Here is a 144,179-nt window from a genome sequence, read left to right as displayed (position 1 = left end):
CCCCCGCTCCCTGCCTGTCTCTGAATCTTTGGCTCTGGGCAATAACTCCTCGTAAAGCTTCCTGTTCTGCTGAAATTACATCCATTCCTATATTTTATGTTTATTCTTCATCTATCAGCATGCTCTTATCTGTTCCGCCGGCACTTTCCCAGTTCATCTCCCCACTGCTTTAACCATCAGAGACTCCTACTTCTCCCCTGTTGCCTCGTTTCATAACACTTCAAGGCCTTTTTCTGGGAGGCTTGAAAGCAGTGAAATTATCCAGGCAAATGGGAAATATTCATGAGGCATCCGCTTCGTGTGTGCAGAGGCGCGAGGGACCCACTCTGATCCAGAACCACCTGTCTCCCGTGTCTGCAGCCCCTGGCGTTGATGTCTCTTCCTCTGCCTGGCTCCAACCCCCACCCCCACCCCCAAGCTCCCTTGGGGATGATGACAGAATTCCAGACTGGATGGTTAGAAACAACAGAAATGGGCTCCTCATAGTCTGGAGGCTGGAAGTCCCAGATCAAGGCACTAGCAGGTGTGGTGTCTGGTGAGAATCTGGATCTTGGTTCACAGATGGACATCTTCTCACTGTGTCTTCATGGGTAGAAGGGAGTACAATAGGATCTCTTTTATTAGAGCACGAATCCCATCAGTGGGGGCACCACCATGAGGACCTCCAAGCCCCCCCAACAAATACCATCACTTTGGGGGTTAGGTGTCAACATGAGTTTGGGTGGACATGTCGTTCAGTGCATAGCACCCAGCTTGTCCTTGTCCGCCGTGGGGTTCAGTAGTCTCCCCCTGCCCACCTTCCTCCAGTAGAAACTGCTCTCGGACAAACACTGAATTCCATCCTTTTCTCCTCACCCTGGGAACCCACAGTGGCCCCTCCCTTCCCACTGTGTAGAGGGGCTGGGCATCTGGACAGAGCAAGGACAGCTGGCCCAGCCTCTTCCACAGCCTGTCCTCACGCCCTGCTGTCAGGAGGGTACCCGCAGAGAGACGTGGACGGGGACAAAGTGAGCCGTCTCTAGCCAGAAGTGTGTGTGTACCAGACTCAAGTGGGAGTGTACTGGACTTGAATAACAAAAAAGACAGCAGAGTTGGCTTCTAAAATGAGCACAGTTCAGTTAAGTCCCCTACATACAAACCTTCATGTTGCAAACTTTCAAAGATGCAAGAGTACATTCACAGGTCCAACCACATAAGTTATTCAGGTGTCTGGCATAATTGTCACCTGCGTGCGTCCTTTATAAGCAGTTGTGCTTATGGGTACTTTATAGTACTGTATAGAGTACAGGAGGGCAGTATCTTTATTTCAAGCCCAGGATGCCTGGAAGCAAGTGTGAACGCAATGGTGATGTAGCTGGTGTGTGTGCGTACTCAGTCACTCCGTGATGACTGACTGTGTGCAACAGTGTAGACTGTAGCCCGCCAAGCTCCTCTGTCCATGGGATTCTCCAGGCAAGAATACTGGAGTGGGTTGCCATGCCCTCCTCCAGGGGATCTTCCCTACCCAGAGATCGAACCAGGATCTCCTGTGTTTCCTGCATTGCCGGCAGATTCTTTACTGCTGAACCACCAGGGAAGCAATGTAGCCGGTACTACTGTGCTTTTCACGGTACTGTACTGTAAGATTAAAAATGTTTTCTTTTGTGTTTCTTGTTTATGTGTTATTTATATGAAAAGTATTATAAACCTACTACAGTACAGTACCATATAGCTGATTGTGTTATCTGGGTACCTAGGCTAACTTTGTTGGACTTATGAACAGATTGAACTTATGAACGCACTCTTGTATGTAGGGGACTTGCTGTACCTTAAAACCACCAATTTCCAAGTGACCCTCTAAAACCCCTTAAAGCAGCACCATATTCAACATCAATGTGTCAGCTCCCAGAAAATACAGCCCTGAGCCCACCTTGGAAGAGGACACACAGGAGCATTTGTTTAGGGACTCGCTTGGCAGCTGCTGCAACATATATCTTACTGTTGTTGGACTTCAAAAACTCTTTGTAGGTCACTTATCAATCAAATTCATTTGCCCATGAGACTGGTGTCACATGTCAGAGTAGAGAGTGTTCAAGTTTCTGAGATTTCTCCCACTTACACATTTATAATTCAGTAATTCTGGTCCTGAGTGCGGGTTTTCCCCCGGGTGCCTCTGAATCTGCACACACACACACACACACACACACACAGGCTTAACCAAACACCATGCAGCTCCTGGCACTGCCAATACCTCCAGGCACCAAGATATCATCCCAGGGCCATGCTGGTGACGGGTCACTGTGATCCGCGGCTGACTCACGCGGCTCCCATTAGGGGCCCTCAGACATCGATCAAAGGCAGCTGGTCAGACAGTGAAAGGACACAATTGATCATCACACAGAATGCCCAGGACTGGGGATGGGTGGAGATGCAGAATAGACAGGGCACAAAGATGATGACCGTCAAGATCAAACACCACACATGGGAGGCTTGAGACAGCCCGTCACTTCCTGCCAGTGATCCCAGCAAAGCAGAAGAGCCAGCTGCAGGGTTTGTTTCCCAGGAGGCTCTGTGGGACCCAGGTTGTCGATGTCTGTGAACAAGAATGGCCCTGGGCAGTAACCACCCAGCGAACCGACTGTGGAGACCCTAGAAAGGCCTCCATGGTGGGTCCCCTATACCACAGGGCCAAAGAGGACCCTCCAGCAATCCTTGAATGCCCTCTGTCTCAACCTGTGTCAGAAACCACGGTCTCCCCAGTTCTCAGCCCACTGATTCAAACACTAACCTCCTCCAGAAGCACCCTCCCAGACACACCCAGGAATAGTGTTTCACCAGTTGTGTGGGAAACCCTTAGCTGGAAAGGAACAACACTGTGTATAATCAAGGTGTAAGACAATAGGGAACGGTGGGGCCTGGGGTGCCATGGAGAGCCTATATGAGCAACCAAAATATTCAAAAAAAACTGTACATGCAGTCCACAAGAAACACTCCTGGGACTTCCCTGGTGGTGCAGTAGAGGCGACAGAGGTTCAATCCCTGGTCTAGGAAGGTCCCACATGTCAAGGAGCAGCTAAGCCTGAGCCCACGCTCTAGGGCCCATGAGCCACAACTACTGAGCCTGTGTGCCTAGACCCTGTGCTCCACAACTAAGAAGCCACCACAATAAGGAGCCCATTCACAGCAGCAAAGAGCAGCCCCCGCTGACCGCAAATAGAGAAAGCCCATGGATGGCAACGATGACCCAGTGCAGCAAAAATAGATAAACACTCCTGCAGATCAGCAAGTCCAGGACTGCATGACCTCAGGAGCCCACTTCACATAACATTTCTCAGTTCTAAGGTCGATATGAGGTAAGGTCGATCATCTCCCAAAGAAATCTGTTTTAATCAGCATATATCTGGTTGTCTGGAATATAAATCCAAGAAGGCTCACTCCAGAAAAGAGGATATATTGTAGGCTGTGGGTTTCAGGGATCCCAAGAAAAGCTGAAGAAATGGAGTAGGGGCACATCCAGAGACCTCAGCACAGAGCCACGCTCTAGCAGGACTGGCAACACGGCGGATGCTGCTTCTTCCCCAGCCCTCAACCCTTAGCTCCGTCTCCACGTGCCCACTTTCAGATTCCAGAGGGAAGATACCCAGGCCTGTCTTAGACTCAATGTCCATCCTTGACCAAGGAGCCATGACCTGCTAGGGCCAGGTTTCATGGTCCAAACACAGTCATGCAGGCTTAACTCTTCACTAGACAGTGGATGAGGATATGCAACAGAACTTCCCCCAAAACGGAAAATACCTATGTCCCCAATGATGATTTTCCTGGCCATTGACATTTCCGATCCTTCCTTTCCAGGGGCACCTTCTGGCTAGTTTCTGTCTTCTTCCTCCTGCAAGTCCATGGATAGACTCTGTCCCGCTGCCCTCTAACTAGCTTTGGTTTCTCCCCGCCCACAGAGGACATGCCTGTCCTGGGTCTCCTCTCAGCTCGGTGAGAAGGGAGCCTGAGAAGGTGAGTCAGAGGATAAGCTGTCCTTCTATGACCAGGAGGGTGTAGGGACACAGAGGAGCTTTGCCTCCTTGTCATTCATTCTCGCTGCATATGAGACGTCGTGGGACTTTATGAGCGCTAAATCAGTTTTATCGCCTGTGTGATTTGATTGATCTTGTTAGACCTGACAAGAAATCAATTGGAAAAAAATCTATGTACCTTCCCGGAATGGGCTCTCCATCTTAAGGTAAAAAGAGCAATCTAACAACCACAGAGGAAGATCCAAGAAAAAATATCACCCAGCCCACGGCCCAGGGAGGAGCCTACTTTCTGACCTCCGGGAATCAGAAGGAAGTGAAGAGGGAGACAGATGGAAGGGATCCAGTAAGTTCAAGGATATCAGCACCAAAGGAACCTCAGAGCCTCAGAAAAGGTGAACTGTGTGCTCAGACATCCGCGAGACTCTGGCTGCAAGCACTCATGTGAGTGTGTGTGCTAAGTCGCTTCAGTCATGTCCAACTACGTGCAACCCTATAGACTGCAGTCCGCCCGGCTCCTCTGTGCAGAGAATTCTCCAGGCAAGAATACTGGAGTGGACTGCCATTCCCTCCTCCAGAGGATCTGTGAGGCTGACATGACATGCAAAGCACCCCACACAGCCCCAGGGAATTGCAGATGCAAAGCAGCCTCCTCACCTCTTTCCATCACCAGTGAGAAGCGCAAGCCTGGTGTTGGCTCAACACAAAGGCAGAGTGACACAGAGAAAGAACCTGGGCTACTGACCAAGGTTCACCTATGGATTCTAACTAGCTGTGACATCCTCAATTCTTTGCCTATAAAATGACCTTGTGCAGAATCACTTCTGCTGTACCAGTCAGCTCCAGCTGTTGTAAAAGAATGCCATCAACGGGTGGCTTAAACACAGAACTGTACTTTCTCAGAGCTCTGGAGACTGGCAGTCCAAGATCAAGGTGCTGGACAGTTTGGGTTCCAGGGAGGGCTCTCCTCCTGATTTGCACACAGCAGCCTTCTAACTGTGCCCTCACATGCTGGAGAGAAAGAAGACCCTCTCCTGTCTCTTCTTAAAAGTTGCTAATACCATCTGATCAGGGCCCCACGCTTCTGAAGCATTTATCCCTGCTTACTTCCATAAAGGTCCTGTCTCCAAAAACAGTGGGTGGCTGGGGCTTCAACATCTTAATTACAGGGGTTAGCCAATTCAGTCCATGGCAAGTGCTTAATAAAAATACAGATTCCTCCAAAATAAATGATACAAATGAACTTAGTTACAAGACAGAAACAAGCTCACAGACTTTGAGAAGAAGCTCATGGTTGCTGGTAGGGGACAGGGGAGGGATGGAGGAAGGGATGGTTAAGGAGTCTGAGATGGACAGGTACACACTGCTCTATTTAAAATGGATAACCAGCAAGGACTTACTGTATAGCACAGGGAACTCTGCTCAATGTTACCTGGCAGCCGGGATGGGAGGGGAGTTTGGGGGAGAATGGATGCACGTGTAGGTATAGCTGAGTTCCCTGGCTGTTTACCTGAAACTACCACAACACTGTTAATCAGCTATGCGTGTGTGCAGGCTTAGTCGCTTCAGTTGTGTCCGACTCTCTGCGACCGTATGCACCACGGCCTGCCAGGCTCCTCTGTCCGTGGGATTCTCCCACTGGAGTGGGTTGCCATTTCCTGCTCCAGTTAATTGGCTATATTCTAATACAAAATAGAAAGTTTAAAGTTTGAAAAATAAAATAAAATGGATAACCAACAAGGACCTACTCACAGCCCAGGGCATTCCACCCAACGTTGGGCGGAAGCCTGGATGGGGGAGAATGGACACGTGTATAGGTGTGGCTGCATCCCTTGGTTGTTTACTGAAACTATCACAGCATTGATAAATGGTTATACTCCAGTACAAAGTAAAAAGTTTTTAAAAATGCTACTTGGACAAAAAACAAAAGCATACAGATTCCTAGGCCCCCTTGAGGCCCATAGAATCAGAGCCCAAGGGGATGAGGCCCCAGAAGCTGAATGATGAACAAGCTTCTCTTTCCCACTTGAGGTGACGGCCCTGCACGGCTTGAGAACTGCTGGGTGTGTCAGAGGCAGGCTGGGGCCACCCCGTCACTTGCTCACAGAGCAGTGGAGCCCTTTACAAGAGGGACTGAGTTACCGAAGAGTCCCCTGTCAGCCCCCCATTTACCAGCAGCCATATTAAGAAAAAAATGGAAACTGTGGCAGACTTTATTTTCTTGGAGTCCGAAATCAGTGTGGACAGAAACTGCGGCCATAAAATTAAAAAAGATGCTTGCTCCTTGGAAGATAAGCTGTGACAAACCTGTGCTTAGTCGCTCAGTCGTGTCTGACTCTTTGCGACCCCGTGGACTGTAGCCCACCAGGTACTTCTGTCCACGGGGATTCTCCAGGCAAGAATATGACAAACCTAGACATCATGCTAAAAAGCGGTGATATCACTTTGCCAACAAAGGTTCGTAGAGTCAACGCTATGGTTTTTCCAGTAGTCGTGTATGGACGTGAGTTAGACCATGAAGAAGGCTGAGCGCCAAAGAATTGATGCTTTGTAACTGGAATAGTGCTAGAGAAGACTCTTGAGAGTCCCTTGGGTTGCAAGAAGACCCAACCAGTCCATCCTAAAGGAAGTCAGTCCTGAATATTCATTGGAAGGACTGATGCTGAAGCTGAAACTCCAATACTTTGGCCACCTGATGCGAAGAACTGACTCATTGGAAAAGACCCTGATGTTGGGAAAGACTGAAGGCAGGAGGAGAAGGGGACAACAGAGGATAAGATGGCTGGATGACATCACTGACTCAATGAACATGAGTTTGAGCAAACTCTGGAAGATAGTGAAAGACAGGGAAGCCTGGCGTGCTACAGTCCATGGGTTGCAAAGAGTCGGACACAACTTAGCAACTGAATAACAACAACTTATATGAGTGGCCTCCTTATGCTGCCACTGGGGAGCCTCTGTGGGTTTGAGAATAAAAGTCAAGGGGAGCTTTTAGAGACCTCGTCACTTCAGAGGAGAAAGATGGGAAGAAATTAAAAGCAAGCGTGGTTCAGAGGCCAAGCCCAAGACAGCTAAACACATCTCCAGCCTGCTCTGTGGCAGACACCCATCACCCCACCCACCCCTCTGCCAAAACTCTGCCAGATTTATTCAGTGGTTTTTCACCTTTAATCATTTTGGTCAGATAAGACTTTAGAAATTCATCATTAGAGTTCAATAGGAACATTTTATGGGAGAGGAAGCAGAGAACTAAGAGATCTAGGAATTCTGATTTTAAATTCATTTGGGTCTTTAGCAACAAAATTCACACTGAACAAGTGAGAGACCAAGAATGGGAATATCTAGAGAATTCAGGGGTTATCCATCCATAAACATTTCTGTGAACTGAGCACGCAGAGCTCTTTCAATTCTAAGAGCCCCCAAAACAGCCGTGTGGATGGAAGGAGTTTGGGTAGGGGAGCAGTTCCCTGGAGGACAGACGCCTCTCACGACCACCAGCCTGGGCAGACTCACCCAGGGGTCAGCAGACCCCTAAGCTGCCCCGGGGGTCCCGGGGCCATGTTGGGTGGGAGGGAAGTGGATTGGGAGGTGGGAAGAGGTGCAAGGAGAGAGAGGACAGGTTAGAGAGTGAACCTCGCTGGATCCCTTAAAACTGCCTCCGACAGCAATGAGATATTGGGACACACGAATGCCAGTGGGGAGGCGGAGCGGCAGCAACAGGCATCGTTGCTGGTGGGAAGGCAGCCTGGGCAGCCACCTGGGAAGGTGATACGCGATGTCTCAGAGTTCAGCCCTCTCAACCTGCGACCACACCTGCCCCGCACCCCACGGGCACCCGGCTGCTGCCTGGGGAGCCACCCCACCGCCTGCTCCCCGGGGCTGTCCCCGCGCTGAGCAGACGTGGCCCGGCCCGAGAGGGGCCTGGGAGTCAGCAGCAAGGACTCCTTCTTGGACCAACGCCCGACGGCCAAGTCAGGGCCCCCCGACAGCAGTTAGCCCTCCTGTGAGTGACGATGGCCGGCCCTCTGCGTTCCTGCCCCGCACTTCTCAGCCCCCAGTCAGCACCAGCAGAGACCCGAACCCACCTCCTAAAGCAAGTCACACACACGCACGCAATACCATCACGCACACCAGTTCACACACCACTGCACACACACATACCAACTCACACACCACTACACACACATACCAACTCACACACCAACTCACACACCACCTTACACACACACAGACCAGTTCACATGTACACACCAACTCACACACCACCTACACACACAATTCGCATACCATCTATACATACACATGTCAATTCACATACCACCTACACACACACATACACACATACCAATTCACATGTACACACCAACTCACACACCACCTACACACAAAACATCAGACACACACCAATTTACCTACCACCTGCACACCCAAACACACACCAACTCACACACGCACACACCCCCGACATACCTACCGATTCACACACAACCTACACACACACACACACACACACACACAGAGGCCCCTGTGGGAGTTAAACTCGGTAAAATTGGACATCATGAGTGGTCTTGGGGAAGACGGACCTCTAAAAGGCAACCTTGAGGAAGCACATGGAAAGGGTTTCCCACCCTACGCACAAGATGGCATTTGCAGATTAGAGAAGGGAGGCAGCATAGATATTTTTGGAGCATATTCACAGACACAGCGAGGCTCATCCCTCTCTGTGACCAGCCTCCTGCCCCCGGGCCCTGCAGCCAGCCCAGGAGCCAGCCCCGACCCGCAGGGAGGCAGGCCGCTCCGGGGCTGCCTCCTCCATGTCCTTGGATGGGAGCTGGCCGGGCTGGCGCTGGCCCATCGCCGAGTGACTCACCGACCAGCGCTGATTCCTGCAGGACCAGCCTCCTGCGGGGGCCTCGGGAGCCAGGCCCGCCTCCCACCGCCCAGCACAGCCCACCTGCTCGGGGCCGCCCTGCCGGCATGGATTTCATTCTCGGTCAATCGGCTCCATCACAACGATCTTTTTCACCAGGCGACAATATATTTCAGGCCGGGGGGGTCACCCATTTAGGACACTAGTGCTTTGGGTCTAAATCAGTGGCCGCGGCCTGGGCTCTGTGTGTGTTCTCTCTGCTTCATCGGGTGATGTATTTGAGTCAGGCTGATGAATCTGGTTTAGGAGGTGATCTATTTCCATTTCCAGCCAGTAATTATGTTTTAATGTGTGATATATCCCTTTCTGGATGAGGTATATTAAACCCCTGATGACTGTAGTATTTATTTCAGCGTGTTATGTATGCATACAGCCATCATACACATTTCCACGTTTAATGCATCCGCTCTGCCATGCCATATATATTCCTGACTCCTTCTGAAGTTTCGGACTGAATGGCACCTCATAAAAATGCCACTTCATTAGGAATCAACAGGAATAAGCCAACCAGAAAAAAAAATTTTTTTTTTATTGATGAAGGTTGAACAGAGAAATATCAAGTTCACGTCTCACTTCTCACAGGGGAACCAGACAATGAAATCTTTATTGGGAAATTCTGGATGTCAGGAATGCACTTCATCTTGTCAGGGGTGGTACAGCCGGGGGAAAATAGATCACCTGAGGTGAATCGTGGCCAAAGAAGCCTCCTCATCTCAGCGGCTGGGGGTGCCTTTGTGTCAAACGGCCCCGATGTTTCCATTCCTGAGTGGCCTCTTTTTGTCAGCGGGCCCTGCATTCCAGTCCCTCCCGGAAGCCCTTGCACTCTGAGTGTTGAGCCCTCAGAATCCTCTCTTCCCCATCGCAGCCAGCTTTCCCAGAGCTGACGCTGTGATGGGGCCCGAGTGGGGGGACCTGGTGGGCATGAGCACGTGTGGAGGGCGGGTGCTACAGAGTTGCCCCACGGGACCCACTGGCATCCCCTGTATCCCCTTCCCACCTGGAGGTAGGAGGTGGTACCCAGGGCAGCAGCTGAGGCAGCTCTACAGCTGAGACAGGACCTGAAGGCCTCCTAGTATCCGGGGCTGCAGGATGCCCCACACCCAGGGACACCAGGCAGCCACCTCCCCAACCCCCAAAACACACAAAATACACACCAGCTCCCCTCCCTCTTCCCTGGTGGCCCAGCAGGAAAGAATCTGCCTGCAATGCAGGAGACCCGGGTTCCATCCCTGGGTCGGGAAGATCCCCTGGAGAAGGAAACGGCAACCCACTCCAGTACTCTCACCTGGAGAATCCCATGGACCAAGGAGCCTGGCGAGCTACAGCCCATGGGCTTTCAAAACACCTGGACAGGACTTTAATGAAGACTAAACCACCACCACTCCCTCTGACAAGGCTCTCTCCAGGAAGTTCTCCAGCAATCCCCACCCTGTTGACCTTTTAACCAACAAGGAGAATGCTGCAAACACTCTCCTGGTGGGTGGGATTTTGGTCAAGGTCAGGCTGATCTTTCTCAACAAATATCATATGGTATCACTTATATGTGAAATCTCAAATAACACACAAATGGTCAAACCTGTGGAACAGAAACAGACTCACAAAGCTAGAAAATAGACCTGTGGTTGCCAAGTGGGTGAGGGAGTGGGGTGGGGGGATGGATTGGGAGTTTGGGATGAGCAGACGCTAGCTATTGTGTATAGGATGGATAAACCACAAGGTTCTATTGTAGGACACAATATCCCGTGATAAACCATCATGGAAGAGAAGATGAAAAAGAACGCATATGTGGGTATAAGAGTCATTTTGCTATACAGCAAATCATTAATATTTAACATGTTAAATTTAATATTAATAGGTTGGAATTAATACAGCATCGTAAATCAACTTTACTTCAATAAAACTGTTTCAAAATTAATCTTTTTATTCATAAAATCCATTCTGGATTTTTTTAGAAGTAAATGAGCACTCCTGCCTGTTCCCCGGAGCACTCACCATTCCCAGACACCCTGGTCCTGCCTGTCACCAAAGAAAGATGCAGTTGTCAGCATCTCCAGAGGGATAAGGAAGGAGCTCCTGTGAAAGCCAGGGCAAGACCAGGCAGCAGACGGGGGCTCCCGGGGGTGGGGAGCTGGCTGCACCCACAGGGGCCACTCCAGCCTTCATCTTTTCTTGGAGGTCTCGAGCTTTAACTTCCCGAGGTTGTGGGCTCCCTAAGCAGTGGGAAGAGATAGAAACACCTCCTCCTTCACCTTCAGGCCCATGAGCCCGACAGCTCTTGGCTGTGGGGTTGCTTGTACATTTTAGAGTGTGGGCACCTGCCTAGCTTTTACCCACCAGATACCACCTCCTACCCAGTCACGACAACCAAAAACATCTCCCGACGTGGCCAGATGTCCCCAGAAACAAGACTGTCCCCTGGATAAGAATCAGTGCTTTAGGCTTATTGTTATCAAATGGAACATAACAAAAAACTAACTTAAAAAAAAAAACCCATAGTATATAGTGAAGTAAGTCAGAAAGAGATATGGAATCTAGAAAGATGGTCCTGATGGACCTATCTCCAGGGTCGCAATAGAGATGCAGACACAGAGAACAGACTTATGGACACAATGGGGGAAGGAGAGGGTGAGGCGAATTGAGAGAGTAACATGGAAACTCGTGCACGACCATATGTGAAATAGACAGCCAGTGGGAATTTACCACATGAGGCAGGGAGCTCAAACCCGGGGCTCTGTGACAACCTAGAGGGTGGGATGGGGTGGGAGGGAGACTCAAGAGGGAGGGGATGTACGTATACCTACGGCTGATTCTTGTGGATGTGTGGCAGAAACCAACACAATATTACAAAGCATTATTCTCCGATTAAAAATAAATAATTTTTTTTTAATTTTTAAAGGAAAAAAACATAGTAACTACAGAAAATATGAACAGCATGAAAACAGCCAATCTAGAAATCTGGGTTTACACTCTAAGAACCTCATTCAAAACCTCCAAGGATTGCATGGCACCCAAACAGCCTCTTTCCAGGACAGCTGCCTCCAGCTGGGGACCCACAGCCTCGGGGTCCCCGCCCCCCAGCTCTGTCTTCTCACATAGGGCCAGCAGGTTCCACATTCATCTTGCCTTTGCCGTAAAGAAATGCCCACTTTCTGTTCCTTCAACAGTATAATGAGGAGGAAGAAGAGGTGAAGAAGGAGGAAAAAGGAAGAAAAACTATGAGAATCATTTCAAAGATTTTAAAGACATTTCAAGGACAATTTTTTTTTTCATTTTAATGACTCATCACCCCCATCAACTTCACACAAATATTTTAACTTTCATGCATTAGGCATGGGCCACATATATATTCTTCAGTGACTATATATCAACTATATGCAATTGTGTAGCCTGATTGTTTTACTTCCCCTTATATTAAGCATCTTCCCAAGAGGCTATGTAAGTGTTAGTCGATTCAGTGGTGTCCACGACTCTTTTGCGATCCCATGGACTGTAGCCCACCAGGCTCCTCTGTCTATGGGATTCTCCAGGCAAGAATACTGGAGTGGGTTGCCATGCCCTTCTCTACAAGATGCTTTATAGGTTTAGAATTATAAACTGTTCGTAGTTGAGCAATATCTCAACAATGGTAAAAACAGGTAGGATAAGCTCAGTTTTGCTGTGATTAGGATCAATTCCAAACCATCCCAATGAGATCTATTCTGTGCTCACTCAGAGTCCATGAGGGTCTGAGGACTGTCCAGCAGCTGTCCCCGTGGATGGCCTGAACATTGTGACCTCCCATGATGACAACATCAGGGGAAGAGCCCACGAAGAAGCCCCAGCAGCTTTACCTGCTGCCCCAAGTGACCTGGACCACGCCTGCTCCCAGCCCACTGGCCGGGATCAGTTCCTGCCACGGGAGTGGGAAACACTTCCTGTGTAACCAGGAGGGAAGGAGGCGCTGGAAATTCTTTGCACCTGATGGTATGTAAGGCTCCATAGGTAAACTGTTCACTCCCATCGCTGACCTTTATTTTCAAAGTGAAAAGTCACTTAGTCGTGTCCGACTCTTTGTGACCCCAGGGACTGTAGCCCACCAGGCTTCTCTGTCCATGGAATTCTCCAAGCAAGAATGCTGCAGTGGGTTGCCATTCCCTTTTCCAAATAATCTTCCCAACCCAGGGTTTGAACCCAGGTCTCCTGCATTACAGGCAGATTCTTTACTATCTGAGCCAGCAGGGAAGCCCCCTTATTTCCAAAAGCAACATTTTATGACTCAAACTGCCTAGTCTCCATAAGGAACTCTCAGTTACTTAAATCCTTGATCTCAGATTCCACTCATCATCAGAGGCACCTGGGGCGAGACTCAGACGGTATGGAGTGGGAGCCTAAGAATCAGCATTCTGAAAATGGTTCCCTTACAGCCAGGTTGGGAACCACAGCATTTACAGGTAAGTTTCAAGGCAGTGGTGATCAATGCTTCTATTTCCAGTGATCTGTGACAATGCTTCCCAAGCCCAGAGCTCTGGGTCCTTGCTGGGAGCCTGGGAATTAAGAGGTCTACAAATCTGTGCTCAAACCAAGCTCTGATTGAATACTGAGTAAATAGTATTGATTGTGCGTACAATTTGGGGAATGGATGTGACGCAATTGTGATTGATAAAATACAGATGTGCTAAACACATTCCTGCAGATAGAGTGTATTTCTGACTTTATGAGTTGACTCAAGATCGACCGTATCAGTCAGAAGGGTCCCAGAAGGCAATGAATGGGCATGCAAAGCTGGTGACTGAGGAGTTTAACAAGCGGACTATTAATCCAGGGAAATCAAGAAAAGATGGGGATGGTCCCCAGAGCTAGGATTGATGGAGAACCTTATATCTCTAGATGAGGGGACAGGGCAGGGGCTGTCGCCAGAACCCCAGGAGACCAAGGGGGAGACCCGGGAGCAGCAGAGCGTTGGCCAGTCAGCAGTTCCACAGCGGAAGGAGCTGGAGAAATCAACACAATGACTGTATCTTCCTCTAGGCTCCCCCCACCCTCATGGGAAGCTAGAGAGCCGAGGACCTGGTAAGTCAGTACAGGGCAACCTCCCAGGGCTCAGAGCAGATGGTGAAGGGCAGGGAGTGCATCTGGAGAGGCAAAGAAGGCCGTTGGCACCAGTACTAAACATACCACTGTTATTAAGTGAGCACCTTTGGCTTCCCAGGTAGCGCTAGTGATAAAGAACCCACCTGCCAAAGCAGGAGACTTAAGAGACACAGGTTCGATCCCTGGGTTTGGAAGATCCCCTGGAGGAGGGCATGGCAACCCACCCCAGTATTCTTGCCTGGATACATGGACAGAGGAGCCTGGTGGGTACAGTCCACGGGGTCACAAAGAGTTGTATTCAACTTAGTGACTGAGCAGCCCAAGCAAAGACTCTAGTGGTTCATCATTGCCTAGAGAGAACTCCATTGCCACCCAAGATGTGTGTGGGAGTCTGTGTGATATAACTGTGTCAGGGGGTCCCCAAGGCTATTTTCAAGCTTGATGATTCACTGAAAGGACCCACAGAAGTCAGGAAAAGCTGTTCTTCTTATGGTTATGGTTTGTGACAAAGAAAAGGTACATATCAAAACCAGCAATGAGAAAAGGATGTGGGTGAAGGAACCAGCCACAAGCTTGCAGGTATGTCTCCAGCGCAGTTACAAGTGAAAGAAAGTGAACGTTGCTCCGTCTTGTCCCATTCTTTGCTACCCCATGGATTATAGAGTCCATGGAACTCTCCAGGCCAGAATACTGGAGTGGGTTGCCTTTCCCTTCTCCAGGGGATCTTCCCAACCCAGAGATCGAACCCAGGTCTCCCGCACTGCAGGCAGATTCTTTACCGTCTGAGCCCCCAGGGAAGTCCAAGAACACTGGAGTGGGTAGCCTGTCCCTTCTCCAGCAGATCTTCCCGACCCAGGAATCAAACCGGGGTCTCCTGCTTTCAGGAAGATTCTTTACCAGCTGAGAGACACACAACTCCCAGCAACAGTGTGTGATAACACAACACGCCGGAAGTGTTGCAACCAGGGAAGCTCGTCTGGTGTCCAGGGATTCACTGGGGTCTGTCATGGAGTCCAGGCAGCAGGTCCACAGGAAAGAGACAGCAAAGATCGCCAGGAACCACCAGCAGCCAGGAGAGAGGCCTGGGATAGTTGCGTCCTCCCAGACGCAGAGACCAGCCCTGCCCGCCCTGGATCTGCGCCTTCCAGCCTGCAGACCGTGAGACTGATTCTCTTGTGCTCGCCGCCCTGTCTGCAAGGCTTCGTTCAGCAGCCCTAGCGAGCCAGTACGGCTCGGGTACCTATTGCAGAGGCCCCAGGGGACAGAGGCTTTTTCACATAACATTCTCCTCCTGTGTGCAGAGGCTTTTTCACATAACATTCTCCTCCTGTGTGAGTTTCCGACGGCTGCTCCAACAAATCGTCACAAACAGTGAATTAACACAGCACACGGATCTTCTCCTACAGTTCTGGGGTCAGAAGTCAAAACCCTGGGTCGGGACTTCCCCAGTGGTCCAGCTGTGAAGAATCTGCCTTATACCCGCAGGGCATACGGGTTCCATCTCTGGTCAGGGAACTCAGACCGCACATGCCTTGGAGCCCCTAAGCCCAAGCACCACAGCTAAGGAGAAACCCAAGTGCCACAACTAAGAACTGACACGGCCAAATAAATAAGTAAAATATTTTTTTATAAAAACCGGGACTAGGTCAAATCAAGGTGCTGGGAAGGCCATGCCCCACCCAAGGCTCTAGGGGAGAATCTGCTTCCTTGCTTTTTTCAGCTTCAAGAGCTTCTTCCTTCTGGAATGTTCCACAGCCCCTTCCTTCCTCTCTTAGTCAAGCAGGGTAGCACCCACTTCAGTCATCCCATTGCCTTCTTCTGCAGCATGGTGATCTCCTTCTGGCCCCTTCTTAAAAAGCCGTTTGTGATTCATCCAGGGTCCACCTAGATTATCCATGGCTTCCCCGGTGGCTTAGACGGTCAAGAATCCGTCTCCAGTGCAGGAGACTTGGGTTCAATCCCTGGGTCAGGAAGATCCCCTGGAAGAGGGAATGGCAACCCACTCCAGTATTCTTTTCCTGGAGAATCCCATGGACGGAGGAGCCTGGCCAGCTACAATTGGCGGGGTTGCAAAGAGTCAAACACGACTGACTGATTAACACACTCACACAGTAGATTATCCATGATAATTGCCCCATTTTAGGATCTTAATTTAATCATATTGGTAACGTCCCTTTTGCCATATAAGGCTAACATCCGCAGGTTCCAGGGACAAGAGTCTGAAGATCTCCGGGGGCCATTTTTCACCTTCCTCACATCTCTCCTGGGTTTGCAAAGAGACTTTATTATGGATTAAATACCTAAATGTAAGAGCTGAACCATAAAACTTCCAGAAGAGAACATGGGCGGAACAGTCTGACATAAATCATAACAATATTTTATTGGATCTGTCTCCTAAGGCAAATGAAATAAAAGCAAAAATAAACAAATGGGATTACACTGATTTTTAAATGTCAGTCTCACATTCCTGGGATAAATCCCTCTTGGCCATGATGTACTATTTATTTATTTATTTATTTATTTATTTATTTATTTTTAGATTCAAATTGCTATGCTGTGCTAAGAACATCTGAGTTCATGATGGATATTAGTTTGTGGTTTTGTGTTTTCTTGAAATGTGTTTTTCTGGTTTGGGTATCAATAAGATGCTGGATTCAGAGAATGAATTGGAAAGTATCCTCCTCTTCAGTTTTCCAAAAGTCTATGTGGAATTGATATTATGTCTTCCTTAAATACGCTGGAGTGGGTAGCCATTCCCTTCTCCAGGAATCTTCCCAACTCCAGAATCAAATCTGGGTCTCCTGCATTGCTGGCAGATTCTTTGCCATCTGGGCCAGCAGGGAAGCCCAACAATTTTAATAAACTTCACCAATAAGTCTATAGTTTTCTTTATGTGAAGGTCTTTAACTATAAATTCAATTTTTAACAGATGCAGGGCCATTCAGTGTATCTGTTCCTTCTTGGGTGAGTTTTCATAGTTTGTGTTTCATGAAATTTATCCATTTTATTTCTACATTGTGGAACTTATTGGCATGAACAGTTCATAATATTCTCCCATCCTTATCAGGTAGAATATTTCCCTCTCATTCCTGACACTGGTAATTTGGGCCTTATCTCTTTATTTCCCCATCAGTCTTTCGAGACATTTATCAATTTGGTTGATCTTGTCCAACAACCAACTTTCGGTGTCACTGATTTTTCTCTATTATTTATCTGCCATCTAGATCATTGATTTCTGTTCTTATCTTTCTTGTTCCCTTCATTCTGCTTAATTTGAGTTTCCTTTGCTCTTCCTTTACTAGTTTGCAAGCTGGGAAAGATCATTGATAAAAATGCGACTTCTGTATTATATGGAAAACACTCTCCAGGTTGCCACTTACCCAGGGCTCTTTCGTATTATACCCACATGCTTTGCAGCAGAACAAACATATTCCTAGCCAAGGAAGACAAAATTTCCTTTAAGGTCAAATGGAACTCACTCTGTGTCTGATCATTATCAGTCTCCATCTTCAGAGAATTTGTCCTCATTCCCTACCTATAACCTTAAGTTTAGATTAACTCGAGATTCCCCTAAATGTTGTTAGAGGAAACTGTATATGTTGGAATATATTTTTGCAGAATATCATGCCTTTCCTCTTCGAGCGGGGAACAATGTTTACCACAGAAAATTGAATTTACTTACCAACTTGCTATACTTAACCCAGTCATTTTGACCTAACCAATCTCTTTCGAGTAAAATTGCCTCTATATGAACTGAATCAATTCTCTTGCTAGCTTACAAAATATCTCAGATTATGGGTCCAGACCTTTCTTTTTGTGAACTATTCAAGTAAAATTAAAATGGAAGTGTGAGCATTCATTTGGGAAAGCTGCGGGAAATATATTTTCACAGCATGCACCTTGCCAATGGTCCCCCAGGAGCGGGATCTGGGTCAGATGGTAAACAGTCCTCCACCCGCAGGGTGGTTTTCTTTCAAGTTTGGACTCCCCTGAGGCCCATGGGGATGGGGGGGACTGGCCCGCAGGAGCAAGGAGCTTCAGGGGCTGCAGCCTTGAAGTGAAGCGAAGTGAAAGTTGCTCTGTCGTGTCTGATTCTTTGCAACCCCATGGACTGCAGTCCATGGAATTCTCCAGGCCAGAATATCGGAGTGGGTAGCCGTTCCCTTCTCCAAGGGATCGTCCCGACCCAGGAATCGAACCGGGGTCTCCCACATTGCAGGCAGATTCTTTACCAGCTGAGCTATCAGGGAAGCCCGCTGTAGCCTTGAGGGCTGACAACCCCCCTTGTGTGCCCTCGCCCCTGCGGGGCCTCCTGCTACTGTGTCCGCCCCCAACCCCAGCTCCGTGGGCTTTCATGTGAGATCGGCTTCTCTCCTGTTGTGCTGCCTGCCTACCAAGAAGTCAGGAAATCTGCAAAGACCTCTGGTGCCAAGAAACTACACAAGGTGTCTCTTTGCCAGTAAATTTGATGTGACAAAGAGATACGAGGAGGAAATCAGGTTGCCTCTGCCAGCCCTGAAGGTGTCAGGGGGTCACGCGAGGAGAAGACTGGCCTCATCTCTGCTCCGTGGGTGTGTCGGAGCTGCAGGAAGTCCTGGCACCGTCTCCTTCCACAGCACCATATATTTAAGTATGGTGGATTTACCATGTCCTGTTAATTTCTGGTATATAGCAAAGTGGTTCTGTTATACACATATATATACACCTTTTTGTCAGATTCTTTTCTGTTACGGTTTATCACAGGGTACTGAATAGAGTTCCCTGTGCCGGACAGTCAGCCAGTCACTTCAGTCGCTTAGTCGTGTCCGACTCTCTGCGACCCCATGGACTGCAGCACGCCAGGCCTCCCTGTCCATCACTAACTCCCAGAGTTTGCTCAAACTCATATCCATTGGGTCAGTGATGCCATCCACCATCTCATCCTCTGTCTTCCCCTTCTCCAGCCTTCAATCTTTCCCAGCATCAGGGTCCTTTCCAAGGAGTCAGCTCTTCGCATCAGGTGGCCAAAGTATTGGAGTTTCAGCTTCAGCATCAGTCCTTTCAATGAATAGTCAGGACTGATTTCCTTTAGGAAGGACTGGTTGGATCTCCTTGCAGTCCAAGGGACTCTCATTGTCATCTCTTGATGACACTCTCTTGTCATCATAACAGGCCACAAACTCATGACACTGGTATGATTGAGCCCGGAAAGTGGGGAGCCACAGACTACATTTTTCAGAACAGAGGTCTGTGCCTGGTTTGAAAGAGACCTCCTGGAATACATGAGCACTTGAAAGCAGGCCACCCAAGTGGGAGACACGCTGACCAGTCTGGAGCCCCATGCCTGCTCCCCCAGGGCGGGTCCAGGAGTCAGGAAGGGCCTCAAGCCCCCAGCCCTGCCCTTCCATCCCCTGCCCCACGCCTGCCCACAAAGCCCCAAGGCCCAGGTCACCTCCAGAGGGTGGCAGTGCCCCCACCCCTACCCAGGGCTCCGCTCTGATCTCCCCAGAGCACCTTCACCCCTCTCCCCCCCCACCTTCACCCCCCTCCCCCACCCCACCTTCACCCCCCCTCCCCCTCGCCTTCACCCCCCTCACACCCCCCTTCACCCCCCATCTTCACCCCCCTCCGCCTTCACCCCTCCCCCTCCCCCACCCCCACCTTCACCCCCCCCTCACCACCCCCATCCACTCACCCCTCCAGCTCTGCTCCACCCACCTCTTGCCTCTTGAAACCATCACTCACTCCCAGGACACATCCTTGCCCCCTTGGGCTCCTCTGGGGCTTCTCCACCCCACACCCCCAGTTTCAGGTCCACGTGACAGACCACCCCCTCCTTCCCGCTCCCCCCACCCTCTCCATTTCCCCCATCACACTGGCCCTTTCCCTCCCCAAAAGCAGAAGCCAATAGAGCGATGGAGACTCAGGGAACCTGGTGGGCATTTTCAGGGACGTAAATCAAGTAGCTAATGCAGGAGAGGGGACGGTGGCTTTGGGGAAGGGGTCTCTGGAACCACCCTCTGAGCGCCAACCTGGGGAGACCCCCCCCCCACCATGACAGAGTGCCTTAAGCAGGTGACTGCAGCCAGACACGGGCTCAGCTCCGCTTTTATTCCCAACACACTTTCCAGGGAGAGAGGGGATATACAAGCTATGAGAATCTTTGCTCAAGGAAGCAGTGGGTTCTCAGAATCTCTTCAGAGGCTTCTGGTGGAAAATTCTAGAAGCATATAATTCCATGAGGGAACCGCACAGTTGTCTGCTTAAGCAGCTTCGTGGTCTTGGTCTCCGAAACGGGGACTGCGTGAGCTCCTCTGATGATACCGGGGTCCCCAGCGGCAATGGAGGGGACGGGGCCAGCACAGGAGGCTGGCCTCACTCCCCCGCCAGCCCCACCTCCCAGGCGCCCCTGGCAGCTTCTTACAGATCCAGTTCTAAGTAAATGGTCCTGAAATGCAGCTCGAAACCAAAACACCATCTGCGACTCAGAAACAGAAACGTTTGGACAGGATTTCATTTTAGTTCAGATTATACTTGCAGAAGGTTTCCAAAGTGAAAAGAGAAAATTTGCAAACACATTCCTACAGTCATGCACTCCCCTTGCCTTTGGCAACAGCTGCACCCACCCACCCCCAGCCCATCCCTCTCATGGAGGAATTTCCCCAGGAAGGTGACTTCTCCTTGCTGGGTCTCCGATGGGGAGCGGGTGGTCCAGCCCCCACCCCCTGGAGGAGTAGGGGAGGGGCTGCACTTCACTAAGCACGTGTTCAGTTCAGTCGCTCAGTCCTGTCCGACTCTTTGCGACCCCATGAACCGCAGCACCCCAGGCCTCCCTGTCTATCACCGGCTCCCGGAGTCCATCCAAACCCATGTCCATTGAGTCAGTGATGCCATCCAACCATCTCATCCTCTGTCGTCCCCTTCTCCTCCTGCCCTCAATCTTTCCCAGCATCAGGGTCTTTTCCAATGAGTCAGTTCTTCCCATCAGGCGGCCAAAGTATTGGAGCTTCAGTTTCAACATCAATCCTTCCAATGAACACGAAGGACTGATCTCCTTTAGGATGGACTGGTTGGATCTCCTTGCAGTCCAAGGGACTCTCAAGAGTCTTCTCCAACACCACAGCTCAAAGCATCAATTATTCGGCACTCAGCTTTCTTTATGGTCCAACTCTCACATCCATGCATGACTACTGGAAAAACCATAGCTTTGACTAGACGAACCTTTGTTGGCAAAGTAATGTCTCTGCTTTTTAATATGCTGTCTAGGTTAGTCATAGCTTTTCTTCCAAGGAGCAAGCGTCTTTTAGTTTCATGGCTGCAGTCACCATCTGCAGTGATTTTGTCAGAAGCACTGATATAAGAAAAGATGTCCTTGACTCCAGACTTGACAGAAAAGGTTCATTTTATTCTGGAAAGGACACACAAGCGTGATCTGAGTCATGCTTAAGGGTTTGGAGTGGTGGGGCCCCCAGCTCCAGAGAGAAATTAAGGTCCAGGGGAGGGACATCCTTTACGGGAGAGACTCCAGAGGTGCATGACCTGTGGACAGAGGCCAGCCGGCAGCCTGGCAGTGCTGGCCACCCTGCTTTTGCTTGGCTCTTCCTGGGCTTATGGGTCACGATGCTGACCTGTTATAGTAACGAAATTCCACAGGTTGCTTTCATAGTCTTGGGAAGGGTGCACCTGCTGTTGCAAATTTTATGGATTTAGGCATAGAAGTGAAAGAGGAGAGTGAAAAAGTTGGCTTAAAGCTCAACATTCAGAAAACTAAGATCATGGCATCTGGTCCCATCACTTCATGACAAATAGACGGGGAAACAGTGGAAACAGTGGCTGACTTTATTTTTCTGGGCTCCAAAATTACTGCAGATGATGATTGCAGCAATGAAATTAAAAGACACTTACTTCTTGAAAGGAAAGTTATGACCAACCTAGACAGCCTAGAAAGCTGAGCACCGAAGAATTAATGCTTTTGAACTGTGGTGCTGGAGAAGATCCTTGAGAGTCCCTTGGACTGCAAGGAGATCCAACCAGTCCATCCTAAAGGAGATCAGTCCTGGGTGTTCATTGGAGGGACTGATGCTGAAGCTGAAACTCCAATGCTTTGTCCACCTGATGCAAAGAGCTGACTCCTTGGAAAAGACCCTGATGCTGGGAAAGATTGAGGGCAGGAGGAGAAGGAGATGACAGAGGGTGAGATGGTTGGATGGCATCACCGACTCGATGGACATGGCTTTTGGTGGACTCTGGGAGTTGGTGATGGACAGGAAGGCCTGGTGTGCTGCGGTTCATGGGGTCACAGAAAGTCGGACACAACTGAGCGACTGAACTGAACTGAACTGAATAAACATAGACTGGGGCTTCCCAGGTGACTCTAGTGGTAAAGAATCCACCTACAGTGTGGGAGACCTGGGTTCGATCCCTGGGTGGGGCAGATCCCCTGGAGAAGGGAAAGGCTACCCACTCCAGTATTCTTGCCTGGAGAATCCCATGGACAGAGGAGCCTGGCAGGCTACAGTCCATGGGGTTGCAAAGAACAGGAGTGACTTAAGCAACTTAGCATACCCACATAAATATAAATCAAGGGACTTCCTGGTGGTCCAGTGGTTAACAATCCTCCTTCTGATACGGGGGGTGTGAGTTCGATCCCTGGTTAGGGAACTAAGATCCCACATGGCCAAAATCAAAAAACAAAACAAAACAAAAATATTGTAACAAATATTGTAACAAATTCAATTAAAAGACTTTAAAAATGTTTCACGTCAAAAAAAAAAATCTTAAAAATTTTTTTAAATTATTTAATTTTTAAAAATAAATGAATAAACATAGACCAAGACACTGAGACACATGGGGGAAAAGGAGAGAGGGACCTCCTCCCCTCACCAGCTGCTGGGGATCAAACTGGGTTCTCCCCAAAATGGAGTCCTGACCCCCAGCACCTCACCATGTGACCTTATTTGGAAACAAGGTCTTTACAAATCAAGGTAAAATGAGCTCAGGAGGCGAGCCATCCTCTGAGATGGCTGGCATCCTTATCAAAGGGGGAAATTTGAACACAGACAGACATGCACACAAGACATGCAGACCCACATTTACGGGAAGATGAAGACCCACGTCTGTGAGCTGAGGTGAGAGGCCTCAGGAGGAACCCACCTACCTCCACCTTGATCGAGAACTTCCTGCCCCAGAACCTGGAGATAACTCATCCTGGTTGTTTGAACCATCCAGTCTGCGCTAGCTTCTTATAGGAGGCCCAGGAAACTGATGCACTGAAGGATAATAGGTTCTCAATAAAATCTGAAGATGAAATAAATCACATAGTGGTAGCAATTGGGAAAATCCCAAAAGGGATGGAAGACCCCAGCTGCTGTGTGATGCTTTTTCCTCCCTCCAGAGCCAGTGACACCAACCAGCCAGCAGCAAGGTCCACCGGGTACCAGCCTTCCTCCAAGACAGGAACACCTGCTTACCTCCCAATTTCCGGTCCTGGGGAGGGAAACCCTGCTCACACGTTCTCTCTGATACGTGTAGATTGGAGAAAAGAAAGCGGTAACTGGATTTCTCCAACATCCACCATCTCTGCTCTGAGAAAAGCCACAGATTAGCAAGAAATGAACCCTTGGTGTTCTGAATAAGGCAGAGAGGTTGTCCTTGGCTTTCACGTCAAACCTCTAGTTGCTGAAAACACAACAGAAGTGGACAGACCCCCCGATGTGGTGTTGTTGACAAGGGGCCAGGCTTCTGTCTGAGGCTCTCTGTGGTTGTTCTGTGTGCACCCTGGGGCCAGCACTGTTCAGACGACATTGGGTCCCCACCCTCTGGGTCCCCATCTGGAAGTAGGGCCAAGACACAGAACAAGCCAGAAACTTTCAAGCACTGCCCATGATAGAGCATAGGAGGGCCCTCCAAACACATGAGCCAGATTCAAGATATATATCTTGGTGTCTTAAAATTTCTGTTTTTTGTGATTAAAAGAAAAGGTATGATCTGCTCCAGAGAGCAGAGGCAGCTTCAGATATGGCTCAGCCCATCACCACTGCAGATGGTGACTGCAGAGATGAAATTAAACAACGCTTGCTCCTTGGAAGAAAAGTTATGACCAACCGAGACAGCATATTAAAAAGCAGAGACATTACTTTACCAACAAAGGTCGGTCTAGTCAAAGCTATGGTTTTTCCAGTAGTCAAGTATGGATGTGAGATTTGGACAATAAAGAAAGCTGAGCACTGAAGAATTGATGCTTTTGAACCGTGGTTTTGGAGAAGACTCTTGAGAGTCCCTTAGACTGCAAGGAGATCCAACCAGTCCATCCTAAAGGACATCAGTCCTGGGTGTTCATTGGAAGGACTGATGCTGCAGCTGAAACTCCAATACTTTGGCCACCTGATGGGAAGAACTGACTCATTGGAAAAGACCCTGATGCTGGGAAAGATTGAAGGCCAGAGGAGATGGGGATGACAGAGGATGAGATGGTTGGACGGCATCACCGACTCAATGGACATGAGTTTGAGCAAGCTCCGGGAGTTGTTGATGGGCAGCGAAGCCTGGCGTGCTGCAGTTCACGGGGTCGCAGAGAGTCAGACACGACCGAGCGACTGAACTAAACTGAACTGATCACCACTGGCACACCCTCTAGCCAGCGGTGATGAAGAACTTTCAAATAGCTCTAGATTGCCAAGGACAAGACTGCACCACCCAAAGGCATAAATCAGGAGGTGCTGTGTATACTTCAAAAGCCACAGCTCTGTACCTAAGATGTGTATATGACACGTAAGTCCAAAGAACATGGCCCACTAAATTTTCTGGCTTTCATATTTAAAACCTGGTGTGGCTTAGATGCTCTTTGGGAAGAACTCCAGTTAAAGCTGCTGGTCAATCTGGGACTCCCGTGAAGATACATGAAAAAGACAGGAGGGATCACGGTCCTATACATTGGCGCGCTGGGCTGTTCTCTAGAGGAAGGTGGAGTTTGTGTTCTCAGCTCTCCCTTCAGATAAGGATTGCCTCATGCGGCTTCCCTGGTGGCTCAGTGGTAAAGAATCTGCCTGCGAATGCAGGAGCCACGGCTTCGATCCCTGGTCCTGGAAGATCCTGCATGCTGCAGCACCGAATCCCGAGCACCACAACTCCTGAGCCCGTGATCTCGAGCCCAGGAGCCACGACTGCTGAAGCCCTCAGCCCCTAGAGCCCGTGATCAGCAGCAAGAGAAGGCTCCGGGATGAGAAGCCCACTTGCCACAGCTAGACCACATGGCAATGAAGACCGAGACAGACAAAGAAATAAAAGTATCAGCCACAGGTATAAAGCAATTTACAAAGTGCCTCGTGTAAATGAAGTTTGTCTACATCATCCTGCTGGTGGGCTGGGCGCATTGCAGCTTGCCCTCAATCTCTCCAACCGAGAGGAACGCCAGCCCCAGCACCCCACCTGGGCACCCCTCCAAAATGTCCCACCTGACAGTGATCGCCCAGCCAAATACCATCTTTCCACCCTCATGTCTGGTCTGAAATCCTGCAGCATTTGTAGATAAATCAGAGGCTTAGCCTTGGTTACATACTAATGTACACAGTTTTCCTAACAAGATTACAAAATCTCAAGGGTCAGGAATGTGCTGAACGTTTCCTTCGGGGCACCTGTGTGCTGAAGGGGAGATGGGAAGGCAGCTACAGTTGGTCAGGGCGGTGGTGGGTGCCGTGGGGTGTCGCGAGGGAAGGACTGGGTTTCTGCGATCCGGGCTCACACGCCACAGTGCAAAGCAGGTGTTAGAAACACGGTTAGGACATAGCGCTTTCCCTGCCAGGGCCTGGGTTCAACCCCTGGTCGGGGAACTAAGACTCAGCAAGGTGCACAGCACGGGAAAGAAAGGAAGGAAGGAGGGAAGAGGGGGAGATGGAGAAGGGAGCGGACGACGAGGTGTTGCAGGCAGGCAGAGGGGAGGGACCCTCCTGCCCTCTCTGCATCCCCACCCACCACCTGTGCCCAGCCCATGATAACCAGGGGCACCACAGCAAGGTACAAGGACCCTTGTCTTTACAAATCAACACACAGCTCCTTGATGATGGGCCCTTACATGAAATTTCCAGGTGACTCCATTAGTCTCCATTAGTGGTGAAGAAGCTGCCTGCCAATGCAGGAGACACAAAAGATGCAGGTTGGACCCCTGGGGTTGGGAAGATCCCCCGGAGGAGGAAATGGCAACCCTCTCCAGTATTCTTGCCTGGAGAATCCCATGGGCAGAGGAGCCTGGCGGGCTACGGTCCCTGAGGTCACAAAAGAGTCAGACGCGACTGAGCACCATTAGTTCCATTTATTCATTTACTGAAACCTCTTTTAACCATTTTAAGCTAAACAGTTTCTTAACTGCTGACACACCTTTGAGTCTCCTCAGTGCACACAGCTCCTATTTCGTCTTCCTGGCTCAGAATCGCCATCGTGTACATGGAGTCCTGTGCTGAGCTGACCTGTTGCTCACCATCAGGGCCAGTCCTACAGTGGGAGGGCAGCCCCTTCCCCACTCTGATTTGTCGCTCCTGGTGGGCGAGATGCTGGGTAATTTGTGTGTGTGAGAGAGAGAGAAATAGAAATTGTAACTCCGAGAGAAGGAAGCCCCCAGATTCCCCAGCACGCGGGTTTGGTGAGGTCACACCAGTCCTCCTGGGTTCAGGCACCTGGGCACCCCCGCCCCAGGCAAATTCCACACAGTGAGGCTGCTGGGTGTGCGGCCAGCAGGGAGACAGAGCGCCCCTGGACCCAGGCTATCCCTTGGCGCTGAGTTCTTGTTCCCAAAGAGCTGAAAGGGTCATATGGGCACACTCTCTCTGTCCCCCAAAGCCCAGCTGATTCATTACCACTCCCTGAGGTGGTAAGTCCCCTGGACACCAGGAGATCACACGTCGATCCTAAAGGAAGTCAACCCTGAGTGTTCATTGGAAGGACTGATGCTGAAGCTGAAGCCCCAATCCTCTGGCCACCTGATGCCAAGAGCCGACTCATGGGAAAAGACCCTGATGCTGGGAAAGATGGAGGGCAGGAGAATAAGGGGGCGACGGAAGATAGGATGGTTAGATAGCATCACTGACTCTACGAACATGACTGTGAGCAAACCCCGGGAGACAGTGTAGGACGGGGGAGCATGGCGTGCTGCCGTCCAGAGGGTCGCAAAGAGTGGGACACGACTGAGCGACTGAAGAACAAGTGTGATAAGGTTTTTCAATAACCCGGAAGGGTTAATGCATGTAATTTGTCCTCCATTCTCTTGGATTTCAGCTTGGAAGTGACCTCTGAGGAGGGATAATGAGGTCAGCACTTTGCAGCCACATAGGGCCCACCCCCAGCCCCACGCCCCCACCCCGCAGCTCTCCGAGGTCAGCCTGAAGCCAAATCTGTCAGCTGGAGCAGGACCAGAGCGGTCAGTGGTGCTGGGGCGCCCTCTGGTGCCCACTTCTGGGACAGGCGCTGGAAACCGGCTTCCAAGGGTCAGACAGACGGTGGCCACTGGCATAAAAATCACACATCTCTTAACATGAGGACAGGTATCTGTTCCATTAGCCGACACCCATAAAGAGTGCCCCCTAGAGTTAGAAGAGCAGACACTTGCCCTCTCTGCTGCCGACTGGGCACCATCAGTCACTGCATCTTTGGAGTGATTTCTGATGCTGAGTCCAAGTCAGGAAAGATCCTGGCTGGCGATTACACCGGATGCCCCGAGCCCCAAAGACAGAGACAGAAAGGACTGGAGGTCAGTTGTGGGTCAAGGCTCTTCGGAGAAGCAGGTCCAATAGGAGGCGTGCATGTGTATGTGGGCAGGGTTCCGCGGGAGATTTATTTTAAGGAATCCGCTCACGTGATTGGAGGGACTTGGCACATCTGAGACGCAGAGGGTTGGCTGACCATCTGTGAAGTCAGTAACAGATGGTATTACAGTCTCGACTCTGAAACCTGCAGGGCAGTTTGGCAAGCTGGCCACTCGGGCAGGACGTCTGTGTTACAGTCTAGAGGCAGAATTCCTTCTTCCCCAGAAACCCTCACATTTTGCATCTTTAGAGCCCTCAACTGATGAGATGCAGCCCACCCACATTATGAAGGGCAATCTCCTTAAGGTCAGTACTCATAGATGTGACTCACATCCATGACACAACTTCATGGTAACGTCTAGACTAGTGTTCAACCAAACAACCGGGTACCAGAGCCCAGCCAAGAGGACACATGAAATTTACTATCACAGGTACCCTGAATCTTCCTTCCCTATTTAGAAAGGGCTGCTTATGTAACCTGTCAATGACTTCGTGTATCCTTAGAACAAGGCTTAGGCCATTAGATTCTCATTGGGGCCGCTTTTGAGTCAGACTTCTTTGCTGGTTTTCTTTTCTTTTTTTTAATGGAAGTGTAGTTGATTTACAACGTTATGTTAATTTCTGCTATACGGCAAAGTGATTTGGTTATACTTACATATACATTCTTTCTCATATTCTTTTCCATTATGGTTTATCACAGGTTACTGAATACAGCTCCCTGGGCTCTACAGTAGGATTGCTGTTTTTCCATTCTAAATGTAGTAGTTTGCATCTGCTAATCCCAGATTCCCAGTCCGTCCTTCTCCCTCCCCCACCACCTGGCCTTGGAAACCAGGTGTCTATGTCTCTGTGTCTATTTCTGTTTCACAGATTCATCTGTGTCTTATTTTAGATTCCACACATAAGTGGTAATCATATAGTATCTGTCTTTCTCTTTCTGACTTACTTTGCTAAGGTTTTGATAATCTCTAGGTCCATCCATGGAGCTGCAAATGGCATTATTTCATTCTTCTATATGGCTGGGTAATATTCCTCATTGGGACCACTTCTTAACAAACTATGGAATTAATAAGGTCGACGCTTGATTGTAGAACTTAGAAGCCTTGAGGAATTTAAGAACTCAACAAGAAAGTTCTTAGAGGGGCCAAGACACATCTAGTGAGCATCTGGTTCATTCCCCTGAGTTTGGAAGTCTCATATTCACCATTTTTAAAGTCACAAGAGACTCCTCCCTGATGCCTAAGAAAGGGGAAGCAGGAGGAGGAATTACAGGAAAAATGGCAGGTAAAATCCAATATGCACTAATGGCTTAATAAGCAGGAATAAATTGATTTTTCCATTAGAAGCCAAAAGGCAACAAGTGAAATAGGCCTCCGCCTGCTATGGGCTATACACATGGTGATGTGTGGATGCAATAAGGCTTAACTGGTTTTGTTGAGACGGCACAGAAGAAAAAAGGTACAGATCCCAACTGCTAGTCCTAATTAGAATCTCAGAGAAACACGTTACCCACCCCCGCCGCTGTGTTCTAATCTTCTCGATCAAATCTGTGCACCCAGCCGTCCTGGTGAGTCCTCTGACAGCCCCCCCACCAGATCTGTACGATCAGGTCACCCTTGCACATGGCCACGGATGCCCGGCCTGGGCTGACGGGTCGTTGGGAGCCCGTAAGGACATCTCTGTTTACCTAGCTTTGTGTCCCCAACGCGGAGTCTCATCTCCCTGAAGGCTTCCCCAAGTGACTCCCGGTGGTGCAAGCAGCAAATGAAGAACCTGCCTGCCCATGCTGGAGACCCGGGTGTGATTCCCGGGTGGGGAAGATCCCCTTGAGAAGGAAATGGCAACCCACTCCAGCATTCGTGCCTGGAGAATCCCCATGGACAGAGGAGCCTGGTGGGCTACGGTCCACGGGGTCACAAAGAGTCAGACACGACTGGAGCAGCCTAGCACCCAGCAACCACTGGTGCCCCCATGATCTCCTGTCGTGTTGACCCCAGAGCCCTTGGCCCATAGCTGCCTCCAGCACTACACACAACTGTGTTATTGAGGATGTCTTGCGGACGCCTCGTCTCTGCATCAGAACTATGACTGTTTAGAACAGCAGTCCTATCTTACCGCCCATTATTTCGGTCAGCAAATGTTCCGTGAATGATGCTCCTTTATGAAGACATCTGTCGAACTTTAGACACCATCACAGCAACAGCGATTGAGCAGATGGCATAATGAGCACTTCTACACATTACCTTATTTGATTCTCCCCGTGTCCCTATAACATATGTGGCTTGATTCCTCATGTTGTCAACGGGAAACTGAATCTCATGTCTTCAGTTGCAGATCCTGAAGTCCGCACAGAGCTTGTCCATCGGCTCCAGCCTTCTGAATCTGAACTCTGCTCTTTCACACCAAGCAGCAAGGACCCGATTTCCCCGGAGCTCTGGGTGGGTGGGGAGGGGTCAGCATGAAAACGGTGGCAGCTTCCATTATGTTTCATAGATCTGGGAGTGACCAGATGTCAGCTAAGACGTGTGCCCCCCAGTCCTCCCCCTCAGTCTTGCTCTCCTTATCACTCGGGGGAAAGGACATTTGTCACTTCTGACTTCTGTCCACTATCTCAAGAACACTGGTGTGGGTAGCCTATCCCTTCTCCAACGGATCTTCCTGAACCAGCAATCTAACCGGGGTCTCCCAAATTACGGGCAGATTTTTACCAACTGAGCCATCAGGGAAGCCCTTTCAAGAAGCTAACTGCCTCAATAAGAAACTTGTGGGGGGATGGGTGGTTGATGATGTAATTTTATTTAATACTTTATTGATTACAGCTGATTTACAATGTTGTGTTAGTTTCAGGGGTACAGCAAAGTGATTCAGTTATGCATATACATATATCCATTCTTTTTCAGATTCTTTTCTCATATAGGTCATCAGAGATATTGGGCAGAGTCCTTATTGGTTTTCTATTTTATGTACAGTAGCGTGTGTATGTGTGTTCATCGCCAACTCCAGATTTACCCCTCCCCTTTCAATCGTGTTTCCGATTTGGTAACCATAATTAAAACATTTGTCTTTCAAGTGAGTTATTTCTAGTTATAAAATTTAAAACTTAAATCCATCAAACTGTCATCCCAAAGTAGTATTGTACACCTTAAGCTTACACACTGTTGTGAGTCACTGAAAGCAAAAGTTGTGTCTGGCTCTTTGTGACCCATGGACTGTAGCCCGCCAGGCTCCTCTGTCCCTGGGATTTTCCAGGTAAGAATACTGGAGTGGGTTGCCACTCCCTTCTCCAGGGGATCTTCCTGACTCAGGGATCAAAGCCGGGTCTCCCACATTGCAGGCAGGCTCTTTACCATCTGAGCCAGCAGAGAAGTCCGGGTGTGTGTCATTACATCTCAATAAAGCTGGGGAAAAAAAAAAGCAGGTAGCAAATTGGCAGGGGGGGGGGGGGGGGGTGTCAGCTGGGCCGTGTAGAGGAAGCCCTCTTGGGCATCTCCTTGACTCACTGGCCCCGTACTGGGGCACCCTGCCTCGCACATCCCCCGCCCGCTGCCCGGCTAGAATGCAGGGTGCAATCCGAAGCCACAACCGCTCTGCACCTCCTGTCGTGACCGCCTGGTCAGGCCAATGGAGGCAAGTGCTCTGCCCCACACCCCTGCCATGGTTAAGCCATCTTCCAGATGGTCTTGTCCCAGTGGGTAAAGAAGCTGCTGCAGCGCAAGAGCCGCAGGAGACTCAGGTTCGATCCCTGGGTCGGGAAGATCCCCTGGAGGAGGAAATGGCAACCCACTCCAGTGTTCTGGCCTGGGAAATCCCATGGACAGAGGAGCCTAGCGGGCTCCAGTCCATGAGGTCGCAAAGATTTGGACACGACTGAGCACAGCACAGCCTACCTTCTGGATTTAACCAGGGCTCAGACTTGGGGAGAATCATCCAACGTATCAGCATGGACCCCAAGGAGTGGTGCCACTCACTCTGCTAGGCCAGAGTTCCTCAACTTGAACGTGCACAGATCCAGTCGGTCCGAGCCCGGCCTGAGCCTCGAGCAGGGCCATGCATCGTCTGGGGATGAGGTGTGTCCCCAAAACACATGTTGAAGTCCTAGCTCCTGGCACCAGAGGATGTGACCCAATTTGAAAACAGGGTGAAACTAAGATGCAAGGGGCGATAAGGGGCTTCCCTGGTGGCTCAGATGGTAAAGAATCCGCCTGCAAAGTTGGAGACCTGGGTTCAATCCCTGAGTTGGGAAGATCCCCTGAAGGAAGGCGTGGCAACCCACTCCAGGATTCTTGCCTGGAGAATTCCATGGACAGAGGAGCCTGGTGGACGACATGGGGTCTCAACGAGTCGGACACAACTGAACAACTAAGCACACATCTCGGAGAAGGGTGGGCCTTAGTTCCACACGGCAGTTGTCCTTATCAGAAGAGGAGAAGAGGGAATTCTCTGGTGGGCCAGTGCTTAGGACTTGGTGCTTTCTCCACCCCAGGTTCAATCCCTGGTTGGGGAACTAAGATCCTGCAAGCCGTGTAGCACAGCCAAGAGAAGAAGAGGGGGAGAGACACGGGAGAAGGCCGTGGGAAGTCAGACCCCAGAGGGCAGGCGGCCATGGGGTGATGGAGGCAGAGTTTGGAGTGATGCCTTTGCAACCAAGGAAGGCGGAGCACCCGGGGCCGCCTCCAGAAGCCAGAAGGGGAGCCTGGCCCTGCCAGCACCTTGACCTTAGACTTGCAGCCTCCAGAACTGAACAGCAGAGATGTCTTGCTTGAGCCACCCAGTTTGTGATAGTCTGATGGCAGCAGGCCTAGCAGACTCATCCAGGAGCCTTGTTTTCATTTGTTTTGTTTGCTTTAAACAGCAGAGAGAGGACAGGGGGGATAAGGGAGAGATTGATAGCCTAAGATTAAAATGGAGGGTCTTCTAGGAATTCCTATCACCTCATTCCTACTCTCAACAGTCCAAATGAGACAATATTAGCTGTGCTGATGGAGTATTCAAGGCCAGCAAAGAGCATCCTCCAGAAAAGTGTCCTATGTCCTTAAGTTTAGATCAAAGAAAAGAAGCATCAAAACCCACTGGTGCGCTTTTAAGCCACCGGCCTGAATCTTGGGAAATAGAACTTGATGTCAGCACGTGTAGCATCGCAGGGCGGGGGCAGCTCTGAACTCAGGCCAGGGCAGGAGGCTCAATTGTCCTTGACGTCATTGATCCTTCAACTCCGATGTGGCAGAGACGGCTCATCACTGCCCAACATCCACCCTCCTGCTTTTTAATCATGAAACACTGATTCTTAGCTAGGCCACTGTCCCCCAGCCAGATGATTACCTTCACTACCACCCCTGGTAGCTGGCTGCTCCTTGCTCAACAAAGCTCAAGAAAGTGTTGGATGGTGTTTCTGTACGGTACCCTGAGAAGGGGGTGCTCCCTTTCTCGTCACCTTCTTCCTCCTGCTGATTGGAAAGCAGGTGTGTTAGCTGGAGCTCCAGCCACTACTTTGGGCTATGAGGACCATGGCCACACTCTAGGGACTGTAGGCCAGAACACTGGGAGGAGCGCGTCCCAGGGGCGCTCAGGGAAATTGCAATGCCAGCTATGGACAGCCCACCTACAGGAAAAAATAAAACCTTATATATTGAAACTACTTTGGATACTTGGTTTTTTGTCACAAGCAGTCAAACTAACTAGATCCTTTTATTTACAAATAAAAACTCCACTCTTTCACTAGACCAATAAATATATTGAGAGCAAAAAAATAGGCTTCTACATGAAGTGTTTTAAACCAACCTCCTCTACTCCTGAAAAGCTTGTTTGTAGATAATTAGATTCATGAAATGGGAATATTTTCTTACTTGCCTGACAGGAATCATTACTCACCCTAAAGAAGTCATAGACCTACTACAACTAGCACAGTTTAAAATCTTTCTATTTTTTTTCACTGCTATAACCCTTAGTACATCTGATACTACAATCTAACAGTAAAATTGAGCCTCTGTCTTCAGCTCATCCAGGCAGTTTCTGCTTGTATCTCTTAGTCACTGGATAACATTTCCATTTCTAAAATGGTTAGAAGAATCTGATCCTATTACAAATACAATTGAACCAAATTTGAAACTAGCATATCTGTCTCTTCTGACAAAGGGGACAGTGTGTGTGTTGGGGCTGGGGGCGGCTTTCCAGCTTTTTTCCTTCCCATACGATGGTTTCCCTCGCTCTTTCAGTTCTCTCCTTGTTCAGCCTCTTCACACCTAATGCTTCCGGAGAGAAACTCAATTTGCTTTCATTTCAACTGCTTCAGAGCCAGAGTTCAGATGCAGAGACAAAGGACATAAATCAGCATGTTTAGGATCAGACTGGGGAGGAAGCCAGGCAGAAGAAGAGCTGGGGTCTGAGGAAGCCCGAAGTGAACCGGGCAATTCAGCTGCCTTCTCCAGCAGGCGGCAGCCCGAGCCACCTGCCCGAGAGGACACGTCTCCCACGTGGTCTCGCAGCTGGCCTTCCCCACGGGACCAGGTCTGCCCGGGGAGAAGTCAGCATGGGGAGGAGCAGCCCCACCCCAAGACGTCACCTCCGGCAGCACAGGCTGCAGGCCTGTGTTTCTTTTTCGGCTGTAACAGAAGGATGGAGCTACGTGGTGCGGTGGGCCAGTGGTTGGCCACTTCCGGCTGGCTTCCGGGTGTTTCTCCTCTTGACTGTGCGCTGGTCCTCCTGGGTTTTCTGAAGCCGTCAGCCCTCTTGTTCTTTTAGAATCTAACTCGGTACAGTCATTATTTTATAATAATTTTAAGTGGAGTATGAGAGTCATGAAAGTATTAGCTGTGTCTGACTCTTTGCAACCCCATGGACTGTAGCCCACCAGGCTCCTCTGTCCATGGAATTCTTCAGGTAAGAATACCAGAGTGGGTTGCCATTGCCTTCTCCAGGGGATCTTACCCACCCAGAGACTGAACCTGGGTCTCCTGCATTACAGGCAGATTCTGTACCATCTGAGCCACCAGGGAAGGCCCTATACTAAACTCTATACTAAACCTATATATTGGATTGGCAAAAAAATTAGTTCAGATTTTTCCATAAGATTATAAGGAAAAACCCAAATGAACTTTTTGGCCAATCCATTATTATTCTTCAAGCTTTCTGCTGCTGAATATTATTTAAATTTGAAAGTCTCAAGAGCAGAAGCAAGTTTTGATGCAAGTGTTTCTTAAAATCCTCTCCCAACCTAATTCTGCTGAAATAACTTACTGTGTTTTCACTGTATCCTGTCTGGAGATAAACCACATGCTTTGCAAACAGGAAATTAGAATAATCTGTTCTGAAGGACAACCTCAATTTGGCAAAACCCATGGCTCGGAGGGTAAAGAATCTGCCTGCAATGCAGAAAACACTAGAGATGCAGGATCAATCCCTGGGTCAGGAAGATCCCCTGGAGGAGGAAATGGTAACCCATTCCAGTTTCTTGCCTAAAAAAATCCCATGGACAGAGGAGCCTGGCGGGCTACAGTCCAAAGGGTCGCAAAGAGTCAGACACGACTAAGCAACTAAGTGCGCACACACACAAAAAAAAACATTTACTAATAGAAGACTCTTTATGGGGGAGAAAAAGACAATCTTGTGGAAGTAAAAGGTAGATAGATATTGTTTGAATTGATCAATAGTTTATAGACGCTCTTGCCTGAAATCCGTGGACATGGTAGCTTTTGCTATCCTGAGCTTGCTTTAGTTCATGGACAATTTCCCTTTGGAAGCGTTCAGTTCAGTTCAGTCGCTCAGTCTTGTCTGACTCTTTGCGAGCCCATGGACTGCAGCACACCAGGCCTCCCTGTCCATCACCAATTCCTGGAGCTTGCTCAAACTCATGTCCATTGAGTCGGTGATGCCATCCAACCACCTCATCCTCTGTCTACATCCCCTGGGCCCCTGCCAAGTGTACTGGATACATGATATTCATGACGCATCCTCGCAAATGTTTTAATTCTTCACTTGCTTTTGTCTGACACAAACACAAGCTTAAGCTGGGTAATCGTTTGTGCTTGACCAGGAGAACGAGATTTGGCAGAGAAACAAACCAGGTCTATCAATAGGAGTGTCCCTGTCCCAGGGCTGAGCCACAAGCCACACGTCTGCCCCCGCGCTCGAGTTCCCCCCTAAAGCCTGAACTTGAGGACCCCCCAGCTACACCGGAGGGAAGTGCGCGGGCCCTGCCAGGCTGCTGTAGTTTACTATTCAAGTGTGAAAGTTTAATGGATGCCGTCAAGAACTCAGAATGTGTTTTTTGGCACACGGTTGTGTCTTTTGTCCTCTGCTTTACAGGAAGACTCATGAATCAGTAAACAGCATGGCCAGGCCCGGTGGCAGATTCACCCCGGGCGGTCTCACCCCCTGCTCCCCGGGGAGGAACGCAGCCTGGTGATAACGGGCATCCTTACAAAGGACTGGGAGGAAGTCAGGGCACTGTAACGGCGTGTTCTCCCTCCCAGGAAGGGTTCCCCCTCCATCGACCCCTGCAAGGTGGGTGGGCCACGCTGCATCCCGTTGCATCTCTGCCCTCCTGCACATGGCTGCTTCCCCAGATGTTGGTGGTCCTTTGGACGCCTCTTCCTGGGAAACTCTGGCGGCTGCATGATCACAGGGGACTCCACACTCAGCCTGAACAGCTTGCTCCTGCCATCCTGAATTCTGAATCACTTTCACACAGGGGCCTGTGTTCTGATTTCCCACAGTGGTCCTGCGACCACTCAACGAGGGGCCTGGTGATGAGGCGCAGCATTCCGTGTGCAGAGAAGTTTCTTCACGAGGCCCTGCCCTCAGGAACAGAGCCCCAGGGAGGGGGTGAGGAGCAGCAAAGTCCACAGCCCAAAATGAACTTGAGAACATAGATTACCAACTGCTTCCTGGAGAAGCGAGGCCTCAGCTGGGCCATCCACGTCTGCAAGTGTCTGGAAACACAGGCTGGGCCGTCAAAGGTAGAGACAGCACTTTCTCCCCTGAACCCGGACGCCCGGTCCCTTAGTGAGACATGCTGTTCCTCTTTCCACATGCCGATCCTTGCAGTCCTGCAGACCGAGGGCTTCTGGTCACATTTCTAACAGCTCTTCTATCCCAGGAACTGTGCTGAGCTCTTTCCTTTCCACCCATTCCCTCTTTTAACCCTAAAGCACATGAGGTCTGCCTCACCACCCTCCTCTTACAAGTGGGGAGACTGCCTGGGTAACGTGTCAGAGCTGCCCACGGAGACCCCAGGAGCACGGCAGACACCCAGCAGCCCCAAGGAACCCGAGGCTCGTGTGTTCAGGGGTCTCGTTATGCATTAAAAGGCCTCCCCACATACCCGTATGGCATCATCTTAACCTCCAGTACCTCGGAACGTGATCTTATTGGGGAATAAGCAGTTTTTTGGTTTTCTCTTTTTTTTTTTTTTGGCTCACCAGCATGCAGGATGTTAGTTTCCCAACCCGGGATCGAATGCATGCCCCCAGCTGTGGAAGCACACAGTCCCAACCACCGGACCGCCTGGGAAGTTCCAGGAGATAAGTAGCTCGGATGATGTAACTCTGTGATGAGGTCGTGTTGGAGCAGGGCGGGCCCTTCACCTGAGATGACTGCCATCCTTATAAACAGGGGGAAGGTGGGCCCCGACAGGCCCAGAGGGAGAAGGCCACGGAGACCAGGCGTCCTACTGCTCCCAGCCTGGCCCTGCCAACACCGTGATCTTGGACCCTTGGTCTCCAGACGGTACGACAGTGCGTTTCTGCTGCTTTCGGCACCCCGGCTTGCGGTCCTGTGTTAGCACAGCCCCAGGAAATGGACTCAGGTCTCCCCAACTGTCTTCGGGGTTTCACTGTGTCATCACAAGACCCCAGAGAGTCAGGGACCTCATCATCCCCACCCCCGAGGCCACCGGCGGCCCAGGGACGGGCGATGTCCTGGGGCCACAGAGCACAGCCAGAGCAGGGCAGGGACCAGCCCTCTGGCGCAGCGACTACATCTGGGGGTCTTTGTGCCATCACCAAAGTCTTCCACGGGAAAATGCAGTCGGTGGTAGACACGCTTCAAAGGTTTCATTGACTTAAAGCGATAGCAGCACGCAGAGCAACATGGCCTCAGGATTGGGCGGCCAGTGTTCATGCTCTGGGGAGGGGAAACATGTAGACTGGACCATCCACACATTAATCAAAATTTCACCTTCCCATTGAAAAACTAAACATATGCTCTGACGGCCATCAGACCGTGTGTGACAGCCTGCCTCAGACCCACAACCTGCAGCACGTGAAACAAAATTCATCTTTTATGGCAAGACAAGAACAATCTAAACATAAACATTCTTCTCTGCCCTTTGACCTCTCCCCTCCCCCCACCACCTGACCTCTGTGCACTTGCATAAGCATTACGTATGGATCAAACCTCTCCCAGCGGCAGAAACCGGCTCAGCCTAAAAGAGCAACCCTGGGACTTCCCCGGTGGTCCAGTGGCTAAGGCTCCACACTCAGGGGCCTGGGTTCCATCCTTGAGCAGAAACCTCGATCCCACACGCCACAAATGGAAAGATCCTGGGCACGCCAACCAAGACGTAGTACAGCCAGAACAACAGTAACGAAAGCCCAGGACAAAAAGAGCAACATTCTCCCAGCATCAGCAAGACAACTCCTTAAAGGTAGCATTCCTCCTTGATCCTATAAGGGATTCCCTGGTAGCACAGATGGTAAAGAGTCTGCCCGTGGGAGACCCGAGTTCGACCCCTGGGTTGGGAAGATCCCCTGGAGAAGGAAATGGCAACCCACTCCAGTATTCTTGCCTGGAAAAATGCAATGGATCGAGGCGCCTGGCAGGCTACAGTCCATGGGGTCGCAAAGAGTCGGACACGACAGAGTTGTACACAACTGAGAGAATTCACTTTCACTTTTTTGATCTTATAAAATGCCCACATGACCCACCCTGATGGTGCTCAAGTCTGGATTATGTAAACTGTCCATAATAGTTTGTTTGATATACAGCCCTCTATTTCAAAAAAACTTCTGTAAACTGTGTCTTGACTTCTAAAGGGTGGAACAGTTCTCAGAGCTTTCTGAGATGCACTTCCCAGGTTATACTCTTCAAATATGGCTTGAATAAAATGTTCCAACTCTCCCTTAGATCACTGATTCATTTTTCATCATGTGTTAGCCCAGGAGGCCAAGCCTCAGGGGCAGCTTGTGGCTGTGTGGTTTAGTCGCTCAGTCATGTCTGACTCTTCAACCCTGTGGACTATAGCCCACCAGGCTCCTTTGTCCGTGGGATTTCCCAGGCAAGAATACTGGAGTGGGTTGCCATTCCCTTCTCCAGGGGACCTTCTCGATCCAGAAATCGAACCCGGGCCTCCTGCAATGCAGGCAGATTCTTTACCGTCTGAGCTACCAGGAAAGCTTAGCAACCAGCTCCAAATGGCTAGGACTCCATCGATAACAGACAGCTTCCCTAATCTCTGCCCACACTTCCAACTGAAGACCAACTGGGGAAAGCCTAATACACTCCCCTAACAAGTCACGTAGGGAAGTCAGCTGCCCCAGGTCCCCCACACCCACAGCCTCCACGGAGGCACCCGAGGGACCCGGAGCCCCTTTCTCCACGATGGAGCTGCCCCACCAAGCACAGAGGATGGTGGCGACCCCCAAGCTCCCACAGCTCTGAGTAAGCAGCCTCTTACTTACTTGGGTCTTCATTTATTTTCATATAACAAAGTTTTGTCTTCTGTACTACCAATTATTTTTCCCCAAACTAAAAGGAAAGCAGTTTCCATCTTTAATTTTCCTTTACCTTCTCTAGAAGTAAAACTACATTCTCATGAAGTAAAACAGCTGGAGGGCAGGGTGGGGGGACAATCAGAGACGCCCCCCCCATATAACAGGAAGAGCCTACGTAATGGAGAACTGATCACACTCTCCAAAGTCCTGAATCAAGGAAACATCTACAAGTAAATGACCTTTAGAAACTCCTTGCGCTAACCACAAACTCGATGCCCACTACAACTATTAAATTGAAAAAAAAATTATTAACTTCTTTAAGAACATCCACCCCCTCACCCCCCACAAAAAGAATATTCTCAAAGCACACAACTGTGACTAGAGATTAAAATAAGGAAAACTGGGACTCCCCTGGTGGTCCAGTGGTTAAGAACCCGCCCACCAATGCAGGGAACATGGGTTCGATCCCGGTCCAGGAACGAAGATCCCACATGCCTCCGGGAAACCAAGCCCCACAACTACTGAAGTCCGCATACCCTGGAGCCCACACTCCCCCAAAAAAGAAGCCACCCCAGTGAGAAGCCCTGGCAGTGCAACTAAAGAGTCGCCCCTGCTCTGGGCAACGAGAGAAAGCCCACAGGCAGCAAGGGAGACCCAGGAGCCAAAAGCCAAATAAATTTTTTAAATAAACAGAAAATAAAGAAAACTGGCGATTCCTCACGTGAGACAAAAGACGAGTGAGCAGAGCAGAGCATCGCTCTTATTCTTAATCCTACTCATAAAAGGAGTTTGTTTTCCCTAAAAACCAGAAACTGCTGTCGCGGTGAGCACCACGCAGTCGATCCCCAGGCAGTTAGCACGGCAGGAGCCACTAACACCTCTAGGTCCTTTCCCTCCAGGAGTTTTGCTTATATTTGAAAACAAATTCCAATAAATAGAAATCACTTCCTCACGGGAAAACTGCACAAACGCAGCCTAAAGAGGGTAACATCCTGAACCTGTGCGTCCTCTCAGATAGAAGCGTGAGAAATGAAAATCTATAGGAAGGAAGACCAAGCAGCCCATTCTGTGAGTTACAGTCTTTCTGCAAAATACCCTCTGTAACTTTCATTTTCCTTAATTTTTTTTTATCACCAATGACCATCAGAAGCACTATTTTCATTTCTCTTCAAGTTCATAGTAAAATAAACATCATGATCCCAAAGTTAAAAAAAAAAAATCCTTTTTAGAAACCTCAATTTCTCTCACCAAGGCTACCAAGAGCGAGAGGAGAGACGCCCCCCGTGGACAGCGTCCTCTGAACACAGCTCTCCCGGGGGATCCCAGGAGGATGGGTTCCCCAGACTCTGTCCTCTGGACCAGTGGCGCTCAGAGACGTTCCTATTTCAGGGATAGACACCAAACGGAATGCAGCAAACGGTATCCTGCTCAGAAGGACACCACGCATCCCAGCATGTTAAATGCTCTCATCTCCTGGGTTGGGAAGACCCCCTGGAGAAGGGAACGGCTACCCACTCTGATATGCTGGTCCAGAGAATTCCATGGACTGTAGAGTCCATGGGGTCGCAAAGAGTCGGACATGACCGAGCAACTTTCACACTTCCGCTGAGTAAGTGTGGGCTTTTTGCTTATTGCTTTGTCTGCGCTGGGTCTTCGTTGCTGCACACACAGGCTTTCTCTAGTTGCTGTGAGCAGGGGCTACTCTTCGTTGCGGTGTGTGGGCTTCTCATCCAGCGGCTTCTCTTGTTTCGGAGCATGGGCTGGTGGTCGTGGTGCACTGGCTTACTTTCCCCATGGCACGTGGGATCTTCCCAGACCAGGGATCAAACCTGTATCCCCTGCACTGGCCAGTGGGTTCTTAACCACTGGACCGTGAGGGAAGTCCAAAATATGCTTTCTAGAAAGAAAGAAGGAAGGAAAGAAAGGAACACACCTTCTTTAACACCAGGCTTCCTAAATATACTTGAGCTTGGACTTGTTTTTCATCTCTCTGTTATAACAAGCACCTCCAGAAGCCACAGGTCACTTATGAAAAGTGCTGAATAGTTTCTGTTGGTCTCCACGGGGTCTCTGGTTCAAGTTCTGCATGATCCAGTAAGTCTGACACTGTGCGGTGGACACAGGCAGGAATTTTGATCACATCTATCACTTCTCATCCTGTGTTAACCAGAGGATCTGGTGGTGAGGAGGGTAGGGAGAGATGAGCTGGTTGGTCTAAAGGTCTGTCACTCTGTCATCCCCACAAATCCATCTCTGATGCTGGGGACAGAACTCCAAGTCCACTAACCATTCTATTCATGCTGGCAACAAGCCTTCCCGGGGTAAGGAACTGAATAGGTATAATTCCAGTACTTACAGCCCAAGGCTTCCTACAGCAATCCACTGGAATGGTAGAGCTTAAGATTTAAGAAAAAAATACATATGCTCAAAAATGTACACCTCGTTATGTGAGTGTGTCAGTGATGTTCTCACTGGGGTGTAATTGCTTTACAATGCTGTGTTCTTTTCTGCTGCACAACGAAGCGAATCAGCCATATTTATACACGTGCATTCCCTCTCTCTGGACCTCCCCCCCCGCCACCACCCATCCCACACCTCGAGATCATCCCTGACCACCAAGCTGAGCTCCCTGCGCTTTATAGCAGCTTTCCGCTCAGGTCAGTCACTCAGTCGTGTCCGACTCTTTACGACCCCATGGATGGCAGCACGCCAGGCTTCCCTGTCCATCACCAACTCCCAGAGCTTGCTCAAACTCATGTCCATCGAGTCGGTGATGCCATCTAACCATCTCATCCTCTGTCATCCCCTTTTCCCACAAGCTATCTATAAACAAAACTCTGAAAAACTATCCCAGGGTGTGGTTATTGAGTCCTATCGACATCATTATTCCATTTTCATGAAGCTAACTTCCTAACACAACATTGTGAAACAGGGCACCTACTTACCTATGCCATGAATGTAACAACCTCTCAGGGCATTGACACAACTATCTTAGTAGACCCATTAATATCAGAGGCTTAGAAATCACCACCAAATCACGGAGGACGTGCCCGCCTGGAAAGATTACTGCTCATAACTGCTCACCACAAAAGACACCAGCTCTTTAAAAGTTACTCAACTGTAAATCAACCCAGATGTGAAGGGCATATTACCGGAAAGTTCATAATACTATTCATCTTTGCAGCAGGGACATTTAAGTTACATATACTATTGTAATAGCATTCTTAAACTGTAATTCAGAGCTCTGTAATGATATCAGGCAATAATGTTCTGATTACCTATAAAGTTTAATTTGTCAGAGACATAAGAGCTAATGGATAAATGTTAAAACATACTGATTCAGCTCGAGAAAATGACTACACAATCAAAATGCAAGTTCAGTACACTATCCTTATTAAGAGGAGACATGTCAGTGGAAAATGCCAGTCATCTGTACCTTTATAGCTCACAAACTTATTTCTCTTGATAGTTTATGTTTAATGACTAGTTAGAGCACCTAATCTATACTGTGATGTATCATAAATCCTTCTGTAAGAGCTCTCAAATACCACTGATTATGGACAAACCATAGAAGCTCTTTTTCTGCAAAAGAAATAAAGCACAGTGCTAAGAAGAGTGAAGAACACCTACTACTTTTTTTTAATTGGAGGATAATTCCTCTACAATGTCATGTTAGTTTCTGTTGTACAACAAGGTGAATCAGCTATAGGAGTACATATATCCCTTCCCTCCTTGAGCCTCCTTCCCACGCCCTCATCCCACCCCTGGAGGTCACCCCAGAGCGTGGAGCTGAGTTCCCTGGGCCTGACAGCAGCTTCCGGCTATTTTCCACATGGTCGTCTGTACATGTCAACGCTACTCTCTCAATTCGCCCTCCCCTCCCCACACCCTCGGTGCCCACACGTCCGTTCCCTACATCTGTGTCTCTATTCCTGCCTTGGAAATAGGTTCATCTGTACCATTTTTCTCTTAATATAATAGAAAACACATCCCATATACATGCGTTCATATACAATACTCATGAAAAACATCTACCACTTTTAAATTCAGCAGGAGAAAATTTTCAGTTTAAAAACTTTTTAATTTTAAATGTAATTCAGTTTTAAAACTGAAAACTGGGCTTCCCTGGCTGCTAAGCGGCAGGGAATCGGCCTGCCAATGCAGGAGACGCGGGTTCGATCCCTGATCCGGTAAGATCCCACGTGCTGCAGAGCAACTAAGCCCGCATGCCACAACCACTGAGCCTGAGCTTAGAGCCCGGGAGCCAAAACTCCTGAAGCCCGAGCGCCCTAGAACCCGTGCTCCGCAACAAGAGACGCCACCGCAAGGAGAGGCCCCTGAGCCGCAACGAGAGAGTAGACCCCACTCTCCACTGGAGAGAAGCCTGCACTGCAGTGAAGGCCCAGGACGGCCAAAACAAAGAAAGAAAGAAAGATTTTTTAAAAGACTGAAAACTAACTGCATCCACATAGCCGAGTGTCCTACTTCCCTAACCCTCCGAGAGTCCGTCCCCCACCCTCATCTGACAGCTCTGATCCCCTCCGCCCACTGCTCCACAGGGCGAGGCACGAACATCCCGCAGCTCTTGTCCGGCAGCCTCTGCCAGACTCTGGTCTCATGAGTCAGCTTTCCCAAGAGAAGACTCCTGAGCAGCCCTCACATCCGGCCGACCCCCTCTTTTCTTCCTCCTCTGCTCCGTCTGCAGAGAAAAGCTACAGCCCTCGGCTGAAACTTGCAGGCACGCCTGCGCCAATCTGATCACCTGATCTTCTGTTTAGTCTTGTGACGCCCCCGAGGGCTTTGTTCTGGAGAGAAAGACCAAACTCCTGCACCCAGCCCCACGTTGAGCGCCGTTACTCCACCCACACCAGGCTTGTGTGTCGTGAAAGTGAAAATCGCTCAGTCGTGTCCGACTCTTTGTGACCCCATGCACTATACAGTCCATGGGACTCTCCAGGCCAGAATACTGGAGTTACGGGTAGCCTTTGTCTTCTCCAGGGGATCTTCCCAACCCAGGGGTTGAACCCTGGTCTCCCACATTGCAGGTGGATTCTTAACCAGCTGAGCCACCAGGGAAGCCCAAGAATACTGCAGTGGGCAGCCTATCCCTTCTCCAGCAGATCTTCCCGACCCAGGAATCAAACTGGGGTCTCCTGCATTGCAGGTAGATTCTTTACCAGCTGAGCTATCAGGGAAGCCTGGCTCATGGGCACTTAGCATACATGTGATGACAGAATGGGGGGCTTAGCACAGTACCCAGAACCCAGCAAGCATACAACAAACTATGGCTTTTCCTGGTCTAAAAAAACAAAAACCGGAGGCAACCGCACAATCCGAGAGGTGCACGGAAAGCTGGGCCACAGCCTGCTGTTGTTTCCTTGGCAACATCCTCATCTCATTTTTCTGGAGTTGTCCAGTGGAATCCTGTGGTCACTGACTCCTCTGGCCCACATTACCACTTCTCAGAAGATGAGGAGACAGAAATGAACTGATGTTAACAAGGACCAGCAACAAGCCAAGAGCGATGCCAGGCTCTAGAGTCAGGATTTCAGATGCCGGTTCTCTGCTCAGTCCCCACGTTCAGCCACACTGTCCTGAAAAGGAACACCAAGAGCCTTCCCTCAGACCCCCTTCTCATCTGATCACCACGGCCAAACAATCTAGAAGCACGAAGAAAGACTACTCGAGGCCAAAGTGTGTCTGATGGGAAGCCATTAAAAATTTATCTGCAGTAAGTGCTAGTGTAGCCATGAGTGAATTAAATGGAGATCTGATCAATTATTGAAACTGGTCTGACCCCGTAATATTGAAAATATAACCAATGCCATATCATTTAAATTTTACTGCACACCATAAACTCTTAGGTTGGTGATTATTAATTTGTTAATAATTTATAACTGTATTTCCCTTTTATCAATTAGAAACTTTTGGAATTCTTTATGGCAAATACTATTAACACATATACACACATACACACAGATGTAAATGTTGTTGTCGCCCGTGGCCCAGTTATGTCTGACTGTCTGTGACCCTGTGGACTACAGCACACCAGGCCTCCCTGTCCCTCACCAGAAGGGATATATATATATATATGATTTTATGTGTGTGTGTGCTCAGTTGCTCAGTTGTGTCTGACTCTTTGGGACCCCATGGACTACCAGGCTCCTCTGTCCATGGGGTTTTCCAGGCAAGAATACTGGAGTGGGCAGCCATTTCCTACTCCAAAGGATCCTCCTGACCCAGGGATGGAACCCGGGTCTCCTGTGTCTCCTGAGTTGGCAGGTGAACGCTTTACTACTAGCGCCACCTGCATACATCCTCATAAGCAGAAATAATCTGTAGCGTCCCAGGCTAAAAACAATGGCTAGGGTTTCCCTGCTGGCTCAGTGATAAAGAACGTATGGAAGTGAGAGTTGGACTATAAAGTAAGCTGAGCACCAAAGAATTGATGCTTTTGAACTGTGGTGTTGGAGAAGACTCTTGAGAGTCCCTTGGACTTCAGGGAGATCCAACCAGTCCATCCTAAAGGAGATCAGTCCTGGGTGTTCATTGGAAGGATTGATGCTGCAGCTGAAACTCCAATACTTTAGCCACCTGATGTGAAGAGCTGATTCATTGGAAAAGACCCTGATGCTGGGAAACATTGAAGGCAGAAGGAGAAGGGGATGACAGAGGATGAGACGGTTGGATGGCTGGACTCAATGGACATGAGTTTGAGCAAGCTCTGGGAGTTGGTGATGGACAGGGAGGCCTGACTTGACTCATGGGGTCACAAAGAATCAGACACGACTGAACTGAACTGACTGAACTGAACAAATGCAGGAGACACAGGTTCGATCCCTGATCCAGGAAGATCCCACCTGCCTCGAAGCAATTAGACCTGTGAACCATAACTACTACATGTGCTCTAGAGCCCGGAAGCCACTACTACTGAAGCCCAAGCACCCTTGAGCCCGCATTCCGCAACAAGAGAGGTCACCACAATGAGAAGCCCACTCTCTGCAACTAGAGAGTAGCCCCCGCTCTCCACTGGAGAAAAGCCTGAGCAGCACAGCCAAAAATAAATAAAATTTTTTTAAATGGATAAAACCTGAGAAATCAACCTTCACAGAACAAACAGCTGCTTACTTTTGAGACATAATAGAGGGTAGAAGGAATTCAAATTTTAACATTATAAAAATCCTTCCATGATACCAATATCAAACTACAGGACTTTTCCTCTTTTTAATTAATGAGATTTATTTCCTTCCAACCAAGTGAAATTGATGTAATTGCCAATCAGAACCCACCCCACACAATTATTTTGCCATTTAAGAATCCTGACAGTTACTTTTAAAAGAAACACTATGAAATATATTTCAATTAAGTAAAGAATTATTTAACAGATAAATATTCTTAATGAGGCTCTCTCGTGGTTTTAAGTAAGCGACACGCTCAATTAACCTCACAAGCTTGTTTGGCACAATGGTGCTTTTTACAAATGAGATAAAATGGAGGGATCATAAACAATGACTTCATCACAAAACTCTGGGTGCATCCATCAGAGACAAGCTCATGATTCATACTAGTTACCTTGGAGAACGAACTGGTTATCACTTCCATAAAATCTGCTAATGTCCTCAAGATTCCTGGGGGGTCATTTCTTCTGCTGGGCTCTCTCACTGACCACGTGCAGACGGTGACACAGCAGAGGTCCACTCACACACGTGTTCTACATCACACACCTAGCTCTCAGGTTTACAGAAGAGTTACCGGAGTCACAGTTTAAGAGCTGGATTGTTTTTTCCGTAAGTTTTTAACAGCTTTATTGAGATATAATTCACATGCTGTAGAGAATTCACCCACTTAATGCATATATTAATAATTCAATGACTTTTACTGTAGTCACAGCTGTGCCATCCTCGCTACAATTTTGGACACTGTGTGTGTGTGTTTAGTTGCTCACTCGTGTCCGACACTGTGCAACCCCATGGACTATAGCCTGTCAGGCTCCTCCGTCCATGGGATTCTCCAGGCAAGAATACTGAAGTGGGTTACCATCTCTAGGGAATCTTCCCAACCCAGGGATCATATCCGAGTCTCTTGCATCTCCTGCATTGGCCGGCAGATTCTTTACCACTGAGCCACCTGGGAGCTCCCTTGGAGGGTTGACTCATCCCAGAAAGAAACCCCGTTCCTATTGGTAGTTACATTTCCTCCCAACCTTCCCTACCGCTGCCCCCAGTCCTCTCCCAGGCAATCACTGATCTATTTGATAAAAGAGCTAGATTAGGTGGGTGGAGTTGTTGCAGACAATCTTATTTTCTCTTTAAAAAAAAAAGATTTATTGGAGTATAGTTGATTTATTCATACAACATTCAGTTCTTTTCAAATGTACAGCAAAGTGAATCAGTTATACATATATCCACTCTTTTTTTAGATTCTTTTCTCATATAGGTCATTGCGGACTTCTCTTGTGGCTCAGCTGGTAAAAAATCTGCCTGCAATGTGGGAGATCTGAGTTCGATCCCTGAGTTGGGAAGATCTCCTGGAGAAGGGAAAGGCCACCCACTCCAGTATTCTGGCCTGGAGAATTCCATGGACTGTATAGTCCACGGGGTCGCAAAGAGTCGGACGTGACTGAGTGATTTTCTTTTCACGTAGGTCATTGCAGAGTATTGAGTAGAGTATCTTGTGCTATATATACAATGGTCCTTACTAGTTATCTGTATTATATACATAGTGTGTACATATCAGTCCCAACCTCCCAATTTATCCCTCCCCCCTTACCCCCTGGTGACCAGAGTTTGTTTTCTATATCTGTCACTCTATTTCTATGTTGTCAATAGGTTCATTTGTACTACTATTTTAGATTCCACATGTAAATAATATCACAGAGTATTTGTCTCTGTCTTACTTCACTGAGTATGACAGTCTCTAGGTTCATCCATATTGCTGCAAATAGCAATACTTCATTCTTTTCTATGGCTGAGTAAATATTTCATTGTATATGTACCACATTTTCTTTATCCATCCACAAGCTAAATTTTATATTGTTAAAAAATCTTAAAATAACAATGGCTAACATCCCACACCTCCAAAACCCAGCTTTCATCTAAGGTTACCCCAACACACAACGCTTCTCACACCCAGCCTGGGAAAAGGGATGGAGTCTTCACTTGAAAAGAAACTGCATTCAATATTTACTGGGCACCCACCATGTGCCGGGGATAGCAGGGCTCCTGGGAGCACAAACATCAGTCCCGTTTTCAGGAACCTCATCCAGTGAGGGACAGAGGGCACAGCTAGAGACTGACTCAGTGGGGAAGGTCAGAGCAGGCTTCCCACACCGGTGATGCTGCAGCTGAGGGCAAGGGCACTCAGAAAGAAGCCCCTTCTGGGCTGACCCCTCCAGGATGCTGTGCACCAATCTGCTACCGAAACAACGCCGTAATACCAAAGAGTAACTTGCAAATCCCAGCGTGTTCAACTGAAGCATGTCTACGGAGCATGTACGGCCTCACAGTGTCACAGAGAGACAGCTCCCAGCACAGAACCAGGGAAGGAGACAGCCGCTGTGAAGGAACAGGATAGCTTTATTACATGGATGATGAAAGTGACTCAGTTATATCAGCATCGTGGTTAAAAGAAAGGGCCCAGTGATGTTTAGATTCTATAACTATATACTAATACTTTTTTTTTTTTTAAGAAATGCCTTTCTAAAAAATATTTGGCTGTGTTGGATCTTAGTTGCTGCATGCTGGCTTCTTTCTAGTTGCAGCACATGGCTCAGTAGTTGTGACAAGCAGGCTTATTACCTGGTCTTAGGCATGTGGGGTTTTAGTTCTCTGACCAGGGATCAAACCTGTGTATCCTGCATTGCAAGCTGGATTCTTAACCACTGGACCACCAAGGAAGTCCTGTAATATCTTTTTAAAAACTACCTTCTTACTGAAATCCTAAAGGCCCTTTAGTTCATGATCCTAAAATTTTCTTTTCCCCTACTCAAACAACTTTATTACAATTTTTTAAATTTTTTAATACAATTTTATTACAATTATGATGCAAAACACAGAGACATCACTTTGCCTGCAAAGGTCCATATAGTCAAAGCTATAATTTTTTCAGTAGTCATGTGTGGATGGGAGAGGTGAACCATAAAGAAGGTTTAGTGCCAAAGAACTGATGCTTTCAAATTGTGATGCTGGAGAAGACTCTTGAGAGTATCTTGGACAGCAAGGAGATCAAATTAGTCAATCCTAAAGGAAATCAACTCTGAATATTGACTGGAAGGACTCAAGCTGAAGCTTCAATACTTGTCACCTGATGTGAAGAACTGACTCACTGGAAAAAACCCTGATGCGGGGAAAGGCTGAAGCAAAAGGAGAACGGGGCAGAGGATGGATGGTTAGATAGCATCACTGACTCAATGGACATGAATTTGAGCAAACCCCGGGAGACAGTAGAAGACAGGAGTCTGGCATGCTGCAGTCCATGGGGTCAAAAACAGTCAGACACGATTCAGCAACTGAACAACAATATGATGTCTCAAGACACAATATTTGCTTTATAACAGAATAACAAAGGCTAAAATTTACTGAACACTTATCATGGTCCCATTATCGCTCTCTTTTATCTTATTTGCCTTATACAATCCAGTCAATGCACATGACAAAACATATATTCACAAAGCCTTATGAACGAAAATGAAAATAATTTAACATCTAAACATCCTAGATCAGCAGCTCTCTAGCACACATTACATACCAAGGGGTTTGGATTAGAGGGGGAATGCTCACACATCAGTTACCAAATTTTAAGTAAAGCATCCCAATAATATGCTTATCATCATAAAGTTGAGATTATGTCTACATCTGTCAAAAAGGGTAACATGATTTCTTATTCTATCTAAAAGCTTAATAGCTGTTTAAAAAAAAAAACTATTGACATTTTAGAATATGTTCTGTGAAAGTGTGAGTTCATTGAAATTTTATAGAAAACTGTTCACTGAGAGCTACAAGGCATTTTCATCATAGAAGGCTGATTTTACCCATCAACCAGTAATACCTAACTCACGATATTATGATCTTGTACTAATTCAATCTGAAAAGGTACTTGTAGACTTTCTTAAAATTACTACCATAACTCTAAGCATTTATCCTCCTTATAGAATGACCAATGCACATTGCAGGTGGCTCAGCTGGTAAAGAATCCACTTGCAATGCAGGAGACCTGGGTGATCCCTGGGTTGGGAAGATCCCCTGGAGAAGGAACCCACTCCAGTATTCTGACCTAGAGAATTCCATGGACTGTATATAGTCCATGGGGTCACAAAGATTCGTACACAACTGAGTGACTTTCACTTTGACATATGGCCTCTGGCAGGTTGATTGAAGAAACAAAAAATGATAATAACGCCAATCTACTTGGCGCCTGGCCAAGTCAAAGCAAGGTAGGACTGGAAGGAGGGAGGAGGCATGGCGTGTTCACTGTGAGAGCGCAGAAACCAGGTGGGTGGGGAGCCAAAGTGCCCACATGTGAAGACACCAGCTGATACGGAGGTGGGCCAGGGGAGGGCCCCCGTGGTCTCTGAGCAGAAGCAGCAGCAGGCGTTAGGGGAGGTGATCCCGCCAGTCTGCTGTTTGTCACACGGCGGGGGGTGCTGAAGGAGACACACCCACCCAGACTTGTGATAAAGCGGTGGCTGGAAGATTCAAACAGCAGTCCTACGACCCTGAGCAGAGCAAACACCAGAGGGAAAGTGGAGAAACCGTCTGGACAAACGAAGAACCAAGTGGCCTGAGACCCTCCATTGAAGGGCCTGGGGTCACTGACCATTGGGAACAAGTGGCAGGAACCACCTACACCCCAGGAAACCCAGATTTTACCATACTGAGCACAAAGATTCCTTTATTATCCCCAACGTCTTCTTAACCTTAAATAATAAAACCAAATGTTTCTTTACAAATTCAGATCTTTAGAGAAAAAAAAATACTTTGTGACCTAGAAGAAATGCCATAAAATAACAGTTTAAACAGGAACATAAGTATTATATGAAGAATGGGCTAAAACTAAATCCCTTAATTTAGCAAATTATCTTTTAAGCCAGCAATCTACTCAGCAGATGTCAAGAGTAGTTGCTCCAGTCTTAAAGCCATGCATTCTGAATTCCTGGGAAGGGATGGTGGAAACCACCAGGGACACCACCCCCCACATTTCACACAAGTTCATCCAGCACCATCCACACCACTCTGAATGACAGAGTGGTCCCTGCATCACAGGCATTCCACACCCTTTCAGGAAACTTCCTCCCCAAACTTCCTGTTATCATCAAAGCCTCCACTGATGTGAAACAAATTTCGATACTCTTTGAAAGAAGCACAGGCACCAAGGGGAAAACCCAAAGACCACCACAGCACCACAGGAGATCTTTATAAAGAGTCTAAGTGCTTTTATTACAATAGTGCAAGGTAGTATTTCATCCAACTCTCACCAACAGCACACTGGCGTCTTCTATAAAACAGTTCCAGAAAGCTCACACAGGAAAAGGAAAAGATACATTGTCTGTGATGATTCTCATACAATACTGCTTAGTGGTTAAATTTCATGTCGCTCAATCAAATGTAGTCGTTTTCTAGCAAACATGTGGCAAAAACGTTTTGCTCTGATTTATTCTGCTCGCCTACAAACACATCAGAACATGCCTCACGATTAGAAACGCTTTATGACAACACCCCATGACACCGACATCTACGCGTGCTTGCAGTCAAGCCAGTTGTACCAAAGAACCGTAAAATACAAAATGATAGGAAATATAAACATCGATTTAGTATTTCAAGTTTATAACATTTTATTTACAAAAATAGTCTGGGAGGAAGAGGCTTTACAGTCCCATACTCTGTCCTGGGCGGGGGGGGGGGGGGGATAGCTATTGTCACGTTCTAGGGTTTTCCCTATCTATTCTTAAGAGCCGCAGCTGAACTCCAGAACCCAACTGTGGACTAGAAGCTCGGGTGGAGAGGAGGGCGAGGGGCGGGCCAAAGGGGGGCCGAGAGGGCAGAGCTGTGTGAGGGGCGGGGCGGAGCGAGGGCGGAATGGGGCGGGGCAATGGGTGGGGCGGGGTGAGGGGCGGGGAGCAAGGGCGGGGCGGGACAGGGCGGGGGGCGGAGCTGTGAGGGGCGAGGCGGGGTGGGGGAGCGGGGAGGGGCATGAGAGGTGAGGGGCGGGGTGAGGGCATAGAGGGGCGGGGCGGGAGGATGGGCAAGGTGAGAGGCAGTGCGGGGTTGGAAATGGGGCGAGGCGAGGGGGCGGGGTGAGGGCCGGGGCGGGGAAATGGGCGGAGTGATGGGCAGGGCGAGGGGCAGGGTGGGGCGAGGGTTAGGAATGGGGCAGGGCGAGGTGAGGGGCGGGGCGAGGGGCGGGGCAGGGGCGGGGCAGGGGCGGGGCGAGGGCGGGGCGAGGGCGGGGCGGGCGCGCAGATGGCTTGGCAGCTGTCCGGCGGGCGGCGCCGCATGCACTGGGACACCACGCTCGCGCTCTATGTACAGGGCCCGTCGACTCCGGGTCTGAAGGACACTTGCGCTCCGACGACACCACTGCGGGGGCGGCGCCCAAGCCGCCACTAAGACATGACCCCGAAGACGGGGTTGTGGCGGCAGATGCTCGGGCCGCACTCCTCGTAGTCCTTCTTGCTGTGGCAGACCTGCAAGAACTCCGGCTGCAGGAGGAGCGCGCCGGAGAGGGAAGAGCATCAGACAGACGACCAAGCAGAGGAGACAGCCCCTCGCCCGAACCGCCACCCTCTCTCCCCCTCCGCGGCCGCGGGCTTTGTGAGCCTGAACTGCCAGACGGGAGTTTTTATTTCGTTTTTTAAAAAACTTGCCCGCGTGCTCAGGCGCTCAGTCTGAGCTTCTGTTTAGGAAGAACTATGTGCTTGCTCGCCCAAAATTAGCAATTTGTTAGCTAGTCACAAGTTTGAGGAGAAAAAGCAGTAATTACTCAGAAAAATTTCTGGAATTAATGATCATGGCGACATTGTAGGTTATTTTCGGATTCACATATCTACAATATCTGTAACCCCTAATTTGCAAGGATATTTATGAATTAGAGGTACTAATTTGCACCACTAATGGTCATTAAAGTATTTTTTCTATCTCAGAATTAAATGTGGGGCTGTTTAGAGCCACACACAATTAGAGCACACACCATTTCAGCTCTGGTAAGAGTATTAATTCAAACTCAACAGAAAACAGAGATGAAAAGACAGCACAATCCAGGAAAGGACTCACAGTTGAGGCCAGCATGGAGCCTCCGAACCACACGGCGTAGCGCTGCATGTGGTGCGTTATCACCTGGACCTCCACAGGCTTGGGCTGCAAGGGGAATGATGCGAGCTGACTGTCTGTGCAGAGGGCACCCTGAAGCCTTCCCACCTGGGACCCTCCTCCCACCCCGCAGGCCCCACCTTCAGGCTCAACGCCCCCACCCTGACAGGAAGGTGCTCAGCCCCCCCACTGCCAAGCCCACCAACCCCCAGCCGAGCCCAGGTGGCGCAGACAAGAAAGAACACAAGGCAAGGGCAGGTCACCTCCATTTAAAGGCATTTTTAAGACGCAAACACTCCATGCAACTAGCCCAGCTTGTTTTTTTAAACTAGATGTTTTCACATCTACAGATAATTCTAAGTAACACTTAAGAAAGATAGTGCTAAGTGATGTCCAACTCTTAGGACCCCATGGACCGTAGCTCACCAAGCTCCTCTGTCCATGGGCTTCCCCAGGCAAGAATACTGGAGTGGGTTGCCATTTCCTTCTCCAGGGGATCTTCCCAACCCAGGGATGGAACCCAGGTCTCCAACATTGCACACAGATTCTTTACCAACTGAGCTACACGAGAAGCCTAAGTGTAAGTGAAAGGCACTTAGTCGTGTCTGACTCTTTCGACCCCATGGACTGTAGAGTCCATGGAATTCTCCAGGCCAGTATACTGGAGTGGGTAGCCTTTCCCTTCTCCAGGGGATCTTCCCAAGCCAGGGATTGAATCCAGGTCTCCGACATTGCAGGTGGATTCTTTACCAGCTGAACCACAAGGGAAGCCCAAGAATACTGGAGTGGGTAGCCTATTCCTTCTCCAGCAGATCTTCCCGATCCAGGAATCAAACTGGGGTCTCTGCATTGCAGGTGGACTCCTTACCAACTGAGCTATCAGGGAAGCCATGGGGAAGTAACACTTAAGTGTCCCAAAAATACTCTAAGAAATGACACCACCTGGGGGTGATCCCAGGAGGTGAGGACATGTGGGTTTGCTCCCATGGGCCCCACACCAACCCAACCCTGTAAATCCACCAGCTGGTTAAAGGTTAGGATCTTAAGGAAAATGGACTGCCCTGCTCTTACCAGTGATGAGAGCTTAATCACAACGTTCCAAAAGACATTAGAGTTCCTCACTGAAAAGTGATCCACCTCCTTGGGGTACTGGTCATTACAGGACACGCCTGATCTCTGACAACAGGGAAGAAACTGCTGGCAGGCGTAGGGGGTTGGGGGGTCGGGCTGGAGAGAGTTGTGTTGCTGCATCAGGAGGTCCACACCTGTCCTAACTGCACACCTGGAGGGAGTCTGGACAACAGACCTCTGACTGTAACTTCACAGTGCGGCTAAGAAAGTGGCTCCAACTCGTGTTTACCCCTTACGGCCCAGACCAGTGGGATGTCCAGCCCCACCTGGCCACCCGGAGGCCTCACCTTTATCCTGCCGCCGCTGAGCTCCTCACTGAGCTTCAGCCTGGCGTCCACCACCCTCTTTAAGTCTCTCTGCAGGCGACGTCCAAAATCCCTGAACATCGTGGAGCCTCCCGAAAGAACGACATTCTAAAAGACAAAACAGAGGTTTCCTCGTGTGAAATCACCTGCCCGCAACACACTCCCCACCCACCCTTCAGTCGTCTGAGTGACATACTTCAACCTATATGAGAAGCTAATCACTGAGGCAAAGTTAGTGCTATCAAGGAAGAAGTATAAATCGGGGCTTCCCTGGCAGTCCAGTGGTTAAGAATCCACCTTGCAATGGAAGGGACACAGGTTCAATCCCTGGTGGGGGAAGGAAGAGCCTGCGTGCCTTGGGGCAACTAAGTCCATGCCGCAACTACCGAGTCAGTGGGCCAGGGCCAAAGACCCCACAGGCTGGCAACGAACACCCCGTGTTTTGCAACTAAGACCCGCTGCAGCCAAATAAATACATAAATTTTTTTTTTAAAGCATAAACTGAGTTTTTCTCCTGCGTCACAAATTCTCTCTTGGTGCTTTTCCTCCACCACAACCAAGTAAAATCATGCTGTCTGTTCCATTTCTCAAGGGGGCATCATCTATCCACACCCCTCCCCACAGGCCTCTGGCTTCTCTTGACAAACCGCAAATCTGCATCGTTCTGACAACATCCTGCCCCGACATCAGTGTCGCCAGTGACCACTGCCACACCCGGTCATCTGTGGCAAAATCGCTCAAAAACAACAGGAGGGGGTTGGCTCCTGTCAAGAGTCAGGGGGCCACCCACCAACACTGCACCCAGGGGTCACCCCTCATCACTGCCGCCCCCCTCAACACGGCTGGGAGCTGAGAGCGCCAGGACCAAGTCCAGGACGGGTCGGACGGCAACCTTAACAGAGTAAAACAAGGGTCTTCTGAACTCCATCTAATTTTTTTTAATTTTTAATTGGAAGATAATTGCTCTGCAGTGTTGTGCTGGTTGCCGCTGTACAATACAAGTGAATCAGCCGTAAGTATATACACACCCCCTCCCTCCTGAGCTTCCCTCCTCATCCCACCCCGCCAGGGTGTCACAGAGCACCACGACCTCCGTCTTCTCGAACAGACTCCTGCTAACACCTTCACACAAACTGCCTACCTGTGAGCTACGAAGACCACAGTTCAAAAGCATTCTTGGTTATTTGGGGCATTGGCTTGTAGAATAAGCCTCACAGTACAATTCTTAACCTCATAAATTTACACTAATATAACTTTAACCTATTACTGTGACTGCATTTCTGTCACCTGTTCCATTAATACTTTCTAGCATTTTTAACTCCAGTCCAGGATACAGTCATGGGCCAGTTACAGCAATTACCAGTCATATCTCTGTAATGGATTTTTTAATTTACAAATTAATTCATGAGAGTATGAAAAATGAATGTTCATTATGATATTTCAGAAGCATTGCAAGATCTTCAGTCGCTTGCATGTAAGATTCATTCATTCATTTACATAAAACAGTGCTGTGTATACATGGTTAAATGATTTTGGACAAAGTTGCCAAGATGCTTCAATAGGAAAAGAATAGTCTTTTTCAATAAATGATGGTGAATAATTAATATCCATGGAGGGGAAATGAACATTTACTAACTACCTTACTTCACACACACAAATGAATTCAATATGGATCATATATTTAAGGGCTAAAACATACAGAATCTCTAGAAGAAAATATTTCCTTAAAGTCTTCATAACTATAACATAGACAGAGGAGAGGGCATGCTCTGCTGGCCATGTTCTCAGCGTACCTTCTTCAGTGGTAACTGGCTGGCTTTCTGGAAATAAGACTGGTTCGCTAACTAGTGTTTTACGAGCATCAGAATGTTACATGAACCTATTATTTTCAACCCAAGTGGCTCTTCAGAGTTATTCTGAGAGTTTAAATTTAGCCAACAGGCAATGTTGGCTTTGGTCTATTATCACCTATGCTCGTCCCACTTTCAGAGTGGTGGAAAAAACCAAAAATAGAGAAATAAGTGAAATTACCAATACATGGATTCTCTCCATCTCATTTCAAGGGAAGCAACAGTGCTTATCTTAATGATTTTGCACCTTAGAAATAGGAACATTTAGCCTCAAAGGATTCTTAATCAATTTCCACACAGAAAAGTAAGCAGATATTCTTCTAAGGGAAGTCTTTCAATACGATATCACAAATAGTAAAACTTTAATACTGTAATTTAAGCCCCTCACTTACAGGAAGGAAACAGCCCCCTAAGGCAGACACCACAAGACATGTGTACAGAGAGCTCTGAGCAGAAAGCCCAGCTCAGAGAAAGCATTTCTAATGCCCTCCTTAACTAATACCATCTTTGAAGTCATGAAAGAACACTGTAACCCCCCACCTTACTCCACTGTTTGTATAGCACAGGCCAACACGAACTCTTAAAATAAGATTTTTTAACTCAGCGTTTAACAGCTGAGCAAATATGTACTAAGGCTCCCTTTGGAAATCCTCATTTCACTAAGGTTCTCGTCTTACGCTCTAATCCATACACATGCCCTTCCCATCTCACCCCAGCCCACGTTCCCACCTCCCCCGTGGTCTCGCCGGGTTCTTTCAGGCACTGCTCTCCTGACAGGACGTCACTGTGTCTCAAAGGTCCGGGCCACCCTCCCTCCGATCAAGGGGCCCCTCTTTCCCTGAGTGCGAGCAGCCAGGGGTCAGGGGCTCACGAGGTGCTCCGCACGCTCATCCGTTCACGTGGCCCCACACGGCCTGGGAGCCGGCTATTGCAGGCCCAGAACCTGACCTATCGCAAGGCGGGAGACGCAGACTGTACACCCAAACGAACGAGGGACAGCAGGGTCACACTGGCAGGTGGCACACGCCAGGGAGGAAGCACTGAAGTGGAAAGGGGGAACAGAGCATGAGGGAGGCTAAGATGGATGCTGCCCGGCAAGGTTCACTGGAAGACAACGTCCCAGCAAGGACGTGAAGGCATAGAGGAAGCAGGTCAGGGATGCGCCTGGAATAGCTCCCTGGCAGGGGCGGCAGGTGCAAGGGCCCTGGGGCAGAAATGTGCTCGGTGTGTCTGTGAAGCGGCCAGGAGGGAAACGAGGGAGGCTGGGGTGCAGAGAGGTGGACATGACCTCTGTGACTGTCCTGCTGGACGCTGACATGACTTCCCAGCGGGCTCCCCAGTCCTGTCTTATCTCCCCCAGGCAACTCCCAGCACAGCACCTTGGTGACCACGATAAAGCTTGTCACCCAGTCACTACTCCTGCCCTCAACCCCCTGGACAGCTTCTCGGCCCTCTCGGGCCAGGAGCTGAAGCCCTGCCATTAGCCCCCATGGCCCCGGGCCGCTGCACAGGCTGCTCGCTGCACAACTCCAGGCCGAGCGCTCAGGTCAGGCAGGGGCTGGTACCTCCCTCCAGGTGCCAATCTTGCCCCTGACTCCTCTAGTACCACCCGGGGGATGCGGGAGGCATGGCCTTTCCGTTTCTGAAAGGTTTCGGGGTGGCAGGGAAATCAATGGAATTCACTGCACACTGAATAAGTGAATGGGATCACTAGACCCTGCCACGCTCACTCAGACACCACGCTCACCCTGCCCGCGGCTGCACACAGGACTTCTTGGCCTCAGCCGCCCTGTCCTCCACCTGTGGAGGTGGCTCACCTGTCCACCTCTGCCCTGGACCTTCCGGGAATCAACTTCAGCTGAGGGGGACCCTCTCCCCTGTATTGCCATCATGCAGAGTCTTTATGAAGGTCTCATAAGAAGTAAAAACTCAAAATGCACTCATGTACTGAAAGTCTTAGCAAGTCTGCTTATTGATTTACTAAATTACAGAATTCCTCCCTTTTCCTTAACTTAGTCAATTCAAATAAAAAAAAATGCATATTTCAACAACTACTTTATCGGAATATAACGTTTTTAAAATGTAGCATTTTCTGAACTAAACCAAAACGCAGCAGTGGCCACAGGACTGGAAAAGGTCAGTTTTCATTCTAATCCCAAAGAAAGGTAATGCCAAAGAATGTTCAAACTACCCCACAATTGCACTCATTTCACAGGTGAGCAAAGTAATGCACAAAATTTTCCAAGCCAGGCTTCAATAGTACATGAACTGTGAACTTCCAGATGTTCAAGCTGGACTTAGAAAAAGCAGAACCAGAGATCAAATTGCCAACATCTGTTGGATCACTGAAAAAGCAAGAAAATTCCAGAAAAACATCCACTTCTGCTTCACTGACTATGCCAAAGCCTTTGACTGTGTGGATCACAACAAACTGTGGAAAATTCTGAAAGAGATGGGAATACCAGACCACCTGACCTGCCTCTTGAGAAATCTGTATGCAGGTCAAGAAGCAACAGTTACAACTGGACATGGAACAATGGACTGGTTCCAAATTGGGAAAGGAGTATGTCAAGGCTGTATTTTGTCACAGTGCTTATTTAACTTACATGCAGAATACATCATACGAAATGCCAAGCTGGACAAAGAACAAGCTACATCAAGACTGCCGGGGGTAAATATCAACAACCTCAGATATGCAGATGACACCACCCTTATGGCAGAAAGGAAAGAGGAACTAAAGAGTCTATTGATGAAAGTGAAAGAGAAGAGTGAGAAAGCTGGCGTAAAACTCAACATTCAAAAAACAAAGATCACAGCATCCGGTCCCATCATTTCATGGCAAATAGATGGGTAAACATTGGAAACACTGAGAGACTTCATTTTCTTGGGCTCCAAAACCACTGCAGATGGTGAGTGCAGCCATGAAATTAAAAGATGCTTGCTCCTTGGAAGAAAAGCTATGACGAACCTAGACATCATATTTGAAAGCCGAGACATTACTTTGACAACAAAGATCCATCTAATTAAAGCTTTGGTTTTTAAACTAGTCACGTGATGTGAGAGTTGGACCATAAAGAAAGCTGGGTGCCGAAAAATTAATGCTTTTAAACTGTGGTGTTGGAGAAGACTCTCCAGAGTCTCTTGGACTGCAAGGAGATCCAACCAGTCCATCCTAAAGGAAATCAGTCCTGAATATTCACTGCAAGGACTGATGCTGAAGCTGAAGCTCCAATACTCTGGCCACCTGATAGAAGAACTGACTCACTGGAAAAAGACCCTGATGCTGGGAAGGACTGAAGACAGGAGACGGGGACGACAGAGGATGAGGTGATTGGATGGCATCACCGCCTTGGCGGACATGAGTTTTAGCAAGCTCTAGGAGATGGTGATGGTCAGGGAAGTCTGGTGTGCTGCAGTCCATGGGGTCGCAAACAGTTGGACACGTCTGAGTGACTGACCTAAACTGAAGAAGTAAAAACTCAAAATGCACTAACCTGCTGGAAGTCTTAGCAAGACTGATTACTGATTTACTAAATTAAAGAATTCCTGACTTCCCTTAACTGAGTCAAATAACAAAAATGCATATTTTAACACTTTATTGGGATAAAATTTTTTAAAACACCACAGCATTTTCTCTGAACTAAACCAGAACATTATGGTGTCATTTCAAATTCCTGGCCTCACTATGAACAGTCCTAACAGTGACCACATGCTTATTTAGCAGGTGCCGGATGATGGTCGCTGTCCCATGTAAGGAAGCCTCTCACGGCATTATGAAGCAGGCGTTGCCACACCATTTCACAGATAAAAGAGCAGGGCCGGCAATTAAATCACAGCCCAGAGCCACACAGCCAGTAAGCTGCAGGCCTGACTGCACAGCCCGGACTCATGGCCATGGGGTTGAGAGCCCATGATAAAATGGCGGTAGTTAACATTCACACAGTACTGCCTACACCCAGCCCCGAGCTCTACCCTGCGCATGCGTTCTCTAAGCGAATCCTCGCGAGAGTTCAGAGGGACCGTTACGCTGATCATACACACCATGCACCAGGGCAGACGGCGGCTACGAGAGCGCGAAGAAGCCCTGCGGTCTGGCTGCGGAGCCTACACACTCTTACATGTTACGATACAAAAACGGACACTCCTCGAGAAACTTTCAACAAAAGCGGACATTAATGTGATTCATTCTAAAGAAAATTTAAAAGACCAGGTGATCCTTTATCACACGTAACGAGAGCGGTGGGTAAGTTTCCACGGTGCGAGTTTCTAGCAGTCTGCCCGCCTCAGGAAAGATGTTCCTCCAACACCCAGTTACCCCCTCCCACCAGCTCCCTTGGGATCCTGGCTGGAGATCCTGACGAGCTCAGAGCTCGCTGACCCACGCGAGCATCTCACCATGTCAGAAGGCGTCCGCTTCACCCGGTCTGCAAATCCTCAGACCGGAACCCGCCCATCAAGAAGCATCACTAGTCAACACACCAAGTGTATCCTGGGAGAGAAGGAAAGCTTGACCTGAGCTAGAAAAAATATCAAAAACTTAAAACGCAGGAAAAGGAGCTGGATACTGAAGCAGATATAGGGTGGAGCATAAGATACCATTTAAAAAAAAAAAAAAGGATGCTTCTGAAAAACGTTAATTCCCTAAGAAAATGTTCAACGCAATGCTAGGTTAATATACAAGATACGAAATATAAATACAGCATGATATATTTACCTACCTACCTATATTTCAAGAAAAGGAGAAAGACAAAGTGATAACTGATAAGCAGTGATTACTGTTTTATTAAAGATTTTGCTACTTCTCAAATTTTCTAATCTGGAAATAGTTATCTCTGCTCATCTGCAGTCTAGGTTTTCCTAAGACTGTATTTTCAAGGTGCTGTCCGCCGACTTGCTGAAAGGCCACAGACCCCAATCTGCACAGCTCACCTTTCACTCATCTGCTTGTTGAGACCCCTCTAGTGGACTGGACTTTTCAACAGGTCCTTACTTTGCTGCATAAATCTCTATTCCATGATGTGAAATAAAAAGTCTCAGCCGTAATTACCTCTATAGAAGGAAAGGCCCTGTCTTTGTGCCATTAAAAAAACATCCTGGCCAACATCATCATATACACTACCCAGAGCCTGTCAGTCACCTTTTTAAGTAGAAAGACAAAGTCTTTCTACAAAGTCTATCTACAAAGTCCACTGGTTACCTTATATGGGATTAAAGATAACAAAAGTTCCACTCCTGTAACATCAAGTGTATTTTGTGCTAGGGGCTCTATCCTTATTCTTCATCCAGCTTGACAGATTCGCAGCGCCCCCTGCCCACCATCCTGTGTACCTCAGCCGGCTTCCTCTCGAAACTGCAGGTGCAGAATAGCTGCATGTTCTGCTGGGATGGCAGTGTTTGGGTTCTGCTCTGCTCCCTGAAGAGATTTCAATGCCAACCACTCCCTACAGGTTGGGATAACCTCAGAGTGACTAGCTGCTAATAGTGGTTCTCAGTTCAGCTGCACATCAAAATCATCTGGGAAGCTTAAAATCCAAATGCCCAGAAAATTATTATCAGAATCTCGGGGTGAGACCCAGACATCTGTGTACTTTACTGCTCCTGGGGTGATGCCCACAGACAGCCAGGGCCAAAAACATCTTGTTTCCAGCAGCATCTGCTGCCTGGAATGACTTGGCCTTGTGGGAAAGTCACGGGCCTAGAGTCAGCTTTCACACGCTAGTCCTCTCCAGACCCAATTTCCATCACACTTAGAGACTGAACAGAAGGGGAGGCATGTGAATACCCTTCTTTTTAAAAATTAATTTTTAAATTTTTCTTCTTTGCACAGGCTTTCTCTAGTTGTAGCCAGCAGGGGCTAGTCTTCATTGCAGTGTGTGGGCGTCTCACCGCGATGGCTTCCCTTGTGGAGCAAAGGCTCAGTAGTTGCAGCTCACAGGCTCAGTAGTTGTGGGGCATGGGCCTAGTTGCTCCGTGGCATGTGGAATTTTGGACCAGGGATGGAACCTACATCCCTTGCATTGGCAGGCAGATTCTTATCCACTGGACCACCAGGAAAAGTCCCATGAATAACCTTCTTATCTACAGGCCAGAATGAAATAAAAATTAGATTATGACTCCTTTTGTCTAAAACAATTGTTTGGCTTTTGCAAAGATTCTCAGTTTTCAAAGCTACATTGTATTCTCCACCAACTTCTTTTTCTTGACTACTAGCTTGAGGAAGGTGTCAATTCAAGGCCCAAGGAGGTCTCAGGTGTTTTCAGTAGGGCCTACAATAAGCCTTCTGCTCACTTCACCATACAACACTTCCCCTACAGTTTCCACAACTGGGCCTGGGAAACACAAGAAATCCTGGCCCTACTGATCCAGGCGGTGCCTTGGAAGCAGGTGAGGCAAAGGGGAGACACCTTCCTCTGAAGCCAAGGGCAGGCCTCAGGGCCCCAGGGAGCTGCCTCAGAGCCTTCCCTGCAGGTTCCCCTATAGCCCTCTCTACCACCAGAGCTGCCCGTCTGAGCCTGTGGGGACTGGAGGGACTGTGCATGAAGGTAGAAGTCAGGAGCCCAGCCTACTGCAGGGCCTCGTGCCTGAGTGGGTAACCCAACAGGGCTCAGCAGACAGCAATCATGAACTTGTGTGGGTGCAAACCTGCTTCCCACTTCCTGGATGGTTTACTGAGCACTTTGGATGCCCCATGGCAGGTGCCTGGCACACTGACAAGAGTGGGCCCAGCAGGCAGGAAGAAGCGTCGGCAACAGAGAAGAGAATGACAGTAAGACTGGAGAGGAAAGACATGATCCCAAAGACATGCCCACTCAGCTCTCTGGAGCAAGATGCCCGTGTATTCTGCAGAAGCACTTGTATGTACCATGTCTCTAACCAGAAGAGGGCTTTAGAGTTACTTGTAAAATCCCACCGACCGTACATCCATGCATTTCATGAACACAGACATCACAGTGGAAGGTTCTGTCCATAGCAAGCTCACGTCCATGCTCACGAGGAGGACCTCATGACAGGAAGTGGGACCACAAAGTACAGAGTGAATCTGAAGAACAAGTCTGCCTGCCCAAGAGCCTATAACCCAGGGTGACAGCCTCCAGAGACAATGGGCAGAGCAGCGGCCAGTGGGGGCCACAGGTCTCAGGGATAGAGAAGCCTGAAAACCACACTAACTCAAAAGATACAAGCACCTCTATGTTCACAACATTATTTACAATTGCCAAGATGTGGAAGCAATCTTAAGTGCCCATCAACAAATGAATGGATAAAGAAGATGTGGTGCATATATACAATGAAATGTTACTCAGACATAAAATTAATGAAATAATGCCATTTGCAGCAACATGGATGGACCTGGAGGGCATTAAGCTAGAGGGATAGGGCAGAAAAAAATACTGTATGATATCACATATATGGAATATAAAAAAGAAACGAATGAACATAACAAAAAAGAAATAAGACACAGCTATAAAGAACAATCTGCTTCCCTGGTGGCTCAGCTGATAAAGAATCCTCTTGCAATGTGGGAGACCTGGGTTCAATCTCTGGGTTGGGAAGATCTCTTGTGTTGAGGTCCTTTAACGGACGGGAACCTGGTGGTACGGAGTCGACGATAAGAAAGTAATTTAAGAGAGAAAGAGGCTGATAGTCCCTGGTTTATGCAGAGGACAAATAAAGCCCTTGACACAGGACTTGCATCGCTCACAAGGGCACCAGGCGCCCCCTCGAAGGGGTGAAGGCACAAAGTGCCTTCTCGAGAGGGTCTTAGAAGCCCGGGCAGGAAAGTGTGCACGACAGGTCTCCACATTCCAGAGAATCAGCCAGAGAGAGAGAACCTTCGTAACCACTGGCACAAGTTTCGTTTCCATTTCAATGAAATGCAGACTAAAGAGAGCACAACTGCTCCATGTTTTCACGGACAAGACACAGCTAATGTCGGGTGAGATTTAAGAAGTAAAGAGAACAAAGCGTGAATTTTTACTGAGAGAGAGGAGAGAAAGAGAAACAAAAAAGACACGGGGACCTAAGCTCTGATGGAGCACAGGTGCTTTAATGATTTTTCTACCACTATATATAGGCTAATGATAGAGATCAGAAAACCAAACGTACAGCAACCGTTACCAAGGGAACAAGGGGTAATGTTAGTCACAAGGTCAGGAGACAATCCATATCTCAAGAAAGGGGAGCGAGACTAAGCAGTTTTGTTGTAAAGAGAATGTTTACCAAAGGAGACCCAAGCCTGCCTCACACTATGGCCTCAGTCCCTGGGAGCAGCGTGCTGCTCTGCTTGAAGAGGGACAAAGGACTCATGAGAGACAGCACGTAAGAATCCTCCTGTCAAACACTCCCTGACACCCCTGGAGAAGAGAACAGCTACCCACTCCAGTATTCTGGCCTGGAAAAGTCCATGGAATGAATAGTGCATGGAGTCCCAAAGAGTCAGACACAACTAAGCAACTTTCACTTTTCATGGAGAACAATCAGTGGTTACCAGTAGGATCAGGGGGAAGAGGCCAGATACGAGTAGGGGATTGAGAGATACAAACTATTCTGCATAAAATAAATAAACTACAAAGATATACTGTACAACTCGGGGAATATAGCCAGCATTTTATAATAACTACAAGTCCAAGACCAGTTTGCTCCATTTCACCTAGGTCCATCTAGTTCTGGGGCTGAGGGTCTTCCTCTATGAAGTAAGGAGCTCAGGCTACCAGGCCATCTCGACTTCCTATACTACTACTGAAAGTGAACTCAGCTGTCTAATGAGAAAATCTCACCCCATCATGAACCTTCGTAACCACTTCGTTTCCATTACGATGAAATGGAGACGAAAGAGAGCACAACTGCTCCATGTTTTCACGGACAAGACACAGCTAATGTCGGGTGAGATTTAAGAAGTAAAGAGAACAAAGCGTGAATTTTACTAAAATTTAATACTCTCTTCTGTCTCTAGTTTCCCTTTCTTGCACATTTTATTGGAGGAGAGATGTTTAATTAAGCACATGTAACAATAAAAATCAAATCCCACTGGCCTCCAAAGTCAAATTCCCTGAGGGTTCTCAGTCCCTTTGCCGAATCCCCAGGTTGGGAAATCTGTTGTGGGTCCTAGAACTTTCTTAACAGTGCGAGAATTTTTTTAGTATAATTGTTCTGCCTCCTGAGAAATATGTATGCAGGTCAAGAAGCAACAGTTAAAACTAGACATGGAACAGTGGACTGGTTCCAAGTTGGGAAAGGAGTACGTCAAGGCTGTATATTGTTACCTTGCTTATTTAACTTCTGTGCAGAGTACATCATGCGAAATGCTGGGCTGGATGAAGCACAAGCTGGAATCAGGATTGCTGGGAGAAATATCAATAGCCTCAGATATGCAGATGACACCACCCTTATGGCAGAAAGCGAAGAGGAACTAAAGAACCTCTTGATGATAGTGAAAGAGGAGAGTGAAAAAGCTGGCTTAAAACTCAACATTCTAAAAAAGAAGACCATGGCATCTGGTCCCATCAATTCATGGCAAATAGATGGTGAAACAGTGAAAACAGAGACTTTATTTTCTTGGGCTCCAAGATCACTGCAGATGGTGACTGCAGTGATGAAACTGAAAGACGCTTGCTCTTTTGAAGAAAAGCTATGACCAACGCAGATGGCACATTAAAAAGCAGAGACATTACTTTGCCGACAAAGGTCCATCTAGTCAAAGCTATCATTTTTCCAGTAGTCATGCATGGATGTGAGAGTTGGACCATAGAGAAAGCTGAGCACTGAAGTATTGATGCTTTTGAACTGTGGTGTATCACTTATGACAACAGAGAATGAGATGGCTGGACTCAACGGAAATGAGTTTGAGCAAGCTCTGGGAGTGGGTGATGGACAGGGAAGCCTGGCGTGCTGCAGTCCATGGGGCTGCAAATAGTCGGACATGACTGAGCAACTGAACTGAAGTGAACCATAAAAACCAACTTATAATTTGTTTTCACCCATAAAAAGTTGTCTACATAGGAAAATGTTCCTATAATAAAAATAATATTTGTTAACTATAAAATTTCAAATAATTTTAAAACACAAAAAGTAGAAAGTAAAATTTATCCATCTCCAAACCCCAAAGATATTTTATTTTCTTTGAGTTTGGCATATATCATTCAAAATCTTTTCAAATATATATGTATGTATGTATGTATATAACATACTCAAACTACATTTTAAATTAAATCAAATAATAGTATATATAAGTTTTACGATTTGCCTTTTCACTTAACATATACTATAACATCTCTTCATTTGAATCTACATTGATTCACCTCATTCTTTTTGAAGACTGCACAGGACTCTACTGTGTACGCCCTCACTGCTGGGCCTGATGGTCCCCTCTAAGCTCAGCCCCCCGAGCTGAGAAGGTAAGACTCGGCAGAGGGCAGCCACGGGTGAAGGAGGGCCAGGTGACCACCACTTCCTGCTCTCAACATCCAGCGGTCAACAACATCTTTTATCCTGTAATTACACAGACTAGCCTTTTCTCATCTCAGGTTTCAAAACTCCCTGGTCACACAGAATTTTGGAAAACATTATTACATGGGTGTTTTCCACCTGATGCTTGATTCAGGATCTGACCTCCTTCCGGCAACAGCGCATGTGGTGCAAACCTAAACATGCGTGAAGCAAGACCAGCGAATTCATGGAGAGCAGGCAGGGAAGGACTGCCTTTATCTTTCGGTCACTATGCAGGGTTAAAATTGTCCAATTTAAAATACAGCTGGCCAGATAAGAATAAAGATACAAGAAGACTTAAAAGACTTCGGTTAACTGAGCCCTATTTCCAAACATTTACATCATAGCCACTCCAAGAAGAACATTTCACCAGTATGCTGGCCTTTAACAGATCCTACAAGACCGGGGTGAGACAGCAACGTCTGCACACTGATGTTAAGAACCTACTCTTCTAAGAATGCTGGGCCTTAGACTGTGGGATGAAACCCAGGCACCTCATCCAGGCAGTTTATACCTTATACAGCGGACGGCGAACGTCGATGGGGCAGTTCTGTATGACTTCATCAACCACCTCCGAGATGGACTCCATGAAATCCGGGTTGGCAAACTGCATTTTGTACAAATATAAAAGAAACATTACATACTTCTCTCAATCATTTTTTTTAAAGTGACTTTAGTAAATACGGAATGTACTGTAACTTTTAAAGCCGTCAGGCTGGAATGACCACGTCAAATGTTAGTATGTCAAGCGAACCCAAGTGAGTGTGCATGGGGTGATGGTGACACGTCCCGGCGACATGTGTGGGCTCAGTGAGGGGAAAACATCACACGGAGCCAAGAGCGCCCAACCCTGCATCAGGACACACCAGGAATCCTGCTGTCTGAGACTGTAAATCACGTGTGTGTGATGTTATGGAAACACTGTGAGTACAGAACAAGTGTATCACTTATGAGTATTAATGTCATGTAAAAATTAGCCAGGATACAAGAGAAAACACAGCCAATGAACAATCACACTGTAAACATGAGTCAGAAACCTGGCAGGGTTACCAGGGGGGATGGTTCAGGGGGGCGGCTTTTAAATGAAACAATACGGTGACGGTCACGTCACTGAGTCAACAGTTTTCAGTTCAGTGCTGTAAGTCAAATAAGGTAAAGTGCAAAAGAATTTGATTTTAAAAATTTGAACTATGCTTTAAAAATCAAGGACACCTTTAACGGACTCAAGAAGGTAACATCCGGGTGCTCGCCGGGTGCTGTTCACTGGTCATGGCTGGCTTTATGTCTGTTTTAAATCTATAATATCAGAGGGCACGAATGAGGGTTAGATTGTGGTGAGGCGACACTGTGAGCCATCTCCCTGCACAAAAGGTCACACATACCCGGAAACAGGCAGCAGCGTGTAACCTACCTAGCAAAAGCAAACTGAATTAGAAAAATTAACCAAAATACAAATACAACCCATTTTATTTAAACCTTAAAATGTTGTCTCTTCATTACTTTATATGTAAGAGTAATAACTCTTTGTGACTATAGTTAACACGGTGAGGCCTGTACTTCCTAAAGCCCGTCTAACTGACGGAAAGGTGCTGCTCAGAGAGGAGCTCTGACTAACTTGCAGCAGGAAACAGGGCAGGACCCACCGTCCAGGGCTCAGAACTGGAGTTGGGACGGGCCGTCACAGAGAATGGGAAGGTCACGTGCCCTCCTGTGCCCAACTGATGGTCTGCCAGGATTAACTAGTTCTGCAGTTACTGTGAGAGCAACTCCATTTCCATTATCCTCTACTGCTCTCAAAGCGTCTTCCTAATCACTCGTTAGCTGTTTTTTCAACAGAAAGCCAGGTCTAAAGAGGGCAACAGTCAAGCAGGTGATCACACAGGGCGCTGTAACATCTGCGGAGGTACGGCGGGCGCCCAGCGGGCCTCACGGGAAGGCGGCCCGAGGACTGCTGCCCACGTCCACTAGGGGGCAGCATCGCTCCACCACACGCAGCGGACGTCACTCAAAAAGCCCGCAGCTTTACCTCCGGGTGAAAGAAAATCTCAGGGCCCAGGAACCTTTCGTAGCCGACATCTATGACAAACTTCTTCTGGTTGATGGCGTTGATCCCCGTGTACTGTTTGATCCACTTCCGAGGATCCACGTCGTACTTGGCGAACTCCTTGACTATATCAGGGCAGATGTAGCAGTATTTCTCCTGCAGATACACACACATAGAAGTCACCAGAGCCTGCCTCTGACCGAGACCCAGTAACCTCCAGTCCTGGACACCCCAAAACCAGTCCTGCCCGCTCATCACAACTCCAGTGCGGACACGGTCAAGCCTCACAGACTTCTCGTGACTTCGCTCTGGACTGTGAATGAACCTGCTTGCTTTGCAGCTCGGCTATTAATCTCAGCCTTCCCCTGTCATATTCTGCTGCTCATCAGCTGAAGTACTGTCTGACGGCATGCACTAAGCATCCTGTCTCCACCTCCGGTCTCCTTATTCCTCGTGGCCCCACGCGGCGCCTGCCCGGGCACTCGCGGCTGTCCACCGGGACCAGCAAACCCGCGCTGCAGCCCCACGCAGAACGCAGCCGACTCCACCCCATGCCGGACACGGCTGACCACGAGTCGTGAACCTGCTGTGCAGTCTGACACGGCACGGCCACCAGCTCCACGACACGGACACGCAGGACTCACGACAAAACACACACACCCCTGCCCGCTGGAGTGCACACTCCAGCGGAGAGTCAGGAGAGTAAGCAACGGCCGTGACGAATAAGCAGATGACAGGGCACGGTGTAAGGTGCCAGGCACCACGGACAGAAGAGGCCGACAGGCAGGACGGAGCGGCCGTGCACTGCGGCCTGAGAACCCGCTCCTGGTTTTCACCCCAGCACCAGCACCAGCCTGAGACGTGGCATCTCGTGATGCCCCCCTGGGGATCTCTAGTCCATCACCTGTCCTGAGAGCTGACCTCAGCAGAGCAGCAGGTGGCTCTTGGGTACCAGATCCTGAAATAAGCTTCCTGTGGGCAACGTGGGCTGCCAGGGCCGTGAGTGCCGGGCCCACTAGTCAGGCCTGCAGAGACCACCCCTGTGGGGTGCAGGGGCTCCAGCACCTTTCCAGGATGCCCCCGCCCTGGTCTCAGGGGAGTAAGGGGAGGACTAACCGCAGGCCGGGCAGCTGGCTGGAGGGACAGGGGTCTCTCTCACCCCCCACCTCAGAGCTGAGCCACACGCTAAGCGGCCTGAACGCACCAGATCCAGGTTTGGAGTCAGCACCGGGCCCCAGAGAGCCCGAGACAAAGGAAAGGCTACCACGGGGACCTGGAAAGCAGCCCCTCAGTCACCGCTCAGGGCTCCGCTCCCCCACGTCCACCCCGAGGGCCGGTCAGAAGGGGCGGGGAGGGGACAAAAAGAAAGGCAAGGAAGGGAGGGCAAATGGGGGAGGTTTTAGTCTAAAAGGACACTCCTGTGACATTCCCAGGGGGAGAGGGCAGATCTGGGGTTGGGCCGGGGCTGCAAGCTTGGCTCTGAGGCACCCCCTCCCTGGAAGCTCCCATCCTGGACACCCAGGGCAGCGGGGGCCCCTCCTTGCAGGAGCCCCAGCCCCAGAACACCTGTGCTCACCGAGGGCGGGGAATCGAGGGCGTGCCCCATGGTCCCTTTCCTTCAAGCCCCTCACTGGGTGTTTAATGGGGGGCAGGCGGGGGAGGCTAAAGCCCCTGAGGTTCAGGCACTGTGTGCTCTATGAGAAGGGGGGACGCCCAAGGCCCCCTGTCACCCCCACACTTAAATGCTTCTCCTTAAACAAACGAAACCCCTGCTCTTCATCTATATAATAATCACCCTTGTGTTAGGAAGACTCTCTTGCATTTTGGCTAAAGTGAAAAACAGTGATGTGTCCTGATCTTTAGTAATCTGTCCTGATTTTCAACCTGAAAAGAAAGCTCCTTTAAAAAGGGTCTGTCAGCTGCTACATACAGAGAAACACAAAGACCAGACTGATGGTCCAGGTCAAGCGGGCACTTTTAGAAAGGACTGGTAAGACGTTTTTCTTCTCGTCTTACTGATTTGATCTTAAAACCCTCTAACCTTGCCAGCATGGTCATTACAGTCTAGAAACGACAGGGGGCGGGGTGGGGGGGTCTGAGCAACGACCCCATCCTGGAACAGCATTCCTCTGCGCTGTAATTCACAGGGCCCAGAACCACATTCTACAGGTGCTGGAAATGCGTCTGAACACTGGCTGACTTCACCAGACCCCTGACATCACTGCTGCTGCTGCTCCCGAAGCTAGAGATGAACTTGGAGGGAGGGGAGGCAGACACGCCCAGCTAACTGAAGTTCTAACTTAATATGGCTCCTTGAAATGATGCTGGACTGGGTCCGGTGCTCAACCCCGGCCACCAAGCTGCTCTCATTAACAGCGGGAACCCCCGCAAGCATAAACGGATGGAGACCCACGTTCTCGGGGAGGGAGCAGGAAGGACAATGAAGCCAAGCCGGAGGTGGAGGCGGTGGCAGCAAGGGAAGCCTCCAAACACCATTTCTCTCGCCCCCAGACCGGCCTGCCCGCGGCTGTCTCTACCTTGATGGCTTTGGCGGTCTCCAGCGACTGCTCCGGGGGGATCCCCGCCTCCCGCTCCCGCAGCAGCTGCTGGATGAAATAGGTGATATCCCGCCCTGCGATGGGGATGTGCTTGATGCAGCTCCCAATCACGTAGCCTTCTGCCTGGGGAAGGAGAGGAGGGGAGGCCTGTAAGTGAGCCCAGGAGGCACGGGCTCCCGGCGCCGAGTCAGCCCTGCCCCAGCCCCGCCCCGCCGGACACCATGGCGTTTCCTGCGGCCGCACTCTACTGCGGAGGGCTCGCTCAGGCCTGGGAGCAAGCGCGGTTCCCTTAGCAGAACCTGACGTTTTCACCAAGAATGTAAAGAGAAAACCCTGTAAAACAGTCATTTCCAGAAAGTACGGCTGCCTGTCAGAACAACGGATGAATCCTCCTTTTGTTCCTCTAACGAAAAGGAAAAGGTTTTATTCATAACTGTTACAGCAACTAGAAATGGACCTGTAGAGAAAAGTCAGCAAGCTGGTTAGCCGGCAGGACGCAGGTTCCAACAACCTGGACTCAGTCCGGTTCCACTGGTGTGGGCTGAGGGACCGTGGATGCTGGCAACACGTTTCAGCCGCGGCGCCTTCATCCGTTCTGTGGGGCAGATGGGGCTGATGCTGGTGGTACAGCCTTCATGGGCGAGTCCAGCACCCAGCCCTGTCCTGGGCAGGTAGTAAGCTCCCAGTAAGCGGTCCCCTCCGCCGTGCACTGCTCGGGGATGCCTGGTCAGCCTCCCGAGCGCTCTGCCGCGGGGACCATGGTGGAAGGGGCTGGGCCGTCCTCCGCCGGTGCCGGCAAGGGAGCTGCAGCCCAGCGCCCCCACCCACTGCCCTGCGGGCACAGCCGCCACACAAGCCAGGCTGGGCACCTCCAGCTCACTCCAGGAGCTGACGGTCAGCGAGGAGCCCGACCCCAGCTTCCTCGAGTGAAGAAGGGACCCTCACAGTCTCCCATGAAGCCCTGTTTCCTGGCCACGTGCCCCTGAGACAGAGCGGACAGAGGTGGCTCCATGTTACTGCGTGTCAGTCCTAACAACTGTAAGCACAGACCCCATCACCAGTTAAGTTGCAGGAACAAGTCCCTGCATTATGCTTTTGGTTATATATCTTTCTAAGCTCTTAAATACACCAACCCCAAGAATTCCTCTTGGGGTTTCTTCTGATGTAACTCCGTCTAGCAGAGAAGCTATGGCCTTTCCAAAAAGTCCAAGCCATTTATTAAATATTTTAAGATCGAGATAACAAATATAAACCAATTATTAAAATAATAAAAGAGCAACATAAACACTCATAAGAATATGAGCTCTCTCTGACACAAACCACTCACAATTTTTATATTCTGTGCCTTGAGTTAGTCACCTAGTCTTTGTAACCAGCCGGGCTCCTCTGTCCACAGAATTCTCCAGGCAAGAATACTGGAGTGGGTTGCTATTCCCTTCTCCAGGGGATCTTCCTGACATAGGGATCAAACCCAGGTCTCCTGCACTGCAGCGGATTCTTTACCATCTATGCTTTATATATAACACCTTCTAAAATGAATTCAACCTGTGGTCAATCAGCTTCATCACAGCATTAAATATATTAAAACACCCCACAAACCAACAACAGGAAAATAAATGAGTGATGCTATACCCAGAGGATGGACTATTATGTAGTGACTATTTTCTTCACAGAATATTTAACCATACACTAGGGATAAACCAATATGCAAAATATAAATTTAGGATTACACTGTACAATCAGAATACAATTTCAGACACAGAGTACTCTAATTCAGCTTAAAATATGTACACATGTATTTAAGAGCTTAGAAAAGATATATAACATACAAAAGCATAATGCAGTCCTCTGGGTGGGTATTACAGGTCTTTTTATTTTCTTCTCTATTTTGTCCTGATTTTGTTCAACAAATGTCATTTTTATAACTAGGAAAATAATGGAACTAAGAAACAGATAAAAAGCTGAACAGCAGCTTTCCCTGTGGGCCTGAACACCACGTAGAATTTTTCTTTTCTTCTCCTCAATCAGATGCAAGAGGGAGGCAAAGAGCAGGGCGCCACCCAGACCCAGGTCTGCCCTGTCTCTGAGGGCATGACCTCAGCACGGAGGCCAGCCCTCAGCGGTAACTCGAGGGCCTCCAACGCTGGGCATGGCCCTCAAGAGCAGGGAGGGCTCAGGGCCCAGCGGAGGGCGCTCCGCTGCACAGAGAAGGTTCTGCCCCGTCTCTCACCCTCCTGGGTGGGCGGCACGCTGGCAGGGGGGCAGGCAGGAGGAATGTGGCTTTATCCTCCTAACTGTGGACACAGGAACTTTCCCCTGCAGTGAACACTGGCCTTCCAGGAATTAAAGCCTCAGCATGTCAGTACATCACTCCTCGACTGCCTGAAATAAAATGGTGACTATTTTTTCAATTAAATGAATTGCTTTAAAAAACAACCACCACCACCCAGTTTGCATTACACAGACACACACCCCCATATATGCAGAAAACACACTTGCAGTAACCATTGATAACTAGTAACAGGGTTGAATCTGAGTCTGGAGGAGGAAGATGAGGAATCAGAGGGGGTCTGACTGTCCACGGTGCGCCCCCTGCAGGCAGCTTCGATTCATCTTTAAAAAAGCAAACCAAATAATTTGCTTCCCTGGTGGTTCAGCTGGTAAAGAATTGCCTGCAACGCGGGAGACCTGGGTTCAATTCCTGGGTCGGCAAGATCCCCCTTGGAGAAGGGAACAGATACCCACTCCAGTATTCGGGCCTGGAGAATCCTATGGACTGTATAGTCAAATGGGGTCACAGAGTTGGACACGACTAAGTGACTTTCACTTTTAAATAGTTAACTTAATCCACTGGATGGAAAGAAAAAACAGATACTGTCTCTTGAAGCCTGAATTAAGAAATCACTTCTCTAATACTCTGAAATCTAAAACCAAAAAATAACATTGCAGGGTATTCTGCAGGCCAAAACGAACAATCATCCCTTGAAAGTGAAAATCAGTCATGCCCAACTCTGCAACTCTATGGACTGTATTTCCTCTGTCCGTGGGATTCTGCAAGCAAAAATACTGGAGTGTGATGCCATTCCATTCTCCAGGGAATCTTTCCAACCCAGGGATCAAACCTCGGTCTCCTGCATTGCAGGCAGGTTCTTTACCATCTGAACCACCAGGGAATCTCTCCCTTTCTTGGCTTTTAAATAAGAAGCAAGAAGCGATTCCTCTAAAGCAAGAGCTGGGTCAAGCTACCCACCTCTTGTCACAGAGCAAAGAGGTCATCCTGAGCTACTGATACCCAAGCGGACAGCTCAGAACGTGAGCCAGAAAGACCCCCTGGTGATGTACCCCAGGATCACGCGGAGCCCAGGAGACCCCAAACCATTGCTGACATTCTGACTGCAGGAACCCCCCACTGCGGATCTCAAGCCGCCAGCACCAGACACTGGGCGTCGTCTTCTTTCTCACAGTCCTGGGTTTAAAACTCCTGTTACCTTTGCTGAGTACAGCCATGTCTTCTAAAGTGGTGTCTTAACTCCAGAAGGGTGTTTTCCCTTCGTCTCTTCCCTCACCTCAGATCAGGTGAGGCCAGCAGAGCGAAGCCCTGAATATGCCGCTTACCACTGGGATGGCATGGGTGACCCCGTCCCCACTGTCGATGACGATCCCCGTTAACGTGCGTTCGCCCACCTGTCGCGATGTCCACGAGGCGGCCAGGGCCAGCACTGCCTGCACGGGAGACACGGAGGCCGTGAGCCTCGGGGAGACGCTTCCCAAGGACCCAAGGGTTCTCAGGTTCATCAAGCCTTCTCTTACTCAACAAGCCTGAGTAACTCCTTCCCTTCCCCACCCTCCATCTTCCCCCCAGAATTCAAACCCCAGTCCCATGGGGGACTAACATGCAAATTCTGTAGGCATCACCTGAGGAGTCAAGCTTTCCACAAAATAAACCAGAGTCTTGCAAAGAAAAGCTGGTGAGAACCACCAGAGGCCATGGCATGTGCTATCTCCCAGATTAATTTTCCATGTAACTCCTCCTCCTCCTTTTTCTTAGAAGTGAAGAACCAGAGTATGCAGAAAATATTTTGGGAGACATTTTTTAAAAATTTATTCCCAAAAATCTCAGTCAGTTTCTTTATATAAGAGTGGCAGATAAATAACAACAACCAAAACCAACAAAAACCCCACATTACGAACAATTAGCTTCTGCAAGCTCATGGAGCCCAAATCCCAAAGCGGGGCCCTCTAGAGGCCCTTGTTTTGTTTTTCAGCAAATTCTAGAGCATCTTTTCCTTTTTATGATCAGAAGTGGAAAAAGCCAAAAAAGAACCATTGTCTCGAGTCTGTCACACAAAGAATACCTTAGATGCTAATGTATATGAAAAGACAAAAGCTGGACAACTCCATATCAGCAATAAAAACACAGATCACAGAACATGTTCATACAGCCTTTGAGTTCAAACCCAAACACCCTGTGTGTTTGAATGTGTGTGTTTCAGTCTGTCGGTTTGTATATGTGGGCACGTGTGGGTGGAGGGTGCAGAAAAGGAAGAACGCGCGGCACTCTGACAACAGGGGCCTTCAGGACCACCTCCACTCCGAGACAGCCGCGGATACCTGAGAATCATAAAAACCTCTCTGCTCTTACCTGAACCGCAATGTAGAGTCCTGGGACGTTGAACGATTCAAACATAATTTCCGCGAGATACTCTCGGTTTTCTGGTGTATTCAGTGGCGGTTCTGTCTGTAAGAGAACATTCACTATATGTAGTGTTCACTGAAACTTCATGTCACTACAACAGAATCGCAAAAAAGTTACCGTAAAAGCATGCTAACCTTTTCCTAATTTCACAGGTAGGGCACACCCAGGGAGCACGCTAAGGAAATCTGCACTTTAAGAAACGGTCTTAAAGGCTGGCTTAGGAGCTTTGACACAGCAGAGCAAAGACCTCTCTAAACACTCTTGCTCTTACTAGCCACCCCCAAAACAAGAACCAGACACAGAAAAGGAAACGCTACCTTCGATAAGGCAGCACCCACACACCCTGAAGCTGAGGAGACCTGCAGCGAGTTGCGAAGGGCAGTAACACCCCCCATCCCGAGACAAGAGAGGACACCAAGAAGCAGGGGACCGCTGACTCCAGATCGCAGGCCAGCCACGCGGGTCTCCAGAGAAGAGCCGAAGCAGGGCGCCCCCGCGTGGAACAAGCCCAGTCTGAGCAGAGAAGAGCGGAGAAGCCCCCCTGTCCGAGCCCCAGCCGCCCTGACAGCACAGGCCACAGGGTCAGATGAGGCAGCTCTGCCATCGGCGGCGAGCAGAAAGACCCACGCAGAAGCAGCTTCGCCCAGACCCGCTTCACCCGCGCCCGGCCCAAACTCACAAGCACAGCGGCCCAGAAGAACTCCCCTCATTCCAGGATGAGGAAAGAACTCAAAGAGACCAGCCAAAGGTCGTATACAAACACCACAAAAGAAAGGGAGGGAAGACAGAGAAGCAACAGGAAAAACGAACAAAAGACCAAAAAACATTTACCCAGAAAAAAACTAAGCAGGTGAAAATCATGGTAAAGACATTTCAGAAAATTCAAGTATCTGTTTTAAAATAACAACCACTATCAAAGAGGAGGAAGAAAACAGGATTACAGAAAGAGAAAAAGAATAAATAAACCTGCTTTTTGTCATTCAGCAGTATGTTGTGAACACTTTTCCATGTCAATAAATACGGATATACATCATATATTTAAGCTGCAAAAAAAACAAAGAAAAAATAAATAAATAAAAATTCTCTGGTCCTTTAGGCAAAAAATTCCACATTACCCTTTGTTATAGACGGAGCTGTGTCTCCCAGAATTCCTACGCTGAAGCCCCAACCCTCATGTGAATGCATCTGGAAACGAAGCCTCTAGGAAGGGAACAGGGCTACGTGAGGTCATGGGGAAGCCCTAATTCCACAGGATTAATGTCCTTGCAAGAGAAGGAGGACACAGCAGAGAGCTCTCTTTCGCGCCTGCACAGAGGGAAGACCGTGGAGGACACGGAGAGGTCAGCAAGAAGAGAGGTCTCGACAGACACCAACACTGATGGCACCTTGACTTCGGACCTAAAGCCTCCAGAACTCTGAGAGAACACGGTGGGATTTTATCATGCTGAGTCTGAGCGGCCCCTTCATGGATCATAGATCTGTCATGGCGAAGGGGCTTACATAACTCAATGAAGGGATGAGCCATGCCCTGCAGGGCAATCCAAGATGGATGGGTCACGGTGGAGAGTTCTGACAAAACGTGGTTCATTGGAAGAGAAAATGGCAACCTACTCCAGTATTCCTGCCAAGAGAACCTCATGAATAGTATAGTATGAAAAGGCAAAAAGATAGGGCATCAGAAGATGGACCCCCCCCCCCCAGGTTGAAAGGTATCCAATATGATACTGGGGAAGAGCGGAGAAATAGCTCTAGATACTTTGGCCACCTGATGAGAAGAGCCAACTCACTGGAAAAGATCCTGATGCTGGGAAAGATTGAGGGCAGGAGAAGAGGGCGACAGAGGATGAGGTGATTGGATGGCATCACCGACTCTATGGACATGAGTTTAAGCAAACTCCAGGAGACAGTGAAGGACAGGGAAGCCTGGCGAGCTGCAGTCCATGGGGTCGCAAAGAGTCAGACACGACTGAGCGACTGAACAACAACAAATGTTCGAGCACACCAAAACACCCTGAAAGCAGGCAAAGTACAGCCAGTCTCGGCCATCGGCACAGACTCGTGTGCCCCACTGGGTCACTTACAGGGCCTTCAGGGCAGGAAGGTGTGGCCACACTGCCAGCCAATGGTGTTGCAAAAACAAATCTTCCCTGAGAGGTCAGCTGGTAAAGAATCTGCCTGCAATGCGGGATCCCTGGGTTGGGAAGATCCCCTCGAAAAGGGAAAGGTTCCAGTATTCTGGCCTGGAGAATTCCATGGACTGTATAGTCCATGGGGTCACAAAGAGTCAGACACCACTGAGCAACTTTCACTTTTAAACATATAAGAACCTGGGAGAATCTCATTCCTATGAAGCTTTCCTGAATTAACTATTAGGAGATAAGCTTTAGCCAAACAATAAAAATGCAGAAAGTACAGCCAATGACTCACAGTGAGCAATTAATCCATTTAAGATGTAGAAATAAAGATTTTTCTCTTCTGAGAATTATAGCTATAGAACAGAATGTAAACACTGTAAATTAAAACAGCAGAACCACTATTGAGTTGAGAGGTATACATGGAAAGGAGGAAAGAATAAAAAGACATTGATACCCTTGTATCACGGAATCAAAAAATAATTATTTTACTGATAGAGTATCACATACATTAGTATACATAATGTTATAGATGTAAATATTAGAATGTTTACTGGAAGTGCTACCCAGTCGTGTCTAACTCCTTACAACCTCATGAACTACAGCCAGGCTCCTCCATCTGTGGAATTCTCCAGGCAGGAATACTGGAGCGGGGTGCTGTTCCCTTCTCCAGGGGATCTTCCTGACCCAGGGATCGAACTCCGGTCTCCTGTATTGCAGGCAGTTCTTTACCCTCTGAGCCACCAGGGAAGCCCAGTGTTTAGTAACAATCAGTCCAAAGCAGGTGACAGAGGAAAAGAAGAGGAGGTAAGAAAATGTGGAAATGTAACAACCCAGTCACCCTACAAATACAAGTAAATATGCAAGAGTGTAGCTACATTTAAAAAAGTTTTAAATACTGAGTCTTGGGACAAAAAAAGGGAAATACCAGAAAAGTCCAAATCTGGATTGTGGATGAGTTAGCAGCATCACATCAATGTTGATTTTCTAGTTTTGATAATTACACTGCGGTTACGAAAGATGTTAACAGAGGGAGCTGGAGGAAGAGAATATGGAAGTAATCCGTAAAGATTTTTTAAAAACTTTCTGAAGTCTAACAAAATATTTATTTTTTGAAGTCTTTCAAAATATTTTAAACTGTACAAATAAAACTAACTAAAACAATTTTTTTTAAATTATTGAACTATCGGGAAGAACTCACCCAATAGAAATCAGAGAGAAAAATCAAACCTGAGTTTTCAAACATGAGTACACAAACAAAACCCATCAAAACAGGAACCACAGTGGGCAGCAAAACGGCTGCGCCGAGGCCACATCAGCCCGGCCAAGAGGAGAGCTCTGTGGTCCACCCCCACCTTCGATGTCCCTAAGTTTGCAAAGTGACTTCCTCTCTCTATGCACAATTAGCGTGACCTCACAGGAGCCTAAACCGGGGCAGCACCTGGCATGTGTGAGTTATTGTTACCCAAAGCATCAGCAAGTAGCCTGCCAGCAACACGGTCTCTTGGCTGAGACCACGAAACAAAAGCACGTTACCCTGTCCGGGCAAAAAACAAAAAGTGCCTCAGAGAGGCACTGTTTCTAAGATCGTAAAAAACCTAAATGCCCATCACTGGGAACTGATGTAACAACTGACACCACGTCCGTAAACCCAGCCTTCCGCAGCAGTTAAAAAGGATGGGCTCTACGGGTGCTGATACGAAACACTCTCTCGAATAAGCTGTTAAATGAACACTCCTAGGTGTTCTTCTGTGTCAACAACTTCAAAAAAAATAAACCAAGGTGTGTGGTGGAGAGGCACGGGAGCTGCCTGAAGGGCAGAGTGTCAGACTGTGAGATGGGAACGTTCCAGAGACCTGTCACAGCACAAGCTGAACACAGGACACACCGCTGGACTAAACCAAACACTTACATACGGTGAGACAGGTACGTTTCACACGATGCTTTTCATCGCTGGGTTTAAAATAAAATTTAAAACCCGAGGTGTACAGCAGTGTGTGTCTCTCGTTACCACGGTACAAAACAAGCTCCTGCGCAGTTCCCAGGCCTGCACGCCAAGCTCTCTGGTTAAGACCCAGGAAAGGCGGGGGTCCTCTCGGGACGCGCCCTCTCGGAACGCGCCCTCTCGGAACACGTCCTCTAGGAACGCGCCCTCTCGGAACGCGCCCTCTCGGAACGCGCCCTCTCGGAACGCGCCCTCTCGGAACACGTCCTGTCGGGAACGCGCCCTCTCGGGAACGCGCCCCTCTCGGAACGCGCCCTCTAGGAACGCGCCCTCTCGGAACGCGCCCTCTCGGAACGCGCCCTCTCGGAACACGTCCTGTCGGGAACGCGCCCTCTCGGGAACGCGCCCCTCTCGGAACGCGCCCTCTAGGAACGCGCCCTCTCGGAACGCGCCCCTCTCGGAACGCGCCCTCTAGGAACGCGCCCTCTCGGGAACGCGCCCCTCTTGGGAACGCGCCCCTCTCGGAACGCGCCCCTCTCGGGAACGCGCCCCTCTCGGAACGCGCCCTCTCGGGAACGCGCCCCTCTCGGAACGCGCCCTCTCGGGAACGCGCTCTCTCGGAACGCAAACCCGGGAGGCAGCACTGAGCCGCGGAGACCCCGCGGACCGGACGTCCCCTGCACCTTCTGACTCCGTGCTGTGTGCTCTCTCTCCAAACAAGTCAGCCTGGCTGTCGACGGGGGGTCTTTAGTTCAGACTCCTGTGTAGCAACTAAGGCAAAGCTCACACAGTGCCCCAAACAAGTTTTAATTACTGCAATTAGAATCAATATATTCCCCGGATGAGAGAGAGAACGCAATCTTAAGGAAGAAATAATAGAGTCATCAAAAGCAGACTGTAAATAAGGGATTTAAAAGTCACCCAACAACATGCAACTTATTTTAACGTGCCAACCTCAAGGTGTTGAGATTAAACCTGTTACTCCCTAAAAAAAAAAACCCAGCACATAGCACAGTGTTATGACTACTATTTTAGATTCCTTTCATTTAGAGCTGCAGGTTTCAACTGTACCGGCTACCAAATATCTCCTTAAAGTACTTCCTATCGACCTGAAAAACACGGTTGTTGGTGGGGTTAAATAACTGGGTAAATACATGGGGGAGGGCCAGGGCACATAGCAGGTGCTGGGTAAATGTCAGCTATACTATCAATAACATAACTCATAGCAGAAGAAATTGTATGATTTAACTACAAGAGATCTACAAAATCTTTTCTCACCTTGAAGAGGAATGCAAGCACCTTAGTAAGTACACTTTATAAACAAAGCATTTAAACTAAGTAGAGGGGGGAAAAGGATCAAGAGAAGACAAAAACAGCAGGAAAGGTGTGCGTGCTAACAGGGAGTGTTTCTCGTCTCCCGGCCAAGAGCTGCCTGTTTGGTTTGAAGCAAAAACTGAGCCTATAGAAGACGTTCTCAGCAAGAAAACAGATGAAGCCAGGCCCCTGGATTCTTCCTGGGTTTGAGTTCAGTGTCAACTGGTGCTCCAAATAAATCCCAGATGGATGAAAACTACGTGTCAACATCAAAGGGGAATAGGCTCACTACATAAAAATTCACAGGCATAGATGTTCAAAAACCTAGTGTGCAAAGGGGAAAAAAATGATAAAAACAAGTATGTGCTCTTAACAAAAGGTGGCTACCTATTATACAGCTGAAGAGTCCACAGCATAAACAAAATGTGGTACATACATACAACAAAATACTTATCAATCAGCGCTAAAAAGGATGGAAATTCTGATAGACTACAATGTGGCTGAACCCTGAAGACATTATACTAAGTGAAACAAGCCAGTCATGAAAGGACAAATACTGTTCAAGTCTGCTTGTGTGACGGCCTGGAACAGCTGCAGTCACAGAGACACAAAGTAGGATTGGGGGGAGCAGGCGAGGGAAAAGGGGGAGTTATTCTTTAACGGGGTCAGAGTGCCAGTCCGGAAGATGAACAAGCCCTGGAGGTGGATGGCAGTAACAGCTGCACAACAATGTCAATGTATTCCATTCACCAAACTGGACGTTCAAATGGTTAAAATGGTAAATTTTACAGGATGTACACTTTACCACAAAAGAAACTTTTGTTGTTCAGTCTACAGCCATATCCAAATCTTTGTGATTCCATGCACTGCAGCAAGTCAAGCCTCCCTGTCCATCACCAACTCCTGGAGCTTACTCTAACTCATGTCCACTGAGTCAGTGATGCCATCCATCTCATCCTCTGTCATCCCCTTCTCCTCCTGCCTTCAATCTTTCCCAGCATCAGTCTTTTCCAATAAGCTGCATCAGGTGCCCAAAGTATTAAAGCTTCAGCTTCAGCATTAGTCCTTCCAAAGAATAACCAGGGTTGATTTCCTTTAGGATGGACTGGTTGGATTTCCTTGCCTTTCAAGAGACTCTCAAAAGTCTTCTCCAGCACCACAGTTCAGAAGCAGCAACTCTTCAGTGTCCAGCCTTCTTTATGTTCCCCCTCTCAGATCTGTACACGACTACTGGAAAAACCATAGCTTTGATTAGATGGACCTTTGTCAGCAAAATGATGTCTCTGCTTTTTAATATGCTCTCTAGGTTTGTCATAGCTTTTCTTCCAAGGAGCAAGCTATCTTTTAATTTCATGGCTACAGTCACTGTCCACAGTGACTGTGGAACCCAAGAAATAAAATCTGTTAACTGTTTCCACTTTTTCCCCATTTAGTCATCATGAAGTAATAGGACCAGATGCCAAAATCTTTCTTCCCTGGTGGCTCGAACAGTAAAGAATCTCCTGCAGTACAGGAGACCCAGGTTCAATCCCTGGGTTGGGCAGATCCCTGGAGAAGGGAATGGCTACCTACTCTGGTATTCTCTTGCCTGGAGAATCGCATGGATGGAGGAGCCTGGTAGGCTGGTACACGGGGTCACAAAGAGTTGGATGCGACTGAGTGACTAACACATTAAAAAAAAAACTTTTAGGTTAAAAAAAAAAATTCACAGAAATCACAGCAATAGGAAAAGTAATAGAACACTGACATGAAAAAACACAGCACAGGACATGGACAGGCAACTCACAGAAGAGGAAGGACAACTAACATACGAAAAAGGTTGAAGGTCCCAGTGATTAAAAGTGGAAAGTAATGTCAAATAGTCAAAAATATTAATCCAATTCTGACAAGAGTTCAAATAATGTGGTTTCTTGTACACTGAAGATTTCAGTATGAAATGGTACGCTAAAGATTCAAAATTATTAATACTTCTGGACCCCAAAATCATATTAATACATAACTTTTGTATTTTTAACATAAAAAGTGTTCTAAATGTAGAAAAAACTATGCAAAGATTACTTCATATTACTTCTTATAAAACCAAGAAATTGGAAGCAAAAGTAAGCATCTAAAAATAGTGGAAGTGCTAAACAGACAGGAAATATTCACTGGATAGAGGATTATATAGCCACTGAAATGAGGATTACGAAAACCTCTCCCCTCAGGGGGAGAGAGGGATGGAAAACACAATATTGATGCAAAAACATATAAAAACACAGTGAAAAGATTAAATGAAGATATGCTAAATATTAAAATGTATGTTAATGGCATAGGGGTGTGAAAAGTCCCAGATATCTTCCAAATTTTCTAATTCACACTTATAGTCCTATACTAAAAAATCTTTACAAGTGTTGTGAAATCTGGGGTTACAGCTTGTGTGCAAAGTTGCACAGAAACTTTCGCCCAGTACAGCTGTCTGATGTATTTATCCAGACAAAAAAAAGGCTCACAGAGGCTGGGCGGTGAGCAAAGCCGGGGAAGTGGCCTGCTGGCTCCCAGCACAGGCGACCTCTCCACACGCGGCCAGAGTGTTAAGACACTGAATGGGATCTTGTCTTGCCACTGTCTTCATGTCACATCATTACGGCAGGCACTGTGAGTTCGCTACCCAGCACCTAGTCTCCCTTCTGCTTTAATGACGGACCACTGATCAATCATGGGCCCAGAGGAAAAGCATTTCCCAGACTTCTTTCTGGACAGGGATGGCTAAGCGAGTAAGTTCTGGCCAACAAGAAGCTAAAGCTGGTGGATGTGGCTTCTAGGAGAGCTCCTTACAAGGCTGAAGGGAGACTCAAGTAGTAGAATCCCTTCTGCTGCTCTTAACACCTTCCTGGAATGCAGAGGTGATGACTGGAGCTGCAGCAGTGAATCTGTGATCATAAAGTAACCTTCGAATGGAAACCACGTGCTAAACAGATCTCTAATGACACAAGGAAGCTGCCTTGTTTACTACAAATGTATTTAAGAAAAACAGAACCCTTAACTTGCTTAACCACTGCATTTTACACTAATTACTTGCTACCAAACAATTCACCATCTGGGAAGAAGTTACCTTAAAATCTGTATACTTCCATTTAAGGGAATGTTTTCAATATAATTAGGTTCTCCTGGTTCCCAAGTTAAATTCAGCATTATTAAGGGCAAATTCTCATGGGTTCTGAGAACCATAATCATAAATCCATTTTTTCTCTATCTTCCATTTCCTTTATGTTTACCACGTGTAACTGTTCCTTTTAGGACACCAATCTAAATGAAGCTTTCCCAAACCATTATTTATTATGAGATCTAAACTGGAGATATCAAATTCTTATTTTTTTAATACTGAAACATGATTAATATGTCACATGAACACAAGTTACACACACATTTTTATTCATTAATAATGGTGACACATCATCTGGCATTAATTCGAAATGAATGAATTAATCAGTACCATAAAACCAATCCACATTTCTGGATGAAGACAGCAAACTGAAGACATGGGCCTAATACTGCTCCACCCCCAAGACTCTCTGTAACTGCAGTGAAGAAACCTTTTTAAAAGTATAAACCCTCAAGGCGGGGAGAACAGGAGAGGAGAGGACAAGGCGCTGGAAGGTGGGAAGCACATGGTCAGGGTGGGACCGCGCGAACCCGGGGCCGTCCACCTCCGTTCTGGCCGGTGACCACCACGCTGGACAGAGTGGGTCCACATCACTCTGAAGAGTCCGGAAGGGAACCACCACGGAGGGTCAGGACACACACGGTCACGGGCAGCATGAGGGACGCTGGGGAGCTGGTACAGCATCACTTCTGGTGTGTCTGTGAGGTGTCTCAGGGAGAGATCAGCAGTCAGGACTGAGTAGAGACACGCCTTCACCCACGGGGGCAGGCATCACCCGGGCCACCGAGGCCCCCAGGGAGAAAAACACAAAGCAAGGGCGGTTCTCTGAGCTGGCACGTCCATCCTTCCTGCTGCTCCTGCTTCTCGGGCATTCGTGCTGCCTGCCCCTCCTCCTTGACGCACATTCAAAAAGTCTGCAGATCACTCTAACGTGATAACTCAATTCCTACTCAAGAGTGCCCCAAGGTTCTAACACACGCGACTCTGTTTTGAGCTCTGGGCAAATCAGTGTTGGGAAAAAAGGGCAGGACTCCCATTTGCTGTCTGCTCAATCCACATGACCGATAGGAGCTGAGTCTCTGAAACGTTTTGAAAAACAAGCCGTGATGAGCTCATTCTCACGCTGTCCAGGCATCTGGTCACCGCAGCCAGAAAGAACAATTTGGGGGGTGACTGAGGACCTTTAACTTAACCCCACTGGCTTCTCTTATCCCAAGAAGCCCTCATCTGATGCCACAGTTTCGTAAATGTCTTCAGCTGACTTTCAGACTTGACCATACATCTCTCTACACCAGCTTCACCCCCTGGAACTTCCCCATTAACGGAGAGGACGGGGGCATAAACCTGAAAGACGTGTACCTTCTCGTTACCTCCTCGGTCACACTGTGCAACGAACTGATCTGGAAAGTTCAAAGCACAATACGCGGAACACAATATTTTCTGACCTTTAATAAACTCGATTATTTTTGAATATTCATTTTTGGCCAATGAACTTTTCCACATTCATATGAAACACCTCGCATTTCTTCCAAGAACGTGGTTTATCTTGTGCGTGTGTGCGTGCTCAGTCGTGACTCTTTGTGACCCCATGGACCGTAGCCCACCAGGCTCCTCTGTCCATGGCATTTCCCAGGCAAGAGTACTGGAGTGGGTTGCCAGGCTGCCGTTTCCTTCTCCAGGGGATCTTCCTGACTCTGGGATCGACCGTGCATGTCCTGTGTCTCCTTGCTGGCGGGCGGGTTCTTTACCACTAGCACTTCCCAGGCTAATGCAGGCTCAAGCAGAAAAAGTTTCTTGTAGGAAACGTTTCCTACGGGCTGTGTCCTAGCGGTGTGCATCTGCCCCCCAGGCTGAGAGCAGGCATCCCCTGAGTGGAGGGAGAAGGGACCTCTGGCAGGGAAGCTGGGGCAGACAGAAGGAAGCTCCTGGGCGGCACCTCCCCTAACGTCCTGTCCAGAAGGTAGGCAGTTACGTGATGTGCAAGAGGAGGGGAAACGCCAAATGTGGCAGGTGGGAATCTGCGGTTTGCTCTGGCTGTAAAGATAAAGCCACTCAGACACACCGTCAGCTTCCTGGCTCCAATTCTTTTACATAAACCACTGAAGATGCACAGGAGAGAAAACACACATGGCCAGTAAAACATGCTACTCACCCTCGACAATTCCCAGTTGTGTGACATAGCCAGAAAAAAAGATCAGAGCGCCTTCAAGGACTTGCTCTAACAGATATTAAATATACAGACTCCATCAACTACCGTAATAGTCTTTGTAGTTAATGTATTTTAAGCCAGATAATTCTAAAGAACACTCCACATTTAACATTAGCAAGAACTATATAATTAGACCAGGGACCGTTTGACAATGTACTTGTATGGAAAAAATCCAAAGCTAAATTATGTAGGTTTTAATGTGCAACTTATGTTGCATGCAATTGCTCTCCATAAAGCACGTGTTTTCTATGTGCAATTAATTTTAACTTAAAAAGAACATTTCATGGAAGGGGACATGTGATGTTGAGGAGAACAACTGGGAAAGATTCCAGAACGAGAGATTTCTTTTCATTTCTCTGTCATGTTTTATCTTGTTTGAACAAGATCAATTAAGTACCACACTATCAGGGCCCATAACTCAGCCTGATTTTATTTTAGAGTAAGATTTAAATCCTGGTAAAGTAACATCTTGACTCAGTTTCCTCCCATATAAGAAGCAAAATCATAGTCGTACACTTACTTCAGAAGGACATCTGAGTACACAGCTGGCTTCCCACCCAAATCCATTTCTCCCCCATTTCCATTTTCGGTGCCACTGGAGGTCAATTTACGTACCTGCCCTCCCAGGGCCAGGTGATCAGACGTGGTCCCCTCATCAGCCCCAGGGAGAATCTTGGCTAACCCACACCTGTGAAGGTCACTGCACTCCCCTTGCAAGGGACCAGGTTAGGCATGGATGGAAGGTTTCTGGGAAGGGATTCTCCATTCTTAGGAAGCACTTCTACGTCTGAAAGCCAACACAGCAAGAGGTGGTTCAGGAACTTGGGCCGCCGTCCCGGCCTGAGGGGAACCAACAGGAGAGGCCAAACTACTGCCTTAGGCCGGCCGTCGCCTCCCGTCTCTGAGCTGCTGAAATAACCGGCCCTGGAGCGGCCTCGATCTGGCCTTCCCATTTTGTGAGACAATAAGCCCCTTTTGGTTCTAGACATTTTTGCTGACCCTTCTGTCATTTACCCAAAAAGTACCCTGATTCATACAAACAACTTCAGCAGGAATTTAAAGCTCCCCAGGGAAGAATGAAACTTGGATTTAAAATCTAAGCAACTTGGAATTTACAGGGACATATTCCTCTTAGTTCCAGTCACTCACCATTAAAAAATAATGATCCTCAGGTTCAGCTCGAAGATATTTAAAAATCACTTGTTCCATGAACCTTTCCATCAGATCCCAGTCTTCAATTATTCCATGTCTTATTGGCCACTAAAGCAAGAGAAACCAAACCACGTCAAGATCCAGTTCATAGTAGTAAGAGCAACAGTTTAACAACGGCACTGGCCCAGGAGAGATGGAAGAGACCCAGTTGTTAGAGAACATAGGGCCTTTTCATGGAGAGAGTGTTAATTTACATAGAGAAGTAACAAGCATTTTACTGGAAAGATTGTATTAGCTCATTGTTTATATTCTACTCCAGCCATTTCTTTTTTTTTTTTCCATTTATTTTTATTAGTTGGAGGCTAATTACTTTACAATATTGTAGTGGTCTTTGCCATACAATGACATGAATCAGCCATGGATTTACATGTGTTCCCCATCCTGATCCCCACTCCCGCCTCCCTCTCCATCCCATCCCTCTGGGTCTTCCCAGTGCACCAGCCCTGAGCACTTGTCTCATGCATCCAACCTGGGCTGGTGATCTGTTCCACCCTTGATAGTATACTTGTTTCAATGCTGTTCTCTCTGAACATCCCACCCTCGCCTTCTCCCACAGTCTAAAGGTCTGTTCTGTACATCTGTGTCTCTTTTTCTGTTTTGCATATACGGTTATCATAACCATCTTTTTAAATTCCATATATATGCATTAATATACTGTATTGGTCTTTATCTTTCTGGCTTACTTCACTCTGTATAATGGGCTCCAGTTTCATCCATCTCATTAGAACTGATTCAAATGTATTCTTTTTAATGGCTGAGTAATATTCCATAGTGTGTATGTACCACAGCTTCCTTATCCATTCGTCTGCTAATGGGCATCTAGGTTGCTTCCATGTCCTGGCTATTATAAACAGTGCTGCGATGAACATAGAGGTACTACTCCAGCCATTTCTAAGCACAAAGAATCGTCTTAACAACGTGATAGGCAACAGATGGGAAAGTACAGCTAACCCCACCACACCACTTGATCTGTGGAGTTTGTAGGGGTTTTTTAGAACAAATGTCTGGGTAAATAATTTTAGTGCTTCTTTTTCAACTGATCAATCTACTGCTCTCCACATCGGGCCAGTTATTTAGTCAACCTGCAATATCCCATGGGGGCAGACCTTGCTTCCTACGTAGTCCAGCATCCCGAGTCTGTTCTGCATCCCGAGGCTGTGTGAGTTCACCTGCTCGCCCATATCAAAACCACCCGAGTCAAACCAACAACAAAACCCTCTTTTCCAACAGAAGAGTGAAATGCTCTTCACCGCTCACGAGGACCATCTCCACACACAGCACCCCTTCGCATCGCCTGTCCTGCTGCCCTTTCCCGGCGGTGCCCTTACAGAGGGTTTACCCTGATGGCGTCTGTGCACTCACAGAGGGGTTTACCTTGGTGGCATATGTGGGTTTATCTATGGCTTCGTCCCCTATGAAGAAGTCCAGGTCATCAACTCCCCTCAGTACCCTCCTCTGGGCTTGGTCCACCACCTTTGCCGACTCCCTGATGGCGATACCTGAGGGAAAACAGCACAAAGTGTCCATCACCACACACATTCATTCCAATGATCAAGAAAGGATGACATAATCCCTATGCATGTACAAGTAAAATTTCAACGTTAGGGTTTTATTTGGGGTCAAGCGTGCTCACAGAAAAGACTCTTATCGAGGAGTACATAAAATAATAGAGAAACAAGTTGTTATGTCCCAGTATTATTTTCAGCAAGGCACAAAAGAACTTGGTTGATCTACTTTCAAAGCTGACAAAAGCTGTATTATTAAATTTCCCAGTTTCATCTGAAAAAATCCCTCAAGATAGTAAATGAAATGCCCATGGACTACCAAATAGGTTCCAAATTTTAAAATACAATATAGAAAGAGACAAAATTTTAAATATTTTAAGGAGTAAACTGAAAAATGACTATATGCTCTCAAGTCATATTCATAAAGCTCTATGTCAGATTTAAAATACATTTTTAGTATTGTTACCAAAAAAACTGACTTCTCATTAAAAGAAAAACCAAGAGTTTGCTAATATCTGACAAAAGAAAAGTATAATAATCAAACAACTGTATTATGTAAAAATATTAATGACTTTTTGGAAATATTTTAATAAGAGCTTAACCTTGATATCTAGAAATATACTTGATAGTAAATAATCATATAAAACTTAACTCCAGAATTTAACATCTAATGTGGAAAGCCTCACAAAGATTCAATTTTCCATTTCAATTCCTAGCCCCTGGTTACATTCTGAGTTCCTATAAACTCCTCTTCATCAAATTTATTCCAAAACAAACTGGTAATCACTTTTTAAAGGTAGATTATCTGAAATCCCCAATTTATTCACAAATGAAGAATAGCAACAAAGCTACGGGAGTGAATTTTAATTCTTTTCTTCAGAAAGGCATCTTGAAGTAACAGCCTCAAAAGCAGAAAAAAAAGAGGACAGAAGTCACTTTGCCCGCCTCCTATTCTCACTCCAACCCACATTTTCAGCCTCGACACTTTCAAGTTACGAACAGTGGCACGCATCTGAAGGACCAGAACTTCCTGCAGGACATGCTGGGCACTGAGCTAGAGAAGGCATTTAGGTGAGAAGCAGTGAGCCCGTCCGGGCCGCGAGGCTGAGAAAGGGGCCAGAAGAGTCCAGAGGGCCAACACTGAGGAGGCACCTGCAGAAGCAAACAGCCTGCCTGTGAACACGGGGCGTAGCACTACACGGCACATGGGCACACCATCATCTAGGCACCGGCAGCATCCCACAGGGCCCCGCGAGAGCCCTGCAGACCTCAGAGCGCCTCCCAGGGCGGCCGAGCCGGCGACAAACTCAACCGAGCCTGCACCCAGACAGAACCCACCGCCAAGTCAGCATCAGACCGCAGACACACAGCGGCAGAAAGAGTCTTCAATTCATGATACCATGGGCAATATATCTAACCAAAGAAAAATCACCACCTTAAAGAAAAACATGCAACTAAGCCTGAACCTAGAATTCCACCGCCAAGTTAGCATCAGATCACAGACATACAGAGGCAGAGTCTTCAATTCATGACACCATGGGCAATACATCTAACCAAAAGAAAAATCACCACCTTAAAGAAAAACATGCTAAATTTAGTGAGAATGAAGCCACCGCACTCAAAAATTTACACAACAACAAAGTCTTATCCCCCCGAAAAGCTACACGCAAGTACTCTGACCCCAAATCACAGATGACTGATGTCTTAGTGGCCCTTAGCAACAACAACAAAACCATAAAGTGTGCTTCTTTTAACTGTTATACTGAAGTAACTGAAGTCATGAAAGAGAGGAAAGGTGGGTACACAGAGCTTATATTAAAAATCTTTTGTCCATCCCTATGCAAAGCAAGATGTGGTCCAAAGAGTCCTTGTGAACATGATGGAGAGAAGCGTCTAGAAGAGTAGCTATCAGTGAGCAACTCTGAGTGTCCTTGGAGTATATATACGTGACTCATCGCAGAACACAGATCTAAGTAAGCCACAGCTTTCTCCAGCACACCAAAGCTCACTACAGGACCCTGACTCAGGTGTAAACAGAGAGACAGGAAGTGTGCGGAGAACACTGAGATGGTAGGACAATAAATATAACAGATAACAGGATCAACACCTAGACATTCCAGCTGGTTACATGCATGTGGCATCTCCATGCAATGTAAAACCGTGAGGTGGTGAAAAAGAACCAAACAGTCCTCCATGTGTTAATCCACAAGGTTCACTAAGATGAAGGATCATGAGAAAAAAAAAAAAGCAAGGTGAAAAATAGTGTCTGTGGAATGCCACCACTTAGGTACAAACATGTCTGTGAATATTAATATTTGCTGGCACACGTAGGGTTACCCGGGAAGGAAGCACAAGAAATCAGACTCATTAGCTGCCCATCTCAGAGGGCAGTGGGCAGGAGCAGGTGAGTTTCCTCTGGACGTTTTTAATTCCATTTCATGTGTATGTCAGATGACTGTGTTGCCTATCCAGTTCAGTTCAGTTCAGTCGCTCAGCTGTGTCCAGCTCTTTGCGACCCCGTGGACCGCAGCACACCAGGCCTCCCTGTCCATCACCAACTCCCGGCGCTTACTCAAACTCATGTCCATCAAGTGGGTGATGCCGTCCAACCGTCTCATCCTCTGTCGTCCCCTTCTCCTCCTGCCTTCAATCCTTCCCAGCATCAGGGTCTTTTCCAATGAGTCAGTTCTTCACATCAGGTGGCAAAAGTACTGGAGTTTCAGCTTCAGCATCAGTCCTTCCAATGAACACCCAGGACTGATCTCCTTTAGGATGGACTGGTTGGATCTCCTTGCAGTCCAAGGGACTGTCAAGAGTCTTCTCCAACACCACACAGTTCAAAAGCATCCAAGATTCATTAAACTTGGAGTTCTGCTTCTGGAAAGATGGAGTAAATAGACTTTTCCCTACTCACACTTTTCTCTACTCCTCTCCCTAAGCACTGCTTGAATGACTGGAGTTTATGTTTGAAAGAAACATAAAAATGCTGAGAGGTGAAGCAGCAGACTGGCTGGGGACCCCAGGACCCGAGGTCCAAGACAGGGGTGACTTCCTGGGTCTCCTCTGTCCCATAGACACACTGGCTACCAGAGAAGCCAACGACCCAGAAACACCAATGGGAAGAAACAAAACTGCCAAAGAAGATGAAAGGGGCAGTGGCAACATCCCGCTCCCTGACTCCAGTCAAACGCAACAGAAAAACAAACCCCCGCACACAGTGCAGACCCCACACGGGAGGCAGGACTCTCCCCACCCCTCCAGCTCACACTGTGGTTCCATCAGAGGAGGCCCAGTGGAAAGTCACACTGCCACCCCCCGCCCTCCCAGAGCATGGCACCTACAGAGGCCTGGGGCGGGGGGGGCCGCAAACTCCTGCCCACATTCAGCGATAGCGTGCAACCCCTCCCCAAATGACTGTCAACACAGGCCAAGAGGAAAATCTGAACGTCAACCCCAAACCAGCATTAACAAGGGGTATCCCCCTTTTCCTGCTTGAAGCGACACCAGAAATGACTTGCTAAAATCTAAGAGTTAAGTAAGATCTGGAATCTCATAATATAATAACCAAACTGTGCAGGTTTCAATAAAAAAAAAAAAAAAAAAAAAAAACTCTCATCATAGCAGGAACCAGGAATATCTCAAGTGAAAAAAGAAAAGATGACCATAATGCCAACACTGAGATGACACAGATAATAGAATTAGCAAATAGGATTTTAGGAGCCATCACAGAACGTTTCAATGAGCCAATACAAACACATCTGAAACAAATGAAAAAGAAAAGGTCACAGCAAAGACAGAAGATATAAAGACAAAACCACACAGAAATTTTAGAGCCAAAAAAAAACACAGTACCTGAAATAAAACCTCAATATTGGCCCGGAAGAAGAAAAAGATGGGGAACGAACCAATGAACTTGAAGACGTAACAACAGAAATTACCCAATCTGAACACCGGAGAGAAAACACTCTGAAAAGCAACTGACCAGGGCCTTCGGGACGCGTGGGCTGGACAAAGGCAGACGTGACATTCACACACCCCAAGTCCCAGATGACAGGAGAAAGGGAGGGGGCTGAAAAACCATCCAAAGAAACCAGCGTGAAAACATTTGTCAAATCTGACCCAAAAAAAAGGAAAGAAAGAAACCTACAGATTCAAGGTTGAGTAAACCCCAAAGAAGATAAACCCAAAGAAATCCACACCAAGAAACATTATAGTCAAACATTTAAAAACTAAAGACCAAACAGAAAATTCTGAACACCTCCAGCAAATCTGCCATCAGAAATCAGGGAGCCCAAAAGGAAACTGCCTATTTCCAACTGCTGAGAGAAATGTCCACTAAGAATTCTATATTCAGGAAAAATTTCCTTCAAAGGTGAAGAGCAAATCAAGACATTCTCAGATGAACAAAATCTAACACGATTTGTCACTAACATATCTACTCTAAAAGAATGGCTAAAGAAAGGTCTCTACAAGGAGGAGAAATGATAAAAGAAGGAATCCTGGGACACCAAGAAGAACAATAAAAGAGTGAAAATATGGGCAATTATGTATTTTGACCTCCAGGGAATTCATATAAAGGTAAGTTGTTTAAACACACCAGCTAAAAGACAGATACTAGTCCAGTGGAAGAAAAAAAAAAAAAGACTTGAGCTCTACACTGTCTACAACTCTCTTCGGTCATAATAATATACAGACACACCTGGTTTTATTGCACTTTGCTTTGTTAGGTTTTTCACCAGTTGAAGGTTTCGGGCAACCCTGAGTCCAGCGAGTCTACCAGTGCCACTTTTCCAACCGCATTTCCTCACTTCATGTCTCTGTGTCACATGCTGGTAATTCTCACAATATTTCAAACTTTGCTACATCAGTTAACAGGCAACAGTAATTTTAAAAAATAAAAATATTCAGTGTATTTCCCAAAAGAATGTCATATATTTTACTAAACCTTCAAAGGATAATTCCTAACTTACATAAACTGTTCCAAAGGACAGAAAAGAAAGCTAACAAACTCATTTTCTAAAGCCAGTATAATTTTGATACACAAACTAGACAAAACTAGTACAAAAAAAAATTATAGACTGATCTCACTTTTGAACACTGATACAAAAATCCCAAACAAATGTTTGCAAATACAATTCATGTACTTGATATTTCATAACCATGTAGGGTTTATCTCAAGAATGATAAAACACTGTTCAACATTAGAAAATATTATCAATGTAATGCATCATATTAGGAGTTTAAATGTCAAAACCACATAATCATCTCAACAGATACACAAAAAGCCTTAGTGTCAACATCCATTCATAATTTTTTTTTTAATTTTAAAAACCTCTTTAGTAAACTAGGAATACAAGGACACTGTATTAACCTGAAAAGGCATTTCCACAAAAACCTACAGCAATCACTCATGAAACACCAAAACCATTCTTTTTAAATTCAAAAAGACAAAAGTACCTGCCATCCCCAGTTCTAGTCACTGATAGGAGTTCTAGCCAGTGCAGTCAGATCAATGAAAAAAAAAAAAAAAGAAGTACTAGGATTGGAAGAGACAAAATAACCATTATCCGCAGTTAATACAATAGCTTGCATAGAAAACTTAAAAAGAACCTGCAGGCAATCAGAACAAATAAGACCGGACAGCAAGACTGTCGGATTAAAAAAACGACTTAAAAAATCTAGCAGCATTCCTACTATGCTGGCAATAATTAGACATTTTAATTTCAAAAAACATTCACAATGAAAACATAAAGAAAGGTACCAAAAAATAAATTTAACAAAAGCTATGTATGGGCTTTTTAATGAATACTGAAAAACACAGGAGACAGGAATAAATAATAAAATACATATACCATATTCATGGATAGGAAAATTCAATGCATTGAGATAGCAAGTCTTCCCCCAAATTAATCTACAATTTTTTTTTCACAGACTTAAACTGATTCTAAAATTTATTGATAAAGAGTAAAATGAAAGTCGCTCAGTCGTGTCCAATCGATTCTTTGTGACCCCTTGGACTACACAGTCCATGGAATTCTCCAGGCCAGAATACTGGAGCGGGTAGTGTTTCCCTTTTTCAGGGCATCTTCCCAAACCAGGAATTGAACCCAGGTCTCCTGCATTGCAGGCGGATTCTTTACCACCTGAGCCACCAGGGAAGCCTGATAAAGAGTAAGGGTCTAAGAACAGCCGAGGCTATTTAAGAAAGAAAAAGGAGGAGGAACCAGACCTACCAGATATAAAGAGACAGGCCAAAGTAACAGTATTTACAACAATTTGTAAACAAATTGGGAACAGAGATAAACAAATGCATGAACAAAACAGAATAACACCAGAAGTATTCCCACCATACGTGATGCCTCAGTACGACTGAAGAGGCACTCTGCAGCAAATGGTGGTGGGACAACTGGCCTTCCATTTGGAAAACCACACTTCTCTCCCACACCGTATTTTTTAAAAAGCTTAAAATTTCCTTAGAAGAGAACACACAAAATCTTCATGACACTGGAATACAAATGCACTTTTAATAGAAACAGATTATAAAAAGACTGAAAAACTGTACTACATGAAATTTTTTTAAGTGCTAGTTGTGAACATGAATAAAGAATATATCAAGTTACATGTTGTTTAGTTGCTAAGTCGTGCCCAACTCTTTGCGGCCCCACTGTAGCCCGCCAGACTCCTCTGTCCATGGGATTCTCCAGGCAAGAAGACTGGAGTGGGCTGCCATTTCCTTCTCCAGGGGATCTTCCCGACCCAGGGATCAAATGCCCCCCACATTGGCAGGTGTTTTCTTTACCGCTGAGCCACAAGCTCAAACTTCTCGTTTAAATCAGATTTGATTTAACAGTATGTGTTTAAATCACACGTGTTGCATTATAAATTTCCTTTGTTTGAATAAATGTTATAGTAAAAACATATGGCAATCCCATAGGAAAATACTGATGGTTTATGCTTGAGGTAATCAATTTTGCAAAAAAAAAAAAAAAAAAAAAAGATACATAGGGAATTAGCACACTTAAAACAGTGTCTCAAATTTCTCAATAAAGGCTTTAAAATTGTATCTTAAAGAAAATAAAAAATAATTTTAAAAAGATGTGCTAAGCTAGGAGAAGATATTTACAAGAAATTGGTATTCAAAGGTTAGGATGTGCAGAAGCAGAAACTGCTGCCGCTGCCGATGGGCACGGAGGTCAGTACAGGCTTCCAGTCAGTACAGAAGAGCCATCTGGCAATAAGTGACAAGGCTGAGGAGGGGCGCGTCTGAGTGATGACATGACCCCATTTCTCATTATGACTCCTGGGAAACCGGCACGCGCAGATAAGAGCCTCGCTGCAGCATTCTGTGTACCAGAGCAAACCAGAAAATGCCCAGATGCTGTAGATTCACGTACTAAGAATTCTCATCTAGATCTGCATAGAGCAACACTGATACATCTTTTAAAAAAAAAAGCATAGGGGCTTATTCCGCCCCCCTAAAAAATGCATGAAGTTATTTGCTACATGATATTATTTTGGAAATGTTTAAACTCACAAAACAGTATGAGAAACTGTCACTGCATCCTGCATCTGAGACACACGGATGAAGCCTGGACTGGATACAGCCAACATCCAGCAGAGGAGGGACAGCGGGGAGGCCTGGAGGAAGAGGAGGGGCTGGCACTCGCTCTGATGCGCGTCTGCGTTTATGTATTTACAGGACGCAACTGTGCTCACATCTGTTCTTTCTGGGTGGTGGGTAAATGGGTCTTTGTTATATAATCTTTTTTCTTCCTTTTTTTTTTTTTTTTGTGCCAAAATAAAGGTTTCAAAGACATTCAAAAAACAAACACATCTCTTGCCTCCGTCTCCAGTCTAGGCCTTCCCCCACAGCATCACACCTTTTCCCAGGTGCTTAGGGGACCTGTACGCCTGACCCTCCACACACCAACTGTCTAAAGTGGTACTCCATGTCTCCTGACCCCTCCTGCCCTCCCACGTCCTCCTTCTACGGGTGGGATCAGCACGCAGTCACTCGTCTGCCTGAAACTTTTCAATCACGCTCACCATTTTCCAACAACGTGGGGGAAAAAAAAAAGGGTAGAGAAACCTTTCTTCACATAAGCAAGCGAATTCTGCACAGAAGCTCCAATACTGATAAATGAGATTCAAGCAGGCCACCCTAGTGAAGCAGGACGGGGCAACGTGCCTCTCTCTCTAGGCCGGGACAAGGCCCCTGGAAAATGAAGACTCCTGGGATGCAAAATAAAATCACAGCTCCTTACGACGGCAGGCGATGACAAGCGCCGGCCATTCTCCACGTACCCAGCCAGCTCTCTGGTCACCCTCCGCCTTGGGTGTGATGGCCACACATCACGGCTGCCTCCCGTCTGCACCCACAGAGCCAGGAAGCCCTGCTCCGGCAGCCCTACACAGCCACGCATGGATACACGCTCCACCCTCTCTCTCTGAAAGCCACCCTGCACCCCAAACTTCCACCGTGGGAGCAGAGCCTCTGTAACCAGGAACACAGTTCAGTTCCCCGGGCTGAGAGGTGCAGCCCACCAGCTGCCCAAGGTACCTGAGGCCCACTCTCCACCTGTCCCACCACGCTCCCTTCAACCCAAACACCTCACGCTGCCTCCCAGCTTCTTACCTCTTGCCACAAATTCAGCCAGTGATGGAACTCTTCCTTTATGTCCACCTCCTTGAAATTTTATCTCGCTAGCTCCTGCCTCTGCTGTTCTGACGGCACCGACCAGAGAGCTTCTGCACTGAAATCCTGCTAATAGCTGACTTCAACTCCCCTCTCTATTGATGATGACAGGTCAATGGGGAAGCCAACTGCATGCTGCTGACAGCCTTATTAAAGCAAAAGGCGCAAGGTCAGCCTCAGAGCTGCGGCACTTAAGGTGAAAACTAACCTGCTCTGAAAAATCAGAAAGCCCAATTCCAATGTATCAATTCGGCATGGAATGATCCAATTCTGTTATTATTTAGTCACTCAGTCCTGTCTGGCTCTTTGCAACCCCACAGACTATAACTTTCTAGGCTCCTCTGTCCATGGGATTCTCCAGACAAGAATACTGGAGTGGGGTGCCATTTCCTCCTCCAGGGGATCTTTCCAACCCAGGGATCAAACCCGTGTCTCCTGCATTGGCAGGCGGATTCTTTACCGCTGAGCCACCAGGGAAGCCCTGAACTGAACTGTGTCCCCTCAAAACTCCTATGTTGAAGCCCCAACCCCAGTGTGACTGCATCTGGAGACAGGATGTCTCAGGAGGTAACACAGGCTACATGAGGTCATAAGGGTGGGGCCCAATGCCACGGGACCGGTGTCCTCATGTGAGAAGCAGGAGAACACCAGAGGTCTCCCGCTCGGCCATTCGCAGAAAAAAACGACCGTGAGGCCACTGTCAGAGGCACCGCCTGCAAGCGGAGGAGAGAGGTCTCACAGAGACCAACCCAGACTACACCTAGATCTGGGACTTCAGAGCCTCCACTTGCAACCCATTTAATTTCTGCTGTCAGGACATCCAGGCTGTGGTGTTCCGTTACGGCAGCCCTAGCAAACGAATACACCAAATCACCAATGTAAGATGAGGATGCGGCAGACCAATCATGACGCCCCATCACAGAAATCAGGTACTGAGACCTAGAAAATCAAACGCGTGATCGGTAACCCAGCAAGGACGGACCTGGAATGAGGTGAGTGAGGCTTTCTCAGGGAATCTGGGTGCACTTTCTGGTGATGTGAATACTCATCTCCGCCAAAAAGGCCTTAGTCTCCCTCGAACGATGCTTGTGACAAAGCCCCTTCCCCCGGCTCTGCTGGGCTGCCCGCCGCACTCCACGCTAGTGCCAGAGCCTGTGACTCAAACGTCCTGAGCCCGGAACCGCTAACCATTTCTAAGGGCACAACTTACCTGATGAGGGGCTACATTTAGGAAGCAGAACCTCACTCCTGCCTGACATAACCTGACTCTTCGGTCAACAGTCTCCGAATGATAACCCAGCAATTACACAGTTTCAGAGAAGAATTCTGCCCTGGAGACGACGACTGTGCGTAAAGAGTGGGCAGGAGGCACGCTGGCCAAAAGGCGAGGACGTTTCTTCCCCGAGCGTGCTCTACCGACTAAAACAGAACAGGACGCTTCCGAACACAGTAAAAGTCACTGGGCCTCTCAGTTTTTAAAAAAAAAAAAAAGTCCTTCAATAAAGAGAACAGTGTAACACGACAGATAATCCCCCAAAGTGCTAAATTAATAAAACTATACTTACTTAAAGTTACCAATTAAGCTATGGAACAGGTACACTTCTTGTAAGCAGCTCAGACATGTATGACTGAACGAGCTAAGTGACTCTGGAGACAGGATGTCTCAGGAAGTAACAGGCCCAATGAGTGCAATAAGGTAAAAAGGGCTACATTCAGGAGGCAACCACCCAAGCTGAAGAGTGAAAAGGAAGTGAAGTCGCTCAGCCGTGTCCGACTCTCTGCGACCCTGTGGACTGTAGCCTGCCAGGCTCCTCCGTCCATGGGATTCTCCAGGCAAGAATACTGGAGTGGGTGGCCATTCCCTTCTCCAGGGGATCTTCCCAACCCAGGGATCGAACCCGGGTCTCCTGCGCTGCAGGCAGGCTCTTCACTGTCTGAGGCACCATGGAAGCCCACCCAAGCTGAAACTCCAGTGACTGTGACAAAGGACGGAATCACAAGAAAAACAGAGGACTGGGGTGTGTGTTGGTGGGGGGCGGTGTGAGAATTAGGTGGTGGCAGCTATAGACAATAGCAACTCTCGGCAGCCTGATGAATAACTCCCCAGGAAACAGGACAATCTTCTAAAAGGAGATGGCAAGTAAATTAACATACCTTGAAAACCAGAATCAGAATGCTTAGAACAGTTACGAGAAACACAACCCTTAATAAACCAAGGGCGGAGCTTTACTTACATGAAGGGATAATGAACTGTGGCTCTGTGTTGCCTGCGTAGCCAAGCTTGGTATACCTAAAAGCACAAAGTCATCAACACAGGTTTAGATAATAATACTCTCCTCTGTGTTCCATTAATGTCTTTTATTACGAGCTCTCCAAGTCCTAAAATATCAAGACTCAAAATACCCCCGTGGAATTAAAAATAAACACCTGGTGGTGACTAAGAATCAAACACTAATTTCAGATAAGCAGGCAGTTAACAAAAAGGTAAAACATGCTTGTTTCTACTGGAAAAACTGTTGCACACATATAGTCATACGTACATCACATCTGTGTATCCCTAACGATTTTTAAGGTGCTCTCATACTCTTTTAACCTTTACAAGAATCCTACAAAGGAGGTAAATATTGTCCCCATCTTGCAGGTGAGAAAACGCGAGGCCTGGGAAGATAACTGAGCTGCCCAAAGCCAAACAGCCTGTGGACAGAAAAAGGGAGCCCACATCTCAACATGCAGGCTCTAATTCTAGGGCTGCCTCTCAGCAAAGCGTACTTACTTTCCAAACTTCGTGAACTTTTAGGGGGCTTAGGAAATTATATAATTTTCTTAAAATGTCATGGCATATGTCTAGAAAAGCTCCTGCCACCTCCTGAGAATATCTGACAGAAGCGTCTCTTTATCATCTCGTTGCAGAGCGAGCCCACTTTCTGTCAAGATGCTCCGTATGATGGATTCCAAAAGTCTTAACGAAAATGAATGCCAAAATACTATCTGTTCCAAAAGCACTTGCTAATCTCCTAAATATATTTAAAAAAAAAAAAAAAAAACAAAGCGGGGAGGGGGACCACCACTCGGAACCATCTGCTGGAAATGCAACCCTAGAAACATTCCTGAGCACCCCCTTCTCAGCAGGCCCCCGGCCCCGACAGGTCAGGCCCGGAAAGGGGCCTGCATTCTGCAGTAACGCTTACAACGAACAGAAACACTTCCTAACCGCGCTGAAAGTCACTTTATTAATTCATCCTATTTTATGAATTATTTCAAGATGCTTGATACCCAATTTTTTAAATGTACTTTTATTCATTTATTTGTTTGAAAAGTGTCACTCAGTCATGTCTGACTCTGTGCAACCCCATGGATTGTTGCCCACCAGGCTCCTCTGTCCATGGGATTCACCAGGTGAGAGTCCTGGAGTGGGTCGCCATTCCCTTCTCCGGGGGATCTTCCCGACCCTGGAATCGAACCTGAGTCTCCTGCACTGCAGATTCTTTCCCGTCCGAGCCACCAGGGGAGTATTTATTTAGTTAGCTGGTTGTTTTTGGCTGTGCTGGGTCTTTGGTGCTTCGGGAGGGCCCTCTCTAGTTGCAGCGAGCAGAGGCGACTCCCTATGGCCGCGCACGGGCTTCTGCTGCCGCAGCTTCTCTTGCCACAGAGCACGGGCTTCCGTAGCTGCAGCTCAGACGCTTAGCCGCCCTGCAGCATGTGGGATCTTTCTGGACAAGGGATCAAACCTGTGTCCTCTGCACTGGCAGGCGGATTCCCATCCATAGCCCACCAGAGAAGTCCTAAATTTTCTATGTAATTAATACATTCCACATCTTAACAAACTAATTTTATGATTTTTAAATATATATTAACCATTTGCAATTTTACTTTTTTTGAGCACACAGTAAATGAACAAAGTTTATGAAGACAAAAAACAAAAAAAAAAGCAAGTCAACCCCACTTAAATCACGCCTGACTGCTCGGTCCCCAAGGATCTAAGGTGCTGGTGTCATAGGAGGCGGGGCAAGGCCTGGCCCTGAGATGCATCAGGTCAGTTTCTAAAAGGCAAGACCCATCTGAGGGCACTCCCAGGTTCTACTCAAGGACACAGAACAAGTGGGCACGCAAGACCTCCAGTCCAGGGCTTGCCAGAGCCACAGCGAGGTCCAGAGCCGACCCAGGGGGCAGGGACTCACCGAAAGGAAGGCAACATATACTGAGCTTCAAAACCCCAGACTATCCCCAGCTGAACCATTTTTCTAGAAGTATATCCCAACTAACAAATATAAATAAACTGAATGACTGACCCAAAGCTAAAGAAGCCTCCAGAAGCTAACAATCAGGCCAGGAATCACTGAAATCACTACACGCAAGTCTGTGCTTTTAACAGGTCACATGGCCCACCACCCTCAGGCCTTCCCAATACTACACACCTTGTACATAAATAAGTCTGCCTTCCCACACGATTGGAGTGTGAGTTGCAGGATGACCAGGACAGGGTCCTTTTTCTGGACTCTCTCCCACCCCTGGCACAGCCCTGACATGTAGCAGACACTCCATAAACATCTGCTGAATGACTTCTCACAGGGTGTAAGAGGAGGCAGTCACTGTCAAACCGCTGGCGGAGGAACCAGTGTTTGAAACGGCGCCGTTGGGGGGCGGGGGACAGTGCTGACAGTCAAAAAAACAATCTGATGAAACCAGAGAAGACCAAGTTCAGTGCAGTTGCTCAGTCATGTCCAACCCTTTGCAGCCCCAAGGACCGCAGCACACGAGACTTCCCTGTCCATCACCAACTCCCAGAGTTTACTCAAACCCATGTCCATTGAGTCGGTGATGCCATCCGACCATCTTATCCTCTGTCGTCCCCTTCTCCTCCTGCGTTCAATCTTTCCCAGCATCAGGGTCTTTTCAAATGAGTCAGTTCTTCACATCAGGTGGCCAAAGTATTGGAGCTTCAGCTTCAGCATCAGTCTTCCAATGAATATTCGGGACTAATTTCCTTTAGGATGAACTGGTTTGATCCCCTTGTAGTCCAAGGGACTCTCAAGAGTCTTCCCTAACACCACAGTTCAAAAGCATCAATTCTTCAGCGCTCAGCTTTCTTTATGGTCCAAATGTCACATCCATACATGACAGTAGTCAAAAGATACCTGGAGTAACAGGCAAATTTGGCCTTGGAGTCCAGAATGAAGTAGGGCAAAGGCTAACAGAGTTTTGCCAAGAGAATGCACTGGTCACAGCAAACACCCTATTCCAACAACACAGAGACAACCCTACACATGGACATCACCAGATGGTCAACACCGAAATCAGACTGATTTTATTCTTTGTAACCAAAGATGAAGAACTCCTATACAGTCAGCAAAAATAAGACCGGGAGGTGACTGGGCCTCAGATCATGAACTCCTTATTGCCAAATTCAGACTTAAATTGAAGAAAGTAGGGAAAACCACTAGGCCATTCAGGTATGACCTAAATCAAATCCCTTACAATTATACAGTGGAAGTGACAAATAGATTCAAGGAATTAGATCTGATAAGAGTGCCTGAAAAACTATGGACAGAGGTTCATAACACTGTACAGGAGGCGGTGATCAAAACCATTCCCAAGAAAAAGAAAAGCCAAAAAGCAATATGGTTGTCTGAAGAGGACTTACAAATAGCTGAGAAAAGAAGAGAAGCTAAAGGCAAAGGAGAAAAGGAAAGATACACCTGTTTTAATGCAGAGTTCCAAAGAATAGCAAGGAGAAAAAAAAAAAAAAGAATAGCAAGGAGAGACAAGAAAGCCTTTGCTCAATGATCAATGCAAAGAAACAGAGGAAAACAGTAGAATAGAAAAGACTAGAGATCTCATCAAGAAAATTAGATACCAAGGGAACATTTCACGCAAAGATAGGCTCAATAAAGGACAGAAACGCTATGGACCTAATAGAACCTGAAGATATTAAGAAGAGGTGGCAAGAATACACAGAAGAAATATACAAAAAAGATCTTCATGACCCAGGTAACCACAATGGTGTGATCACTCACCTAGAGCCAGACATCCTGGAATTTGAAGTCTGGTGGGCCTTAGGAAGCATCACTGCGAACAAAGCTAGTGGAGGTGATGGAATTCCAATCAAGCTATTTCAAACCCTAAAAGATGATGCTGTGAAAGTGCAGCACACTTTATGCCAGCAAATTTGAAAAACTCAGTAGCAGCCACAGGACTGGAAAAGGTCAGTTTTCATTTCAATCCCAAAGAAATGCAATGCCAAAGAATGCTTAAACTACTACACAATTGCACTCATCTCACACGCTAGCCAAGAAATGCTCAAAATTCTCCAAGCCAGGCTTCAACAGTACATGAACCAAGAACTTCCAGATATGCAAGCTGGATTCACAAAAGGCAGAGAAACCAGAGATCAAATTGCCAACATCTGTTGGATCATCGAAAAAGCAAGAGAGTTCCAGAAAAACATCTACTTCTGCTTTACTGACTATGCTAATGTCTTTCTGTGGATCACAACAAACTGTGGGAAATTCTTAAACAGATGGGGATACCAGACCACCTGACCTGCCTCCTGAGAAATCTATATGCAGGTCAAGAAGCAACAGTTAGAACCGGACATGGAACAACAGACTGGTTCCAAATTGGGAAAGAAGTACGTCAAGGCTGTATATTGTCACCCTGTTTATTTAACTTATATGCAAAGAAGACCAAAGATATTGCTTAATACATCAGACGCTGTTTAATGAAGACAAAGACAAAGAAGACAAAGACATTGCTTAATCTCTCCTTTACACCTGTGTGTGTGTAACAGAGTCATTTCAGAAACAAAACAACCTTGAAACAAATACAGCTGACTCTCATAAACACAGGTTTGAACTAGGCAGGTCCACTTACAGGTGGATTTATTTTCAATAAATATACATAGAAGATCGTGTGCAAGACCTGCGTTCAAATGGAGAGCCTATCCTTACACAAGCGTAGGATGACTGAAATTTAACATAGACTTAATAATGTGTTAGTTTTCTTACTCCTTGTGTTACTTCCAAGGAGTCACTTCATTGTACAGCATGACTGCCCCTCCGCCCCCCAGTAACTGGAGAACCTGCAGATCCGGCTATCACTACAGGCAAGTGGTGGTGTTTAAATGCAACAGTGTTTCCAACTCGGTATCAGGAATTTGGCTGTAATACCGTTTGCCATAAAAATCTTTAACAATTCATTCTCCAGTATAGAGGCTGGGCTACCAAGAAACTGTAATAGCAATTGCACTTGGCTTCCATCACATTCCGCCTCTGTGTTATCAATGCATGAACTGCACTGTAAATAAATCTGAACTTCTTCACGTTTCATTACCTTTTCATTTTTGATGTCTACTGTTAATAACAGTGTTTTATGTAATATAATATTGATGTAGGGACTGACAGATGATTCATCTTACGTACAGATGATGTAAACTTAGCAATATCGATAAATACAGTACACGACTGACTATAAAGAAAGCTGAGCACCAAAGAATTAATGCTTTCGAATTGTCGTGCTGGAGAAGACTCCTGAGAGTCCCTTGGGCTACAAGGAGATCAAACTAGTCCATCCTAAAGGAAATCAGTTCTGAATATTCACTGGAAGGACTGATGCTGAAGCTGAAACTCCAATACTTTGGCCACCTGATGCGAAGAGCTGACTCATTAGAAAAGACCCTGATGCTGGGAGAGATTGAAGGCAGGAGGAGAAGGGGACAACAGAGGATGAGATGGTCGGATGGCGTCACGGACTCGACAGACATGAGTTTGAGCAAGCTACAGTATTTGGTGATGGACAGGGAAGCCTGGTGTGCTGCAGGCCATGGGGCCACAAAGAGTCGGACCCGACCGAACTGAACTGAACTGAACTGAAGGCTTCTGGTCAATGGAAGACTACTAGTAGTTAAGTTTTGGGAGAGTCAAAAAGTTATATGTAAATTTACAACTGTGCTGGGGTTGGTGCCCCTAACCTCAGTGTTGTCCAGGGGTTAGCTGTACAGAAAAATGCTAACATTTATTCAAATTAGGTGCTAAGTATCATTCACGTCTGTTATATTACTTTTTATATTTCTGAAAGGCAGCAGAGTGTATGCACTGGTTGGGACCATGTGCTCCAGCACCAGACTGTTGGAGCTCAAATCCCAGCTCTCTCATTTGCCAAACGGGTATCTCTGTGCCTCAGTTTCTCCATCTGTAAAAGCGGGATCATAACACAGCCCACTTCCTAGGGGCAGTGAGCTAATGCATTAAACATGTAAACAGAAAGAGAACAAGCACAACAGCAGTGCTCTCTATATTTTTCATCTGCCTGCTACCATTTTTATGTGTGATTCAGGTCAGTTCAGTTCAGTAGCTCAGTCGTGTCCAACTCTTTGTGACCCCACGACTGCAGCACTCCAGGCCTCCCTGTCCATCACCAACTCCCGGAGCTTACTCAAACTCATGTCCATTGAGTCGGTGATGCCATCCAACCATCTCATCCTCTGTCGTCCCCTTCTCCTCCTGCCCTCAATCTTTCCCAGCATCAGGGTCTTTTCAAATGAGTCAGCTCTTCACATCAGGTGGCCAAAGTATTGGAGCTTCAGCTTCAGCATCAGTCCTTCCAAGGAATATTCAGGACTGATTTCCTTTAGGATGGACTGAAATACTTCCTAATTTAAATTTTTTTAAAAAAATGTTTCCAAAGCCGTTACGTTCATGTGTCCCAAACCACACCACTCAGTCTTCCTGCTGTGCCCACTCTGAACACCACAGACACACTCGCGTGTGAAGTGGAGGAGATAAAATGCACCAACGCTGACGCTAAAGATACCAGGTGTCCTTCAACCGCGGCGTCTCATCCCCGTCTCCAAGCTGTGTGTCCTGAAACCGTGAACAGCGGCCCACCGTGGCCAAAGGTCGGGCTCCACAGATGGACGCGGCCCTTTCGGGGCCCACGGCTCTAACATCCCACCCTCTGCAGATGATGCCACCGCTGCGTGTCGCCCGGCAACAGCTGCCAGGGTGTTGGGGTTCTGAAGTCTCCGCGCTGAGACCGCACGGCCCTCACCGGAGGCCTCTGTCAGTCACATGGGTGCCGGGCGGCAGTGACGTGCCGGCAGCAACGACCTCCAAACCCAGCACCAAGAGACCATTAACAGTGTGGGTGCTAACCTCTATGAGGTCTCCCCTCCTCACCTTCCTGGCAAAACGGAAACCATTAAAACAAAAACACTGGCAAAAGCACAAATTATTCAGATCCCTTTGTGGTAATCCAACGTCTTTATAAATTCTTCTGTGCTAATTTTGACACAGCATCAAACACATTTGAGGTTTTCTTACTTTGAATAATCACAATGTAAGGAACATCTTACAAGATTTTTTGAGACATTCAAATTTTAAATTTCAACAAAATCTTCATCAACACAGGTCCATGTGGAACCTCAATGAGACCCTACTAATTAGAACGTTTGTACATGCAACTAACAAGTGGTCCTCCTGCAATTCTCTCCTAGGAGGACAACCCAGTGTTGGACTGGCATGCCCCGGTGGAGACAATCTTACAACAGCTCAGCTCCACAACAATCATCAAGTAAAATACAACTCTTAAAATAGGGAAGGTATTCTAGACACCATTTATGCAAAGATACATTCCCACCAGCCTGCTAGCTAGAAGCCATGTGGTAGGCATATATGAGGATACTGAGAGAGGGAGGGGAGGGGAAGCACGGTCCTGGTCCTCGAAACGTTCCCCTAAATGCCCACCCATTAGACACGGACACGGAAAACAAACTTATGACCATCAAAGGGGAAGGCGGAAGGAGGATAAATCAGGAGTTTGGGATTCGCAGATACACACGACTACACACAAAACAGATAAACACCAAGGTCCTACTGTATAGCATAGGGAACTATGTTCAGCATCTTGTAATAATCTGTAAGAGAAGAGAATCTGAAAAACAACGTGTGTGTAACTGGATCACTTGGCTGTATACCAGAAACTAACACAACGCTGTAGATCAACTATGCTCCACGTGCTCAGTCGTGTCCGGCTCTGCGACCCCACGGACTGCAGCCCCCCAGGCTCCTCTGTCCATGGGATTCTCCAGGCAAGAACACTGGAGTGGGTTGCCATGTCCTCTCCGGGGGATCCTCCTGACCCAGGGACTGAACCCCAAGTCCCTCGCATCTCCTCCATCAGCAGGCAGGTTCTTTACCGCTAGCACCACCTGAGAAGCCCTATATTTCAATTTAAAAAAAGAAAAATGTCATGTAAAAATAAATAAATAAAGTTTTAAAAACCATACAATAAAACATGAGAATTAGGTTGCTTAAAAAAAGGTCACCTGTCAGAAACACAATTTCAGATTGTGCTTCTCACAGTAGCATGGCCTACATTATCTGGCAGGGGAGTTTAAGATTACCTGGGAAGGCATCTGGAAAGAAAGTACCACGACTGACTGACCGGATCACCTGGGAAGCTTCTGAAAAATGCAGATTCCCAGGGCCTGTCCCAGAGTCACAGAGAAGGCATTTGGATTTTTGTATTTTAAACATCCCCTTCCTTCCTCCCCACCACCCTCAGCCACAGTTCTGAAGAACAGTCAGTGCAGGAATCACTGACTCAACTATATATCACATGCAGTCATCTCTGAATTTTTATAAAATGCAAGCTCCCCCATCCTCATGCTCACATTCTAACCAAAAAAGAGACAAGAATCAGCAACCTTCCTACCAGTAGCCAGTAAGAATATACACTGGATGGAAAGATGCCATTCAGAACAGCGACAACACAGAACAACATTACCCCTGAGAATAAGACATAGGAAGGGAAGAACACTCCATATACAAGGAGACAGAGACACACCTCACTCATACAGGAAGAGTCAACAGTTTAAAAAGAAGCATCACCTATTATCACTAAACTCACCTATAAATTTAATGCGAAACCATTCAAAATCTGGGCCAATACTGAAGAAGGTGGTAGTAAATTTTACACTGAAAATTACACTTAATTTTACAATTAAAAAGTTGAGGCCTCATCATAAGGAGAAGTTTCATATTATTTATCAATACTGTAAATGCATACACCATTTTATACAAATAGTTTAAATGCATACACCCCACTGTCCAAATAGCACATTTCTAGGAATTTACCCCACTGAAGCACTTTCACATGTATAAAAAGAAATGCACAAAAAACGTTCTCTACAGCAGTGTAATAGGAAAACAACAACAAAAAATGCAAATACTCAGATGCCATCAATTGAGGATAAATTAAATAAATATATTGCCATCATTCAATAAAATGCTACACAATCATCAAAAATGAAGCAGACATGTTACTGGTCATATATACATATACTTTGAAAATAGTTGACCCGAAAAACGAATCAGTCAACAATGAAATCGAAGGGGAAATTAAAAACTACTTTGAGACAAATGACAAGAAAAACACAATCACACAATCTATGGGATGCAGCAAAAGCAGTTCTTAGGGGGAAGGTTCACAGTGAAAACAGCTGCTCTAAGACAGTACGTATATTCACACTGCAGGGAGTTAAACGGGGCCCGGGGTGCTGGGTTCTAAGCGCAGCACTAGCTCTGGGGCTTCAGGAAGTTAAGGAATCCCTCCAGCTTCAGCGTCTTCACTAGCACACGGTAATAACAACCCCTCTGTCGTCGTTGTTTAGTTGCCCAGTCATGTCTGACTCTTCGTGACCCCATACGCTGTAGCCCACCAGGCTTTCTGTCCACGGGATTTCCCAGGCAGGAATACTGGAGTGGGTAGCCATTCCCTTCTCCAGGGACCACCCTGACTCAGGGATTGAACCAGCATCTCCTGCATTGCAGGCGGATTCTTCACCACTGAGGCACCAGGGAAGTTCAATGTCAATCCCTATCTCAGTGCTAAATATAACTGACCATTTCTAGAAAATATCTCCTAATCCAAAAGGTGAAAGGATCTCATAGTCAATAACTTCATTCAACTGCTGAATATTATTTGCTGTATAGTCACCAACTGTATTTCCTCCATGAACTGCCCATAGATAATTTTCCTTCTGGACTTTTGGTGTCATCAATTTGTGTGAACTTCTACAGACCGAGGCTCGCTGGTGGCCCAGATGGTGACGTGTCTGCCTGCAACGTGGAAGACCTGGGTTCGACCTCTGCGTGGGAAGATCCCCTGGAGAAAGGGAAAGGCAACCCACTCCAGTACTCTTGCCTGGAGAATCCCATGGACAGAGGAGCCTGGCGGGTTACAGGCCAAGGGGTCGCAAAGAGTCGGACACGACCGAGCGACTTCACTTCACTTTACACACCGAGGATGTAACGTTTGCCCACATATTTACTAACTTTTCTGAATTTGCGGTTTACCTGCAATTATACATTTTCTGAAAGATAATCGTTTCAACAATTTAGATGGTCAAATCTACCAATTATTTTCCTGAACAATTTCCTTTGCAGTTTCTACTCTGAAAGTCTCTCCCTACACTCATTTCCCTTCCAGTTCTGTGTACATTGATATACCCATACATGAAGAGCTGTATCAGTCAGATTTTCCCAAGCATGTGTACATGAAGAATTAAGATTGACAACCTTCACATTAAAAGGCTTTTTTTAATGTTTATCTGAAAACCATCTTCCCAAAGGACAGCCAGCGTGGTGCAGCCAAGCGCCCTTCTCAACACACATAAACCCTGCATACCCGGCCCAGTCTTCTCAAACACAGGGCCACCTTCCGAGCATCCTGGACCTGAAGCCTCTTCTCACTGGGAAATCAGGACAGACAGGAGATACAGAAGCAGAATCAAGGGCTGCACGAGGCAGGACCAAGAGTGACAACTCTGCTGCTAACCCAGTATGTCCCCACACTTCAAACTTTCAGACACTCGCACCAGGTACCTTGGGAAGTCCCACTCCCATTCCGACACCCGCCCACCCGTTTTGCCTTCCACTCTATTCTCGTGTATCCTCCGATGTCTCTGTCTGCAAACACAACACATCCTTATTCGCAGCAAACATTCTAAAAGGCCCTTGTGCAAAGCTTCTTCCGCTCCCCGTGTTAAAGGCCCCTCTCTGCACAGAACTGCCTGCAGTGAGGAGGGCTGATCTGACTGCTGTCAGCTCGACGCACTTACCTACATTCCTCCTACAGCCGGCTGTCTAGAGCAGAAGGTCACAGTGTCAGCTCGACCAATTTATGTTTGAAAGCGGAAATGTCACATCTTAAAACAGCGTTTTTAACACTGTATCCAGGATGGAGGTTCTTTTGTGTGAGACCCCTTATGAGGTCCAATCTCAAACCCCAAATTCAACCAGAATAGCTCTACCCACTCCTAAGATGTTCTGTTTAAATTTTTTAAAAAGTGACTACCCTGCCTCAGAGCATGATTTTGATAAAACTAAAATTGTTCCCAGATCTTAATGATGATGTTCTAAATAATACACACTCCACACACTGTATACTGCAGAAATTAATACATAATCATAATCAAGTCCTTCAAACATTCCTTGGGTTGTCATATAGAAAATGGTAGTTTCTGTTTACAAGACACAGTTAAATACGTAAGTTCAAATTGATTCTTTTATCTAAATCCAATAGTCTTTGTCTTTCTTTTTCTCTATTTGGTCTGTAAATTTTACATTACCCAATATATATGTCCACTTCTACATGCTAAGTCACTTCAGTCATGTCCGACTCTTTGTGACCCCATGGACTGTAGCCCATCAGGCCCCTCTGTCCATGGGATTCTCCAGGCAAGGATACCGGAATGGGCTGCTGTGCCCTCCTCCGGGGATCCTCCTGACCCAGGGATGAACCCACATCTCTTAGGTCTCCCGCATCGGCAGGCGGGTTCTTTACCACTAGCACCACCTTTGCTCCATGTCTGGTAAATATAAGATCGAACATGTGGCCTCTTTATGGGTTTGGGGCATTATCAAGTGAATTCTGACTTCCACGGTAAAACGGTAGACTAAACACGTGATCCAATTCTCTCTGTCCCGAAGCCCCACTAAAACCAAAACAAAATGATTCTTTCTAAGATGCAGAAACCACAACCAAAGAGAGAAAAGAAGAGGTGGCAACTTCAGGAATCTGGGCCTGGACGGCTGAGGATCAGCGCTAACGGCCCTGGGGACACCGGGAACTGGTGGTGGGCAAAGCTGAGACCCGGCCCCACACACCCGGGACCCTGAAGAAAGGCCCCGTGACAGGCAGCCGCACGGGCCCGAGGATCCAGGACTGAAGGGCCCAAAACACGGGCCAGGATGAGCGTGCCCCCACCCCGCACCGGGGCGGCTGCTCTCCCCGACCCCCGCGTCCCCGCAAGCTGACTCTGGGAGTGCAGAGCGAGGCTTGGAGCGTGAAGCAAGGTCACCAGCCTGGGCGAGTCCAGGAACCACTCTGAGAATCACCCGACTGAACACGGACAGCCCTGACAGCTGAGACGGGCTCGCCCACGGCCTCCCCGCTCCCAACCCGGCTCTCAGAGCACAGACCCGGCCTCCAAGCAGAGCAGAAGTGCACTCTCAGTGGAAAGTGACCAGCCCAAGAGGAAAGACCCGGAGACCGTTAAGACAGAAGCTATTCCAACAACAACCCACCTGTGGTGGTGGTCGCTTAGTCGCCAAGTCGTGTCCAACTCTTGGGACCCCATGGACTGTAGCCCACCAGGCTCCTCTGTCGATGGGCTTCTCCAGGCAAGAAGACTGGAGTGGGTTGCCATTTCCCTTCTCCAGGGGATCTTCCCAAACAAAGAATCGAACCCGGGTCTCCTGCATTGGCAAGGCAGATGATGTACCAACTGAGCTATGAGGGAAGCCACCTGTATCACCCGCCAAATCTACAGACCTGATCTATTCCACAAGGCAGGACTTCCCTGGTGGTGCAGTGGGTAAGAACCTGCCTGCGAATGCAGGGGACACAGGTTCGATACCTGGCCGGGGAAGATTCCACAAGCTGTGGAGCAACTGAAACCTGTGCCATAACTACCGGGCTCACAGACTCAGTGCCGAGAGCCTGTGCTCTGCAACAGGAGAAGCCACTGCAAGAAGAAGCCCTCACACCGCGACGAGAGAGTAGCCCCACAGCAACGAAGGCCCAGCGCAACCAAAATTAAATAAGTGAAATTCTTAATTAATTAAAAAATAAGGCAGCAGCAACTTTCACAGAACAAGAAGAAATAAACAAGAAACACACTAAAGACAGGAACATCTAACACATCATTCTCAGTTACAGACGGAGTAAGTGGACCCTGAAGCTGGGAAAGATTGAAGGCAGGAGGAGAAGGGGACGACAGAGGATGAGATGGTTGGATGGCACCCCTGATGCAATGGACATGAGCTTGAGCAAGCTCCAGGAGTTGGTGATGGACAGGGAGGCCTGGCCTGCTGCAGTCCATGGGGTCGCAAAGAGTCAGACACGGCTGAGCGACTGAACTGAAGTGGACAAAAATAAGCAGAAGACCTCAATAACAGCATTAATTAGATAGCTCATACAGATATACTCAGAACTCAGAACACACCCACAGGGAGTATACCTCTTCAGAAATACACAGAGAACATTCACAAACTGCCCATATCTCAGACTCAGTGAAGTCTAAAGAAGAGAATATAAACAGCACTCTGACCATAATGTAATTAAACTAGAATTAAAAACAAAATTTGAAAAGGCCCTCCTACTTGAAAATTTTCAAACATACTTGTATAGAAATACTGAGTTAAGAGGGAAACTCAAAAGAAAAACACAGAAATTTCTTGAAAATGATAATGATAAACTATACCCAAATCCCAGTAAGGGATACATACAGTTAAAGACTAAGAGCTGGGGACTCTCCTGGCGATCCAGTGTTAAGAGTTTGCCTTCCAATGCAGGGGGTGCAGGCTCCATGCCTGGTCAGGAAGCTAAGATCCTACAAACCTCCCAGCCAAAACACCAAAAGGAGAAACAGACACAATACTGTAACAAATTCAACACTTTAAAAATGGTTCACATCCAAAAGAAATCTTTAAAAAAAAGACATAACAGCCAAATTTTCACAGCATCAAATTCCTTTTCAATACAAAGGGAAAATTAAAATGAATTTAATATCCAACCCAAAAACAAAAAAAAGCAAAAAGGAAAGCCGAGGAGATAAAAATAGAAATAAATGAGTCAAAAAAAACAGAAAAATAGAATAAGTGAACCCCAAAGCTTATTCTTTAAAAAAAAAAAAAACCCCACAAAACAGCCGTATTATTAGCTAAGTCCTGAAGAAAAAAGGTGAAGACAAGATAGATAAATTTGAGTGACAAAGGGAAAACATAACCATAAAAACAGAGATTTTTAAAAATCATGGCTACTATATACATAAATTTGAAAAATTTAGATAAAACAGAATTGTTTTTAGACAAATATAACACAACCAAAATTGATTCGACTCAAGATGGGGCATCATTAGATGCCTCATAAGAAATATAAGGAGGAGCAGTGAAATCCTACCAAGACCTTAAAACTCAGATAATCCCAAAATTACTTAGACTACCCCAGAGCACAGAAAAAGAAAGAAAACTTCTTCCTTTGTTTCACAAAGACAGTGTAACACTGATCCCACACTCTGACAAAGAACGCACCAGAAAACTAAACTATAACTCATACTAAGTCCCGATGCGAAAACCTAAATGAAGTAGTAACAGAATCACCTACACATCAAAAAATAAGGCATCATGATCAAGTGGGGATTATTATGGAATGCAGGAATGCTTCGACATCAGGAAATCCACTATGTGAACTAAGAAAGAAAACCACACGTCCCATTTATGACAAAGAAATCATGTAACATGCAACACACATTCATGTTTTAACATTCCAAAACACAGCAGTTGACAGATACTTAACATATTTGGATAGCTTTCTTAAAAACAGTAAAGCGTCTGCCTACAATGCAGGATACCCCGGTTCGATCCCTGAGTTGGGAAGATCCCCTGGAGAAGGAAATGGCAACCCACTTCAATATTCTTGCCTGGAGAATTCCATGGATGGAGGAGCCTGGTGGGCTACAGTCCACAGGGTCACAAAGAGTCGGACACGACTGAGCGACTTCACTTTATATATACAGACACAAACAGCAGCCCAAAAGCCTGCATCTTACTTATTTTAGAAACACCAGAAACTATTCCACTAAAATAAGAACAAAAGGATAATGCCCACTAACTCCACTCTGGTTAACACTATTTGGAGGCGATGGCCACTGCAGCGTGTCAGAAAAAAAAAAACAAAAGTAAGCAGAGCTCCTAAAAATGGAACGGGAAAACCATCTCTATTTGCCCGTGACAAAATTCTCTATCTGGAAAACCCTAAAGATGAGGGGAAAAAATTCATTCAAACAACAAAAATCATTTAGTAATTTAGTAAAGAAGCAGATTATAAAATTAACACAAAATAAATGCCTTTAATATAGTGAAGAAAAACAGAAAATAGAATGGAAGAGAAAATGTCGTTTACAATAGCCAAAAAGAAAACCACATAACTAGGTGATTAACAAGAAAGCTACCTGAGGTAAACACAATATTCCTACAAGACGCAAAACAGACTTGAACTGATGGAAAGAATACACTGTATTCTCTAGTGAGAAGACAGCATCATAAATACAATAGTCCTCATTAACATACAAGTTTAATGCAGTCCAAATCAAAATATCATCAGCACCTTCCCCCCCCCCGCCCCAGAACTAAAAGAAGAAACTGCATGTAAAGAGCATTTGGAGACATAATAAGGAAGAATAGACTGGAAGACACTTGTTACAAAATGAGGTGGAGAACCTTCCCTGGTGCTCCCAAGGCAGGGGGCCTGGGTTCCATTCCTGTGCAGGGAGCATCCCACATGCTCCAACCGACCCCAAGCGAAGCAACTAGGACCCAGCAGGGCCACATACATAAAGTTTAAAAAAAAAGATGAGGTGGGTACATGTATATATACGGTTGAGTCCCTTCCCTGTTCTCCTGAATCTGCTGCAACACTGTTAATTGGCTAGACCTCAACACAAAATACAAAGTTCAAAAAAAAGACTAAAAAGTCCAAACAATATTATCTGACAATAATCATTTTTTCCAGTGAACACAGTATTGATTTTTCTGGATGATTTACTATCAAATAAAGTAAGAGTCATTTATACTCTTAAAAATGAGGTGGCTGGGACACCAACCTCATCAGATATGAAGTCATGAAGCCTCAGGAGTTAAACTCAGTGATGTTGCCATATAAGCAGACAGGTTCAGGCACCCAAAATGAATCCAGAAATAAACAACGGCATAGACAAATGCAGTACACAATAAAAGCGGTATTTTCAAGCAGTGTTTTGTTATGCTTTTTGTTTTTCATAAATGAGGCTGAGATAAACGGGACATCCAGAAGGAAAGAAGACAGAATTGGCTCCAACTAGGCCATCCTCATACCCCATCCCAGGATAAATTTCAAGTGGAACAGAGATTTACATAAAATCTGGGAATGGGGAGGGGGAACACCCATTTTAACTATGATTCAAAATCCAACAACAGTAAGGAAAAGATAAATAAACCTACTGCTTTAAAAAAAAAGTCTTTGCATGTATCAGACAAATGATACATAGATAGGGAAAATGTGTTTGCAGCTTGTATCACAAAGGGCTGACGCCTCCATGTGCAGAAAAGAGGCCTCGGACTGCTCTCCTTACCAAGGTGAAGGTGAAGGTTTGCTTGTAAGTTTGGCCTCTGGCTGGCATCTGGGAACTTAAGATTTCAGGAGGGCTCCCACCATGCCCCAAATACAGTGTATGCTGAACACCTGCTTTCCTTCTGGGGCAGGAATTCCGGTTTGTGCCAGGCGGAAGGTGCCACGACCAGCCCAAGAGAAACTCTGGGCACTGACTGTCTATGGAGCTTCCCCAGTAAACACGGTCTCACATGCCTGTCACACTGGATGTCAGTGACTCCACTGAGAAAAGACTCGGGATGCCCAGACTCCGCCCCATGCGCCTTTCCTCTTGGCTGTTTTTACCTTTTCACTGCCATCCTGGGATTGTTCCCAGCAAATCTGTGACCCTGGGGGTGGCCTGTGGGACCCTCAACACACCCTAATCCACAAGGAGCTTCCAAAAAATAAAGCAGCAAAAGGCCGAAGGCCCGCAGAAAAATGGGCTAGAGAAATGAAGACAGAAAACGGAAATGCAGATGCCACTTCATCACGTGTAAAGACGCTCATCTTCCCACATAATAAGAAATTCAAATTAAAACGATATCATTTCCCACCTTCCAGATTGGTGAAAAGAAAAAAACTTCTTTAACTCGGCAATTACAGAGATGAGTCTGTAAGAAGACGTAAGCACTGTCACAGGTCACTGGGGAAGAAACACACGCCGGGGTGGGATCTGACACGATCCAGCAAAAGTACCTTATGACTCAGAAGCCCCACTTCTAGAAACCTGTCTCAGAGATGCTCCAGCAAAAAAAAAGAAAAGAAAATGCAAAAAAAGACGAATGCCCAGCACTGACTACACTGCAGTCTTTTGATAAAATGCTCAAAAATGGATGGGGACATGTCTCAAGACAACCAGGAACAGCCTGAATGGGGCTTCCACTACTGGACAGCTGAAGCATGAAAACAAGGAATGGCAGTAAGAAATCATAAACCAGTGAATGTAGTAACAATCACACAAGTAACTCTTTAAAAAGCATAACCCATACAGATGATAAGTAAAAGGGAGCTACTGGAAAGTGCACCCTTTTTGTAAAATGTTAACTAATAAATAAACACACACACACACACAAACATTTTGCAACCATCGCTGTAATCATCAATTAGAACAAGAATACCACTAATGGATACTAAAACTAATGGGTGAAAAGTGTTAAGGCAGAACAGGGTATTTACACAATCTCGTAACCTCTCTCCACAAAAGACATGAATTACAAAGGGGAAAACAGTAACCACACAGTGAGAAATCTAGTGGACGGCACTATATCCAATGATCCAAGTGAACTTCATCGGCTGTCTTAAGCCTCCTGATAAGAGGAGTAAGTTCTAGGGAGATGGTGGACAGCACAGAGATGATATTAGTAGCACTGTATCTTTATATACTTGAAAGTTGCCAAGACAAGTGGATCTTACATGTTCTCCCCACAAGAATAGGGTAATTACAATGACAGGATGGAGGGGTCAGTAATGCTATATGATATTCATTCTGCAATATACAAACCCACCAAACCAGCACATTGTAACCTTAAACTTATGCAACATAATATGTCAGTTACTTCTCAATAAAGTTGGTGGTGGGGAGGGGGCGGGGGGAGCTTCTGATTTGATGCACGAAGAAGCTCTGACATAACTTCTCTGGTACCCCTGACAAAAACACACACCCAGTGACTACTGTAAGGAAACACCAGACAAGTGTAGATTGAGGAGCATTATCCGTAACAACTGGCTGCCAAAAATACCAACGTCCTGAAAGACAGAAAAAGGCTAAGGAGCTGGTCCAGGGAAACGAGACTAAAAAGACATGATGACAAGCAAACACGGTGTATGGTGCTGGATGAGGGCGGAGGGCTGAGCGTCCAGAGACATACAGGGACCACTCACGGGATCCAGACCACAGAGCAGATAACACTACAGCATAAACATTACATTTTCTAGTTCTGATCACTGGTCTGTGATTATATGTTCTCATAAAGGATACACTGAAGTACCCTGGTGTAAACAGCAGGATGGCTGCAACTCACAAACAGTTCAGAAAGATAATAACGTGTAAAGTATACAGAGAACAATAAAGCACGTTAGTAGTTAGAATGCTGGATGGAGACTATATAGCATTTTTTTTTTGGTACTCTTCTTGCAGCTTTTCAGTAGATTTGAAATTTCTCAAAATAAGTTTAAAGAATACAAAAATCTTCAAAAATACAAGTTCAGTTAGGAAAAGTCGGGCTAGTACTATTCCCTGAACACTCTGGAGCCCAGTAACTCAACTTAAGTGGATGAAGCTTCGTCTCTGGAGCAGGCAGAGCCGTGGTCCATGTCATCCCAGCCCCCAGAACACCTGAGATCACCAAGCTGGTCTCAGGGTTTATTAGATGAGGCCAGGCTCCCAGGATGAAATTTATTTGCTATTTTAAAAAAGCACCATGTAGTGTACTGTCTTCTCAATCATAAGTGCCCACTATGTATAATTCAGTGTGAATTTTTCTTTTAAAATGTAGTACTAGAAAAAGCTTTTTCACCTGAGAAACAGGTATTTCTCTTCTTCCCTGATGACAGGCATTACATAACTGACGATGACTCTCTCGTCATCTTGTCACACGGGAAGGCCAAGCTTGAGGCCAAACCAGCTGCACTACTGGCCTACAGTTTAAGGTGATTTTCCAGGCCCATTCTTTTCTCTGGTCCTAGTTATTTTTATCTGCATTTTATCCCTTTTGATCCTATTTTGAGGCAAAGGCCAATCCAAAATCACTAGGCTCTGCAGGACACATAAGCAGCAGTAATATGCTTAAATAAACTTGGGCTCTTCCAGGCTGCTTCTCCTGGCCACACACCGGACACTGCAAATCCATGACTGACCATCCCTGTTTCCACAACAGGCTATGTCCACGTGAAACCCCCTGGGAGGATTCCCGGCCACTATTCCTAAGTCCTGACACAAAGCCTACAACAGCCTCAAGACGATAACATAACTTGGGCCCATAAAACAAAGATATCCTGAAGTCACACCGCCACGTGAGATACCACCTACCTCAAACGGTCATGACTGAGCACCACACTTTTGATATTTATAGCAAGAATGATGAGTAAGGCTCCCAGCTTACTAACATTAAAGTTATGACAAACCCTGTGGGCACATTTTATGGCTTCTACCAAGAAATGCTTTTATTTCAAGTTTTATGAGACCAAAACCACAAAAACCTCACGTGCAAATGTGGGGATGAAAGATTCTTTGACCAGCTGCCTTCTCTCCTGATACAACCAGACCTCAGGTGGGTGTGGGGTGAACACTAGATGGTGGGAGAAGGGGACACATAAGGAAGCCAGTACCTGTGGGGGGGTGTTCCTATCGACACTGTTTTTGGCTCGGTTTTGGGTAGCAAAACAACTACTGAAATAAAGAGCCCCAAAACTTCTGGTACAATGTGTATCTCTGAAAGGAAAATTAATACATGCAAAGAGGCAGTTTTTTTCCGGCTTGTAACCACTCCTTTTTCTGCAGCAAAAGGAAAGAACAATCCGTAGGAGATGGACTGTAGCAAATTAAGGGAGACACCCCCACAAGGTTGTCAAGGCAACTAAACCAAGTGAATTTCTCTACAGAGACGAATCAAGACTAAGGTGAACGTCGGGTGGAATACTCTGTGGCAAAAAATGACTAAAATCCCATCTTGAAAAATCTTTTTAAGAGACTAAACTTACTTCCAGGCTATTTTATTAAGCACTTCACCTACAGTGCAAGCAAGCAAGCTTGAATTTCTAAACCAAAAGCTAAATGGATTCAGCGAGCACCTTCCTAAATATGAGCCGAGCCTGGGCCACTAGAAAGGACCGGGAGATTTCCGAAGGGTCTCTTTCCGAAGTGGCATATCTCAACATCAAAAGAAGCAATCACGGCCCACAAGTAACGGGGTTGGGGGGAGAGATAAAAACTATACTACCACCAACAGCCTTTCCCACATTTTAGATTTTTCTGTTTTTCAAAATGGAGTCTTTTTTAACATTCTTAACTGCAAAGGCAACTCTAGGCAAACTAAAGCAAGACCTTAGCCTGACTGAGCCATTCAATACTGGAAGAGGACAGAGTGGGCTGCACAAAAAAAAAAAAAAAAATTTTAAGATGTCAACTTGGGAGACGGGTGTAAAAACCTCCCACAAGTAAGTGATAAAGAAACCCTATCAGCGAGGAGAAATGGCCTGCGCTTGGGGACCCAGGACGAGGGCCACTTTTTAATTAGAAGGCAGGGGCGCCGAGAGGCAGGCGGAAGGCGAGGGAACGGCAGCGGGGTGCGCAGCCGGCACCCCAGGAGGCGGAGGGGTCCCGAGGAGGCCCGGCCGAAAGCAGGGAGGAGGCCGGGAGGCCACGTCTCCCCTCGGCTCCCTCCCCAGCAAGGTGAGCGAGTCAGGGGGCCCCTGGACAGATGAGGGCCGCGACCCGAGCCCGGGCCCGGAGCGCCCCAGGTGAGACCGGGGGGCCGGGCCGCGGGGCAGGCAGGCGCCCGGCGCGCCGGGGCCGGAGCGGGCGCCCGCGGCTCTTACCCGGTGCCGCAGTCCACCACGCAGGGAGGCAGGGAGCCCGCCATGCTCGGCCCACGCGGCCGGCCCGGGAGGCTCCCCCGATCACCGGCCCGCTCGCCGCCCCGCGCCGCCGCCGGGCTCCCGGGAGCCTCCGCAGCGCCGCCGCCGGGAGCCCGGATGCTCTCAGCCGGCCCACGTGACGCCCCGCCCACCCACCGCTGCCTGACCAATCACGGTGCGGACACGCCCTGTCCCCGCCCCCTCCCGCCCGCCATCTTTAGTGCTGGCAGCGGGGCCTCGTTGTCCGTACGTCCCACCTTGCTGCGGGAGAGGTTGTGAGCTCTTCTGACTTACGGTGGACTTGACCCCGAAGCCTGACTCTTCATCTTTTTACGTGTCCGCTCAAATGTCACCTTCTCAGGAAAGTTGTCCCTGCTCATCTGCTAGGTGGCCCCTCCCCCCCTGCACCTTACTCACTATCTCAACAATCTATTGCTTTGCTTCACAACATTTGGAGCAAATTTATACCGTGTATATATATTTATTTGTACTCCTATAGCGGGCTATAGGCTCCGCTAGATACGACTCCTGAATGTCTTTTACCATTGATGACAAGGATGCGCAGCACAGTATTTGGTGCATTCATGGGAAACACCCAAATGTTTTCTGAATAAAGAAAAAAAAACTTGACGTTAGAATTTTTACACCTGTCAGAACACTGCATGCTTTCCTCTATAGAGGAAAACCCGTGCAACAAATGCACGGACAGCTTTAAGGGGTGATTGACCTTCGATCAGGTTAACACTACACCAGGATCATTATGGAACATGTCCTCAAGTGTCAAAGGTGGAGTGATGTCCAAAAGATCTTCCTGGAACCCGGACCAAAGTAGGCACCACTGACCAACTTCTGAAGGTAGCCAAGGTCCCACTTGCTTCCTCCTCCCTCCCTATCATATATTCCTGACCTTACTTTTTAGGACTCTCCTGGAGACGTAGTTCCATGCAGTTTAACTGATATTAAAAGCGTTTTTAAACTGTTTTTCCCTAAGAGAAGTAGTGGTAGATCACTTGATCACTTTGGACAACCCATGATGATGCCTTTTTTTTTTTTCCTTAATCTATTCAGGTCAAATAAGGCCCAGTTCTAGAAAATTTTCGAGGGACCTAGAAAGAGAAGTAGAAGGTGGGAAGGAAAGAAAGGTGAGGAGTGTGGAGGAAAGCCTGTATAGGATCCCGAGGCTGAGGGCAAAGGCTCACTTGCCTCCTTCGTGTTTTGCCAAGGCCCTGGCCAACCCCCCTGTTCCAGGCCCTCATCAGAAGGCTGTGGATAAACTCTAAATTGCAGACAGTCAGCACTGCCACCTCTTTCTTTCACTTAACACATATTTATCAAGTGCCTACTATGGGACAGGCCTTGCATTAGATGGGGCATGAAACAGTAAGTGGGACATTCGCAGTCTTTGCCCTAAAGACTTTATTTTTTTTTAATATTTATTTATTTACTTACTTGGCTGCACCGGGTCTTCATTGTAGCATGCAGGATCTTTAGTTGCACAGAGTTTTAGACCCTGGACCACCAGGGATGTCCCTCTGCCCCCAAGACTTTTCGAGCCTTGTGAGAGAGAGCAACAGTAAACAGGCAATTGCAATCCAGTGTCATCCGAGGTGGGGCAAGACCAAGGTGCACAGAACGCCGTTAACAGGCCGCCTAGGGGCTTCCCAGGGGTCTCAGTGGTAAAGAACTGCCCGCCAGTGCCTGAGACACGGGATCCATCCTCGATCTGAGAAGATGCCACACACCTCAGAGCAACTGAGCCCGTGTACCACGACAACTGAGCCTGTGCTCAGGGTCCAGGAGCCGCGGCTACTGAAGCCCACGCGGTCCGAGAGGAGCCCCCACGGTGAGTAGCCTGAGCACCACAACCAGAGCATAACCCTTGCCCTCCGCGACGGGAGAAAAGCCCTCACAGCAAAGAAGACACGGCACACCAAAATAAATAAACGTTAAAAAATAACAGGGCCCCTACACCTGTCTTAGGAGTCAGTGAAGCCATCTCAGAGCAACGGTGCCTAAGCTGAAACCCAGAGGGTGGGTGGAGAAATACTCCATGGTAGAGAGGGTGGGGCGGGACAGTGTTTCTGGGACGAGGAGGCCAGAGGACCTCAAGACTCATAGACCGCCCTGCCATCTTCACCAGGGAAGAAGCCTTAGTGGGATTTGGAGCTGGCTAGTAATAAAGGCGGTCCCTTTTCCGGGAGTGTCCCTTCTGCAAAGGACTTACTGGAAATGGCGACCAAGGCCAGCTGCTGGTAGCAAGCAAAAGACTTCCTGATTTCAAATGTGTCCTCTCGAGCCCACTAACCCTTGATGTTTGAGTGAAGGCGTTTTCGCATGCAGGGAACAGAGACCTCTTAAGGGGGCACAGGAACAAATTTTATTATTGCATATAAAGAAAATCCAGAAACTCTAGGGAAATTCAACCATTGGATGACATCACTGTGGAAACTTGTTGTAGAAACTTGTTGGCCTACGACAACAGATATTTATCATCTCACGACAGGGCAGAAGGTCAAAATCGAGATGTCAGCAGGACCAGTCCTTGCTGAAGCCTCCAGGAGGAGACCTGGTGTTCCCAGAAATCCCTGGTGATCTTGGTTTATAGGTGCATCATCTCAACACCACGCTCTCCCTCTGTTTCTGCATCATCACCTGGTGTTCTCTTCTTTTTAAATATTTATTTATTTGGTTGCACCAGACTTCCCAGGTGGCTCAGTGGTAAAGAATCCACCTGCCAATGCATGAGACGCAGGAGATGCGGGTTCAATTCCTAGGTCAGGAAAATCCCCCAGAGGAGGGAATGGCAACCCACTCCAGTATGCTTGCCTGGATAATTCCATGAGCAGAGGAGGCTTTTGGGCTCTAGTCCATAGGGTGGCAAAGAGTCAGAGACGACTAAGCACGCACGCCTTTGGCTGCACAGAGTCCTAGTCACTGCATGCGGGATCTAGCTCCCTGATGAGGACTCGAACCAGGGCCCCCTGCATTGGGAGCGTGGCGTCTGAACCAGTGACCCACAGGAAAGTCCCTGGTGTTCTCTTCTTATAAGGACCAGTCACATTGGATTAAGACCTGCCCTAATGACTTCATCTTACCTTGATCTCATCTGCAAAGGCCTTGTTTCCAAATAAGATCCCTTTCACAAGTACTGGGGTAATGATTCCAGCATGTCTTTGGGGGAGACAGTTTAGCTCATAATAATGCCAGCTTATACCAAAAGCAGTCACTGGTGAGGGGAACTGATGCATTTGATTAGCTTAGACTATTAAAACCATACCCCTGGGCTGGTGAGAAGCCTCATCATGTCTTCAGAAGCATATGGTACCCATACCTGAGGGGAATGGGATTTGCTGAGCATAAGGGGAATGACTTTCCAGGTGGCACTAGTGGTAAAGAGCCCACCTGCCAATGCAGGAGACTTAAGAGACGCAGGTTCGATCCCTGGGTCGGGAAGATCCCCTGGAGGGGGGCATGGCAACCCACTTCATTATTCTTGCCTGAAGGATCCCATGGACAGAGGAACCTGGTGGGCTACAGTCTATAGTAGTGAAAGTGTTAGTCACTCAGCGAGTGTCCGACTCTTTGTGACCCCACGGACTGTAGCCCACCAGGCTCTTCTGTCCATGGGATTCTCCAGGCAAGAGTACTGGAGTGGGTTGCCATTTCCTTCTCCAAGTCTGTAGTAGAGTAGTCCATAAAGAGATGCAACTGAAGTGATTTAGCCCTCACATGGGGAATGACAGCAGGTTCCGCCTCACTCGTAATTCTCCTGATGAAACCACATATGATCGCTCGTTCCACGTCTTTTCACTCCTCTAGCCTCTTCCTTGCTGACCCAGCTGGAGCTCTGCCCCGTCTCTGAAGCTCTCCCTCAGCTTCCAGAGAGAGTCATCTCGCTCTTCTTTGGACTCTGAGAGCCTCCTACATCTGTCCACGTGTTCCCTTGTCTGATGTCATCACGGTGGTTGCGCTTCCATCGCCCCTGGTACACCAGTCTGAGATTAGAAATGCGTCTCCGATAATTTTATGTCTCTGGGTTATCGGGCACTTCTGACGTTTGTGGCTACTCAGTGAAAGGTTCTTAAATAAATGGAAGTCATCAGCAACTGTTAAGCCTGTCAATTACACATAACATTTGTTTTTACTTGCTTTCTTGTCATCCTCAAAAGCAAATAAAAGCGAACCTTCCGTGTGATTTCTGTGTTAGTGTTTTCACTGTTTTTTTCTATATATCAAAGCATATTCTCTGTTATTCTTCTGAGGTCATAAACTCCTATGGATCAGAGACTGATGGCATCCCTTTTGACAAAAGCCAAAACACCCACAGAGAAACAAACCTCCCATTCTGTAAGAGGCACTTCAAGTACAATCTCTGTTAATTGTATTGCTAAGGTTTGCTCCTTCCAATACACTTTGCAAAACTCTACTCTCTCCTTATGGTGAGAGGACTGTTTTAGTCGACTTTCCGTGGCAGAAAGAGGCTTCTCTTTACTGTGTTTCTACCCAACAGTGACCTCCTACTCCTCTTTCCCCCAACTCCTAAAGGGCCAGAAACGTGGGAACAGGAAGTCTTCCTGTATAGAATTCAGCATCTCTTCCATGGTAGACAACAGGACTGTCTCATAACTACTCTACTGAGGGCTGGATAAGCTAACATCCCTCTCCGATGAACCTTTAATAGACAGCTTTGATGCTGGTTACAATGGATTTTTATGCCTACGAAGACAACTTAAAATAATCAGGGTTTACAGCGCTTGTCAATCTAATGGAATTTAGTCAGGGCACACTCAGACAATGTGATCTTCATTTCCTGCATTTAACTAGTCTTGCTGGGCCAAGAAGGAAAAAGAACACAAAAATGAAAGGCTGTCCTGAATAGCTGCCCAGCCAGCGGCTCTGTGAATCTTAAGTTGCAAAGCTGTGGGCAGAGGCGATCAGTGTGTTCTCTGTTGCCATGAGGATGCAAACAGAGAAAGGAGTGCCCCAAAAGTAGGGCCCATTCCTTTGAAAGTAGCTGGCACCCTCCTTCAAGAGGAAGGGCCTGTCATTGCACTCAATGGACCTCCCAGAGGGCTTGGCAATAGTGGGAGAAAATGGTCCAAGCTGGAGCTGATTGGCCAGAGTGTGCTGAGTTGATAACTGACCTAAAACCACAAGAGTGGGAAGGAAATCACCAGGGGCTTCCCTGGAGGCTCAGATGGTAAAGAATCTGCCTGCAATGCAGGAGACTCTGGTTTGATCCCTGGGTCGGGAAGAGCCCCTGGAGAAGGGCATGGCAACTCACCCCTGTATTTTTGCCTGGAGAGTCCCACGGACAGAGGAGCCAGGTGGGTTATAGCACATGGGGTCACAAAGAGTCGGACACGACTGAGCAGCTGACACTGACCTCATTCAGGTCAATTCTGCCGCCTCTGCCTGCACCCCGGGCAATGAGTTCGACCTGAAAACTGGTCCCCCACCGCCTCCACTCTTGCACCGTTCTTTCAGTCTCTCCACATCCCTGATGCCCATCCCTCTGCTTTCTTCCTGCTGTCCCTCTTGCTAAACTACTCCGTAGCTTCCCACCGGCCAGCCTATCTCCATGTTTTCCCCATCCAAGACATCTTTGAGGTGAGTTATGCTGCTAGGAGAAGCAACCTGGCGAAACCCAGAACCTCTGTCCCTCACGTCTGTCTCCTTTCCCCACGGTCTTCAGTGACTCCGTCTTGTTGGAGAAGCTGATCCCAACCCTCAGGTGGCATTCAAGGTCCTCTGTGATCTTCTCTCGAGTCACCTGTTTTGTTTCAGTCTGGCTGCACAGTTTGGCACTGGGGATCTTTGTGATGTCAGGCAGGACCTTTGAGTTGTGGCATTCGAACTCTTAGCTGCAGCGTGTGGGATCTAGTTTCCTGACCAGGAATTGAACCCAGGTTGCCTGCGCCGGGAGTCTTAGCCAATGGGCCGCCAGAGAAGTCCCCCAAGTCACCTTTCCAATCTCATCTCACGCGACGTCCTTGACACGCCTGGGCACAACGGACAACAGACCAAACCCTCTCTATCGCCTGGTCTTCATGCAGGCTCCGCAGTCGAGAACATTCTTCTTTGCCTACCCCATGCTCTCCACCCTTCCCGATTCCATTCAAAGCTCACTCATTCTCCAATTTCAGCACAAATCCACTTCATCTTCTCATTCAGGACAGGTGCTTTCTCATGCCTCTCGTCAGAATCAAGCACCGATTCTGTCAGCATCTACACCTGAGGTCTGGAGTGATGCACTCTAATGAGGTCTTCTGTTCTGCCAAACAGTATTATGGTTTTATCTGGAACTATTTCCCAGCCACTTCTTAGGACGAAGACTGGATGACAGCAATAGATTACAAAAGCATTTTCAGTCCACCACACACTTAATCGTCATAGTCCCACAAGGGAGGTATTATGAAAACGTCTCTTAATCAAATAAGGAAACCAAGGCTCGTACTTTTCAATTAAGATATGTGCTTAGTCACTCAGTCCTGTCTGACTTTGTGTGACCCCATAGACTGCAGCCCGCCAGGCTCCTCTGTCCATGGGGATTCTCCAGGCAAGAATTCTGGAGTGGGTTGCCAAGCCCTCCTCTGGGAGATCTTCCCAACCCAGGGATCGAATCCAGGTCTCCTGCATTGCACGCAGATTCTTTACCAACTGAGCCACCAGGGAAGCTAGTAAAATTTTATTTTGTTCTGGGCACTTTCTTTAGGCCTTCTAGAGAAAATAGGGAGATGCTAAAGTGTTCGAAGCCAGCATCATGATGGTAAGCAGAGGTTCAGTGTATGTCAGAGCCAGAAGGAATCTCAACATTCAGTCCTTCAGAACAAACCTGTCCTTTGAGAATTTCAAATGCACTTCGAAATTTTTTGAGCTCTTCACCTTGAATGTTTTCTATTTCCGGTAACAAATGCCCATGGACTCCCATTAGGCAATCACTATATGTTCTCGAGGCTGAGTAGCATCCAATAAAAATCTAATTCTTCTGCCAATGGAAATGAAGCTGCTGAGTAATGGAACTGGACGCCAGGCAATCTGGACAGGACGTTCTGCCAAGAGCTTGGCCCAGATGCTTCTTGCCACTGTGAAATCTCACAAGCAACAGGTTTTGGAGGAGCTGCCTTCCCAGGGCCTCCTCTTTCTTGATGTTCATTCTAGAACATTTTTTAGAAGCATCACAGCACACCCTCCTTTTTTAGAAGCAGCACAGCACACACTTATTAATATAAGAGAATAAAGGAAGCAAGACTGAACCATTTCCACTTATCTTCACTGGATACTGCCTTGGTCCCTTTATGCAGGAGAAGATGTGCAGGGAAACTTATAGAATTTCTATTTGAAGGACTTCCCTGGCAGTCCAGTTCAGCTCAGTCGCTCAGTCGTGTCCAGCTCTTTGCGACCCTGTGGACTACAGCACACCAGGCTTCCATATCCATCACCAACTCCCAGAGTTTGCTCAAACTCATGTCCATAGAGGCAGTGATGCCATCCAGCCATCTCATCCTCTGTTGTCCCCTTCTCTTCCTGCCCTCAATCTTTCCCAGTATCAGGGTTTTTTCCAATTAGTTAGTTCTTCACATCAGGCGACTAAAGTATTAGAGTTTCAGCTTCAGCATCAGTCCTTCCAATGAACACCCAGGACTGATCTCCTTTAGGATGGACTGGTTGGATCTCCTTGCAGTCCAAGGGGCTCTCAAGAGTCTTCTCCAACACCACAGTTCAAAAGCATCGATTGTTTGGCACTCAGCTGGCAGTCCAGTGGTTAAAAATCCATGCTTCCTGGGCTTGATCCTTGGTCTGGGACGATTCCACATGCCGTGGAGCAACTAAGCCCGTGCGCCGCCACTGCTGAGCCCATCCTCCTAGAGCCTCTGCTCCACAGCAAGAGAAGCCCAAGCACCAAAACTGGAGAATAGCCCCTGCTCGGTGCAACTAGACAAAACCTGCACAAAGCAATGATGACTCAGCACAGCCAAAAATAAATAAACACAAATAAATTAATTAAAAAAAAAAGAATCCGTGCTTCCATTGCAGGAGGCATGGGTTCAATCCCTTAGTTCCCATGTGGGAACTAAGATCCCACATGCAGGGAAGCCTAAAACTAAATTTAAAAAAAACAAAGTTTCTGTCTGAAAGTAACAGATAAGAGGGAGCAAAGTGAGAACCCATGCCTGCTGAATTTGTCTTTTCATCTAGCTGAAATTCTGGTTGCAACAATGTGTACCTGAAAACGGGACACACCATCATGATGTTTCCAGTCTTATCTAACTGTTCCTTGTGCTTCTTACTTATCATGGTGCAAGATGAATTCAAAGCAAGAGTAGTTTGCAGAAAAACATTTGCTCACTGTGTTCCCAATAACTATAACTGATAACAAATAGCTATCAGTTAAAATAAAAATTGCATCATATTCTTAATCCAGATATTTTTGGTTGTAATAGTTTGTACCAACAGAAAATGTATAAAATTAATTTTGCTTGTTTATTGACGTACGTTAAGAGTCTAAATTTTGAGGTCTTTCAGAACTGTGTCCAAATCTCATCTCAGGAACTTAATTATGTTTCTGCACAAGTTACTTAATATCTCTAAGCTTTCATTGCATCTGTAAGGAGGGGTTTTTCTGAGTTTTCAAGTTAGCTTATAAAAATACCAGGCATTATAACATGGAAAGTGTTCAGTATCATTACTGTCCTGATTCTCAGAGGCTTCTTTCCCTTGATTAGTAATTCTCTTAAACTTAGATTTCTGTGGCCACATCACATAGCTCCAGTTCGGCTATTTGGGTTATAACTAAGGGATAAAAAGAGAGACTGACCTGCCCTCAGTAATACTTAAGATTTGAGACATTTTTCATTAGTGGAGATGAGCTATGTTGAATCATTCATGTCTCCTAACAGCTCTCCCTTGTGACCAAGGACATTTCATTGTCGTGGTGCTAAAGATTTTGTGATTCAAAGCTAAATAGTCTTTAATGGTGAGAAGTACAGACTTTGAAGCCAAGCTCCCTCAGTTTGGATTTCAGCTCTGACTTTATATGTTTATTAGCAAGTCCCTGGTGGTTCAGTTGGTAAAGAACCCGCCCTCAGTGTAGTAGACCTGGGTTTGATCCCTGGGTGGGGAAGATCCCCTGGAGGAGGATATGGCAACCCACTCCAGTATTCTTGCCTGGAGAATCTCATGGACAGAGGAGCCTTGTAGGCTACAGTCCATGGGGTCTCAAAGAGTCGGACGTGACTGAGCAACTATCACTTGCACTTGCACCTTTTAGATGCTGACAGTGGGCTAAGTGATTGGGGCCTAAAGATGAACACTTGTGAGGGTGAGTCGAGGAGGGGGTGTAGATATGTCAGTCTCTGAACATGCTAGAATCGAGTGGGGACAATGTAGGGAGCGACCGGGAGAAAATGATGCATTCTGATCAGGAAAGCCAGGACAAGCTCCACAGAAAAAGAGACATTTAAAAATGGAACAGAGAAAAGTGGGGAAGAACAGAATTTACAAAGGCACAGAGGCTTATTTCAGGAAATGACTAGACCAGTATAAGCCAATGCAGGATGGAGGGGCCGAGATGAAGTTAGAAAGAAGAGTTGGAAATTAAGTTGAGGAAAACCTTCAGCACTATTGTGGGGCATTGTGGTTTATTCTAGACAATAAATATGCAAAGTGTTTTGGGAGGACAGTGTGTGTGTGTGTTTGTGTGTGTGTTGTGTGCGTATCTGAGAAAAATAGGGAGAAGGAGATGGAATGCAAGGATATCAACTAGGGAACCAATGAAGTAGTTAAAACAGAGGATCGTGATGGCACTAGGAGTAGAAAAGATGTTGCAGTGCTAGAAATGTAGAAATAAAAGTTCTCAGGGGCCAGTTGGATTTTTTTTTCTTTAAGTGAGAAAGAGGAAGACAAAAAAAAAAATCACTATATTTAGTTCGGATGGTTCTGTGCATCATGAAGCCATGAACTGAGACCAAGGATAAAAGTTCCCTTTGAGGCACTTCATGGACATCCAGGAAAAGATGCTTGAGAAGCAGTTAGAAGTGCTGCCCAGGAGCTGAGCAGAGCAGGTACACAGGTTTCTTTGCTCCCGTGCGGTAGAAAGGGCATCACTAATTCCCTGTTTTGTTTGGAAGGGGTGCCGTGGGTTGTTGGGCTATTCATCTTGGTCTCTGTCCATGACACAGGAATATAGAAATGTCAAGACTCTTCCTGCTGCCCTGCAAGCCTCCTCTCTCCGGTTATCTGTCTGGCTCTTTAAGCTGTCATATCTCTGGCATGCATCCCAGTTTCAATTCTTTGGTTCCATTGTCTCATAAATTTATTTGCATTTGTCAGATCATGTGTCCTAAATTTTGGCTTGGACAAGATGAGAACTTTAGTCATCAGTGATCCGTCCCCCACACACTGTCACTGGCATGCATATATTGCTTGTGTCCCACAGAAATACATCGACACTCCCTGACTTGGTCACTGAACAAGCACATGCCCTACCAGAGGTCCCAGTTTCTACCAGAGTCAGTCTACCTTACAACCACCTTTTTTTTTTTTTAAATCCAGGAACTCTTAGGGAAAAAAAAAAACTGGCTTAAGGAATGAAAGAAGGGAAGAGGTAATGAAGACAAGAAGATCAGCTTAAGAGAGGTGTCGTTGTTGTTCAGCCCCTCGGTTGTGTCCGACTCTGCGACCCCATGGACTGCAGCACGCAGGTTTCCCTGTCCTACACTATCTTGCAGAATTTGCTCGAACTCATGTCCATCGTGTTGGGATGCCATGTAAGCATCTCATCCTCTGTCATCCCCTTCTCCTCCCACCTTTGATCTTTCCCAGCACCAGAGTCTTTTCCAATCAGTTGGCTCTTTGCATCAGGTGGCCACAGTATTTGAGCTTCAGCTTCAGCATCAGCATGATCCCAGGTCAAACTTCCAAATGAAGCTGGTCTTCCTCAAAGTATCTTCCATCATAAAAATATTAGGTAAGAAATCAGATAGGCCACCAATCAGCCCCATTCTCAAAATGGCATTGTAAGAAGGGCATCATTAATATCCCAGTGCTTGCGATGCTGGGCTTGCTCTCTGTCTCACTGCCTGAAACTCTGGATTCCATTTCTTCAAAACTGTAAACAGCTCTGGGAAGGTTAAGGGCTCACAGATCCTCATAAATTAGCGGCTGTTTTCCTGAGCCAGCTACTGAGGAAATGGGATATTCGACGCAGGGCACAGAGGGCAAGGGTGCAGGGGGGAAGAGGATTGTTGTTTTTTTAAGGTTTGGACAGCTGCCAGAGGCGCTGACCAGATCATGACTACCACAGGAAGAGAGTAATACTGAAGCAGAAAACCTCATAGAACCATGGAGCACAGGCTTAAGGCAGCTTGAGAACTCTTGGACTTGTCCCCCTACCCTCCCTGCCCCTCACCCAGGGAGAACAACCCCGAGGTAGAGTAGATGGTGCCCGGCTCCGTCCTCATCCTGCAAAGCCTCTGCTCTGCGATGGAAGTCTAAGAGCATACATTCCAGAACTTTATGGGGGAATCAAATAGAACCTCTGGGCTTCCCAGATGGCGCAGTGGTAAAGAATCCACCTGTCAAGGCAAGAGACGCGAGTTCGATCCCTCAGTCAGGAAGATCCCCTGGAGGAGGAAATGGCAACCCACTCCAGTATTCTTTCCTGGAAGATTCCATGGACAGAGGAGGCTGGTGGGCTACAGTCCAGGGGGTCTCAAAGAGTCAGACACACCTGAATGACTGAGCATGCACACACACAAAAAACATCCACTATTCTTTATATGTTCTGAGTCCAAACAACAGAATGTAAGATGCACTTTTGGAACTCCATCCGTGTTTACATTGGGAGTTGCCTAATAATTAAAATAGCTAGTATTTTTAAATTTTATTTTATTGACGTATAATTCATTTTCAATATTGTGTTAATTTATACTGTACAGCAAAGTGCTTCAGTTACATACATACATGCACACACACACATATAGGCTTTCTTTTACATATTCTTTTCCATTATGTTTTATCACAGGGCATTCAATATTGAAAAATAGCTAACATTTTTTTTAAATTTACTAAGCACTGTGCTAAATACTTTACATGGGTAATTTTATTTAATCTCTAGGATAGGTCCAGGAGATTGGTGTTATTGTTATTATGCTCATTTTATAGACAGGGAAGCAGGCTTAGAACTAAGTGGTAGATCCAGGATTCAGAGGCAGCAATCAGACTCCCAATACCACGCACTTCTCAGGCAAGACTCTAGTGTTCAGTGACCATCGCTGGCTTTCATTCCGGAAAGGAGAAAATCTTGTCCATCACCACAGCAGCTCTGGGCAGTATCTTCACAGGAGGCTGTGTGAGGAGCAATTAAAGATGGAAATCTTGAGCCAAGTGGACATGGGATCAAGGTCAGACCCTGCCACTTACAATCTGAGTTACATTGGACAAGTTTCCCATTCTCTCTGAAACTTAACGCCTCCATCTGTAAAACAGTGGGGAACAAGTCATCCATACAGAAACAGTGTGAAGGTTAAATAAGCTGATGAAACAGTGCCTGGAACTTCGTAAGCACTTGGGAAGTGGGAACAGCACCCCTGCTTTGGGGGCAGGGGTGTAAGCTCTGCAGTATCTGGAACCATGCAGCATCTATGAAGAAACTGCAAGGGTTTCACTGAAACAGTGGAGTCAGCTCATGCCTCCTGGTTCTTAGAACCCCGTCCCCCACCAAGTAATATACAAGCAGACAAACGATCAGGAGCATTTTTACACAGCTTTACCAACTTCCCTGGTGTCTCACTGGTTTTAAAAAAAAAAAAAAAACCTGCAATACAGGAGATGGGGGAGACGCAGGTTCAATCCCTGGATCGGAAGATCCCCTGGAGGAGGAAATGGAAACCCACCCCAGTATTCTTGCCTGGGAAATCCCATGGACAGAGGAGCCTAGGGGGGTGCTACAGTCCATGGGGGTCACAAAACGTCGAACAAAACTCAGCGTGATCACACAGCAGTAGCCAACCTCATAGCGACGCAGTTATATTCATAACCCTACAGTTGACAAGAGAGAAAACTGATGTAAATTCTCAAGCTCAACTGGTTGGGCTGAGATCAATCAGGTTAAAAAAAAAAAACCAAGCGCGTCTTGTAGCAGCCTTTGCTATTTTGACCGCCAGGGGGCATGCAAGATCTCAGTTCCCCTACCAGGGATTGAACCCATCCCCTGCTGCAGTAGAAGCAGTCTTAACCACTGAACGGCCAGGAAAATCTCATGGCTTTGCTATTTTGTCCATGAGATAGGAGGCACTGAAAAATAAGGGAGGAAACACAAAAGATAACAAGATATTCGAGAAACCTCTCCATGGATATTTATGGTTACATATGTGGTTTAGTTGCTAAGTCATGTCTGACTCTTGCCAGGCTCCACTGTCCATGGGATATATCAAGTAAGAATACTGGAGTGGGTTGCCATTTCCTTCTCCAGGGGATCTTTCCAGCCAAGGAATTGAACCTGGGTCTCCTGTGTTGCAGGTGGTCCCCTACACTGTAGGCAGATTCTTTCCCAACTGAGCCACCAGGGAAGCCCATGGTTGTGTGTGCTAGTCCTAAATAGCTCAGTTGACAAGCTCTGTTCCACCACTGACCAGCTCTGCTGTCTTGGACAAATTACTTAACCTCTAGTTTCAGTTTCCTCATCTGCAACTTTGGAGTATGGAAATGCCCTCTTTGCAGAGATGGAGAAGTCAGCATTTAATAGCTCCTTCCACTGTTCCTCTGCACAGACACGCTGTGCTCCAGGGAAGGGGCGATGGACAGAAATCGGCAGAACCCTTCAGCGGAGGGTTTATTGCCTCTCTAGGTGAGAGTGTTGCCCATGTGTAAAAGAAAACTGGGGAAGGACGTTTCTCAGGAGTGGGATCCATGGAGAGATGCGAGAGTGTTAAGGATGCAGGAGACTCTTCAAGTCTACCTTGGTTGAACCTAAACTTCAAGAACCCTCTGAAGATGCACTGTCCTCACTTTACAGATGAGGGAGCCACATTCCAGAAAGGTAAACAAGTTGTCCAAGAGCCGTTTAATTTTCAAATACATGAGGTTTCTGAACTACCTTTGATGCTAATTTCTCATTTTGATATTAGTCTCTCATTTAAATGCTTTCTTCTCTGCAATCACCCTCTGTGTTTTTTTCAGTCTTCTAACTTTATCGAAGCTTTCAATGGCTAAGTTAAAATCTCTCTTGGTACATGTTACGTTGCACTTGAAAATATATGGATTATTTTCAAATATCTACTGATTTCTAATGTAATTCCGCAGTGATAAAGAGAACAGATTCGGTGTGGTTTCAAAACCTTTAGGCCATGATATTTTTGCACTTGCTTTATGTCCCTGATATGTTCTAGTGTCTCCTAATCTATAGTCTATGGGAACTTGAATAGAATTTCTATCCTACTATTGTGTGAAAACTATAAATCTTAATTATGTTGAATTAGTTCATAGTGGTTTTCAGTTCTACTTTATCATTCTACAACTCTGTATATTCATTCTATTGATTTTTGAGACTTTGATACCGAAACTCCAATTAAAAATCTTTATCTACTTAAAATGTAATTGTAATACATAGTGGAACTATATGCAACTTTGTTCTGTATTTTCCTAGTTTCCGGTCAATGTGTTATCATACTTTCATAATTTAAAAAAGAAAAAGAATCTGTCCAAGAGCACAAGGCTGGAGAACAACAGAGTAGGAATTTGAAGAGGTCCCTCCCATCACACACTTCACAAGCCTGGTTCAGTTCACTTCAGTTCGGTCGCTCAGTCGTGTCCGGCTCTTTGCGACCGCATGAACCACAGCACGCCAGGCCTCCCTGTCCATCACCAACTCCCAGAGTCCACCCAAACCCATGTCCATCGAGTCGGTGATGCCATCCAGTCATCTCATCCTCTGTCGTCCCCTTCTCCTCCTGCCCTCAATCTTTCCCAGCATCAGGGTCTTTTCAAATGAGTCAGCTCTTCTCATCAGGTGGCCAAAGTATTGGAGTTTCAGCTTCAACATCAGTTCTTCCAATGAACACCCAGGACAAGCCCGGTACATCTTAGCAAGTGTATTTTTGCATTTTTTCCAGATTGGTATTTGGCATTAATAAGAAAAGGTTAAATCCAGCTATAGAGACTCAGAGAGTCAGCTGAGGGTACAGAGCAGAAGCCAGTCCAGGGGAACTGGTCTCCAAATGCTTCGCCATATGCTGCACTAAGGAAATTTTGGACTTTCCCTGTATATATGTGTTTCTCTCTGTGTGAGCGTGTGTGTACACACACACATAAACATAGTTTTGGGTATATGCTACTGCATTAATATTATTCTCAAAATTAAATGAAAAATATAAATGATATTTTTAAAGAGTTCTCATCCATTTCATCTATTAATAGAACAAAACACTTTACTTTGTGACTGTGCTTTGTGATTGTGTATTTCACAAGATCTTGATTTAATACTGATGCAGTTAGTCAAAGTCTAGTATCAAATATGGTTTCCTTCTGTGCTCATTTCACTACTAAACCTTGCCTATCTTGCTGAAAAAGATACTTCAGGAAAGCCAAGAAATGAATAGCTCCTCTTTATTTGGTGGTGTGTGGCGGCAGGGCGGGGCGGTCTCCAAGCCACATGGCTTGCAGAATCTTAGTTCCCCCAGCAGGGGTCCCTGGACCCTTGTGAAAACCCCAAGTCCTCACCACTAGATCATCAGGGAATTCCCCTGAACAGTTGCTCTTTAAACTCAAGGATTCTTTGAAGTACTCTGTGATGAAATAACCAATGAAATGCAGTGTGGTACAATGCATGTTAAGGGTCATTCCCCATCTCATTACAAAACTTCTGTGAAGATCGTACAATTTAAGACAATACATGGTGTATGTATATATATGCATGTGTGCATAATATATATATATATGTAATGAAATATTACTCAGTTATTAAAAAAAAGACAAAAATAATGTCACTTGCAACAACCTGGATGGACCTTGAGATTTTCATACTAAGTGAAAAAAGCCAAACAGATAAAGACAAATATTATATGATATCACTTATTTGTAAATTTTTTTTTAAAAAATGATACAACTAAACTTATTTACAAAACAGAAATAGACACGCAGACATAGAAAATAAACATGGTTACCAGAGGGAAAAGCAAGGGGTAGAGAGAGAGATAAATTAAGAGTTTTGGATTAACATATATACACGACTGGATATAAAGCAGATAAACAGCAAAGACCTGCTGTATCGCACAGGGAAGTATACTCAATATCTTATAATAAACTGTAATGTAAAAGACTACGAAAAAGGATATTTATGTGTGTGGGTGCATAACTGAGTTACTCTGCTATACACTTGAAACTAACACAATATTGAACATTAACTATACCTCAATAAAAAATAATAAAAATGTTAATAAACTGTAAACAATAATACAGTGTATAAAGCCACTGAACCCCGTGCAGGTAAACTGACAACCGGGTGCTGAGAGCAAGGGGCCATGGAGAGGCTGTGTCAGCCCCTGGGGGTGGCCATGAGCAGCTGTAGGGCTGACCTGTGTCCACCAGGCTCTTAGATATGAGCAAGGCTTGGCTTGCATCTTTTTATACAAAAAAGTATAACAGATCCGATCAGAATTCTGCTTTCCCTGCAGCCTCATGAATTTTCTTATATATACCCAGCTCGGATGTCTGAGCTCCAGGGAGGTGACAAGCACTCAATAGGCTGTGAAGGACCCAGGCACCAAGCCTCTGGCTTGTAACCCAGCAGGTGCCTCTGAGCGGGTGCCAAACCCCAAGCGCTGACCGCAGAGCCCCAGGTCTCGGTCCCTGGTTCCAGGTTGCAGGTGTGATGGCAACTAAGCCAAGCCTTCACCCCACCCACTGAGAAAAAAGGGAATCCTGATGATTTTTTATTTTGCTTTGTGTTGTTTTCTCATTAACTCAGGGGTTGCACAGAACCAAACTAAAAGGCTACAGATGTTTGATTATGCAGTTGGACCTGGCCATTTATAGGGAGTGCCTTGCAGTAATAGGGCTTTCCTGATAGCTCAGCTGGTAAAGAGTCCACCTGCAATGCAGGAGACCCCGGTTCAGTTCCTGAGTGGGGAAGATCCCCTGGAGAAGGGAATGGCTACCCACTCCAGTATTCTGGTCTGGAGAATTCCATAGACTGTATAGTCCATGGGGTCACAAAGAGTCAGATACAACTGAGCAACTTTCACTTTCACTTTGCAGTAAGCAACTGAGAAAATCATTTTCAATGTCCTCTATTGGTTTTTGAAATATGGGACCCTGAGCAAAGCACATAGCATCTGTAGATCATAGCTACCTCATTAGTGACATGAAGGGGTTAGACCAGGTGATCTCCTCAAAAAAATCTTAATTGTATGAAATAAAAAAAGAGGCCAAGGACTTCCCTGGTGATCCAGTGGCTAAGACTCCAGGCTCCCAGGGTTCGATCCCTGGTCAGGGAATTTGATCCCACATGCAGGCAACCAAGAGTTCACACGCTGTAACTAAAAGAGACCCCGTGTGCCAGAACTTTAAAAACAGATCCTGCAGGCAACAAATAGGATCAAATAAATTTAAAAAAAAGTTTTTTTAAAGAGTCCAATGCAAACTATCTCTGGGAATTTAGTATCTTTCATACATTTTACTTGCACCTTCTTAATTCTTTCCTTGGGCTTCTCTGGTGGCTCAGAGGTTAAAGTGTTTGCCTGCAATGCGGGAGACCTGGGTTCGATCCCTGGGTCAGGAAGATCCCCTGGAGGAGGAAATGGCAACCCACCCCAGTATTCTTGCTTGGAGAATCCCATGGACAGAGGAGCCTGGTGGCCTACAGTCGCAAAGAGTCGGACACGACTGAGCAATTTCACTTTTCAATCCTTTCTTCTAAACAAAGCTAAGAGAAACTATTTAATACTTTTCTACAATCTTTTATCCACTAACTTTAGTTCCAGCCGCCTTTCAGAGCTTAGGATTTGGGGTTTTAGAAAGGAAGCAGTGTGGGTATAGCCCATGGGGTGACAGCAGCAGGGGCCAGAGCGGCCCTGTGATCAATCACGTTAATGTCTCTGCAGTGAAACACAGGAGTTCTCACACTAAGTAGGGTACAGACTAAAAATAGTCTCACATTGGTTCAGGTCGGGTTTTACAGCCAAAAAGTTTGCCACATACCAAACAAAAGCCCTTCTGTTTTCAGAGCCCTTTTGAACTTCAGAATTGCCCCAGGGGATCACAGCCCTATGGTACGTCCTCACTCTTACTAACCCCTATGTAATCATTGTGTGTGTGTGTGATGTAAATCAACCTATTAGTAAAACACAAATGTTTCGCAACCTACCAGGACCTACTTGCATTAGTCAGAATTTAAAGGCGAAAAACTCACTAAAATTGAAATGCCTCATACTTGTTCTAAACTCTTCTCGTAGTTAATCTCTATCGTGGAAGAAAATTCAAGTTGGCCTGACAAAGAGTGTCCTTTACAAAACCATCGTTTGAGATCTTTGCTTCTGGCTTTCTGAACATTTTCAGAATTAGAACTAAGTAGACTGGGGCTTCCCAGGTGAAGAATGGTCAAGAATCCGCCTGCTAATGCAGGAGACGCAAGAGACACAGGTTTGATTCCTGGGTCAGGAAGATCCCCTGGAGAAGGGTGTGGCAATCCCTCCAGTATTCTTGCCTGGAGAATTCCCATGGATAGAGGAGCCTGATGGTCACAAAGAGTGGGACCCGACTGAGCGACTTTGCACACACACATGCCCCCATCCTTTGTTGATAATGGTAAGTGAGTATTAAGGTTATACATATCTGAACACAATCCTGGTAGAAGGGAACGTCTGAGCCAAGACCTTGGTTCACTATTTGCAGGCAGTAATGAAAGCAGAAATTATGGGACAGCTTCTTCCAGAAGAAGAGGGTAAGATACTTCTTGTTTATCTCTGTCGACATTTTCTTCAGGTTGTTTTTGTTCCATCTGAGTGAGATTGCTGTTGACATATTGAATTTCTGCAGGCGGTTTGCATTAATGTCATGCTAGAAACTTGGAGAATGTAAGATGCTGAAGACACTAGTTATTAGGAATCAAAAGTGGGGAGAGCTAGAGCTGATAAATATACTGTCTGTGTATAGAAAATGATGGCAAAGTATGTCTAGAGATTACAGTCCAGTCTACTTAATTTTTTAAAGTTATCTTAAGGCAGATACAAAGTATATAAAGCTAGATTTGTTATTGTTTAGTCACTAAGTCGTGTCCAACTCTTTGCGACCCCATGGACTGTAGCCTGCCAGGCTCCTCTGTCCACAGGACTCTCCAGGCAAGAATACTGGAGTGGGTTGCCCCACCCTTCTCCAGGGGATCTTCCTGACCCAGGAAAGGGGAGACACATGTATTTTAACTGACCATTTGTTATAACAGTTTGGTCTCACAAATATTAGAAGGCAGCAGGATGAACTAGGTTAATTTTCCATTATTTTCACTATATTTTCTCAGGACCCCTTCAAGTGAAAATCCTAATGATTTTAAACTCTCACCCCACTGGCTCTTCAGAGGAAGAGAACTGAAAAGCCTTAATCAAGATGTGTAACCATGTGGGGGTCATTTATCCACCCCTCCCCTTACCTTATGTTTCTGTGACATCTAGAACAAAGATATGTACTCAGAGATGTTACATATATATATATATATAATACATACATATATATATATACTATATGTATTAGAATTTTATATATTTTATATTCATATCTGGTGATGACTATGTTACTCAAAATATAAAATTTAAATGCTTCCTGAAAATCAAAATATTGCATGTCTTTTGCTTCACTACATCTAGCAATCAAAACAGTCACTCCATTGGAGAAGAAAATTAAAAGGGACTGACAAGTCTTTTTCTCATGATCGTGCTTTATAATTGATTGATTGATTGCTGTCAGCCATTGATATCACTCTCTTGTTGGTCAATGTCTTAGGTGGATACGTGGAAAATTAGATTTGATTCGTTAATATGACTCCTTTACTTACAAGGGTATAAGTAAAATTCAACTAAAAAGGTACAGTTGTTTCCCTAATTAAAGAGGCACCATCAATTTCTGTTTTAAATTAAGTGTTTAGGAAATTTAATGAGTTAAAAAAAATGATACCTGGGGCCTTCCCTGATGGTCCAGTGGCTAGGACTCTGCCCTCCCAATGCAGGGGACCCAGGTTCAATTTCTGCTCAGGGAACTAGATCCTACATGCTACAACTAAGACCCAGACCAGCCAAATAAATAAATAAAACTTTTAAACAATACCTTTTAATTGAATAAACAATTTAAGCGCTTGTAGTATGTGATAAATCACTTCAGTCGCGTCTGACTCTTTGTGACTCCATGGGCTATAGCCCGCCAGGCTCCTCTGTCCATGGGATTCTCCGGGCAAGAGTACTGGAGTGGGTTGCCATTCCCTTCTCCAGGGGATCTTTCCAACCCAGGGATGGAACCCGCATCTCTTACGTCTCCTGCATTGGCAAGCAGGTTCTTTCACCTACAGTGTCACCTAAGGGCATATTCCTGCAAAGCACCAAACATTTATTATAGTACCTTATCCTCTCCTTTAATCAACAGTGAAGAGTGAGTCAAAGTACCTCCTCCTGGAAAAACCGTCAATGAACTTTCACCTTTCTGTTGCTTTGAAAGGACATGTCACCCACATTTTCATCCTATATCCAGGTTTTGGATAACTTTTTAAGTAGTCTCCCCTTTGTGAGCAAGTAATATCCGAAGATAATTTCTGATGACAAGCAAAGGCTGGTCTCCTTACGTTTAGTCTGATCGTTGCACAGTTGAGCAAGAGTGTTTTATTAATTCACCAAGTACAACTCTCAAAATATCTGTGGATTGAAAGTAATTATTCTGCTGTTTAATTTGATTTATAAATTAAATTTGGAAGACTCTCCATTTCAGTGACTGAAGCTTGAGGAGCACTTCATTTCTCTGATGGAAAAAAAAATTAGCAATTAGCCATTGTTTGGACCCGACTCTGTGTGTGAGTGTGAGTGTGTGTGAGGGTTGTGTGTGCAGTATGCTTGCAGAGACCAGTCCAGTACTCATCATGCTGTTACTTACGTAGAAGCCCTGCATTTCCAAAATTGCTGCACCCTCCTTCCCTAAGTTCTTCCCTGTCTCCAGGAAAGACGGTCAGTAGATATTTGTCTTCGGATATCCCAAGGGCACCTCAAGTTCAAGCACATACAAGGAAATAAGTTATTATCTTTGCCAACAAATTAGATCTCTCTGTGGGCCATCGTGGTTTTCCACATTGTTACCCAAAGTCAGATACCCAAAGTCAAGCATGTGCTCTAGCGGAGTATAATTCTCAAAATGAGCCAAATCATGATTCTTGGGTAAATGTAACATGAACACTTGTCACCTATATTATTCAACTCACTAATGAATGTAGGGGACTTCCCTGGGGGTGCAGTGGGTTAGGAGGCTGCCTGCCAATGAAGGGGTCACAGGTTTGATCCCTGCTCAGGGAAGATCCCACAGGCAACAGAGTAACTAAGCCTGAGTGCCGCAACTACTGGCCCATGTGCTGAGAGCCTGTGCTCTGAAGCCAGGGAAGCTGGCATGTGTGAGGCCCTTGCACCAAGACAGATTTTTTCATTATAGCTTGTTACAAGATACTGGGCACAGTGCCCTGTGCTCTATAGTAGGCTAGGCTCTTGTTGTTCACCTATTTTATATATAATATGGTGTATATATTAATCCCAAACTCCTAATTTATCTCCCCCTCCCTCCCAGCAGCTATGAACATGCTTTAGAAACCAGTGATGCACTTGTCATCACTTAATGGCAAATAGATGGGGAAACAATGGAAACAGTGGCTGACTTTATTTTGGGGGGC

General features: G+C 46.9%; 1 protein-coding gene across 8 annotated transcripts; it reads right to left on the bottom strand.

Moving 5' to 3' along the window:
• Positions 1-52,896: 52,896 nt before the first annotated feature.
• On the bottom strand, positions 52,897-122,342 carry ACTR3B (actin related protein 3B). 8 transcript variants are annotated; one of them, XM_061166184.1, is made up of 12 exons: positions 122,234-122,342; positions 101,242-101,297; positions 90,182-90,306; positions 88,745-88,855; positions 76,800-76,895; positions 75,773-75,880; positions 72,137-72,280; positions 69,582-69,755; positions 68,070-68,162; positions 55,206-55,331; positions 53,752-53,835; positions 52,897-53,180 (listed from the first exon to the last, which is right to left on the bottom strand). In XM_061166184.1, the coding sequence occupies exons 1-12, from the start codon at positions 122,275-122,277 to the stop codon at positions 53,085-53,087; spliced, it is 1,257 nt and encodes a 418-aa protein (XP_061022167.1). In that variant the 5' UTR covers positions 122,278-122,342; the 3' UTR covers positions 52,897-53,084. The 8 variants fall into 8 exon arrangements, with proteins under 8 accessions (XP_061022167.1, XP_061022166.1, XP_061022173.1 ...); XM_061166183.1 differs by lacking the exon at positions 122,234-122,342 and adding an exon at positions 113,593-113,719; XM_061166190.1 differs by lacking the exon at positions 101,242-101,297 and having other exon boundaries at positions 122,234-122,336.
• Positions 122,343-144,179: the final 21,837 nt, after the last annotated feature.

This window comes from Dama dama, chromosome 18 (genome assembly GCF_033118175.1).
Source record: "Dama dama isolate Ldn47 chromosome 18, ASM3311817v1, whole genome shotgun sequence".
NCBI classification, from domain to species: Eukaryota; Metazoa; Chordata; class Mammalia; order Artiodactyla; family Cervidae; genus Dama; species Dama dama.
This window is presented reverse-complemented; position numbering and strand designations above follow the sequence as displayed.

Coding starts and splice junctions, on each gene's coding strand:
- ACTR3B (XM_061166183.1), bottom strand. CDS start 113,714: ATGGCAACCCACTCCAGTCTTCTTGCCTGGAGAAGCCCATCGACAGAG. Junction 88,856..90,181: donor AACCCACATATGCCACCAAG/GTAAACCCCTCT, acceptor CTCTTGCTTTAG/TGGCCAATAAGACATGGAAT. Junction 53,181..53,751: donor GCTCCATGCTGGCCTCAACT/GTGAGTCCTTTC, acceptor CTCCTCCTGCAG/CCGGAGTTCTTGCAGGTCTG.